Source organism: Macrotis lagotis, chromosome X (assembly GCF_037893015.1).
Source record: "Macrotis lagotis isolate mMagLag1 chromosome X, bilby.v1.9.chrom.fasta, whole genome shotgun sequence".
Taxonomy (NCBI): Eukaryota; Metazoa; Chordata; class Mammalia; order Peramelemorphia; family Peramelidae; genus Macrotis; species Macrotis lagotis.
In genome coordinates this window covers 252112664-252256842 of record NC_133666.1, presented here as the reverse complement: position 1 = coordinate 252256842, position 144179 = coordinate 252112664, and the positions used below count along the sequence as shown (strand labels likewise).

The following is a 144179-nucleotide window of genomic DNA, read 5'->3' as shown; positions in this document are numbered from 1 at the left end:
TTGTAATTCTTTCACCAAGTTGCTGATTTGATTTTCATGATTTACCTGCATTGCTCTCATTTATCTTTCCAATTTTTCCTCTACCTCCCTTAGTTGTTTTTCAAAGACTTTTCTGAGCTCATCCATAGACTGAGCTCATTTCCTATTTCCCTTGAAGACTTGTGATATAGAAGATTCGACTTTGTCATCTCCTGAGTGTGTATTTTGATTCTCCATGGGACTAAATGATTTTCAATGCTCAGGTTCTTCTTTTTCTGTTGTTTGCTCATTTCCTCAGCCTATGACTAATTTACCACACTTCCAAGGCTTTGGGGGCAGGGTTTGGGACACCCCAAAAGTTCCTCAATTCCAAAGTCTTATGAAAGACTCTGATTGCCCTCCTGGCCTGTGCCTTGGTCTGTGGATAATCACAAGCCCTCCCCTCTGCCCTGGAATGTGAGAAGGGTTTCTGCTCCTCTGTGGTAGAATGGGGGGCCCAGACTGGCCCTGAATCTGAATATGGGCAAAGCAACAGAGTCCTGCCCAAGCATAGCAGGGAGACCTCTGCAGTCCCCTCCCCCTTACCATCTGCAGGTTAAGAACTCTAGAAGTGCTGGGTGATTCCACAGGTTCCCATCGCAGAGCTGCTCTGTGGCCAGTGCTGGCTAGGGCTCTGGGTTTACTCTGATGGGATAGAGTTCTCTCACCACCCCTTCAAGTCAGCCCTGGCAATACCTGGGCCATGAGGTCTGAAAATCAGCCTGTTGCCATGGACTCAAGCATCCCAGGGACCAGACGCCTGGCAGGCTGTTCCTGGAATGCTGGCCTGTTGCTACCAGGCCACGCTGCAGCTCTTTCCAACCCCTAGTCCTGGTGAAACAGATCTTTTCTGCAGATCTTTTAAGTTGTCTTGAACTGGGAAATTGTATGATTTAGTCTTTCTGTGAGTTCTGCCCCTCTAAATTTTGCCTAGTCATAATATGATATCTTTTGGATTTTGGGGGGGACAAGTTTCCAGGAATTCCTGCCCTCATGCTGCCATCTTGGCTCCACCCCCAAAAGAGAATTTTTTTTAAATATGGAAATATTTATAGCAGCTCTTTCCTGGTGGCAAAGAATTGGGAATGGAGTAAATGCCTATCAATTAGGGAATGGCTGAACAAGTTGTATCATATTAATGTAAGGGAATATTACTGTGCTATAAGCAACAAAAAGCAGGGGGATTTCAGTAAAACCTGGAAAAATTTACATGAATTGATGCCAAAGAGAAGTGAAGTAGAACCAAGAGAACACTGTTCACAGGATGATGTATTATGTTGTATGATGATCAGCTATGAATGACTTAGCTATTTCAACAATACAATGATCCAAGACAATTCCAAAGGACTCATGATAAAAAAATTCACCTCTAAAGAAAGAACTGATGGAGTCTGAATACAGATCAAAGCATACTGTTTTTCACTTTCTGTGTTTTTGTGTGTGTTTTTTCCTTTGGGTCTGTATTCTTTCATAACTCCTACTATGATAATCTGTTTTACATGATCAGTAAAAATATAACTTAAAATCAAATTGTTTTCTGTTTCAAGGAGGGGAAAATTGAGAGAGGGAGAGAGAAAAGTTGGAATCCAAAAAAAAATTTTTAAATGAATGCTAATAATTGTCTTTTTGTGCAGTTGGGTAAAAAATAAAATATTAATAGTTGATCCAAAACAATTCCCCCAAATGAGGACATACTGTCCCTTATATATAAGATTTCTAAAATGAATGATTTCAAACTTTAAAAAAAAAGTTTTCAAGAACATGTCTTGAGGGTATGTGAAGCTTGATCCTAAGAGTCCTTTTTATCCTTTGTTGAGTATTCATGAAGTTCCTTTTAAGTGTACTTATTTTGGGGACTCCAAAGGTAATGGTCTTTCTAGAGCTCATAATTGGTCCTATCTCTTTAAGGATCATAGGTGAAGCTGCAGGGGTGGCTAGGTGGCACAGCATAGCAGATATTGCACCGGCCCTGGAGTCAGGAGTACCTGAATTCAAATCTGGCCTCAGACACTTAATAATTAGCTAGCTGTGTGGCCTTGGACAAGCCACTTAACCCCACTGCCTTGCAAAAAATAAACAAATGAATAAGTGAAGCTACTTCCATTCTCAGATTATTTGACTTTCTACATCCATCTCTAGGTCATTGGTCATTGCTACTGACTGATTGCTAGGGTGACCTTTAATAACTCTTCTTACCACTAAAAGTTCATGAAGTTGTAGCCTCAGTTCCATCTCTGGGTATTCATTCAACTAACATCAGGGAAAACAAAGTAAACAAGTAAACAAGTAAACAAACCAGGAGGGTCACATGCTCCTGGAGATGTGGTAGCTGATGGGATAATGTAGCTAAATTCTGCTTTCCTATCTAGCATTTCAAAGTAGTTTCTCATCAGTAGATACTAGGAAAAAAAAAGCAAAAAAGATCCAAGCAGGGATGGATTACTCCAGACGAGCAATTCATCTGGTTTGCACCAGTTTGTCAGAACCAATACTCAATTTTGAGTTTGGCAAACCAGTTGTTAAAATGGTCCTTGAAATCGGGATTATCTCTAAGGTGGTGCCTAGGCAGCTGCCTAATGTAGGAATCACAAATTTACATTCCCTTACTCTTTTTTTTAATATTCATCTGCACAACATAATTTTCTAGGCACCCATAGTAATGTTCATTCTGTCCATAGGTGAAAAGAAAATTGACAGAACTATGCTTGTAATATTTATTTATTCCTTTCTTAAAACTCATTATAGCTTTAATGAAATACTATATTTGAATACTCTTGTTTTTGTTACTTCAGTAAACAAACATATAATGTAAGGAGAAAACATGCCAAAAAACCAAGGGGTGACAAGCTGACATTTGTTTCTGCTTTGCATTATGCCCAAAATTCCCCAGAGATAGTATGAGTGTGCTGGTGTTCACTGAATGATGAAACCAATAGGAAACTGAGACACAATGAACCAATAGAAATATAGATTTCATAGGAGGAGCAGAAGGAGGAAAAGAGTTGCAAAGGTTACTATGTATCAAAATGGCATTAATGGAATACATCATTTATAGAGTACTTCCATATATTCTTGACACATTCATTAATTCTCTCAAAATTATAGTGTGATTTCTTTCTTTACATATGTGAAAAGTGAGGGGAAAAAAAACAAAAAAAGCTGCTCCTTTTTTTCAGTGGGAATTTAGGGGTTTCTTCTACATATCATTCATTGCATCATGAGGTGGGATGCTGGACAATGAAGCCAATATTAGAACTGGGTTATAGGCTTTGATAGGGTCCAAAAGGATATAACTTTGGTATTGTGTCCACTGATTGCCATTTGATTCCCTCTCATATGGAAAACTAAAGTATAAAATGTTTCATGGTCTGTGAGATGGGGTAGATTCTGAAGTTGACTAGTTTGCTCAAAGATTTTTTTTTTAATCACAGCACATTTTTACTAAGTCAGAATAGCAGAGATTGTTGTCCATAGGAAAAGGGAGAATTATGAAGAAAAATGTTTTTGGAAGTTGATGAACCTCTAATGAGGAGAATGGACAAAGTCTTATAAGAAATGTTCTGAGAATGAAAGAAAATATCCTTATGATTACAGGTGTGGAAATTTATGAGTAAGAAGTATACCTTAGAATATTTCAGAACAAATTCTTTGAGGATAGGTTAATCAGAGGAAGGATTGAGTAATTATCCTAAAGATGATATGATTCAATAGGTTCAGTAGAGGGCTATTTTGAATGGACAACTAAGTTAAGTATTCTTTTCTTTAAAATACACACATACTCATCTTTCTACATACCATCCTCGCATGCCTTTTATGAAAATGAAAAAGACCACATCAAGGATATTTTGAACATTCAGAATCTGCAGTGAAGGGAAAACCAGCAAATATAAATCAGGATTTTTTTATCCCTTATGATCATCCATCCAGATTAGTCAATTCACATATGTTAATAGGAATTATCATTAAGGAGTCAGTAGAAGTTCATTGTTTATAATTCAGAATTATGTAAACACTATTTCTTTGTGATTCACTTTTTTTCTGTTGAGCATTTATGCTAAGAAGTGATGGATGTTCATTAGGTGAAATAAGTGAAATAATCATTTCAGACTTCATGTAAGAAAATGTGTTCATTTGCTCGACATATTGTGAATTTGGTTTAAAAAATTCATTGCATTTAAAAAACAGATAATAAAAGTATTACCATTAAAAAAAGGAGAAATATAGATTTCAAGGGTTATCTTATTGCCCATTTCAGAAGTCATGGAAGTAGAAGAAAAAAAATATTAGAATAGGTTGAATGAGTTTTGGTTCTGTATATGTTTCAACATTGGTTGCTTGTGACCACAAGTTTGCTTTTGCTCCCTAAGAATACATTTGGTTATTGTGAGTAATATGACATAATCTAGTTTTGTATACTTCTTTTATTGTTCTTATTTGAGTATTAAATGCATGATATGATAAATCTCTTTGTATACTTAAAATGTTCATTAGGGCCAGTTGTTAGTTTGTTTGAATCCTACCACTGGATCATTCCATTTGTATGTGACATTTCTAGCTCAGTAACTTAGGAGTCATCATCATTCCTTCTGGCTCTCTACTGAAACAGAAGACAAAAAGGTTTATCAAGTCTCTACTCATTATTGGATTAGAAGCAGAGAATATCTATACCTACTTCAAGGGCTGCACCCCACCCTAATCTCACTTCAGTCATTAGCCAGTCATCCATTAAATAAGGAAATAAATAGGGTCAATTAAAGGTCCTGAAAATTTAGAACCTAATATCTAGTAAGACCTAAGCTGTTAGCAAGAAAAATGCTGGTAAAAGTTAGACAACTTTCTTTCTAGGGGAAGGGGAAATAAAAATGCAAGCTACATTTTTAAATTTAATTTACATTATTACCATTTTTTCCATTACTTTTTTTTAAACAAAATTATAGCATAAAAGAAGCTATGAAATAGTAGAATAAAAAAGATTGCACATGAAACTCAAAATCTCTAGATTCAATTTGCAATTCCATTTATATATATATTACATATATATATAATTTACATAGTAAATTTCTTTTAAATTTTTTTTTCCTTTTTTTACCCTCTCCTCCCCAAATCAAGCTCTGGTTTGCAGTATCTGTAATATCTATCCACACTGAAAATTGAACAATTGAGCAATTTCCCTAGCTGATATGAACTGGCTCTAGTATACCTGCCTGGTGAATAGACTTATACATCAAAAGTTATCTTTCATGATTAAGAGATGACAAATTCTCATACTACAAATGAAGATCTCAAAATCACCTTGAAAACTTAACAAATAAGTTCTATTGTTATGGGAACACTATTCCAGACAAATATATTGCCCATAATCACCAAATTATAATGTTGGTCTACAAAAATGTTAAGAATATTGTTTTCAGGGGCAGCTAGGTGGTGTAGTGGATAAAGCACTGGCCTTGGAGTCAGGAGTACTTGGGTTCAAATACGGTCTCAGACACTTAATAATTACCTAGCTGTGTGGCCTTGGGAAAGCCACTTAACCCCATTGCCTAGCAAAAAAAAAACCCTAAAAAGAATATTATTTTCAATTGATCATACCCTTTACTAGACCTATATCCAGAAGAAATCATAAAAAATGGGGAAAATTCCATGTACTCCAAATTATTTTTAGCAGATCTTTTTATAGCATCAAAGAGTTGAAAATTGAGGGGATCTATTGGGGAATGGTTGAATGAGTTATGGTATAGGAAAGTTATGGTGTACTATTGTTCTATAAGAAACCATGAATGGTTAGACTCTAGAGAAGCATGGAAATAATTACGTGAATGATGCTGAGTGAAGGGAGCAGAACCAAGACAATTTTGTATACATTAACAGCAGCATTGTGAGTTGATCAACTATGATGGATGCAACTCCTCTCAGCAGTTTGGAGAGCTAGGATAATCCTGGGAGACCTGTTATAAATAATGCTATCCAGGGTGGCTACCAGCCCTGGTGTCAGGAGTACCTGAGTTCAAATCCAACCTCAGACATTAATAATTACCTAGCTGTGTGGCCTTGGGCAAGTCACTTAACTCCATTTACCTTGAAAAAAACCTAAAAAAAATGTCATCCACATCCAGTTAAAAAAAAACAAAAACAAAAAAGCCACAAAATCTGAATGAACACTATTTTCGTTTTTTTTTAAATTTCTCTTATGTTTTTCCTTCAAGTCTCATGGTTTTCTTTCCTTTCCCTTAGACCTAATTCCTCATACACAAAATGACTTTATATGTAAATATATTAAACTTAATTGTACACATACAACATTCACTAGACTGTTCACTACTGTGGGGAGGGGAGGGGAGGGAGGGTGGAAGAATAGTATGCAACTTATAAATATACAAGTGGATGAATGTTGAAAAATCTTTCATATCATGTAATTGGAAAAATAAAATATTAATAAAAAAGAATAGTTTTCAATAGATGCTGCCAAATTGACTAGTTAATCTCCAAGCTATGTAGAATGAAGCACTTCTAAACTATAGTAACCTAGCAGAAGAAATCAAAACCCTGTTGAAATAGAATGATCTACATGTTATCTCTTTAGCCCTGAATATCCCTATAGTTTGAATTCAAAAAATGTAAGAAGAGCAAATTTGGTGATAATGATGATGAAAGGAGACAGAATTTATACATAGTCTGTTATGATTTATAATGCATTTTACATGCAGAAAGAGGAAATTTGTCTTTAAGGTCTAGTTTTAGCTTTAAAAAATCTTTAATTAGGTTTCTAATATGGGGAATTCATAGAATCAGTAATATTTAGAGCTGAAAGAGGTCTCAGAAATAGTACAATTCATCCTTATCTTGTAGATGAGGCAACTGAGATCCAGAAGAAATGAATAAAAGTGACTAGATTTGAATCCATTTCTCCTACTCCTGATCCAGCATAGCAAGTAAAGTAACATTCTAAAAGCAGGGGGTGGAGTCAAAAAATAAATTGGGGTAGGCAGAAGAACTAACCATGTTTTGAGCATGTCTTTGAGGTTAAATATTTCCTCTTTTTCAAAGTCAATAGTTTTCAGAAAATTGTATACAATAGACTCAAACTTCCTTAATGTGGCACCAGTTTTCTTGACTCTGTCTTGCCATGCTAGATCATGATGATTTAGGAAGAGAGAGTGAGACAGATAACTTCATGCAGCTCTAACTCAGTTAATTCCAGTTTCCACATGCAACGAAAGACATCACCCATAACCGTTCCTCAAAGATCCGTGGCACCAGGGAAGTGATGAAGCAGCAGGTGCAGATACTCTCAAAGCTGTAGTCACAACCCTACACACAGGCAGCCCAGGCCATAAGGTCATTTCCCCACTGAAAGCAGCAGTGGGATTCAGCAGCCTTTTGCGTGACTAAGCAATCCTTTTAAGGATCACACTCCTCACCTCCTGATGTGAGGAAGGGGCTAGAAAAGGTACCCTAAAAATTGCCTGTATACCCAACCCTGGCTTCCTTACTGCAGCAGGCAGTGATCCCACAATTTGGTAGATACACAAAAAATCTACAAACCTTCTTCAAAGAAGATTCCACTCACCACCAGTGCATGGAATGGGTGTACATTCATAGACAACATAAGATCTAATAGACCTGAAAGATGAACAACTCTTGTTGCAAGAGAACTCACATCCAAATAGCAGTCCTGAGTGAAAAAAGGTTGGCAAATGAAGGCCAGCTGACTGAAGTTGGAGCTGGATACATGTTTTTCTGGAATAGTCATAGTGAGGGGATTCACCATGAAGCCAAGGTAGGTTTTGCAATCAAAACTAATCTAGTCAACATTCTTGAATGCCTATCAAAAGGAGTGAATGACAGGCTCATGACAATGAAATTGCCTCTTCCAGGAATATTCCATGCTACCATCATCAGTGCTCATGTTCCCACTGAGACAAACACTGATGAAGTTAAAGAAAAATTTTATGAAGACCTAGAGACCCTTATTATTAATGTACCAAAGGGGATAAGTTTATAATTCTGGGTGACTTTAATGCCAGAGTAGGCTCAGATTATCAGACATGGCAGGGAGTCCTTGAGAGGAATAGAGTTGGAAACAGCAACAGTAATGGTCACCTTTTACTGGAGACTTGTTTATCTCATGGCCTTCTCATCACAAATACTGTCTTCTGTTTACCTAAACACAACAACACTTCCTGAATGCATCCTCATAGCAAACAATGACATCTAATAGACTATGTATGCGATTGTAAGGTGAAGAGATAGACAGGATGTGAGAGTGACAAAGCCAATATGTGGTGCAGAGTGCTGGACTAATCACAGACTTATCCTCTCTAAGCTAAATATTAATATTCAGCCAAAGCTGTGCCCCAAAGCAAAATGAATACTAGGAGAATTAAGGTCAAGAGATTAAAGTGTCTCTCTGAGCTGAAATACTTTATTGCTAACTTGGAGGAAAAAGAGCCAAAACATAGTTGGCAATAGTGGAGCAGAGAAAGAGTGGTCTACAACACTGCATTTACTAATCTGGGCCAGAACACTCACAAACACCAAGACTGGTTTGATAAAAATGATGGGAAAATACAGAAGCTGCTAAATGAAAAACAAAACCTCGATAGGGTTTACCAGTAGGATGGTTTGTCCCTTTCTTTTTTGTTTTTGCAAGGCAATGGGGTTAAGTGACTTGCCCAAGGCCACACAACTAGGTAATTATTAAATGTCTGAGGCTAGATTTGAACTCAGGTTCTCCTGACTCCAGGACCAGTGTTCTATCCACTGTACCAACTAGCTACCCTCCACTTTACTACCTAGATACCTCCATTCATGTCTAAGAAGGCAGCATTTAACTCCATCAAAAGTAAAGTACAAGTGAAACTTAGAGAGATGCAGAATTCTTGGCTCAAAAAGAAGGCAGATAAAGTTCAGGTTTCTGCAGACAGTAACAAACCAAAATGTTTTTATGATACCCTGATGGCTATTTATGGGCAAGGAACTATGGTGCATCTGAACTACTCAGTGCTGATGAATCCACATTGGGACCATGGGGACATGATCTTAAAGAGATAGGCTGAACACTTTCATAGTTTTCTTAACAGATCATCACCAATCAATGTAGAAGTCATTGACTGTTTACCTCAGGTTGAAGCCAACCATTCCCTAGCTGAAGTTCCAACTGAAGAAGAGGTTTGAATGCCATTAGGCTCCTTTCAAGTAGCAAAGCACTGATGCCAGCTGAGATCTATAATGGGAGGGGGTCCATTGTTCATCCAAAACCTGATTGAAGATTTCCCGGAAATATTGCATGAAGAGGTTATCCCCCAAGAATTCAAGGATGCCTCTATTGTCCATCTCTATAAAGGTAAAGGGAAGATTTGTCCTGTGAAAGTCATAGGGGTGTTTCTCTTTTGATCATTGCTGGCAAGATTCTTGTCAGTCTTTCTCAATAGACTTATCCTTCACTTGGAAGATGAGAAGCCAGTGTGGCTTCAGAAAGGGAAAAATGCCAGTCCTGGAAAAATGCCAGGAACAGAGCAGAGGTCTATATACAACATTTGTAGATCTGACCAAAGTCTTTGACACCATCAATTATGAAAGTTTATGGAAAATTATGTCAAAATTTGGTTGCCCAGAGAAGTTCATCAGTATTGTACATCAATTTCATCACAGCATGCTTGCCCAGGTTCTGGATAGTGGACAATGTTCTTGAGATTTTTCTGTCACCAATAGAGTGAAACAAGGATATGTCCTTGCTCCCATGCATTTTAGCATAATGTTTTCAGCCATATTATCAAATGCCTTCACTGAGGATGTCTCAAGACCAGCTACCACACTGACAGCAAATTCTTCAACTTGAAAAGGCTACAAACCAAGACCAAAGTAGAGGGAGTATCAGTGCATGATCTTCTGTTTGCAGATGATTGTGTACTCAAGACTACCTCTGAAGCTAAGTTGCAACAAAGCATGGATCAGTTCTCTAATGCTTGTGCTAATTTTGGTCTAACCATTAACACCAAGAAAACACAGGTGCTCCCTCAGCTAACACCACCCATATGTAGAACCATTGATTAAAGCAAATGGAGATGTTTTGAGTACTGTGGACAAGTTCACTTATGTTGGCAGTGTTCTTTCCAGGGAGGTGCATGTTGACAATGAGGTTGACATACACATTGCCAGAGCTAACTCAGTATTTGGGAGGCTCAGAAAGAAAGTATGAGAGAGAAGTATTAGACTAACTACCAAATTAAAGGTCTAGAGAGCTGTTGTGCTGACTTCATTGTTAGATGCCCATGAAAACTCTACCAGTTCTACATCAGGAAACTAAACCACTCCCATTTAAACTGTCTTAGGAAGATTCTAAAGATCACCTGACAGGAGAAGATACCAGATCCACTGAAGTCTTTTCTTGAGCTAAACTGCCTAGCATTCCAACATTACTACAGAGAATACAGTTACAATAGTCTGGACACATTGTTAGAATGCCAGATATGTGCTTGTCAAAAAAGACTATTCTATGGAGAATTCACACTGGGAAAGCATTCACAAGGGGTCAGAAGAAACGATACTGGGACACACTGAATTTCTCTCTTAAGAACTTTAAAAGTGATTGTACAAAGGGTGGCTAGGTGGTGCAGTGGATAAAGCACCAGCCCTGGAGTCAGGAGTATCTGGGTTCAAATCTGGTCTCAGACACTTAATAATTACCTAGCTGTGTGGCCTTGGGCAAGCCACTTAACCCCATTTGCCTTACAAAAAAGCCCTAAAAAAATGATCGTACAGCATAGGAGACACTGGCACAGGGCCACCCAACATGGCCTTCTCTCATCAGTGGGGTGTGCACTCTTTGAGAAAGGTTGAATTGAAGCTGCTCAAAGGAAATGTGACATAAATGAGTTTAGTGTGCCCACTCCAGGTGTTCACATGGACTATTTGTGCCTGACCTGTGGTAGAGTATTCCAAGCTCATATTGGTCTGATCAGTCAGACACACTGTAATTTGTCTCAAACATAGTGATGTCATTTTGGTCTTCTTCGATAAAGAACCAAACCAATGTGGCAGTGGGAATTGTTTTTTAAGCAAAGAAAAGCATTTCATTTCTATTCTTATATAGCCTATCATTATAAAAATTTTCCTAGCTTCCTTTGTGGTGGCAGCCAGACTTGTATATGTGTACATAATTTCTTACCTTATTCTGCACACTCATGCATACCTAGGTTCCTTAGAGCTAAATTTTATCTTATTAAACATCCCTTTGCTGCAACAGCCAACTGACATATTCAGTGCCAAATATGTGTATCAACAATTGCAAATTAAGTGTTGCCTATCAAATTAACAAAAGTCCAAATTTTTGTATAAGAGAAAGAACCTTGCTTTTTTGTGTCGGAAAACCTGAGTTCAAATCCTTGCTCTGATTCTTACAGATTTCATTACAACCTGTAATAACTGGTGACAAGTCATTTCTCCTTTCTGGGTCTAGGAGTTGAATGATGGATCCAAATCTGTCAATGATTCATTCCCCTAAATTCCTTAGAGTTTTGAATCTTATAAATACCTAGAAATAGAAATTACAACTCCTCAAAGTAGGATCTTTCAACCTGTCCTACCCATTCTAATAAGTCATTTAGAAAAAGTATTTAGAATTGAGAGCAAAAGGAGTAGAACCAAGGGAACATTGTACACATTACCAACATCATTTTGAGTTGGTCAACCTTGATGGATGAAGCTCCTTTCAGCAGTTCAGAGAGCTAGTACAACCCTAGGAGAACAGTTTAGGACAATGCTATCCCCATCCAGAGAAAGAAAAACAAAACAAAATAAAAAATCCTACAGAATCTGAATGAACACTACATTCACTTTTTGAAAAAATTTCTCTTATGTACTTCTTTCCCATCTCATGGTGTTCTTTCTTTTCCCTTAATCCAAATTCCTCATGACTAATCTGTAAACATGTTAAACACAAATGTGTATATACAATATTCATCTGATTGTTTACCATTGGGAGGTGGGGGATAGAAGGAAATCATGTAACTTAAAAATATGCATATGCATGTGGATGAATGCTGAAAAACTTTCATATCATGTAATTGGAAAAATAAAATATCAATTGAGAAAAAAATATTTCGATTTGAAATAATACTAACTCTATCTTGGCAGTTCTGTCTGTACTAGTAATTTAGCAAAGTCAGGATTTTTGTTGTCACTTCTTTATGAAACTCAAGACAAAAATAGGGTAAACTATAGCTAGTGTTGACTCTGCCAGGGTCCTTTGTTTGGGAATAAAAACATGACCCCAAAGAAACAAGTAACTGTCAGACATTACAGCCAGGACTGGGAGGATAGGCAAGGGGGGAGGGGTGACTGGTCTTTGCTCCTTGTTCCATAGCACCTGTCAGGGAATTGGAAGACTCAGGATCCCAGGAACAGCCCCAGTTTCTTCCCTCCCCCATCTCCAATGTTCCTCCAGTCCGCCAGCTCCCAGCAACAGTGTTCAGCCCACTCAACAACTAGAAAGCATGCATTGAAGAGATGCAGCTGCCTGTGCTGCTTGTCCAAATGCTAAATAAAGCCACAGCTTGAGCGCCAAGGAAGACACTACTGTATTCTTCCCTTTGGGCAGTGCAGTCATGGCTGGGATACATTCAAAGCACATTGGTGATTGTTCAGCTTTTCTTTTCATTGGTTCACATTCCCTATCTTGACCAACAACCGGGCCATCCCAGCTGCAAAGTCACTCTAGGCTGGGATTCTCTAGGTTGTTCATTCACCCACCCATCAGTCATAATGTGTCCAAGAGCTGAGTGAATACCATATTGCTCTACTTAAGATAAATGTTTATCATAGAATCATTTGTAAGAGCCATTAAAAAATCAGTAATGTAATTAGTGTATCATTTTACTCTATACTGATCATTTATGATGTTTTTGTAATCTTTGTAGATGAGAAAAACCAAGCTCTTTAAATAACAATATAGTCAAACAAAATTAAGGGTATAGCTGAGATCCTAAAACAAAGGTCTATCTCAGGCTACAATATACTCTGTTTCTTAAGTTTTCCAATTACAGAGTAATTTCTTTTTCTTTTTCCCACTACTCTGTACTAAGAAAAGGGGGGGGGTAGGGAATAAAGGAAGAAGGAAAGAAGAAAAAAAAGGAAGAAGGAAGAGCTCCATCAATAGTGCATAATGTACTTTATGCAAAGGAAAGAGTGGTGAAATTGAAATCTAGGGAACATATATTCAAATACCAGTTTTGTCACTTACTGCTAATGTGACATTGGGCAATTTATTTAGTCCTCCCTGACCATAGTTTTCTTGTCTGTAAAATGAAAGAATTGGTTGAATGCCCTCTTAGGCACTTTCCACTCTAAATTTATAATCCTAACAGGTTTCTTTAAGATGAACAAGCTCCCCCCCTCTTTTTTTAGGACAATAACATTGTGAGTATAGTTATATGTCAATTATTTGGAATAAGCAATAATTTCAATATGTACTCATTTTGTGACAGCAATAGTTACGCATGTATATGCTTCTCCAGACACCTAGACTGACTCAGAACATCTAATCTTTACCATACAACCCTGGATTAAACTGATTTCTCCTCTTTTAGTCAATTTTTTCAACTGAGAACTAGACTGATCAAGTGAGAAGCAGAATTGTTCCAAAACTATAGAAATTTTCAAATGGAGATGTTATACTGATACATAACAATGTACCAAACCAAAATACCATGAAAAATTAAGAAATTCATCAAAATGAAGAGGATAAATAACCTGGGAAGTTACCTGAATTATATCCCACCAAATCTCCATTAACTATTATTATCATTATTATTATTTTATCAATTTCCATAACCCATATGGTATAATAAACACAATGCGATAATCTTAATTATAAGAAATTATGGGGGAAAACAAGTTGAAAGAAATCTGGAGAAATTTTTATAATGTTGCAGATGAAGTGAGCAAAAAAAGCAGGCCAACAATTTGTGCAATAACATAGTAAAGATAAACAACTCTGATCAATACAATCACCAACCATGATTACAGAGAACTTATGATGAAATATGCTGCCCATCTTCTGAGAGGTTATAGTTTCAAGGAGTAGAATGAAACTTATTTTTAGACCGTAGCCAATTTGCTCTGTGTGACTAAACATTTTTGTCACAAGGATTTTGTTTTTCTTTCTTTTTTCAAGAAGGAAGAGATGACACCAGGAAAATCTATTTTTGTTCATTAAAAATTAATTTAATAAAAAATCAACATTGTAAAGAAAAATAGGCTTAAAGAACTTAAGAATTTGAACAACAACATGACCAACCACAATTCTAGAGGGCCTATGACAAAGTAAGCTATCCACCTCCTGATACAATGACACAAAATAAAGTCTTTTTTTTTTTAACACTGACAACATGGGAAGAAAAGAAGGGGGAGGAAAAGGAAAAGGAAGAGAACAGGGAGAAGGGGGGGAAAGAGAGAGAGAGAGAGAGAGAGAGAGAGAGAGAGAGAGAGAGAAAATCACTAAAGATTTTTTAAATGCACAGAAGATAAAGGAATCACATATTTGATGTATAATATTATTTATTATATTAAAAATAAGTCATCATGCATGATATTTTATTTTTCTATTTGACTATGTATATTATAATATTAATTTATTTGATATCTGTTAAATTTAGAATAGTAATAAGAAAAAAAAACAGTAATCAATGCCAGACATAGAAAAATGAACTGTTTGCCAGATAAACTTCCTCTCTCACATGATATCAAGTTTCTTAAGGAAAAATTAAAAAGTATGTGCCAAAATCTTGCAATACAGTGAAAAATCATGTAAAACAAATAATTGAAGCAAAAGGATATTGCATTTTAAATGTTTTCTCTTTAAAGATCTAAAATGTTGAGTTTGCAGGTCACTGTAGCTTTGAAAATCTTTGTTTAATATCAGTACATTTTAAAATTCAGGATGGGTTTTTATGAAGATGTAACAGAAAATTTCATTTTGCTGTGGCCCTCAGTCACTTTCTTCCTGTTCTTTGCTTAGAAGAATTGGCAAAGTACAAATAATAGAGTAGTAATCCCTTTGTCTCCTGGAAGCCTACCCAAAGCCTACCAAAAAGAAGACTGACAGGAAAATACAGTATGAGGCTGGAGTAAGGATGTGGTGAATCAAGGCAGAAATAGAAGACATAAAAGTGAGGACAGAGGTAAGTTAGAAGTTTTAAATACACACTCCTGCAAGAGGGGAGGGGAGGGGAGGGGAGGGGAGGGGAGGGGAGGGGAGGGGAGGGGAGGGGAGGGGAGGGGAGGGGAGGGGAGGGGAGGGGAGGGGAGGGGAGGGGAGGATCCTATAAGAAGGTGGCCTATTAGGTGCAAAGCTGTCTGATCTTTTTTGTTTAAATAAATACCATTTTATGTTTTGAAACCTTGTGAATCTATGGCTTATCAGGGAAGTTGTAGATCTCCACTATCATATGGTAGATACTGAAGTGCATGGTTTCTTCCTGGAGGGAGTAGGGAAGAAGAGAAGAACCACTTGTAGTAAGAAATCCCTACAAGAATTTAAAATCAGAATGTAAAATCTCTAAAGTAAAGATGGTAGAGATATCTACTTCAACCCCTTCATTTTGCAGATGAGGAAAATGAAGCATAGAGGAGCTGAGGTTCTATAAAATTCAAATTTGCAAATGGCAAATCACAGTTTAAATCTAAGATAGGCATTTTTCATTCAAAGGAATCATTAATATTTTATCAATTTCCTATAAGGTATAATGAACATAATGAAATGTAGGGGTTCAAATATTTATTTAATATACATTTTTATCTGCCTAGTAAATTTGAATTTTCATATACATATTGACTTTTCTAAAAGTAGGATCTGCTTAGCTTAGTTCAGTCACGAGAATAAACCTCTGCCCATTAATCTGAGTCTAAAAAAAAAATGTAAGGGGACCTACAGTTAGTCAAGCATTGAATCCCAGAGGAATTTACAATAGTCCCAACCTCTGTTTCTTTTTGCCTTTTTATTTGCTGTTCATGGAAATCTGTGCTTGTGAGAAATGCAGTGTATGTGCGACAGAGAGACTATTTTCTCCCACCCTAGTTCTCTGAGGAATAGTAGAAGACAGATGGCAATGGACTAGGGCAGCAACATGAGTGTGGGCAGAGTGAATGCAAATTATGCAGGCCAAATAGATTATTTTTGCAGACCTGAAAAACTTTGAAAAAAAACCTTATTTAGCACTTTAAAATTTGAGAATCATTTTTTAACTAGTTTCTTGTCTTCCCCAATACAGAAACACTTTTAAGTTAGGTCAGTCTTATAATTTTAATTTTAGAATTAGAAAAAAATCGAAATGGGGAGGTGAGTGAAGCTGTTCTCTCAGGTTAAGTAGTCACATTGTTGCCTGCTAAAAGAGAGCCGTTACCTTAAAGGATGTTGGCCTCCTGAAGCTGCACTGCTGAGAGCCCAGCCCAGGGTTTGGCTCACTGAGCCATGAAGCTGCTGCCACCACCATTCACTCCCCCCCGCCCCATCATCCTCTGCCTCCCAGTTTGAATTAAAGCCCTATAATTTCCACAACATCGGAAATATCTGTGAATATATGATGGGGAAAGTCACATTCATACATCAAAATGTAACTGAATGAGTAAAAGGTAGGTTTTTATTCTTATCTCTGAATTTCCATGCTTTTCCTCTAACCACTCAACCAGAACCTATTTCATTGTGGTTAGAGTTAAAAAAAAAAAAAAGAGGACTTAGGTCTCAAAATGACTTTTTTTTCAAATATAAACTATAAAAATTCATCTGTATTTTCCCATAAGAGAAGTGGTCCAGCTTGTATTTTATTATTTGGAACATAGAATTGAAAAGGACCACCATCTAACCTCATCCTACAGATGAAGAATGTGAAGCCAGAGAAAGGAACTAAACCAAGGTCACACAGAAAATAAGTGTCAGAATCTGGTTTTGAAATTAGATGTTTTGAAGATAAATATGATCAGTACTCATTCCATTATAATATTCTGTTCTTTAGTGGGATTTTCCTCAAATTACAAATATTCAATAAGGTTTTTTCCCAAAGGTATTCAAGACTAAATTTCTTTTTAAGACAAAACTTCATTTTAAAAATATTTTTTGAGGGAGGTGGTAGGGAGGGAAAAAAATTCTGATGTCAAGCAAAAAATATCCCATTCTTTTATACATTTCCCTATTGTTCATTCTGGATTATTTTATGGTTTAAACATATTTTTGCCATCAGTCTGGTTTTCTGCTTTCCTTTATAATTTATCAAATCAATTCACAGTACCTCATTCTAGTTATGGTTTGGATAACACTGATCCCTCCTTTGAAAAGCTCATATTTAAAGACAAAGGGGGAAGTGGCTTTGTTTGTCTCTGCCATATCCTGTACTGTACATCTTGTTTCCTTGCTACAAATTGGAAGGACCATCAGGATGAGAATGAGGTCATTGTGTTCATACTGAGAATTAGAAAATCAGAGAGTTGTTGGAGTTAGAAGGGATTATAGAGAACATCTAAGTCCAACCTCCAATTCTCCTCCCCACCCCATTAAGTGACTTGTCCAAAGGCAAGCAGTAATAGAATGGTGAAGTCGAGATTTGAATTCAAATCTCCTAACTTAATAGACTATGCTCTCTCTGTGATGCTGCTCTGCCTCATTATCAGACATTGATCAGGGGCACAATTTCCCATACTGTAGGAACAGCATCATTCTTAAATCCCTCTCTCGGATCGATAAAGGATTCAGAAAATTCTGATCACTATACTCCACTACTACTAAGAACCATTTTACAAATCAGCCTTCTTCCACCTTTCCATGACTAGCAATTGAATGTCATCCTTCCTAAATCTTCTCTGGGACAAAACCATTTCTGGCAGGGCTTTCCTATAATGTGCAATAGATAATCCTTCAGTGAAATGGAGCTGTCCCCAAACCTCATTAAGCCTGTGGTAACATCCAATTGCATTTGCAGGTAGTGACAGTCCACTCCATCACACAATGATGTATCATTGTGTCCCTCTAGTTGTCTTAAGGCAAGTAGGCAGGACATCATGTCACCCTATCACACCACAAAGGTGAATTCTCCTTTGGAGGATGAGCAGTTTAAACATGGTCATTTGAAGTAGAAAATAAGAAGGAAGTAAAATGTTAAGGTAGAAGGAGGTTGTCCAGTCCAGCATCCCCCACCCCTACCTCCTTTGCAAATGAGAAAAGCAAAACCTAGAGAATTTGAGATTTGTTCCAGGTCAAACAGAAAGTAAATGATATAAGAGAATTAGAGTGCAGGTCCTGTATGTGTTTAAGTCGTCCCATGTTTTCTCTAAACGAAATGTGTTAGAACTCAGATATCTAGGCCAATTCATCATTTTATAGTATTGATTGTTTTCTAAAGTTATCTCCCCATTTTCCTAAATAGGGATAAATTCGTATGGCATCAGATTTTGCCAACACCATACTCAATGCTTAATGACTACCTTTTTTTTCTGTATCTTTGAATTCCTTTATCTAGGAAAACTCAGGAAGCATGAGTTCATTCCTTCCACTAAGGCAGAGTCCCAACCATTCTGCAACTTAGTTTTAGAGTGTTGCCTGCAGCACTGAGAGTCTGCATACTTTGCCCAGTCATGCTGCCAAAGATAAAACTTGAAACCCTCTTCCTGACTTCAAGGCTAGTTTTCTTTCTCCTAAAGCAGATTATCTCTAATGATAAATCAGCACAGCTATAAACATTGTTTAACTAGAACCCAATCTAGTTGGAGTTCTTTAAGAGATAGCAATTTTTTGTTATACAGAGGCAAGCAAGGGAGAGAGAACTGTGTAGTCATGACAGGGTCCAGAAGTAATGTTAACTCAGTGAAGGTAGGGTAGTGTGTCTTTTTTAACCTTGTATTTCACTCAGTGATTTTGTATCTTTTTACTTCCAATTTTACCTATCCCCATAAGCTGTCCTGTACTTAATGACTGAATAAAGTTTTGTTGAATTGAATGTTAATATAGCCCCTAATTTCAAGTATAACTGAAAGATCCAGTTGCATTTAATCTATATAGCTTACCATGAAAGAAAATTAAATTGAAATCTTTTATACATATTTTAAATGAGTTGAAAGAAAAAGGACTTCCTGCCTTATCCCCATTAACAATAAAGCTTCCTTACCAAGAATATACTCTTGTTAGATTATTTCAGTTCTCCTGGTTTTGCTGTTCTGCTAAAGGAACATTGCACCATCATTGCAGGGTAAGAGAATAAATTTAATACTTCTTTCCCAGTGTTCTTAGATGGCATATATACTGATAACATAGAAACACAAAAGGAATATTCTGTTGGTAGACTTTTCTCACCAGCTCAGTTAATAACCCCAAGAATGAATGTACAAAGCACTATGCTAATTATTGGAGATAGAAATAGAAAAGTTGAACAGTTCTAGATCTCAAGGAACTCACGTTCTAATGAGAGAGACAACACATTAAAACTTTCAGTTTGCAAGATAGATAAAAAAAAGTTCCTTGAATTTGATGCTTGAGGTGTAGTGGCAAAGCAGATAACAATGCTTCTACTTTAATTCATTTCCACTAGTAAAATTATATCAGTTTCTATTGCTGAATCATTTGATGCTAACAAAGACTTTGGTTGACAATAGATGTGTCCGTAACACCTCTAGGAGTAGTCAACAGGTTGCAACTCCATATGGGTTACTTCCCAGGATTATAGTCACCTGTACTGGAAGTTTTGCTATTCCTAAGGCTCTTAGATTCAAGGTCCAGGGCTATCTCCAGCAGAGACTGAGGAGAAATAGTAGTCAAGTTGGCAATAGCCTACTTACCTGGAACATATTACTTCCTCTCTTACTTCAGCTAAACTGTCTTGTCTGCACTGAAAGTGGCAAGAGGTTGGCAAATGGTAGGGATGACTGACCCCTTCTTTTTTTTTTTATTCTTGCAAAGCAATGGGGGTAAGTGAGGTCACTTAGCTAAGTAAATATTAAGAGTCTGAGGTCTGATTTGAACTCAGGTCCTCCTTACTCCTGACTCTAGACCCAGTGCTCTATTCACTGCCCCACCTAGCTGCCCCTGACTGACTCCTTAACAGCAGTTCTCTCTCAATTATGGCTATGAGGTCTAGGGAATGCTCAAGCCCTGGGGTTTCCATTACTGTTGGTGGTAGTTGGCCAACAGTCGGTGCTGGTGGTCTTGAGGAAGGTGGGCCCCTATCTCCACAGTGCTTCATCTTTCAATGATTACTGTGGGAACTGACCTAGACATGGTTTTCGTGGTTTACTATTATTCCCCAAAGTTCTTGGACTTAAGGTCAAGAGAGCTGATGATTAAAGTGGTAATAGTGATTTGACTTGCCCAGCATATGTTGCTTCTTGTCTCTCCCTCAGTATGCTTTTCTGCTTCAGGTGGAAAAGGCTGCCCATTTTTCACTTCAGGAGAATTATAGACTTTATAACTGAAGATTCTATACCAGAGATTATTTTTATTATCCATCAACTTATTTTTATAATATTTTGATAAATGCATTTCAATATAATTGATTTTCTCTGCAATCATATATTTTCTTTTATGCTGTTAAAAACTACTCTGGGAAAGAGTTTATAGATTTTGCTAGATTCCCAAAGGAGTTTATGATGCAAAAAAGGATTAAAAATTTTGGCTCTAGAGTCTAAAGACTCCAGTAGAACTTCAAGGAACATCCAAATATTGCAGTATTTATCACAGCTTTTTAGTGCATTGAAGAAATTCAAATAAACAGTGAATTTATAATTTGCCTAAATGATAAGCATTATAATACTATTTTATCTTTAAAATATTTTTACTAATATCTGCTATTGTTACATCACTCACATTTCCCATGTATCCTCTGCCAATCCCTTTCCAGAATTACTTCATATAAGGAAGAATTTTTTTAAGAGGAAGAAAATTCTGCAAAGTGAACAAATATGAAAAAAAGTTTGCTGTATGCAGTTTCTCATGCCTAAGTTCCCTACTTTTACAAAGAAAGAGGAGAGGCACCTGGCTTCTTATAACTAAAGAAACCAAACCAGTTCAATTCATAATATATTTTGTATAAATAATCAGTCATTGTTCCAGGGACAATCCAGATAAGGTTCAAAATGTTGCTTTTGTTAGTAAGAAACAAGTTCTTTATGTACACAGAAAGTATGTGGTCTCTGAGTCCAATCTAAGTTATTATAATTCAAAACATTGTTTCAATTATTTGCTTTTGATGTTGTTCCTTCCATTAATCATCATGTATATTGCTTTCCCAGTTCTCCTTATGTCAAATTGCATCCATTAATAGAAATCTTCTTATGTTTCTCATCGCATTCATTACTTCTTGTAGCATAGTAATATTCCATTCTATTCATGTGCCACAATTTGTTTAGTCATTCCTCAATAAATGTGCACATTCATTCTTAGGGTTATTAACTGGACTGGTGAGAAAAGTCTACCAACAGAATATTCCTTTTGTGTTTCTGTGTTATCAGTATATATGCCATCTAAGAACACTGGGAAAGAAGTATTAAATTTACTCTCTTACCCTGCGATGATGGTGCAATGTTCCTTTAAGCAGAACAGCAAAACCAGGATGAACTGAAATAATCCAACAAGAGTATGTTTGCCACTACACCTCCAGTTCTCTTTGCTACCCCAGAAAGCAGTGCTGTAAATATTTTATCACATATGGGTCTTTCTTTTTTGTGTGAGGCAGAGCTTCTTAATATTTTTGATATCATGGACCCTTGGGCAGTCTGAAGTCTTTGCATCCTTTTTCAGAACAATATTTTTAAATGCATGAAATAAAATATTCAAGATTACAAAAGAAACTGATTATATAGAAATACATGCCAAAATATTTTTAAAACAAGTTCATGAACTCCAAGTTAAAAGTTCCTGGTATGAGATTTCCCATTTTAAACTTTGGCAATTTTGCTGGTTGAAAGAGCCGGACAAAGATAAATGTAACCCTTACTTTCAAAGTCTGTCTTACAGCAATTATGGAGATTGTTACTGTCTCTTTAAGAACCGAATAGCTCAGACATTGCTACTGTAACCTTAAGATGAAGATAAAGTGGCAGTTAGTACCAGCAATTAGGAGTGAGAGTTGAGAAATGGGTTGATGTAAAGCATCCCTCCCTATGCTGTAAAGGAGAAGGTGTGTTCATCTATGATTACAAGGATGTATGAAGAATTTGTTACCTGATTTTCTTATTTCAATGAAGAGTACCATTATATTCTAGTTATTCAGGCTTATTGGAGTTGGAATCATCCTTGACTATTCCCTTTCACTCAGGGCCTCTGCTTCATCTTCTTTTTTACGCAATCATTTACTACGACCTTCAATTCAATCTCATTAACATCTCTTATGTTGCCCCATTCACTCCACTCAGGTGGGTGACCCTCATCCTGGACTCATCACTTCTAACCTGGACTATTGGAATACCAATCTCCTAATTATTGTTCTTCCCTCCAATTTCTTTTATCTCCAATCTTTTCTTCACAGATTTCCTCCTAAATTGATATTCCTAAAATGTAGTTTGACTCTATCTTTCTTCTACCCAAGAAGCTTCAGTTGCTTCTAATTGATCCTAGCATAAAATATAAATTTCTCTATTTGGCATTTAAATTTCATTTAATTAACGCCAAACTATCTTGCCAACCCCATACATTATTCCTCTTCATGCAATCTTTAGATTAGCCTAAGTGGTCCATTTTTTTATTCTCTGAAAATGACAGACCATGTGTGAGCTGTCTCCAAAGATTTGGGGGGCTAGCCTAAGACTAAGGAATGCCCAGCCTCCTTCCAGATTCAGATTGTCCTCACCTAGATATGCCTTATCCTACTCTGCCCTGCTGTTAGTGTTTTCACTCCAACTAATCCCAAATTACCTTGTATTTATTTTGTACTTACTTTTCTGTGGACATGTCTCCCACCCCACATAAAATGCAAAGAGACTTTTTTCTGGTTGTCTTTTTATTGTCTCTAGCTAGCATAGTGTCTTTATAGTACATTGAATAAATGCTTATTGATTGAGGAAATGGAGGCTCATGGAGGTCTAAACTCACATTTAATAAGGAACAGAATCATGTTTGGTTTGGAACTCCAAATCCTGTGCTATTTGGAACATATCTCACTGTCTCTCACTGTGCTTATGGGTAACCTAGCTGTCCTATTCCCTGTTTTCAAGATGTGTATCCCCACCCAGACTATTAACTCCCTGAAGGAAAAGTCTGTATCATCTCCTTTACTTGTCCTCCTTCATATTCAGTAGTATATTCAGATAGGAGGTGATGAAAGATTATACTGAGGTATTGATAGTAGGAAGAAAATGGAGGAAGTTATTGATAAGGTGGAATAAACTAGAAGAGGGAGAGAAGACACCATCTATGTGTGAATACTATTGACAGAAGTAATGGAATAAAGAAAAGCAAGCAGGTTTTGAGGGAGACCATTTGCATATAATCTCATACTCAAAAAACCAGATAAAATATTTTAAGAATAAACTAATCTTGAAAAAAAAGTCCTAGAACCTCTTCACTGTGGATATGTTGATCTTCAGTGACATATAAACCTCATAACTTAGGATACCTGAAATTTAACATTTAATGGTCATTCCTAGAACAAATTTCTGTTGCTCTCCTTATGTTGATTACCTGTGGGCTTCATTTTAATTTCTCTAAGGAAGATTTTGTTCAGAATCCCTTTTAATGATGCTATAGGAGTACCATGGAACTTTCTAACGTTTCCCCTTCTTATTTTGAGACTTGCACCAGAAAATATTTTGCCAATACTTCTTTATTAGGGAAAGAAAAAAATTCTCATTCCACAAGGTGTACAGAATTCTACTTCATTAGGTAAACACAGATGTTACATTTGTAGGCACGGGGAAGGTGAGTGGGACAACTATTAGTGATAATGTCTAGGGTCAGGAGATGGAGCAGGTTTTTGGAGGAACAGCAAGTAAGTCAATGTAGCTGAAATGTGTAGGTGGGGGTTGGGATGGGGTAAGGTATAAGAACACTGGAAACAAAGGACAGGACCAGATTGTGATGGAATCTGAATGCCAATAGAGAGTTTTATATTTGTTCCTAGAGACAACAGGGAGCCACTGGAGTTCATTGAATAGAGAGATGCGGTCAGACCTACACTTTAGTTGTGTGAAGAACAGATTGGAGTGGGGAGAAGGGAGATCAACCATAGGAATCAATCATAATAAATAGGGAATGATGATAAGGGTCTGCACCAGACTGGTGTCAGTAGCAAACAAGAAAAGGGGATGCATAGGAGAGATGATATGAAAGTAAAATGGATAGCATTTAGCAACAGATGATTTGAGGAATGAAAGTAAGGAATCAAGGATGACACTCCTAGGCTGCCTAACTGGGTGACTGGAAGGAGACACAGGTGAAGGAGAAGAAAGTAGCAAAGTCATGTGGGTAATATGAGATGAAGAGGAGGGAGGAAGATGATAATGATGTTTGTCCTGCATTCTCAAATAAGATCATTACATTAAGGAGGTGATGCCATGGCAAGCAAATGAATTGGATTTGAGTGAAGGGGTGTTGTGCTAAGTCATCAGACTCACTTTCTCCTCCAGAACCATTTGGATCCAATGATCAGATATGAATCAGGATGACTGGAGATGGTCCTGGATATGAGAGGCAATCAGGATTAAGTGACTTGCCCAAGGTCCACTTGAGTCACTTGGAGTCAGGAAGATTGGAATTCAAATATGACTTCAGATACTTGTGTCTGAAGTGTCTGAAGTCATATTTTAACTCCAGTCCACCTGACTCCACGACATTCTCTGTTCACTGTACCACCTAGCTACCCGGAAGGAAGAATTTTGTGAATGGTTTCAATTTTTTAGTGAAATATGAGGCAAATGTCTCAGCTGAAAGAGTATCAAGAAATCATAAGATCACAGATTTGTTGATAGAATGCACCTCAGAGGAGATTCAGCCAATCCTAAGGGACTGAGCTATGATTTAAGACTAATATAGGATTAAAACTCAGATCTGTTGTTGTTTTATAGCTTTCAGAAACTGAAAAACCTTAGAAGAAACGAAAGTTTCTGGAATATTGATCAAGATGACAACAGTGGATTCATATAGGGATTTTTGGTCTTGTAAGAACTCCCTGGTATCCCTGGGGTTCATAGAACCACTGGTATAAAACAAAGTATAGCAATACGTAATTGCTCTAAGAAAATAATTTAATATGCATATACATATTTCTTTGATAATCTAAGTCTTCTAAGTAATAGTAAAAAGATCTGAAAGGATGTTGATAAATATATTCATCAGAACATTAGCAAGTTCATATATCGAAGGGATGAAAGATAAAGAAGTTTGCCCAATATTCAAACCCAGGTCCTCCAATTCCCAATGAAGATACCCTCTATTATGTTACACTGGCTCCTTCCTAATACTAAATGAATCTGAGTTTGTTGGAGAGAGTGTACATGATAGAGGGGACTTGGTGAAATCATATACATATATTCATTTGCATTCACATAATATTTTGTAAACATTCCTAATCTCCTTTCTTGACTGTAATATTGTGTATTCATGACTAGATTTTAAAGTTCTTGAGGACTGGAATTAAAGATCACAAAGTGGTAGAAATTCAGAATTGTTTTTTAAGATATACCTGCTTCCCAACCCAAGGCCTACTCTGCTTTGCAGTAGTCTGGACACAGCAAGCATTCAGTGATTGATACAAAAGGGTCATCCTCCCTTTGGAACTTCTGCTGATAAATGATGACCAATCTGATGTGGTGGAGTTAATAAACATTTATTAATCACCTACTATGTGTGAGGTACTGTGATAAAGGCTGGAGATACAAAAGAGGGTAGAAAACAGTCCCTGCCCTCCAGGTGTTCGGGACTGAATGGGGGAGACAACAAATACATATATACATATATATATGTATATATAAAATGTAAACAAGTTATATACCAGATAAAATGAAAATAATGGGAGATACTAGAATTAAGAGGGCTTTGGAAAAGTTTCCTGTTGAAGGTAGGATTTGAGTTAAATTTCTACACTGAGTTCTGTCTAGCCCTAATGCTTTAATATTTAAACTCTGAACTAAAAATTGGAATGAATGGCCTTCAAGTGAAAAATATTAATTTTTTCTGAACCAAAGTTTTTTGTTTATTTTTAGTAAATACTATCCAGTAAGCCAACCCAGATCTAATCAATCCTTGTTTGTTAACCTTAAAGAACTAGAATCAAATCATTTTATTTTCCAAAACAAAGTAGTAAATCATTCAATGTGATTCACTCTTCCTTATATTCCTTATGCTAACTGTGCACATTTTTATCCAAAGCAAGGAATTCTAAATGATATGCAGTTAGAGAATATATGTAGATGCATATGTGTTTACAGATGCATATATATTTTCCAGAAAATTCTTAAAGATAAATATGAAGCAATTTTACTCTTTAATCCTACATACATATACACATACAATCTATGCATATTTTCATGTGTACGTTCATATGTTGCAAATATATATATATATGTGTGTACTGCTGTTTGGTTTTTAAATTTAAAGCTCACGTTTTGGTAATAAATTAAATCTCTATGAATTTGTTTATATATATATTTAAAATATATAAATGGATATATAATTAAAGTTTTTATTGATATTGATATTATTTTTAGTCACTGTAATTATCTATGGATATAACCTCCCACCCCCCAATCTAGTCTAGCATCTTGTACTATCCCTTCATATAGAGACTTGAATTGAAAGGAAGGAGGCTAGGTCTAAACTATCAAACAAGTAAGCTCTTTAGTTCAATGAGAGATTTAGCAATCTGTAGATGTGGGTCTTCAGACAAAAAGGAAACAATTGCCTTTTGGTGTGCCAATCAGCATTGGCTTTAAGGATGATTATAAAGCAATCTCCACATGAATACAGACAACTATAATGCAAATGAATTACTTGAGCTGGGGTAGTTAGCACACCTGAAAAATGCTTGCCAAAGTAATTTTGAGCCACACATTCAGAAATAGCCTCAATCTAGAAGCACTGCAATGTAAGTCAGGTTTTCTTGGGTGCCCTCCTATTTACTTTCTCAACAACTCTTTCCTCCTGGTGGAGTTTCTCCTATGCATCTTATTCCTCTACCATAGTTATCAATTGAAGGTCAATTAATGACAAATAAGGTGTTAGTGGATTACTAAAGATAACAGGTTTAACTAGAGACTCCTGTCTGCATTATTTGTGTTGCTAAAAGGCTAAAGTGAGGGTCTGCTTAAACTCTCCCTTCCTTCTGATCTTAGTTTACTTTCTTTCCTTTTTTTTTTAAGTTTTTTTTGTAAGGCAAATGGAGTTAAGTGGCTTGCCCAAGGCCACACAGCTAGGTAATTATTAAGTGTCTGTCTGAGACCAGATTTGAACCCAGGTACTCCTGACTCCAGGGCCGGTGCTTTATCCACTGCGCCACCTAGCCACCCCAGTTTACTTTCTTTCCTTAAGGATTCCTTCAAGGCCAAGCAGGTTCAAGTCACTAGTGACTTCTAGGATACACCATGCATGTTAACCCTTCAGTCTTTTGAATAAGAGAGTGTTTATACCCAATCCATGATAAATTCCCTAGCAGCCTAGTATTGGCACCTGATAGGTATAAATGCTCATTGGTTATCAATATCATTCGCCAGTCCCCTCTATCATATACACTCTCCCCAACAAACTTCAGATTCATTTAGTTTTAGGAAGGAGCCAGTGTAACATAACAGAGGGCACTTCATTGGGAATTAGAGGAACTGGATTTGGATATTGGGCAAACTTCTTTATCTTTCATACCTTCAATTATATTCTCTTTTCTTCCTTCCTTTTTCTGTATTGCAAAATGAGAAAGTTGAATGAAATGATTTCAAAGACCTAACTTCCAGTTGTTGATCTTTTGACCCCTCTCAGAGGTTGGCAATTCCTGAGCTGGAGAGCTGCCTTCTAAAGAAAAGATCTGAGTGGAGTTTTTTGAGGAAAGATTTCCTGAAAGAACTGAGTTTTGAACAATGAGAAACAGAGTGGAAAATACACTTTGGAAATGGAAAGAGGAAAATGGGTGGAGAAAGGGAAAGAGGATTTTAGCTTTGGAGAATGGTTTCAATAATCCATAAGCATTTATTAACCACCTACCTACAATGTGACAGGCATTGAGTGTAGGTTTTGTTTAGGCACATAGATAGCTCTTAAAAAAATACTTTTTGACTTGATTAAACTTAAACTTAAATCAATTGGGCTTGTAGTTTTAGCTTAGTTACCAGATAGTTACGGAACTTGGGGCAAATCAATTCCCGGTGTTATACTAATAATTATTACATGATAATTTATTAGTTTTACACATTTAGGTGTAATTAGGATCTGGAGCAATATCTAGACTCCCTGAATATGGAGGGAGCTGCTTTTTGGAGACCTAGGATGACATAATAAGGAAGTGACTAGGAGAGAGATAGATTATAGATCACACATAGCCATTTTGCAACTAGTTTTGGTATACCAACCACTTGTTAAAAGCAGACTGATTGGGGCAGCTAGGTGGCATAGTGGATGGAGTACGGGTCCTGGAACCATGAGGGCCTGAGTTCAAATATGACTCACTTAATAACTACCTGATTGTGTGACCTTGGGCAAGTCACTTCACTGCCCTGCAAAAACCTTAAAAACAAGATTGTCTATAGAGGTATTCAAAAAGTACATTCAGTTTTACTTATAGTCTCCTGGTCTCAGTATTTTTGGTGGAGCTAAGGGAGTTATAAGAACTATAAATGAACTACAAGTGAATTTGAAAGGTTCAGTGGGCTCCCTGGCATCCAGATTTCACAGCCAGGGTAGCAGAGATCACTGAGGTACAAGTAGAGAATTTTGGGATTTGGGAGTTTCTTTCTGAATCCAGCCCAAGGGTAGCTAAAGAGGAGGCGGTAGTCATGGCATATATGGTTATAAACTGGACAGGATCAATGCTATGTAGGAACTGAACTTCCCTCTTCCCACCATTTTAGGTGTGGGGGCAGATTGTGATCCCAAGTTTTAGAATAAGTCTCTTTGTTTATTCTTGACTGTATCTTTAATATACAAATTCTAATCTCATTTTAAATGGAACAGGGAGGTGCTAGTCACTGAATTCCTAACAAATGGGATGGGGCTAGCAGTGGGGGGTTTGAGCCAATGGTTGTAGAAAAGAGATATCCCAAAGGCTATAGGTGGCCATGTAAGGGACCTGATCCAGAGAGAGTAAAACTAGAATCAACCATATTAGAAAAGAAAATTATTTGAATTGGTCTGACTTCATCATTCAGATACTCAATCTTTTGGCAGACATCTATTTTCATCCTTTTTTGGGGGGAAGAGATATTCTTTTAGTGCTAACATCTGGTGTAATTACTTATCAGGTAAGGAGTATTGTGTTGCAGACAGTAAGGTAGACTAATAGCATCGTGTTCAGCATGAATTCAGTTTAATGACTTTTCCCTTAAAATAGAGTAAAGAAAGGATGCAAGTCTGGAATAAATTAGTGATTAAAAAAACACTCTGATACCAAAAAAAAGAGACATCATCTAAGAAATATGAGTAAATTAAGCTTTTTAGAGTGTTTTGAACTAATTGAAAAATATGCAAAAATACTTGTTCAAGTTTGAGTACACAAATTCTATAGGCATATTAAATATTCCATATTAAAGTACAAGGTTCCAACATCAGTAAAATAAACTCAGAATGCATTTTTACTTATTCTAACAATTCCCTTGGCTAGGTTTTGAGAAAAGTCTGCATGATATTAGAATGATTGGGGAAGGAAATGGGCTTTCATTATTCTAGGAGTCTGCCTGAATACTCTGCATGAGATGCACTGACAGCTCTGTAGTCATACTGAGAGAACAAAAGCTGGGATTTCATTTTTGAAAAATCCATTTAAGCAGTTTGCTTGTCTAATATAGATTTCATGATCAGGGTTATCTACTGCACTGGTGTGTCTCTGTTCTTAGTTGGCAGTGGTGGGCATGTTATCCAAACCTACTTAGTCACCCAGCTGTCATGGCACTATAGCTATAATTTCTGGCAGAGATATGCCATCTTGAACTTAACTCACTAAAATTAAACTCTTCTAGGAGTATGATTTCAGTCTTATTTTTCTCTTTTTTGTTCTGGTCTTTTTTGCTACTTAAGTTTATTTTCCAGAAATGTGTCTACTCCTAGAAATGCAGGATGTTTCAGATTTCTTTCTCTGCTAAATGGACAATTCCCTAAATGACTTTAGGATTGTCACATATACCAGATGCTATGGCTACTTTCCACTACAATAAGAGTCTGTGTTTTGCTCTTTGGTCCCCTTGAAGGAACATGCATTTGTAATCAGTAATTTCTGAGTAAATCTGCATAGTGTAGTGGAGAAATTGTTGGGTAGAAAAACTGGAAGAAGCCCCGGGATTAAAAAAAAATTATCTTCTCTTCCGGTTGCTGGAAGTGTGAACCTGGGAGTCACTTAATCTCTTGGTGCCTCAGGCAACGCTCTATAATTTATCCACTCAATTGGGGAGGTCTGCCAGTCCGAGAGACTTCCCTATGGTAATGAAGGAAATTGCAGAAAATTTATAATTACTTAGTAATCACACACACATACATACATGTATCTATTACATAGCTAGAAATATAAAATACATACACACAACACACAAATATTCACAGACATATTATACTTCAAGAAATAATTTTAACTGTAAAATGAGCTGGAGAAGGAAATGGCAAAGCACTTTGGTGCTTGATATCTCTGTCAAGAAAACCCCAAAAGGAGTGCCAAAGAATTGGATACAACTGAACAACAACGGTTTAGAAGTGTCCACCATAGGACCTTGGACTAATCAGGAATGTAGCCCTAACCAAATTAAAATATAATGGGAAAATAATCAACAAAATAAAACTTAAAATTCAATAGAACATGACATTTCATTTTTTAAAATTTAACATTTTAAAAAATTTTGAATTTCATATTTTCTTCTTCCCTCCAGTCTCCCCAGTCATTGAGAAGAAAAGCATTATAATATCCATTATATCTTTAAAAATGACATTTTAAAGCTAATATACAGCCTGCACGGATCCTTAATAATATTCCCTTTTGCCTAGTCAATTTGAGTTTGATATCAGTGTTCTAGTTTAATTTACCCCTCTTTTCTGATGATTAAAGGAGTCACATAAGTAGCCAGTTGCAGAGCCAGGCTTTCAGTTTGGCTTCTGTGACTTCAAAACCAGCACTTTTCAATGGACCCTATTTATATTTATACTGTAGTGTCCAGAATACTTTCATTCAGTGGTTACTGTTGCTTGCAGTTTAATTTCATGGAGTTTTTTTGGTTTTTGCAAGATAATGGGGTGAAGTGACATGCCCAAGGTCACACAGCTAGGTAATTATTAAGTTCTGAGGTCACATTTGAACTCAGATCCTCCTGATTCCAGGGCTGGTGCTCTAACCACTGTGCAATCTAGTTGCCAGTCATATCTGTTTTAAGATTAGATTCACAAGTTCAAAGGATCATGTCACTAGAATAGGAAGGGGCTCAAGATATCATCTAGTCCAACTCCATCATTTTACAGATGGTGAAAGTGAAGCCTAGAGAGGGGGAAGGGCCTTGCCTAAAGTTACCTGGAGAGTAAATGGCAGGATTAAAACTCTGGTCCCACAACTCCAAATTGTGTTCTTTTCACTGTACTAGGCTGCTTCTCTATGACAATTGTGCCAAAGTCCCCCAGACCTTAGTGTCTCTTCACATGCAAAAAGGACAGAAACATTGATGTATGACCAAAATGGATTGTTTTAATATTAAAATGACATATGTAATTTGAAATGTTTCTATTTTCTAAAAATAGCCAACATTTAGTATTTGAGAGTACTAAACTCTGAAAATAAGTAGCTTGGCATTATGGTAACTGTGATGGACTTAGGAAGCTGTTTAGTCATTTCAGTCTTTTGCAACATCCTGGGATACAATTTGGGAGTTTTCTTGACAAAGATATTGGATACTGCCATTACCTTCTCCAGTTCATTTTACAAATGAGGAAACTGAGGCAAACAGTGGCTTGCCCTGGGTCACATTAAGTGTCTGAAGCTCCATTTGAACTGCCTCACTTAATAGTCTGAGGTTGGGAAGACCTGGATTAAAATCCTTTTTTGAACATGTTCAAGATAAAGGAAAAAACTCATTAAATCTCTGAGTTTCATGCCACTTTTTTAGACTTATAGAGTTTAGATAGAATGACAGCACCAAGAAAATCATAAGCCCTTGCTGCAGAAATATTCATCATTCTAGTGCACTTCCTGAATTACTGGATGTTCAGCTGTACCATGGTGTTCATTCTAAGCCAGGGCAAATGAATGACTGAATTCAAGAAATACTGTACCTTAATGTATTTGGCAAGAATGCAAATAAAGCCTTGGGTCTGAAGCACTCAGCAGTATTCTCCCAAGGAAATGGAAAGTTTAAACAAGGAAGCCTTCTAACTGCCTTCACCATCCTAGCTCAATTTTCTGAGTTCAAGTAAATAGCTAGCAAACAAACTTTCACACTCTTTAAAAAAAATGACACTGTAAGAAGGCATCTTTGATTTGTGGTTAAATAATTTTTTACTCAAATTTATATAGAATTTTGCTCAGGTTTATATAGAATTCAAGACCAAACTTTTTATGCATTTATGTCACCCCAATTCTTTTTTTAAGGTTTTTGCAAGGCAAATGGAGTTAAGTGGCTTGCCCAAGGTGACACAACTATGTAATTATGAAGTATCTGAGGGGGAACTGGAACTCAGGTACTTTTGACTCCAAGGCTGGTGCTCTAGCCACTGTGCCACCTAGCCACCCCTCACCCTAATTTCTTCTAAGTAGTTAAATTGCACTTGCTGGTTGGTTTCAGAAAAGCCATGATCCTAAAGGAAAAGAAAGAAAAAGAGAAAAGAACTCTGAGAATCGTGAGCCAACCCCCCCCTGCCCCCGCAAAACAAACCCCAAACACCAACACCTGATTGACAAAATAGAACTGTCTGGGTCCTTAGACTCCAAAACCTCCTCATTTTACCAGTGAGAAAACAGGCCTAGAAAAGTAAAGTAATTATTTTAAGATTATTAGCTAGTAATAGAGCTGGGAGTGACTTTAAGTGAAATCCTCTTTCCTTCTCACTGTTCCCATTACTCCAAGTTTTCAATGTTATCTGCATCATTTTTTTTTATGAAGCTATTGCACTGAAAAGTGACCTAGCATTGTCTCATTCGAAAGGACTCACAGGACAGATAAGTTCTGCCCACTAGCATTTTAAACAGTGTCATGTGGCAGTCCATTCTATCTTGGCAGGAAAAAGAGCCTTTCATTCAGATATTAGATTGAAGTCAGAGAATTTTGTTCTGCAAAACTGCGGGAAGGGGAGTCAAACTTCGGAGCTACTTTAAAAAGGGGGTGGTTGGCGGTGGGAAATGTCTTGTTTTAATGGACTAATAATTTAATGGGAAACAGGAGAGCGGGTGTACATTGAGAGGTGGGCAGGCCCTCTTCCGTTCGGGCTGCTGGAACCCACACAACCCAAATGCCAACCCCAAGCATCGAGCTGGCTCTGGTCCTCCCTCCTTCCCTCCCCCGCCCCCCGGGCCGCGATAACGGGGTCGGCCTGCTCGCGGTGACCTGCATCTGCCTCCGCGCTAGGAAAGTGAGCGGGCCCCCCCGTGCCAGCGCCGGGGCCCCCCGCCCGGACGCCGGCCCCGCCAGGCGCCGCACGCCCGGGCTCGCTCCGGGCTGCGGGGCGCGCAGCGGGGGCGGGCCGGCGCGGAGTCACGCGAGGCGGGGACGCGGCGCTCCGGGGGGGCCGGGCCCAGCTCTCGGGGCCGCGGCCGCGCTCCTCCTGCTCCGGCGGACTCCGGCCGGCCGCGGGGGGAGGGGAAGAGGGAGGGGGAGGGAGCGGCGGGCCGAGGCCGGCGGCGCGGGGGGCAGGGCGCGGCGCAGGAAGGGGCGGGCGGCGCGGGTCTCCCGCCCCCCCGCCGCGGGGCCTCATTGGCCGGCGGGCAGTGGGCGGCGCGCTGAGTGGCGGCGGCCGCGGCGCCGGGAGGGAGGCGGGGCGGGGGCGGAGGCCTCGGCGCTGGTTGGAGGGAGCGCCGGGGGGCGGGCCCGGGGGCGGGGCCGGCGGGGAGCTCCGCCGGGGAGAGGCGCCGGCGGCCGCTGGAGCGGAGTCGGAGGAAGCTGCGAGCGGGGCGGCGGCGGCGGCGGCGGCGGCGGCGGCGGGAGGGTTCGGCGACGGCGGCGCCGCGGACGGGGCGGTGAAGGCGGCGGGGCGGCGGCCGGCTCCCTCGGGCCGGGGCGTCTGCGGGAGCGCGGGGCCGAGCTGCGGGCGAGGTAGGGCGCCGCGGGCCGGCTCGGGGCGTGTGCGCGCCGCCGGCGCTCTCTTCCTGTCCCCGGCGGCTTCTCCCGAGGCCGCGGGGCAGCGGGGCCGGGGCGCCTCCGGGGCGGGCGCCGCTGGGGCCGGGGCGCCGGCTGTCCCCCCCGGGCGTGCGGCTGCCGGGTCCCCGGCGTGCAGGGCCCCCCGCCCTCCTCTTCCGGGGTGGGGGAGCGGCGCGGGGCGGGCCGGCAGGTTGTGGGGCGCACGTGAGGGGGTCGCGGCGGGGGGGGGGGCGAGGCTGGAAGCCCGGCGGGCAGCGTGGGGACGGGGCGGGCCGGAGGCACGGGGAACCCGGGGCGGGCGCCGCCCCCCGCCCCCTCCCCTCCCCCACCCGCGGGGCCGCGGCGGGACGGGTGGGACGCAAGGGGGCCCGGGCCCGGCCCGGGGGTCCTGCACTGTGCAGCCCGGCGGGCCCGGGGGTCCTGCACTGTGCAGCCCGGCGGGCCCGGCCCGGGGGTCCTGCACTGTGCAGCCCGGCGGGCCCGGCGGCGGCTGGGGTCCGGACCCGGGGGTCCTGCACTGTGCAGCCCGGCGGGCCCGGCGGCGGCTGGGGTCCGGACCCGGGGGTGGGGTCCGGACCCGGGGGTCCTGCACTGTGCAGCCCGGCGGGCCCGGCGGCGGCTGGGGTCCGGACCCGGGGGTCCTGCACTGTGCAGCCCGGCGGGCCCGGCGGCGGGGAGCGCCCGGGAGCCCGGGGCCGGAGCGCGAGGCTGGGGCTGCTGCACGCGGAGGAGGGCGGCTGCCCGGCGCTGCGCAGCGCACGGTGCCCCTTCCCCGCGGCCCGTGCCAGCTCTCTAGGCGCTTCTCTGCAAACACAAAGGCTTGCCGGCCGGCACTTACCCCGTGGACAACCGTTTCTAGTCTCAGGGGCTTTAAGTTTAAAATAATAGGAAAGAGCTGGGTTCTGTGGGTCACGGTCAGTGTTTGCCCTTCCTCTCACTTCTGACAACTACAAGCTCATCCCCATCAGCCCGCAGACAGAAAGCTCCTACTTCATCCACAGCTGTTAGTGCCACAGCCCAGTGTTATTGGGAAAATGTGTCTGGAGTGCGTGAGGACAACATGCACATAGTCCTTTTTTCATGTGATAATATTCCTAGAAGTCTGAGTTGGTTAAACTTCTACAAGCAATTATTCTGTTCACCAGAGAGCAGATGTTTTAAACATAATTTGAGGACCGTGATGGTATGGTACAGTGTCCCTTTAATCTTGGATAACGGAGACTAGAGTTTAGGATCTACCTCAGAAGACTGACTGGGAGGAAGCTATCTTGCAGAAGTGTTGAATAAAGCCACCGCAGACTCTTAGTAAGTGGGAAGCTTTTATTTGCCGGTCACCGGGAGATTCCCGAGGGACACATTGCTTTTTCCATAGGGATTTGTTAATTCTTTCTTTTTGCCTGAATGGTCAAGGAGATTGTGCTTGTGCTCCAAAGGGATGTGTCCTAATATTGGTCTTCAAATGGCTACAGGTTTTAATTTTATTATCTTGACTTTGGCCTGCTCTTGAGTTGCAAAATTGTGTTCTTTGCAGGCAAACATCAGCTGTTTCCTATGCAGAGATACCATTGTATCTTTTCATATCTGGAGTAAGTGACAAAAGATTTGGTTGCTCATTGTTGGGATGACTCGATATTTTTTAAAATCTTTTTTTAAGGTTTTTGGCTTAACTAGCTTGGTACAAGATACCCAAGAAGCATAAATTGTTGGTTTTAGGAAGCAGAAGTAGTGTGTAGTAAGTCATAGATAATGCATCTCGTGATTGCTGCTGGCAGGTTTGAGAATGTCTTTGTGGAGAGAATATTTCATTTAGTAAAAATACTAGAGTCTTTTGGGGAGAAGAAGGCACAAAAATGAGTTCTCAGGTTTGTGGTGTATTTAGGGAATAGGGCTTAAATTGTAATGTCCATTTAATTATCACAAGTCACTATTTAAAATATTTTTCCATTTTTTAAAAAAGAATGATTGCTTATAGCTATTTTCACATTATTGTGTGACTAGTTTTAATTTTTTCATTGGTCTGGGAAATTTTTGCAAAGAGTGACAGATAAAATTATGCACAACAGGATTAGGAAACAAATGAATTTTGGCTTTAGACTTCTTTTTCATTAACATTTTTTTTCAGGCTTGTAAAATATTTTTAAATTAGGGTGGTACAGATAAGTAGATTCAAGAAGTTTGTTTTGGTGGAGATTAAGATAGGGGAGAGGTGCCTTTGTTGTTATTACTATTATTATTAAAATCATTGTTAATATCACCAGTGTTTGATGTATAGAGAAATGCCTATTGAGATGACTGGATGTTTGCTTTTGTCCTCCCATTTGCACAGGTCATTTTTTTGAGAGTATACAAATTTGCAACTAATAGACAAAGAGAATAAAATAACTAATGAAATACTTAGTTTAGTGGGTTCCCCCCCCTTTAGTCAAGCTATGACAAGAAATTCTACAACCCCTTCAGCAAAAAATAAATTGTAATTCAGGTTTACTATTTGGGTCATTTGTCACAGTTTTTTTTTTATTCCTTTCCTACCTGCCATGCTCTTTAAGATAGAGTTTTACAGTGTTTCCTACTTAAAAGAAAGGAAACTAAATGCTATTATCTGTTTTAAGCTAAATAATTTGAAGATAGCATATTCTTAGAAATTTGTTTCAGTTTGTTTGACACGTTAAATTATTAAAGAATTATTGAATCAGTGAAGTGACTTTTTTCTTTAAAAAAATACACAAGTGCCAATACCTACCTTAGTGTTTTTTTTATCAGTTATATTCTGCAAGTATACCCATAGTTTTTGACATAATGAAGATGACTTCCAATTAATACCCACCAGGTATGTCTGTCATTTTTTTTTGTCACAGAGGTCATGGTTGAAAGTAAGGAGAAATTCCTTCAGTAGGAGTTGTAAATTAATAAAACTTAAGTGGCTAGCTCCACCCTCTTTGTCTTTGCTTTCTTCCTTGGACTCTAGTGTTAGAGAAATGAGGTGATTGGCAGGAATTAAGATTATCTCATGAGTAGGCAGCTCCCTTTGCCCTCAGGTTGAATGATAGTGACATCTTTGAGTGCCTTTGCCTTAGCATCATGACCTTATGAGAGAAAGACAGATTCCCCCCGTGGAGGTGCATCTAGTGCTTTGACCCTGGACTCTTCCTGTTGCTTTCAGATCTTCCCTTTTCAACTTCTAATGGAATGTTCATAGACATTTTATTGAGCTATTGCTTTGAGATTCAACATGAAGAAGGGTGGTTGTCATCCTTAGAGAAAAATTGAGGTGGGGGGGTGAGTTTCGAACAGAAAACATAGAAACAACTTTTGCTTTAATTAGCTGATCTAAAGCACTTTTCTATTTCTTTAACTGTTTTTATCTAGGGATGCTATGTGGAAGGACTATGACTTTTTCTTAAGATTTCTAGATCCCTTCCACCATTCCCAATGTCACATAACTTATAATGGATACCTTATGATACCTACAATAATCATATTTTTCTGAAACTCTTCCAACACTGAGCACTCTTACCATGCTAGCTACTCAGTTAATAGATATTTATTAAGCCTGGGTACACAGATTAGCATATAATTACATAGTACTTTCGTATTATTCACTAATCATTTCACTTGTATTAGTCTTGTTTGGCCAGCTAGCTTAGTTGTTAATTGATTAGTATTGTTTCTTGGCAAAGATAGTGAAGTGGTTTGCCATTTCTTTTACCATTTCACTTTATAGATTAGAAAAATGAGGCAAAAGGTGTTAAGTGACTTGCCTGAAAGCCCTGAAGCACAAGTGAGTCTTGACCCTTTCTTTGAACTGGGGTCCACTATGTTACCTCATTCTAAATATATTGCTCAGTTCACTTCTCATTTGGACTCATTTTTTTTAATTTTTGTTTTTTGCAAGACATTGGGTTAAGTGACTTGCCCAAAGTGACACAGCTAAGCAAATATCAAGTGCCAGAGGCCAGATTCCAACTCCTGACTTCAGGGCCAGTGCTCTTTTTACTGTACCATCTAGCTGCCCCTTGGACTCAGTTTTTCTAAATTTGAGATAATTCAGTAGGTTTCCTAGTATTTTGAATTTGACCCTTTTTCAGTTCAATGTGATGGTCTATTGAGATAGAAACAATGGACTAAAGAGTTAAGAGGGATGACATTGGAGTTAGGAGACTTGAGTTCAACTCATGCCTCTGCCATTTACTTGTTGTGGAACTTAAAATGGGAGTAATAATTATTCTATTTCCCAAGGTGGTTGTGAGAAAAACCCTTTTTAATTATTAAATTTGTATTTAAATAGGGAAGAGATCTATGTCGAGGTACACAGCATAAAGTTGTCCTGAGCAGTGACATAGGAAGTAACATATAAAATGCCATCATTAAACTATTGCTACTCTGCCTTAGAACCCTATTGTAAAAATCATCTGAATATTTACCTATTTATAATTGGCAATTAGGTGGCACAGTGAATAGACATTTCCTTCTCCAGTTTATTGTACAGATAAGGAAACTGAGGCAGATAAGATTAAATGTCTTGCCTAGGGTTACATAATAAATGTCTGAGACATGATTTGAGCACAGATCTTCTTGATTTCAGACCTGACCCTCTGTCCACTGCCATACCTACCTGCCTTGGGCTGCTAGAATGTAGATATGTCATAGAGAGATAAAGTGTAATAAACCTGCAGCCAAATTGGGATGGGCTTTCAATGCTTAACACAGGAATTTATATTTTATATAGAAATCAGCTAATTGATCAGGAGCACAACTTGGGCAGACCCATTTTGCTTTGAGAAATAATCATTATTGATAGCTATTTGGTGGATAGGTAGGGGTGATGAGAAAAGCTGGGAGCAGAAAGGCCAATGGAAAATCTTTGGATGATAATCCAAGACAGAAGTGATTATGACATGAAATAATGTTAAATGTGAGTGCAGAGAATGGAATTGATGCAAGAGAATTTGAAAATGAAGGATCTGAAAGACTGGGAGTGTTTGGATGATTGAGGATGACCCCTCAGATTGTCAGTGAGGTGAACTGAAGTAACCTGGGTGGCTCCAATGAAGGTAGTGCCTTCAACAGAAATAAGAAATGGTGTCTGGGGCAAATATGAATTTGAGATACATATAGGGCATCCCTTCCAGAAGAGTTTTTGACTGGATGATTTTGATTTTAATTATTCTAAATTAGTGTGTTTAGGAATGTCCTGATTCAGTCTGAAATTCCCTTTTCTGATCACAATCTTTTGTCATTCCACCTCTTCTGCCTTATGGCCCTTATGCCCTGTTTTTTAATCTAGCCTGTAACTTGCAATCACTTGGCCTCTTGGTTCTTACTTTTTAACCCCTGCACTTGCTACACTCTCTTCCTTTTCTATCTTGACCCTTTGGTGAACCAGTTCAGCTTTACACTCCACTTCTTTTGAGTCTCTTGCCTTCTCATCTTATCTCTGATCTTGCTTTGCCAAGCCTCAGTCTTGGATTACTTCCATTTTCCTCCTACTCACATGTTGCTGAATGAAATCGGAGAAAAATCATGAAACCAAGTTGCGTCCATTACCAGGAATTTGTGATATATAACCCCAACTGGAGTCTCACTGCTGCAAGGTAATCCTATGTTCCTTTATTTAACTCAATATCTCACTCTCCACAGCAGTTCCTCCAAATGGCCATTCCTCCTCAAACTTCCCATGACCACCTTCCTCCCACCTCTCAACTATTATTTTACTGGGAAAATTGAGATCATTCACTGGGAGCTCTCTTTTCTCCCCTCCTACTCCTCTCACATGACCTACATGACTTCTGCCTTTATCTCCTACTTCGTTGTGGCTGACATTGAAGAGGTGACCCTTATTACCAAAGCTTATTCCTTATGCCAGTATGATCCCATTTCATCCAGACTTCTCTCTCTCAATGCTCCCCACTTCTTAATGGCTTTCAATTTCTTTTCTGCTGACTTCTCCCCTACTACCTATACAAACATGTTCTTTTCCCTTTCATACTCAGAAAACTCTCTCTTGATTCATTCATTTTCACTAGCTATCATCCTATTTCTCTTTTGCCTTTTATGGCTAAAGTCCTTGAAGACTAGAATTGGTGCAACCACTTTTCCTTTCAGTCTTAACTTTCTTTTGTCTGACTTATAACTTCAGTATTAGAATAATTTCTTTATTTCTATTATTTCTTTATTCTATATTTCTTTATATGAAGTTACCAAAGATTTCCTGCTTCCTCCTCTTCCTCCTCCTTCTTCATTTCATGTTTATTGTCAGTTCTCATGGAATCAGTTATCATCTCTATACTTGTGATTCCTAGATCTTATCTAGCTCTTAACCTAGATCATCCCTAGATGAAACTCATTATCCCCACTCTGACTCCTTCTTCTGAAATTCTTTATTTACCATTGAAGGCACCAATATCCTTCCATTCATCAGGCATCTCAGTTCTGTTGATTTTACCTTTGCACTGTCTTTTGTATATATGCACCTCCTTTCTTTTCCTCCTCATCTAATCTTTTCTCTCCCCATCCAATCCATCTTGTTCCTAGCTGTCAGATTGCTTTTCCTAAAGTGTAGATCTGACCACACACAGCACCTTCATATTCAGTAAGTTCCATTGACTTCTATTGCCTCTGAAATCAAATATGAAATTTTGTTTGATATCTTCAGAACTCTTCACAAGGCAAGCCATTCTTATTTTTCCAGTCTTCTTACACTGCCCTCCCCAACTCTGAACCAGTGACGTTGGCCTTGCTTTTCATCAAACAAGATCTGAAGGTATATTTTCATTATTTGTTGCCCTGCCTGGAATGCTCTCTCTCCTCATCCCTATCTCTTGGCTTCCTTTAAGTCTCAGCTGACATCTCATCTCTTATGAGAAATATCCACCTATCCCCCTTTAATGCTAGTGGCCTTCTAATATTATCTCCAGTTTATTCTGTGTACATTTTCTTTGTCCATGGTTCCATATCTGTTACCTCTATTGTTTAGATTGTGAACTAAGAACATAAGCTGTCTTTTGCCTTTTTTGTTTATCTAGCTCTTGGCATAACCTGATACATAATAGGCACTCAAAATGCTTACTGACAGTTTATGTGTTTTGTGTGTGTGTGTGTGTGTGTGTGTGTATGCAATTTTGGAATTTTTCTAAGCATTTTAGAGATGTAAATTGTATGTGCTATAATTTATGTGTTATAAAAAGGTAAATTGCTATTCCTTGAAAGAGATTTTGAAAATGGAAGAAATTGATTCTTTTTCTTATTGTCTCTCTTCATGTCAGAGTTTTCTTTGAGTTCAACATTCAACATTTTATACACACACACACACACACACACACATATACAATTTATAGTGCATTTTAAGTAGATCTCTAGTTAATCAATATGCAAACTTATATTTTGATACTTTGCCTATTTAATTCCATATTCTAAGTGATGTGATTTTTTTTAATGCTATTGAATTTGACCTTGAAAAGGCAGAAACTTGTTTTAGTACTAATGATTTCTGTGTGTGTTTGTGGTGTGTGTGTGTGTGTGTGTGTAAGTAATTGCAGTATTCTTTTTTTTTTTTTTAGATTTTTGCAAGGCAATGGGTTTAAGTGGTTTGCCCAAGGCCACACACCTAGGTAATTATTAAGTGTCTGAGGCCAGATTTGAACTCAGGTATTCCTGACTCCAGGGCCGGTGCTCTATCCACTGTGCCACCTAGCAGCACCAATAATTGCAATATTAACAAAGTTTAGAGCTACTTTCTCTTGATGTTTTCTGCTCCTAAACCTGTTTGAAAGAGAGCCTGCTACATTGGATAGCATACTGGATCTAATTTTAACCTTTTTTTAAATGCTAATTAATTTTTTCTTTTTTTAAAATTATTTTTCTCTTCATTTTTTCCAGTTACATGTAAAGATAGTTTTCAACATTCATTTTTTTGTAAGATTTTAAGTTCCACATTTTCTACCAAACCCTCCTTCTCTCCCCATGACAATGCAACTATCCTTTCCACCTGTCTTTTCTGAGTCTGTTTCATTGTCTATAAACAATGAGAAATAACATGTGTAGTGCCTACTTCTACCCATGCAAAATGTTTAGCAAAGCTTCATGCTATCCAAATGTCAGCTATTGCTATTATTATTCAAATAATTTTAAAATTCAAATATGTGTCACTTAGGCTTTTGCCAATTAACTGTGAATAGGAGTATGCTAAAATAACTTCTAACACATTCATGTAATTCTGTTTCTTTTTGAACATAAAAAAGTTATATTCCAGAATTTCCTTTAATTTTAGTAGTGAGATATAATACACATTCTCTAATAGTGTGGCATGTGCTCCACTGCTACCAAAGTTTAGTCTAAAAGACTGAGTCAAAAAAATGTATTAATGAGGACCAGGACTTTTATACATTAAAATTAAATCAGAACAAGCTCATTCTTGGTTTAATGTACTAAACTAGTACTTGCTATTATTATCATCATCATAATTATAATCAATGTCATCAAAGTGATCTATGGTTGGAAAAGGAAATAGGATACAACAAGAGAAGTGATAACCCATGGACCACCCACTTGTATCTTTTGTGCTGCTTACAAAGCTGAGAGAAATAAAGGAAAGTCCCTTGCATGATGGCTAGACTCTCTAGGAATGTTTTATGGGTGTACATCAATAACAGAAAAAAATGAGGAACAGAGTAGAATGTTGGGTTTAGAGCCAGGAAGAAACCCATGTTTAAACTGCCTTTCTCTACCTAGTTGGTTGAGTCTGAACAAGTCACTTCATCATCTGTGTGTCTCAGAAACTACCCTAGGACTTATCGAAGTAATAGAATTTTGATGGAAGGAGCTCCCTATGTTGACAGCATTATAGTGTGTTCATGTATACACAGACAGATGCACAGCATGAGAAGGCATGAATGGATTGGGAACTGCCCAGTGCGAAAGAGAGGTTCTTTGAAATATAGAGACATCTTGGCTCCCTCCATATGCAAATGTTAAATCACCAACAATAACTAACATAGGCAGGAGAGTTTATAGGAAATGAATTGGTATTTTATTTACTGAAATGATCTCTCTTTGTTTAAATGGATCTCTTGTAATATATAAAGAGCCCACTTTTCATAAATGAGAATCATTTAAAAGATCTGTTGGAACTAAAGTCAGAAATGCTAGGATTTCCAACATTAAGATTTCTCCTAACAAGAATCAGGCAGAGAAGTTACTAATTTGTACTTGTTTCTTTGTAATTAAAAAAAATACTAAATGTAAAATGATTTGTTTTTCTTGATTTAAAGCACAAACAAACATTTACTAAGTATTGTGCTCAGTAATGGAGATAAAATAGAAACAGCAAAGTGGTCCCTGCCTGCAAAAAACTTATAATGGGGAAGAACAGTATGTATTGTTGACTGATAAGTAAGGGAGGAATATTTTGTTTAGAAAGTCAGGGATAGTGAATGGAGCCATGGAGTAATTGATAAAGTTTACTTTGTAGAAATGGTAATGTTGAGAGTTGGAAAATGGGTAGAGTGAGCTGGAGGGAAGACAGAACAACTTGGTCAGAGTCTAGATATGGAGAATTCTGGCCAGTCAAGAGTTCAGGGTGACAGGGTAGGATCTAGAGTATACACAATCCATGGTGGAAAATGGATTTTATATGTTGCATTTCTGATTTTGATGCCTGTGACAGTCTACAACTGGTCAGGGACTCCCTCCAGTGGCTTTTGGCCTCCTCATGAAAAAAAAATTCTCTGCTTCTGCCTCCAGAGCCTTGGAGATATGAACATTTTTATGAGTCCTGTGCTTTCAGTGTTGTAGCACCCTGAAGGTTTGCTTCTATAAAGTATATATATTTTTTTTGTGTAGACTTGCAACTGATGATATTCGATTCCCAATATGTCGAAAACAAAGTTGTTCTCTGAAAATATTGAACAAAGGTATTTTCTCACCCTTATATAACCTAGTAATTGCCTTTATAGTTTAATTGATGGAATTGAAACCCAAACCATTATAATTCCAGATGAATGTTCCAGCTATACAGATTTTCATGTTAGTATTTTTTTTTAAATATGGAGCTATCATAATAGTGCTATTGCCTTCCGAAAAGACTTAAGGATTTTAACTATGGAAAGATGAATGCATTTTGAAATGTCACAATATAATCATTTAATTTATAATTAGATTTTTAAAAAAGATCAGAATTTTAAATGGCTGTGCTACTGAAGTTTCAGTCCTGTATGCTTATTTTTTTTCCATCTCTTCAAGTTTAGAATACATTTTCCCCCCCTCATATCTGATTCCTAGAATTCCTAGTTTTCTTCAGAGTTCAGCTTACCTGACACTTTTTTTTGAAACCTTCTCAGCTCTTAGGGTTCCCACCCCACCAACTTATATTTATTTTTTAAAATCCTTTTTCCTTTACAAACCACCTCTCTAGAGGAATCTAAACATTTCAAGAGCCAGGAATGTTTAATTTTTTTTATAGCTCCAGCATATAGTTGTTTTAAGAAATTTGTTGTTTGTATCAATTTCAATAAATCGATGAAATTCAATATATCATGTATATATTTAATATATGAAATATTTAATAGATATTTATAGTACATAAATGTGTGTGTGTGTGTGTGTGTGTGTGTGTGTCTGTATATATACTTTTTTTTGGTGCTTTTATTTTTTTAAGAATTGAAATTTTCCAGGCTTTAACCTTACAGAAAAATGGAGCTAAAATGTGTAGATTATATTAAAATTTCAAATGCACAAAATCAATGTTTGAAGTTAATGAGTATTTTGCTTTTTCTTTCCCAGGTAAAGTATGTGTGCAAAGTGCAGCTGTAAGATCTTAGGACAGATGGACAGTCAGTGGCAGGAGCATCACAATGGATGGCATTTGACTGTGAAATTCAATTGAATGTTTGGAGCCCAGAGAATTGAGTAAAGGAGTCCATCTGAAGAGAGGAAGTGGCTGGCATACATTCTCCTGCCACACTATTGATGGAGGACACGTGGACAATAGAATGGCTGATCACTTTTCTTTTTAAATCTCTGACGAATTCAATTTTAACTTTTTCTGGAATTACTTCAGGTGAATTAACATACTCCCCCCACGATCTTCTCATATAAAGATAATATAGTGAAACTTAATCGTTAAGTAGTAACATTGGCAAACATGAGTGCTGAAGGATATCAATATAGAGCCTTGTATGAATATAAAAAAGAACGTGAAGAAGATATTGACTTGCATGTGGGGGATGTATTAACTGTGAATAAAGGGTCCTTAGTCGCACTTGGATTCAGTGAAGGGGAAGAAGCCAAACCTGATGAAATTGGTTGGCTAAGTGGCTATAATGAAACTACAGGGGAAAGAGGGGACTTCCCAGGAACTTACGTAGAATATATTGGAAGGAAAAGAATTTCACCTCCTACACCGAAGCCTCGTCCACCCCGACCCCTTCCTGTAGCTCCGGGCTCTTCAAAACTGGAAACGGATAATGAGCAACAAGGTCAGTATTGACATGTATTTGATGACTAACTCTCTGTTAAAGACAACTAATAAATTTGTATCTGATCATTAAACTTGGGGCATTATGCATCATTTCATTCCCATAGCAACTTTTCCAAAAGGCTTTGTGTGAGTACTGTGGTCATCACTATTACAAAGCTAGGAGGAATAGGGATATTTTATGTTATGTTGGTTAGGACTGGATGTGTTTAAAACATTTTATATTTAAAAATCTTATTTATATTTTCACAGTAGGATGCAATTCTCCAGGGGAAACCTTCAGTTCATTCTTAGTCATCAAGCTGTATTAACTGCTTATTATGTACTAAGCACTGTGCTAATCACTGGGGATATAAAGAAAAGTGAAATTACAATATTTCTACCCTGAAAGAAATTAATTTTCTATTGGAAAACATGCAAAAAATGGACATAATACATAATGTGATTTGAAATCTCAGTCATGGCAGTTCTTACTGTAAAACTTAAGGCACTGGCTAAATGGGAATCTTAGAGGTGGGAACCTTTTGAAAGTAGCTGTATTTATCATTAGTATATTTGTATGGGGAAAATGAAGAGAGTAAAAAATGACCACAGAATCCAGCACAGAAGAAGCCATTGTTTTTCTAACCCTGTATCTACCTTTTGGTTTCCTGTCCAGGAACACTGTGGCTGAAACACGATCCTGTAGTTAATATAAATGTGGAGGTTTTATTTTTCTTAAGTGCAGTTTTTTTTAATGGTATTAATACATATATATTCTAGTTGGGTGACATGGAAAAAACTGCTTTGAAAATGTTATGACTGAAGCCACTTTGATTCAAACTCTTTTTTAGAGATTAATTATTATTGGCTTTTTACTAAACCAAAGTTGGGTTACAGCTTCTGTCTTGCCAGCCATGTGATTGAGTGCTTACATTTTTTTTTGCTGCTTCACATAGAAAGAGCCTCCCCCTTGAGCAAACAATGTAGAATTAATTTGTGCCATGCTAGGATATCTCAAGATAATTTTTGTGTGTTGTACTTTTTTTTTCATTCTTTGATTAAAAAGGAAGTGTGTTTGCCCAACTTGCATAATGAGTTGCAAGGTACAGGATGTTGCAATACCATTTCTGGAAGAGGTTTTGATGTTGTTAATGTTGGGCTCTATTGCCACTAATAATGGCTTATTCTGTCACTGACTGAATCAAGTGGACAAAAATGGAGGGGAGGGGGATGAAAACTGCCTTTTAACTCAGTTATCTTGGTAATCAGGAATGATTGAATAGGAAATTAAAAAAAAAAACCCAAGTATAAGAGTCATTGGAATTTGCTGAACACTTAATAAAATTTGCTAGGACATGCCAGAAGTTATGTTTTTCTTCCCCAAAGACTAAGCTGCTTCCTTAAACAATGTAAATTTATACAGTTAAGTTCAAGTAATGCCTACTACTGCAAGATGAGTCACAGAGCTCATTTCTGTTTGCATGTAGGTCAGAAAAGTAATGACTTAGCAATAAAATATTGAGTTCAACCTCTTATTCAAAAATAATTTGTATCACTTCACTGTGTCTATCTAAAGATATTTATCTATGTGAGTCTACTGTGCAAGCTGTTTATTTGAATTCATATTTTTAAAAAATTAAGCAGAATGATTTTTAATAGGAGTATTAAAAGAGGTAAAGGATCTGGTGTTCCCAAGTAGGCACTGTCTTATGTTGAAAAGGAGAGATGAAATGGGTTGGAAGGACTATTCATGAAAAACCATATTTACATGGAAAGATTGTTACAGTAGTCATAAAAAATACTGTCAATAGTAATTTTAATTGACAGCTGGTCTGAAGTGTTAAAATAATTTTTGTTGTTCAGTCATTTCACTTGTATCCCAACTCCTCATGACCACATTTGGAATTTTCTTGACAAAGATACTGGAATGGTTTGTCATTTTCTTCTCCAGCTCACTTTACAGGTGAGGAAACTGAGGCAAACAGGGTGCAATGACTTGCCCAGGGTGACCCAGCTGCTATTAAGTGACTGAGGTCATATTTCTATTCAAGAAAAGGAGTCTTCCTGATTCCAGTCCTGGTGCTACGCTGCCTAACTGCCCATCATTACAGTTAGATTGACCCCAATGCAATAAAAACAAGTTTTTCCTGATTAGTAAATGAATTTTATTTCTTATTTTAAATTTATCCTTTATTATTTTACTTCATGTTTACAGTATTGATTAAAATCTTTTAGTAGTTTTTTAATCTGAATCTTCAAGATACAGAAAGATGATTTTTTTTCTTTTAAAAGAAGCCACAAAAGAGAGGTACAGAGTGATGAGTGTAATAGCAGAGAGAGAAAATCAAAATTAAAAAAGAAATTAAGTGGCAGCAAAAATAAAAGTTTGGGAAGAAAGGAGGAAAGGAGAAAGGAGCTCTACATTCAGTTTTCTGGAAATATTGAGTCTTGTGTTTTCAATTTTAAAGTAGCTTTAGTACAATGATAATTCAGTAGTTAGCATTAGTGACAAGCCAGATTATTATAGAAAATAGGTCAACAGGAATGAATTTTGTGAGTGTAAGCAATTACTAATAAACTAATTGGCTTCCTTTGGGCTAAACATATGTATTCTGTTTGAAAAGCTATCAAAGTGACAAACTGGAAGTTAGGGGAGTAAATATTCTTTTCTGCTTCATTGTTGTAACTTGACAATTATTATTCAGCATTCATGCCTTTTCTCTATCCCTCTTCCAACCTCCCCCAAGTGTTCATTTGTGACCATGTGTGTTTAGTTTGATTGGTTACCACATTGGGTCAACCAGTCTTATACACTTGTTAACTAAATGTGTTAGGCACAGGAATACAGTCGAAAGCAAAGATCACCCCTGCCCTGAAGGGTCTTACTTTCTAATTGAGAAGCTGAAAAGAAGGGAGAGGAAGATACCCAGGGTCTGGGCCTCATGGAAACCTTGGGATTTCACTCTCCTTTATTGGAGGTCCTGGGAAAAAGCAGAGATGGAAGAATGAGGACCAGATATTGAACTCCTACTTGTTGACAGAATAGCTTGCAAAATCTTGTCAGGCAAATAGTAGCGGGTCATAATAGAAAGATAATTTGAGTGGCATGTTAATTGTGTTTGTGTTCATAGACATAGTTAATGGTTTTTTAAAAGTGTTAAATTCTGTCTAGAACCCTTTTTTATATATGAGACCAGACATTGTTTGAATATAAAAGTCTGTTTCTAAAAATGCATGTAGCTAAGGGAATATTATGTCTCAAATCAGGGATAATCATTTTGAGTTCTAAATTAATCTTCATAATTGACCACACATTTAATATGTGATGTGTAAATCTATATAAAGACTCCAAATAGCTCACTTTGTTTCCTCAAATCCTTTTTTATTTTTCATATCCTAATATCATCCCCTTTCAGTTGACATTTTTCTTTCTTTGAAGCTCTGAAGACCCGAAATCCAGGTTTTAACCATTACATTGGTTCTTCCCCCATAATAAGTATTTATGTTGGTGGGAAATGGACTTCATCTGATATCACCACTTAAGCAGAAGTCTTGGTAAACATTCTCAGACCTGATTGCAGATGGCACCTGGTAGGAATGAGAAATAAAAGGGTGAGAAAAGGCACATCACCTTTTCTCCCCTTTGCCTTTTTTTCCCCTTGTTGCAGATAGTTGAGAACTTTTCTCTTAACTTAAATCATTCATCCCTTCTCCTGTTCCCTTTTGAGACTAGAGAAACTTGTTGACTTAGCTTTTCTTTATTCCTTCATATCAGAAACATGAATAAAAAAATTATATACAACCCCTGAAAAGTTTTCCTATCACAAGTTGACTGGTAAAGTTGACAGGAGTTGTCCTCCTATCAGGGACTGATTATGGGGAACAGTTAAAATCTTAAAATTTTTTTGAATTCAAAAAACAGTAAAGTGAGTATTTCCATATTCAAAGTAGAACAGAAAAAATTACATGCAGCTATTTTTCCTTCTATGTCTAATAATAATTTCAACCCCCCCCCACCAATTTGTTCCATTTGAGGATGGAATCATAGCTCTTGTAACACATGCATAGTTTCCATGTTCAAAAATGTCTTATTTTGCACCTTGAGTCTTTCATTTCTCTGCCATTTCCTGATGGGCAGCATGCTTTCTCATGGATCCTCTGGGATTTGTGCTTGCTTATTGTTTTGATTAGAGCTCTCACTTCACTTCATTCTTACTCTTAACTGCTCATAAAAAATATAGAACTGAAGGGGTCTTTTTCTTTGATTAGGTGACTGTCTTGAAAGATGGTTCTCTGTCCTCTTACAAGTTCTTCAGAGATGGAGACATCATCACCTCTTTCCATTTCTTCTCCCTTGAGTCAGAAGGAGATATATTGAGTACTGATTACAAGATCATAAATCTAGTGAGAAGGGATCTCAGAGGACCCATTCTAATCCTGTTATTTTACAAATAGAAGAAGAAAACAGTCCTTTCTGATAACAGTGGTGGCAGAAAAACTTCCCTCGTGTAAATTAATCTGCCTAATGCTTTCAATGTTATTTTTATATATACATCCATATTTTGTTCTGTTGAAAAAGATATTGGGAGTTGGGGCAGATATTTGACTAGAAGCTGAACACAAGACCCCAATGGAATGTGGCAGCCCAAATAGCCAGGCTGCCCTTAGAAGGCTATTATTGTCTATAGATATGGAAGGTAAAAGTCCTTTTCTACTCTTCTGTGGTCAGGGATAGGGAATACTGTTTTCAGTTCTGGACTCTGTAAGGAAGTCAAATTGTAGAGTATCCAGAAAAGAGAGTCACCAGAAGAGTGTTAAGACTAGAAGGCAAGACATCCAGAAGGACTGATTGAAGGAACTAGAGATTGTACCTTGGAGTCCAGAAACCTGGCCGAGTACTAGAATGATATCAGTGAATAGAAGTTACCAAGGAGTAGATTTAAGCCCCACTTCCCACAGTTAAGAGTTACCCCCAAAGTGCAGTGACTTCCTTCTGGAGGTGGTAGGTTTCTCATTGATCATTAAGCAGAGGGTAGCTAACTACTTGGGGAAGTTGTTGAAGGAATTATTGGTCAGATGTGGGTTGGCAACATGACCTCTGAGGTAGCCTGCCCTCTGAACTCCTTGCCATTTCTCAGATTCTAGATAGCTTTATCCTCTATTTAATTCTTCTACTTTATTAGTGCTGTGGACAGAATCCAACCAGACCTTTGGTCAACCAGAATCATGACTGTTTCAATTTAAGGCCATTTTCTTGTTTCAGGCCTCCTCCAAAAGCTAGAAAATAAGTCACCACCCTTCTACTGTTGTCAGATCATCTCTGAACTAATAAACCATCATTGTTGTGACACCTTATCTCTCATAGTTCTACTCAGTTCCTTTTAAAAGGGCTTACTAGAGCTTTCAGTACCCTTTGGCATGATTTTAGAGGCAGCAGAGAGTAGTAAATAAAATATTGTACTTAGAATTGGGAATACTTAAAATGGAATTGTAGCTTAGTCAGTGATCCTGGTCAGGGGGAAAATCCCCTACCCATGTATATACAAATATCCACTTGTATATATGTATGTATGTGTGGGTGGATATCTGCCTCAGTTTCTTTTGTATAATGTTGGGATTGGATTTTTGTCTGTAAGATGTTTCTAGCTTTACATCTTTGATACTATGATTCTACCTTTAAAAAAAATCATCAAAAAGAATCATAACTTGCTGCTAGGTTTGGATAAATGGTTTTTAGATTGAGAGCACATCACCCCTGCTCCTTATTGTCTCTAACAATGATAGTGCTAAGGAGAAAAAAATTTGAACTTGAATTAGAAGTAAGATCAGTAAATTCTACAAAATAATAGTTTTACTTGTCTATACTAAAGAGTCAGGAAAAACTGACAATATTAATGACTTAATGTTTTCATTGTTATAGTAGATGCATTTTCACTGAATTAGCTATTTAAGCAGACATCTGTTAATTAAAATAACTTTTATAAGTATTTATCTCTGACTTATTTTCTTTTACTTTTATAGAATTCCTATTCTTTAGGGGTTTTAGACATTGAAATGTCTGGGTTCTGGAAATTTTGTTTTGTTAGACAATGGCATTCCATTCCCTTAACATATACACAGACCCACATTCTATAGATAATTGGGTCTACATTTCCTCTTCAATCGGAGGAAGTGAATTGAAAGGAGAAGGTTGGGGAGAGATGTAAGTTTATAATCCTGCTTTACATAATTGAGCTTTCAATATTCCCTCAAGGGGATATTGTGTGAGGGATCTTTGGGTAAACTCACTATGATAGACTAGAATTTTGTGTGTGGTGTGTGTGTGTGTGTGTGTGTGTGTGTGTGTGTGTGTGTGAGAGAGCTAATGCGACAGTTAGAAGTGAAAGCATTGACTCTTATAACTTGGGAAGTGTTGCTTAAAAACATGAAGCCTCTTTTCTACAGATCACAAACTTTCCCCCCCCTTTTTTGTGGGTTCTATTTTCAGTTGTACAATATTCCTTTTTGTCTGGAGGTTTCTTTGGGGCCTGTGTTTGTCATTCCTATTGTAATGCTGTCTTGGACTTGATTGTTTGAAGTATCCTATGACTGGTTATCAGTCCCCTTTCTGGAAGCTTAAAGAATATCAAATAGTTGTTTTCTATAGAGGTCACAGAAAAGTTATGACCTGACACCCAAATTATGCATCTTTTTGGTGAACTCCTATGCTAACTTCATATTATTGTTCCTTGAGGTGATAGGAAGATATCAAAAATTGTCTGACCTTTGAATTCTCTTTTCTTTCCCATACAAATACAGCTTCTCCAACTCTTACCCCAATTCCTATAACATGTTGGAGTATAGCATGAAGATGTTCTTTGGCTATTTAGATCTCTTTTGTCTTTGGGTCAGAACTGAATCTAATGTTTGAACAAGTTATCTCCTCTTAAAATGCTGTGAGCCTCTGTCAAAGAATTTTGACCGCCTAGTTCTATCACTGTGATCCATTTACTCATTTTGTGGGAAAATCAGCCTTGTTACTATAGTTGGCATTTGAAGACAAAGACCTTTGAAGAATATCTGGGATTCAGGCTTACCAAGAGTACTAGCATTCTACACTCTGCTCCCTGGGGGTAAAATGGAAATTTTGCCCTTTGTAGTCTAGTGGGAAATAAAATAAATGTCTCACAGATGTACTCAGTATAAAGTGGAGCCATTGACATTTTGGGAAACAAAACCAAGAGACATATAGTCATGATGATGAATCAATTTTGGAAAGTCAGAAGACCTTAATTATAATCAAATACCTTAATGAAGTTTTGTAGCTACACATGCAAAATACAGTTGTCAGAAATTGAACTTAAAAGTTCTTTGCCATGGTAATGTTCTTCAAGTTTTTCTGGCTGATTAAATTCATAATTTTAACAGGTTTATATTGAGAAGTTTTAATTTAACTGTTTTATCTTTTCTGTGAATAAAGGAGAGAAAGAAAAGAGACTATTATTCCCATGATATATTGATTTGGAAAGATTGTTGCTTTGGGTTGTCCTTTGTTGTTTCCAAGAGGACCCGTGATTTCCCAGGATGATGTCGTGACTTGTTTGTGAATTGGATTTAAGTGAGGCAGAGTTGCACATAATTTTCATTCCCGTAACTGTGGGTCACTGAAGTCAAGATATCACAAGATAAGAGTCAAGATGCCTGGAGACGTCCAGGATGTGGTGGATGACCAAAGCACCTTCAATGTGTGACCAAGCTACACCTGTTAAAGCTTCCTTCATGACCATTGGAACAGATTTTTCTCATCTTCCCATTGCGGCCTGGGGCTGGGGGAGGGGGTAGACAGCTACCTAACTAATCCTAACAGCTTTCCTGTCAGTTATCCTCAACCTGGTTTTGCTAGTCTGCTGAGACTATAATGAAGAATAAGTATCTCAGACTTTTATTGGGTGAAAAAAATAACATGTACTCATAAAACCTTGTCTGTATATTTAAAAAGAAAGCATATCTGTTTTTTTATCTTCATATTCTCTGGACTTAGAGTAGTACTTGTATATGATAATACTTAGTACCTGTTTGTTATTGATAATTATTTATTGAATTTAATTTGAACAAGTGATAATGTATATCATTTTTTTGTACTTAAAGATTTTATTTTCAGCTTTACAATTTTTTCCCTAATCTTACTTCCCTTTCCCCACTCCCCACAGAAGGCAATTTGCCAGTCTTTATATTGTTTCCATGGTATGCAGATAATGTATATCATTAACCTGAACATTTACATTGGTAAGGAGGTGTGCTTCAGGAGTGATTGGTCTAACAGTGAAATGGCACCCTTAATTTGATTTTTAATATCAAGCTATGGAGCTATCATAGAAATCTTTCAATATTTTTCATTTTGCTCTTTTCAATTTCTAGAGTATAACTTAGTCCAAAGCATGAGAGAAAGAAGATCACCAGACTCCTGCTGCCTATGATGGTTTATAGCTCATAGATAGTAGCCAGAGAGAATTTTGTACCATTGGCAAGGTGTTATCTTTGCATGACCCCTTTTACATATCTACAGCAAATGTTAGCAGTACAGTTGTATAGTAGATCATAAACTAAATTTCTCACTACCAGACTTTGAAGAGGAAGAGCTACAGAATTGTTCTGTATAGCAAAATAGATAATTGTATTGACTTTAATAGTTAAGAATGAGAAGGGCATTTTCATGATAAATCATATTCTCTATTAGTTTGAAGTTCTTTGTAGCTTTAACTTTTTGAAGTCTCCAAGAGTTTAACAATTTTTTTGCCCCTTTCACTAAAACCAACTTGAATTTTAAAAAAAATTGTCTTAATCTGCTATAGCTTCCCCCACACATTTTAAATAATTGAAACAAATTTTAAATAACTAAAATAAGCATTTTTTTAAAAAATTGTCCCTTTTTACCAAAACAATGGAAACAGTAATGCTAATAATGTTTTTGTACTTCATTCTCGAAGAAGACCATGACATCAGGGGAGGTAATGGCATACAAGAAGGTGAATTGGATTTTAGCAAGGAGGTATGCTAAGTCACCAACTTCACTTTCTTCTCCAGAGCCATCTGGGTCCAGTGGCCAGATATGAATTAGAAATATTGGAGATGGTCTTGGATGTGAGGCAAATCAGGGTTAAATGACTTGCCCACGGTCTCATAGATAGTAAAAGTAAAGTGTCTGAGGTCAGATTCAAACTCCTGTCCTCCTGATTCCAAGGCCAGTGGCTCTATCCACAATGCCACATAATCCAGCAATTAAATTAGCTGTCAGCCAACATAATTTGCTTTTATCATGATCATTCCATTTATTGTTATCCTGTTAAATTGACCTGGCTGATTTTATGAACTATGATGGTCAAGGACCAGATTAGCAAAGATGAAAGGCTCAGCACCAGGCCAGCCACAGGATAATGAAATTTTGGCCACAGTTAGCTTTATCAAGAGCATCTGCTGCCACTGGTGAGAATCTGAGACCTCTGTCACAAGACATGCTGCCAAAATAATAGTTCTTTTCAGTTTTGAAGTTAAATTGATCTTTCTGGAATATTATCTTTTTTTTCTTAAAAACAAAAGAAACCAAGTAGTGTATTTTTAATTTGTATTTAAGAACTTCTGTCTTTTCCTGGTTTTATAGTACCAAAAATGTCATTTTAATTTTTCAATAATATAAGCTATTTGTTCAGTTGAATACTTCATATTTGGAACTGATGGTAAAGAGCTTATTGAATAGCCATCTCTTCCAAGTTGTAGCATGCATGATGAAGCACATGTAATTGTTCTGAGCTATCCGAACTTTATGCTAATTACAGGTTTCAACTATGAATTTTTTATAAAATATTGTAGGAGAATTATTATAATTTGTTCAGGCCTGATATTAAGAGAAAATATAAAAAACCTGTTTATTATAAAAAAGAAACATCTTTAGTGTGTATGGTTTGTTAGAACTGCTGCTCTTACTTAGTTCTTGTGGTTTTTTTTTTTAACCTGTCTGTACTTAAGATTTCTCCCATTTTCCACAGCTGGAAAGATAAATGTAGGGATACTTACTTGTTAGTTACTTAACTTAGTTAACTCAAGATATTCAAATCTCTCTCTCTCTCTCTCTCTCTCTCTTTTAAGGTTTTTGCAAGGCAATGGGGTTAAGTGACTTGCCCAAGGCCACATAGCCAGGCAATTATTAAGTGTCTGAGGCTGGATTTTGAACTCAGGTCCTCCTGACTCCAGGGTCGGTGCTCTATCCACTGAACCACCTAGCTGCCCCCTCTAATATCTCTTGCTTAGGAACAGTTGACCCAGAACAATTCAGAGGGGTCAATGTAAATGTGAAATAATTAGTTTTGTTTCTTTTCTTTTCTCTAGCAAAACAAGTCCCAAGACTTTAGCTAGACCAAGTAGTCTATTTTGGACTGTGTTTGAGATCACAAATTTCATTAGGGCTACATTTCAGTGTGTTTAACTTTAAACTGATTCCATGGATTAAAAAGAAATCATAGTTCTCACTAATAACTCTCAAATTCAACCTGCTAGTCTTATTCAAGTTACCTGCCAGAAGGTGTTGTTCTGAAGATTTATGTTTTGCTGAAAGTAGACATTCAAATGCTGGTGCCTGAATCAATCTTTTGCTCATCCAAATTAAAATCTTGCATTCATTTGATTAAGGAGCAGATATTTATTAAGTGCCTGTTACATACAAGAGGACATGTTATTGATGGTATTGAGGATTTGGCTTGGACACTTGATGATTGTAGTTTATTAATGTAGACCTCTACATTAGGAGATTGAGAGGGAATACAATACTGTGCAAAATTTATTAATGTAGACTTCCACATTAGAAGATTGAAAAGGGAATACAGTATTGTACATTTTGAAATTGGGTTTTTAACTAAGACTTGGGTTACATCAAACTAGTCATGTGAAGTAGGAAGGTTGTCTTTAAAACCTTCAAAAATGATTTACTTTTTGAAACTTGGGTCAGTGAGACTTTCTTGCTGCCTGTATAACTGGACAAGTTATTTAAGTTACGGATTTTAGCTCATCTTGAGAGAATCAGATTAGGCAAGATGATCCTCTTAGCACTTCTGCATCTTTGATCCTGTGGACTTTATAGTTTTCCCAAAGTAAACATAATATTTGTTTGCAATCCATAAGTGCATTCATCATATGTAAAAGTGTTATTATATGCTGATTCTTGTGATTTAAACATCTCATTCAAATTATAGTCAAATTTAGGGAAATTTCAAGATAATAATGAAGTAGGGATACAGACTGAACTTTGATGTCATTGGAGTACTTGGTAACAGAAACTTTCATAATATGTCTGGGTTGATCCTTTCTCTGCAGCTTTTGGTTTTTAGAAGAGATTATAAGAAACATTCCCAGGATCGCACAGCCTATATGTATCATATGAATGCCCTGGAGTGTGGAATTTTCTAACATTACAAAATATGCATTTATAGAAATATTTTAAAATCTCTTTCAGTTCCACCCCGCCCCCCCATTTTCCAGTATGCTGGGCCGCTAGATCTCTGTCTATTCTTTACACAGAGAAGCTAATGCTTCTCAATTTCCAAGGGTTTCTTAATGCTAATTAAGCATACTTGTGATGCCTATTGACAGATTAAGCAACTTTTGTTGAAATACTGGTACAAATATGGGTTTGCTTTTGTAATTCATTTAGCCTGGTTTGAGGAATGCAAGTTCTGTCACTGCTATCTGTCAATGCTTAAATCCTTTAAAGACATGTCAGGTTTTTGTTTTTTAATATTTTTGAGGATTTTAAGATTAATTGTCTAAAGTTTACTAATTGCTTTACTTTAACTCAGTTCAACTTATAGCTAATCAACTATTTAAGATTCTGATGACTTTTGATCTGCACCTAAAATGTGTTTATTGGTATTGTGTAGTCATCAATTCTAATTTATGATATGTAGAGCATATAATATATACATTATCTATTATATAGGAACATCCTACAGAGTAGGAAGAAACACATATTTTTACAGGAAGATAATATTAAAACCCAGTCTTGTAAATAAATACCTGAAAATAAAGAAATTCTATTCATTTTCAAGAATCTTTAAAGGGAAACCTGGAGACTAGTTCTGAATTCTCTGTTCTATTGTCTCTGCAATTATTTTTCATCAGTTGACAGATGTTTGTGCCATTCTTAACTGCTTCATATAAATTCCATACCTCTTTTTTTTAGTCCTTTTAATGTTTTACTTGTTTAACTTGTATTTCTAAATTACATTTAGAAGCCAAATGTTGGTTCTAATTTGTTTATTTTGGATTTACCAGAACATAATTCAGTTAAACAAATATTAAATGCCTGCTACGTATGAATCATGATGCTAGGCTCTAGGGAAGACGAAAAGTTTAGATAAGATATAGTCCTGCCCTCATGGAACTTGATTTGTGTGCCAAACCTACTTGTTTATAAAGAATGAGATAGAACTCAAAGTTTTAAAAGTGAAAGTTAAAAAATTGTTGTTGCATGTAATTAAGGAGGGAAAACAATGGGATTGCCTTTTGAATAGCTATCTTGGCTACTAAAAGATTTGACCCCCATAGGAACATCTTTAACTAGGCTGTCAAATGTCACTACTAGTAGGTTCAAATCTCAACTTTTCCTGAGTTTGTAACACAGCAAATGTATTCATTTTCATCTTAAATGGTGAAGAAGGAAACTACAGGGAAGCCTGGTCCTTAATTGGCATTTATGAGAATTTTATTTCTAATATGAAAAGAGCTTGAATTTATAGCAGTGGCCCACTGAGTTTTTATTCCAGACTTTATTATATGTATTAAGTGTTTGTGAGGTGATAGAGTGGTAGGACCTAGTTTATTCTGCCAACTTTCAGTGAATTTGGAATTCAGAACATTAATTTGTAACTGAAAAGTTTAATCTTTGAAAGGAGAATATTTACTGTTTAATTATTGCATGAACAACCCTTTTTTCCCAAATTATTTGGAATAATTTAAGTTAGACTATTGCCCTTGTTATGAGACATCTCTCATGAGGAGAGTTGGGTATATAGGTATGCTTTGCAATTCATGTGATAGTTACATGAAAAGCAATCAGTCCTTTAAAATTTTAATCCTGATTGTATTTGGATCAAAATCTAGTTGCTTGACTTTGTGTAAGTAATATACTTATTCATTCAATCATTCATTTATTTAATGTGTGTGTGTGTGTTTATGTGTATGTGTATGTGTATATATATCTTTGAATGTATGTATGGCTGTGGAGTTAAGAGTGATTTGCCCAAGTTCGCACAGCTAGGCAGTCATTAAGTGCTTGAGGCCAGATTTAAATTCCAGGGCCGATGCTCTATTCAACACACCACCTAGCTGCCCCAAGAACACAAATCTTTATTTTTTTTCTTACACTTTTATTTTCCAGATTGATTTTAAGTTTTCAGTTGAATGTTTTCTCCCTGAGAACAAGGAAGGTTAGGTGCTCTTAAACTCCATAGTTCTTTCTTAGCCTCAAAATCAAATGTGAAAAAATGTTGACCTATATCAATAACTTTTAATTTGTTACATCCTGTAAGTGAAGATGGAAGCCATAGTGTGGCAAAGTAGGATGAAGGAAGTCAGGAAGACCTGAGTGTGAATCTTTTCTCAGCCAGTTAGCTAATTACTTGACCCTGGCAAGTCTCTGAGGCTCATATTCCATCTGAAAATGGGGAATTAAAATAACACCTGGCTCATAAATATTTAGGATCAATGGAAAGTATGCTAATAAAGTATGTTGCAAACCTCATAACAGTATTAAATTCTAGCTAGTGTTTTTGTTATAATATTAAATGTATTAAATATTAAGTGACTGGTATGGAAATTAGTGGGCTTCTTATTTCATGGAGAAAAAATTCCAAAAATAAAGCACAATTTCATATTTTTATTGGCCACTTAATATTTTATTTCAATATAGTGAACTTGACTCAACAGATAAAGCCCAAGTCTCACTTAATATGCTTAACTCTTTGTTGTTGTGAGTGGGAGTGGAGGGAGAATTTAGACTTTGTTTCTATTGGTGCAGAGCTGATGAAATTCCCCTCTACTCAGGTAGGTAAGCAGTTTTCCATCACCTTAGAGAATTGCCTGCCTCAGTGTGGCAGGCATTGGCTTGCCTAGGTCTATTACTGCCAGTATGGGATGGGTAGGGCAAGACTTGAAATCAGGATAAGCAGACTTGCAGGCTTGCCCTCTATCCTTTGTACTGTGTTGTCGCTTTTGATTTACCACCGTGTGAAAATTTCTAGTCTTTCTTTGTTATCATGGAACAAACAGCCAATGTACACAAAAGTAATCAAGCAACATTTGTTGAAATGGGAACTTTGTATCGTTGAAATGAAAACTTTTTTTTGTCAATGTAAAATAGTTTTGTTGTAACATGGACTTTTATTTTTTAAGGATTTTTACATTTAGTTTCTTGAATAGTTAAAAGTTATGTTTCTTTCCTTGGAAAGATTACAAATGAATTAGAATCACAAATAGAGGGAATCACAGGAATTATTTGTTAGGAAGCTGCGATTTGAAATGTCCACACAATAAAGTGAATTCTGCCCATGAATCGGGGTTCTGCATCCAGAATCTGGTTCAGGGGTTCACTGTTTCAGTGACCTAATTATATAATCCAAAGGCCAGGACAGGTTCCAAGCTGTCATATGGCTGGGACACTGCTTCCAGTGAACCACAAGTGGGGAGACAGAGCCGCCTGCAGGGGGAGGGGATTGGTGAAGACATGTGCCATTGTGTTGGAGGCTTTGTTCCAGCTCTGACTCAGCTCAGATCTCACTCTGGTGCCAGGGACATCGCTAGCCTCAGGCTAGATCAACCCAGCCCTTGAATCAGAATGGCTGGTCAAGTGAGGCAGTAGAATGAGAGCCCCAGCAGTAAGGGCTCTGTCCCAGAGATGCACCCCAGATTGCCAAAGACTTGGCTGCCTTCTCAGGTTGGACCTGCTGCCTTTTTGTCCTGCTAGGCTGCAGTACTTTCCATTTTGGGGGGGAGTAAGCGTAGAAGGACTCATCCAATGTAAACACATTTTCAGATTCTCAAGAGCTTGGTTTTTCTATGGGGCTAAAATGTTCTGACCCTTGTTTCTGAGTTTAAAATGGCCAGATATGGTGAAGCAGTTCATTTTAAATTAGTGCTATACAGATGGAGCGAACCTTCATGGTCTTTCAAAATTAGTACAATGGAATAATCAGAGCATTTTGTACATTATGTGGTCCTGAACTTTAAACATGCATACATATACACACACACATAAACTTAAGCAAACAGACATACCCACATACACACATACATATGCACATATGTATATGCATATGTGTGGGTAGCTAGATGGCACAGTGGATAGAAGATCACCCATGGAGGTAGGTAGGAGGACCTTAGTTCAAACCAGGCATCAGACACCCAATAATTGCCTAGCTGTGTGACCTTGGGCTAGTCACTAAAAAAAGTAAAATGTGCTTTTCTACATTAACTCTAAAATAAAGGTTCCCCAAATATATGATTAGGGCTTCTGTGAGAATGCCCAAGTGATTAGTCCTGATACAGAGTAGCGGGTTTGGGGTGAATCAAAAAAATAGTAGGGTCAGATAAAAATGGGTAAGGAAATGGAGAGAAAAATACCACAGACCGAACCAGGGACTATTTGTATCATGTGTTTGCATCATGGAGAATGGTATCTTGTGGAACCTGGAATCAGGGATATATGAGATCCTACCCTGCTTACTTAGGTATCTCAGGTCTTTGAAGTAGCAACACCGCCCCCCCCCCCAGTCCTCTTTATCTACTCCTCTATATTAATGTTTTCCTCCTTATCCAGAATGTATTCTCTCTTCTCTAGTTGTTTCACCACAGGAAGTCTTCAACTCAATGAGCCTCAATTTCCCTATCTGTAAAATAGGGATAATAATCTCTACTTGTATAATTATAAGGTTGTGGTCAGGCTTAAATGAGAAAATGTGATAATGTATAAATAGTGATTGGCAAAACTAAAAACACATACATATATCCACACACATGCATTCATGCCTATATGTGGGTGTGCACATATATTTATATATACATACAAACATGTGTCTATATCTATATCTAACTGTCCATATAGACAGACACACTTAACATAATATAAAAATGTCTGCTCCAGTGAATGTAGGCCTCTTGTGGTCATTTTGATCTGTTTCTTCCAGTCTTAGGCACCTAAATGTTTGTTAAATTGAATCATTGCTTATTGAAATTTTTTCCTCTTCATTAAAAATTCAGCTTAGATAACACTTCTTTAATGAAATCTCTAATCCTACTTTACCCACTCCCCCTAAAATAATCCTTCTCTGTTCACTTTTTCATAGAGTACTTTGTGTGGATCATTCCTTTGTCTCTATATTAGTCTATGTTAGATTATCATATATCTACCTACCCCTTATTCCCTCACCCCCCCCCATCACTTTTCTTTTTAAAATTTTTCAGAGGGGAGCTTTGTCAGGTTTCACCTGTTTATCCCCACTGCCTGATGCATATTGAATAAATGATTTGTTGTTTTGAGGAACTGAAGTAAATTAAGTAAATACAGACTAAATAATCAGCCCCTGAGTAATCCAGGACCTGTCTGTGAGACTAGAAGACTATCTTAATATGAACAAATAAATGGCCTTTAAGGACCCTGGGCAAATGAGTAACTTTAGTTCCCTCAATTCTGCTCTTGCTCACTTCCTCCTATTCTACTGTCAGTGGTAGTTTTTCTGGCCTTTTATAATGAGAAAATTAAACCACATTTGTAGTTTAAATTAAAGCATTAATTTCTAATGTAATGAATCAGGAATACACTCATTTGCCCAAAAGAATGCCCACAATTTGGAAAACTTTAGGAAGATGTAGAAATTTCTGCAACATATAGTAATTCTCAGCTTTTGATTTATTTTTGAAAAGAGACATTGAAATGCAGTTTTCCTCTCACTGAACTTTTTCAATGTGTATTGAAATCAGTCTGAAGGGTGTAGGGCCAGGTACCATTCAGTGGAAAAGTCTACATTATAATTTGGTAAAGTCTGGTACTGAAATAGTCTACGAAAACTTAGGTTAAAATGAAAGTAAGATTTGAACTCCTTTAGTTCGAGGTCTTGGATCCCTTGGTAGTGGTCTTATAATGTAGCTTTTCATATTGGAAAAACCTTTCATTGTATCGAATTCCATCAGCAGATGCTCCATGTATTTAATTGTTAGACACAATTTCAGTAGACTTGTTTGACTGTAGTAACTGTAACTAGGGAAGCAGAGGAACTTTTAGAACTATGCAGTCCTTTTTTTTTAGGATTTTATTTTTCATTTTTAGATAACTACAATCACATAGGTAGAATAAATTGCTTGTTAGCTTATGGATGCTTTTGTTAGGTAAGTAATAGCCAGTGGCACTTGAAGTTCATGTAGAGAACATTTGATAAGCCAATTTGAAATCTTAATACTCTAGACAGTACTTTTGGTCTATCTATAGCTAATTTATATAGTGTTTTTAGGCTTTACAGATATTATCTTATTTGATCCTCACAATTATAATATTGTTACTATCATCCCCATTTTATAAAAGAACTGAGTCTGAGAGACCAAGTGCCCAGGCTTCCCTAGCTCTTGTGAGTGTCAGAGGCAGCATTTGAACTTGAGTCTTCCCAGGTCCCCAGTTCTTTGCTGCCTATGGGTTACATTAAGCAATGAGAGTTTTAATTTCTACCACCAATTTGTCTTGTGATCTAAGGACAGTGACATGACATACTTAACCTCAGTTTTCTCTTCTGATGTTTTTAAAAAAAGATTTCACATCATTAAACAAAGTTGCAGATTATGGTACGTAAACTTAGTAACCATCAATAAAACAACTGTTCAAAAATATATTAACAAGAATCTTTTTCGAAAAAAGATTGCCTATGAAACTGTAAACTTCTATTGAGTTTGTTTTTAAAAATTAAGTGGATTTAAACTTTAATTAAGTGGCTAAATAACAAATTTGTTATGGCTTTCTGTGCCCCCTTTTCTGAACTTTACCCTCCCCTCAGGAATTGAGATTGTTTAGCCTCAGGAGATAAGAATGGGGAGCAATTTAAATCTAAAATTATATGAAGTTGTCATAAGAATGGTAATTAAATGTTCTGCATTCCCTGAGGAGAGCAAGAAATGTCATTGCTAGGAAGTAAGAATGAATATAGGACTACAAAGCTTGCCTGCTAGTAGGTCCCTTGTGAGGTAGACTTTGGTATTAAATTTTTCCCTTAAATTTTAATGTGACAGTGGTTATGAAAAAATTAGATGTTTCCAATGAAATATTATGGTTATAGTGAAACTTTGAAGGAAATTTTGCATTTCCTTTTGGCTATGATTTTTCCCTGGGATAAGATTTTTAAACTAATTACCCTATTCATTTCTTATATTTTTTTTTAAGCTACCAATATTTAGGGTAACTTCAAATTTTTTTTAATGTTTTGAAATTACAGACCTGTACTATTCCTAACTTGTGTATTGTCTAGTAGTAATGTAGTCCATTTCAAGTAAAACAATTTTCCCTTCTATGAAGTCCAGTTTGTGTTGTTTTAATATCATGCTTAAATTTTACCTTAAAAATCTCAAGTTGTTATCATTTGCCCCTCTTAAAAATAATTTCCCTTCATACTTAATAATGTGGTTTAAAAAGTCTCGGTCTCTCTTTTCCCTCCCTTCCTGCTCATTTCTTTCTTTTTCTGCCCTCTATCTCTGTGTCTCTTCTTCCCTGCCTCCCCCACTTTTTTTTTTTTTGACTAATTCTCTGCCTCAGTATCTTTTCTCTCCTTTTTTGAGTTTCAGATCCTTAGGACAGTAATTTCAGTAAGAGTTGATGCCACCTATTGGTACACATTGGGAACTAGAAGATCCTTAAATTGTTTAAAATCTGAACTTTTGAAAACCAGGTGGATTTTTCCCGATGATGGTGTTAGTCACATTGTTTAAAAATATTTAATTTTGTTTGTAGTCTTTACATTATGCTTTGTACTTGTCTTAGTTCATCTTATTAAATCAGAATGATAGAAACATAGGGAAACATAATTTCATTTTTAAAAGCCTTATTTGAAGGGTCAGAATTTTTTTAAAGTATAAATTTCTCAAAACTTCTGACATTTTATTACCCATACTATATCTAGTAAAATTATTATGTCCTAATATATCAAAGTTTCTTTGGATATAAAGGAAGAATTTCATGAGATTTGACAGGTTTAAGGGACCTTGGAAGTCATTTAATCTAGTTTAAATGGATTCTTCTAGGACATAAAGACAGTAAATAGTAAAGCTGGCTTTCAAATTTAGCTCCCACATCTCCAGATCTGTTTTGTTTTTTTTTCTACCACAGAATTCTGTGACCATTTAGTGATACTTCTTGGTATCTGAATACAGTTTCCAAAAATGTCAGAAAAGCCTCCTCTCAAGTGTTACTTTCCCATAGTTGCTAAATTTCTTTATTTTTGATTTTAAAACTATAGCCCCAAATTGACTCTTCTCCATGAACAGTTCATAGAAGGGAGGGACCTTAGCAATCATTTAATTCAAGACCTTGTCGTCTTTATTTTACAGATGAGGAATTAAAGCCCAGAGAAGGGAAAATTATAAAGGTTATCAAGGTTACAAAGGTATTAGGTTGAAAGACTAAGGTTTAACCCTGTGTCTTCTGAAATCACACAAAACATGTTTCCCATTATATCCTGCTTCCTCCAAAATATTCTGAAGTGGAAGAAACTTCAAAAGAACTGTGAACCAATTTTCACTACATTTTAATTAGTATTTTATACTCACCTTCCTAAGAATCCCTTCTTAGGATTCTTACCCTTCATTTGTCATGGGCATCTTTGGTGGTTTGGAAGCCTAAGAATCCTTTCTAATAATTATTTAAATGTATAAAATACATAGTAAAGCAATTATTGAAATATATATTCATCAAATGATAAAATAAAAATTCTTGTCCTGAGGTTTAGGATGATGCAAACAAAAGCAAACTGATACTATGTTACTTTCTCATTTATAGCACTGTAACCTCATATCATGACAGGAATGAAGGAAAATTGATTTTAGAATGGGATTTCAACAAAGATTTACTATACTTTGTTGATAAAATTGAAATTAAATTAAATGCTGGCCATGGAGAAGAGCTGACAAACTTAAACTCTTCCTTCTTTGAAGAGTTAGAAATCTCTGGGTATGGAATGTTACATATTACATTGTTAGACTGGCTTGGCTTTTTTCTGATTTAATTTTTTTTTTAATTTTTGTTTTTGTCATAAAACATGGTTTGGTGTACAGCAGGGGGAAGAGATTTAGAGATAAAGGTGATGCAAAAACAAATGATTTCAATAAAAAAATTTAAATGATGGCCTTTTTTAAGGACTAGTATGTCTCATATTAAACCCCACACTATTTTATGTTTGTTTTTGAAAATATCGCATTTTGGAGAATTAAAAATTATGAAAGTCTACATTATGTTGCATTTTACTTGCTAATCTTTTTTTTTTTTTAGCATAACTAGGCTTCCATAATTTTGAAAACTTCTAGAAGGTAGAAGAACTAGATTCTTGATTCAGAAGTGACAGAGGAAAATTTTGACTGAGCAAGAGAGAAAACAAATAACATAACTACTAGTTTCCAACAATCAGAGCAACTGTCTCATAGAGAATAAAGCTGCCTCAGTGGGTAGCAAAGGTGGGTTGGCCACTTGTCTAAAATGTTAGAGAAAAAAATCGACATTTACATGGCTCCTAGGGTTCCTTAGACCTGAGGTTCTGTGAAATTCCATAAAGGTAACTCTTCTTTGGGCTAGAAATTTAAAATTCAGACATTTTCTTTAGGAAAAATGAAATGGCATTGTTACAATGAGATCACATAATTTCTTTCTGAAAGACCTGTCTGCTTACCAGTAATGACACCTTCCTTCTCTTCTATTTCTGTCCCTTCCTTTAGGAAAAAGACCAGATGCTCAGTCATTATTTAAACTCCAGAGTCATTTTCCTGTTTCAGATGTTTTTTTGTTCTTGCCAAGATAATTAGGAATATATAGATGCTGGAAGGTTTTCTAACCCTTTTACTTTCATTTATATTCAGTCCTTAGTCCCGAATAGTACTTTGCTCTGGTGTGTTTTTGTTGTCTAGTGTTGTTTTAAAACTTAAAAGGAGAATATATATATATATATATATGTATATATATATATATATATATATATATACATATATATATATATATATGTATATATCTGAAATGTTATCTCAACCAATTTTCTACTTGAAAACAGAAGCCTTGTTTTTTTCCTGCTATCTTCCAAGTAACTAGTTTAGAACATAATGGTTAAAACCACTCTCACTACCCTTCTCCTCTCTTCCATTCAGTTTTACATTTTTATATTGTTTTTATATTATTAGGACATCTTACCAGCAGTTGAATTTAATAGCTAGCTTTGTGGTTTTCCCCTATATTACAAATCTTGATCAAATATTTCTGGAGCAACATTTGAAAAATTTGGTTTAGAAATGATTACCATTACCATTTCTAAATGTGTGTTAGTCTAGGAATTCTTGTCATAATGTAGTAGATATTTCTGCATTGGATAACTTTGTATAGTATCATTATTACTTTACACTTGGAAAACCAGTCTTTATTACTCCTAGGAATCCAGTCAGTCTAGGAAGGGGAATTTATAGGGTAAGATTGCAGATTACAATAACACAGAGTATTATTGCCCTGAGAAATGATAGAATTAATTGGTTTATTAATGCTTTAGAAGGGGGAAGAAGTCCAATTACCTTAAATCATGCTTATCTGAACAGGAAGGGTGTTCAGGTAGTTTTTTTTTTAAGTACACTTTAAAATTTAGCAGACATTGGGTATTCATGTTTTACTCCCCTTCTCCCCCCAAAAGAAAAAATTAAACCTTTTATTTCATTTACCATCCTTTTTAGTAAATATTCCAAATTTTTGGAATTGCTTTTTTTTTTGCCCTTCAAATACAGAGATATATTTGTTTAAATGTCAGCCTTTCCCTTCCCTTCTCCACCCCAAGCATTCTTTTCTTATAGGGCTTTTTTCCCCCTATGATTTCATTCTAAAATTTCAAAAAGACTGTGTATGTTTTAATAATGTGTTTGTGAAATTTAAATTCTCTGTTGTGTTTCTTCAGGCCTTAAATTTAATACAATATACCTAGCAGCAAAAAACCAAATTGACACTTATATTAATTAGGTCCTCATGTTAAGACATGAATTTTCATTCCTAACTGAACTTTATTTATATGACTGCCAGACAGGACATTATTGGTTTTTCCTGTATTTTTTAAGACAGAGTTAATGCTCTGTGGTCTGGGAGAGAGTATTTACTAGAATGTACAATGAGAGAGACTTTACTGTTCTCACTTCTTTTGTTTGCTCGTATATTGACCTATTTGGAAAGTAATTTGATTGCCCATAAAGTGAATATTATGATAGACAATGCTTACTAAGCATTTTGAAATCTTAGGGGAAAAACCCTCCTCCCTACAAACTCTTTACTTGTGAACCTTGCACATGTGTTAGGGGTGGGGTGTCTCTAGAGAGGAGGAAGCCTTGCTTTGAGACACTGTGTTCTTGTTGGCTGGTTTCATGTGTTCCTGGTGCTGGGGGTGTGTTGCCCCTTTCTTAGCAGCTGCCACGACAAGGATGTTAACAGAGAAAATTACCATCATGTTTTCTTCTGTGTAGGCATTAGCCTGTGGTCAGGAGTCAGGTGAGTTAAGTAGGAATCTCCTGGAGGAAGTTGGAGGGTTCCTTAATTGCTCCCTAGTCTTCTTTTCTTTTGCTTTATTTACTTTACCTCTCCTTCTTGACCATCCCAGCAGCTAAGATAGAGAAGGCTGTCTGTATTTCCATCTTCCTTTCTCCAGGTATATTTTATAGAATACACTTATTCATATAAAACATGTTCAAAACGGTTTGCAGACTAATACTCAGAAACATAATTAATAAACCATAATGTAGCTAAAATATTGTGATTATAATTAGTGCTTATATATCATCTACATTGGCAATTAAGCAAACTTTGATGGACTAGCTTGATTGAGTAAAAGCATTCTAAGCTTTAAAAATAATTCACCTTGCAAAATGACTAAGTAGGAGACTCTCTGTAGTCAACCTATTCAAGGACTTGGTTCATTTCATTCCCATTATATTGGCCTTTGCTTAAACCAAAACCAATTCAGTCAGTTTGAGTTAGGATTCTTTAGGTAATGACTTTTGCTCCTTCTCTGTTTTTGGATAGCCATGTTATAGAAGACTAAAAGCATATACAATATATAAAAGCATATAGACAATATATATATAGCATATAGACCATATAGACAAGAAATCCATATCCTAAAGTTAGCGCAATTTCAATCTTTTCCTCATCAGCTTAGGCATGGATCTATTACAAGTTAGCTTGGTAACATGTCCTTTCTTCTTAAGTTGTAACGAAAGACAACAGGAAGGATATACACATTTAACATAATCACCCTTAAGTAATGAAGAGTATAGCATTTTGCCATAGTAAAGCTCAATATGTCTAGTTGAAGAAGTCCATTGTCATAACCATCAAGATAGCAGTGTTATTTATAGTAGAGAGACTTTATAGATGTGGAGGTGCTGTATGAGATAGGTGGTAACAACTCCTGAATCTAATGTTACCTTTTAATTCTCAGGTTCCCAAATTGAATATGATCCTAATAGTTTTAAAATTTGTCATGAAAAGAAGAAGACTTTTTCATCAGACCTTAGTAATATTCAATAGATTTACTTTGGATTATATCGGTCAAAGAATTCCTGAAATTTCAGAGATCCTCATTTCACATAGGAGGGCTCTCTGTCCTGGAAAGGGGGGAAATGACCTACTTGTCCAAGATCATATAACTCTATAAAAGAAGAACCAGAAACTGTATCTCTGAGAGGAGCTAGTCAGCACATTGGATAGAGCCCTTGGGTGGCAAGGTAGTGGTTGTAGGAAAGAAAGATACAAAGAAGAAAACTGTTCAAGAATGACTTTCTGAGTCTAGACTTACAAAATGAAAAAAATTAAAAAACACTGTTTTATTAGAATCTGTGATTTTGATAATAGGGAATTCCTAGTTAAGGACACTGCCACCCCCATATGCATACATAGTGCAGCTGATTCCTATTTTTTTTTTTAAATCTTGCACTCCTAAAGGTTATGCTAGAGTTGAGCTTTTAAGGGATAGTACCTGAATCTAGTACTGTAGGGAAAGGGTCTGTAACTTCAGTGTTTGACCAAGCATCCTTGCTACTTTCTTTGCCAGCAGAGTTGGTGACTAATAAAAAATGTCTGGCAATCATAGATTGTAGAGCTGGAAGTAATAGAGAAATCGTTTCCACTTTACTGTTAGGATAACTGAGACCTAAAGAAATTAATGACATATAGCTAGAAAGGAACAAGATGGACTAGGAATTTGAATCCAAGTTTCCTATCTCCTAGAACTTTGCATGCTACATTAGATTAGTATCCTCTTAAATTTAGAGAGGATTAAAACTCAGTCCCTGACTACAGACACCTCTCAGCTATATACTACAGTGAACCAAAAATCACAGGAATAATATCAGTTAAATTTGAGGAGTTTATGACTGGCTAATGTGACGAGTGAATTCATATATGTGTATTTTATTATTCAGTTGCCTTAACAAACTCTGCTTTTTAAGTTGGCAGATGTACTTATTTGAAAGTAAAGCTTGTTCACTGGTAAGATTGCTGATTTCAGGAAGGGAAAATTGAGAAAGGATTAAATGCCAAGAGGGAGGGAGGGGATTATGGAATACTAAAAGTGTGGGGAAGCTATGAAGTTAACAAGAAAAAGTAGAATTAAATGTGGTTTCAATTTGTTGTACTGGAATTGGGATGATCCCATTGGGTAGAATTGTGGAATGAATGATTATTTTTTTCATCCTGTCTTCAAAAAACATTCAAAATCCAATTGTATAGAACATCTCCTCACTGCCTAGCTATTTTACACTGACATGATGCCCTTCATTTTCATTACTTAACAAAAAAGTAAGGATTAAATAAAGTTTTAAAATAAATTTAAATTTTAAAATAAAATACAATAACCCCCCCCCCCCCCATCATTTTCAGCTTGAAGTATTGCCACTTTGTGGGGGTATAAAGAATGGGATTTCACTTGGCTTCATTTTCTACTTGAAATGGTGGAATGGGGGGGGCAGCTAGGTGGTGCAGTGGATAAAGCACCGGCCCTGGAGTCAGGAGTACCTGGGTTCAAATCCGGTTTCAGACACTTAATAATTACCTAGCTGTGTGGCCTTGGGCAAGACACTTAACCCCATTTGCCTTGCAAAAAAAAAATCTAATTAAAAAAAAGAAATGGTGGAATGGGACTAAACTAGATGAGGGGTATTAAACTTGAGGATGTAAAATTCCTTAGTGAGCAATGTCATTGAAAATTTTACAAAATAAATAAAACAATAATGCAATATAGTAAAGGTTCCTTAACATGAAACTCCAGGAGGATGAGTTTCTATTTGAGCTTGATGCCACTGGACCCAGTGACCATTGAAGTTGCCTGTGACAGCTAAGTAATTCTAAATTACGAACTCTAACCCTGAATTGTCTTGAAATGGAAATAAGGCTAGTTCTTTGGATACTTTAAAAGAGTTGATTTAAAAACTATCCTATGATTATATTTTATTTTCTTAAAGTTTGAGATTAGGGAATAGTGGGGAAGAAGTGAAGAGGGGCGGTGGGAACTCATTTGTTGACTGTGAAATCATATGCTCTAAGTGATCCTCTACTTTTTCCAAGAACTTTTAATACAAGAAAATTCCAGGACAACAAAAGAATTTGGACAGCACCATGGAGTTCACTGTAGTGGCATTTGACCTCTATTGCTGCTTCCATGTATTAAATGATCCCCTAGTGCCCTGTGCAAGAGTTAATGAGGCTCCCTCCCTAAATGATGGGGAGTTAGTTGACCATTAGAGCCTAGCTGAAAAATAGAATAAAACTTCACTAGCCGAAACTAATTTGGACAAAGAACTAGTCTGGTTTATGGGATCTTTTTAAAGTGATGCAGTTACATTCATGTTTTGTACATATGGTAACTGGAACTATGCTAACATTATTAAGTACAGTAGTCATCCTTAGGGGGGACCCCTATTAACAATTTACTGAGAACATTGAGTTATTTGTATACCATTTATTTATATGGATTTTTCTAAAGGGCTTAATAACAGAAATTAAACCTGTTCTTTCTAGCTTTTATACAGGGAGGTCCAGGTCTGCTTTTTTTTTTTTTTGGCAAGGCAATAGGATTAAGTGACTTGCCCAAGGTCACACAGCTAAGTAATTATAAAATATCTGAAGCCAAATTTGAACTCAGATCCTCCTGACTCCAGAGCCAGTGCTCTATTTACTGTGCCACCTAGCTGCTCCTAGGCCTACTTTTTTTGTAGATTTGTTTATTTCATCTTGCGGTACCTGAAAATTTTAAATTTATATTTCACTTTTGTTAATTTTCCACTTATTTTTGCTATCATTCATTTTCCAGGTTTCTCAGGCTGATTGATTGGTCACTTGTAGTAGTGTTTTCTAAGTGATCTCTCTTGGAGAGCCATCCTTTTTTCTTCCTTATGCAAGATTGCCACCTAAAGGTGGTCTCAATTAACTGAAGGCTATACAGTAGCTACATACACACACACACACACACACACACACACACACACACACGCACACGCACACAGACACACACACACACACACACACACACACACTTTTTTTTAATAGGGAAAACAATCCCAATCCCTTTTCCCTCTATGACTTTCTGACCTTTTCAGGAATTCATTAAAATGAGGAATAGAGAGCCTTCAAGATAAGAAAGAGTACTCTTAATTTGTGATTAGGAAAACTTTTTTTCCTCCATGGGAAAGCTCAATATTTTAATGTGAATCCTGTCTTGCTTATGAAAAGTTTAAAAATAACTCAAGCAAACTCAGTGATTAAATAGTTTATAATTGAAATAATAATCATCCTAATCTCAGCTCCTCCAGGTCCCATTAGTGTAGCAGAAATAATTGAGGTTGACTGGAAACTATTCTTGCTTTCTTTCAGCTGTTACTTATTGTTTAAAAATAGTGTATTTCAGATTACTTTTATTTAAATTTTCTCTTTCAATACCCTTTCCCAAATTAGGTTTCTTGAGTTAGTCTTTCTAAAATTATTCCATTTACCTTTACCTAAGAAGAAATATTTGACATTATTTCTATATTACCATTATTTTGGAAATGCTTTCACTTAAATACTTGAGTCAGTTCTTGGTTTGAGATATCAGTTTCCTAGTATGTTCCATGATTTTGACTTCAGAAATGGATTAATCTCTCCCATGGGATTCTCCACTGGTTTAAGAGGCAAAGCCAACTAACAAATGGAATTACCCAACCTTGTGTCAGTAACTAGACTCTGAGAAATAGAAAACAAATATTCTTGGGAAGAAATTCATAGTCTGTTAGAACTTGGATAATTTTTTTTAAGAAAAAAGAACATTTCCTCCATCCTTAGGAACACATGCAGTTTGAAATACTACACTTTTTAAAAGCCAGTCTTAAATTTATTACAGGGTTATTGTTTATTGAAACAATCTAGTTCTTTTAAAAAGTTTCATAGTTGAATTTGGAACTCAGAATTTAAAAAAAATGAATGTTAAAATTGTCTTTGTGTAATTGGGAAAAATATTAACAAGTATCTGAGAAAATAAATTATTTTGAGTCTCGAAAAAAGTTTCAGAATTCCAGCTTTAATTAAATAATAATTTGGAAAGCCATGCAAGATGCCTTTCACCTCAGCTATCAGTGACAAACAGCTGTAACTTATAGACATGTCTGCAAATTTCTGTAGTGATCTTGGGGATTGACACCATATAAAAAGTCAGGTCCAGCTGTATGCATTTGCCTTATTAGCTTTCTTTATGGTAAATGAAATGCATACTTCATATACATACTTCGGTATATTCGTAATATTCTCCCAGCGATTGACTAAGCAGGTGGAAAGTTCATCCCCACGAAGAATCACTGGAGATAATTGACAATAAGAACTGTCTGTTTTTTCCTAAGAAAGCTTAGTTAAATAATTATTTCACAGATCCGTGTTTTAAACAATTTCTTGTTTTATAGGATCTTTGCCCTAGAGCAAGAAGGGACCTTAGAAATTATCCAGTTCAACTTAATTCATTTTATAATATGAGGAAATCATGGCCCAAGAGAGACTTATGATTTGGTTGGATTTACCAGAACTTTCATTGAGTTTTACTACTATCTTATCATAAGTATGAAATATAAATATGAATTTTATATACTTCAAAAAATTTATATAAGTGAACTCTCAGTTTTCTGTTGAAACCTGTAATATCTTTCTGTCTCACTAGCCCAGTTGTAAGAGCAGTTAGAATCAGTAAGACTAATCTTTCTGAGATCAAATCTGGCTTCAGACACTATCCATATGACCCTGGGCAAGTAACTTTACCATGTTCGCTTCAGTTTCCCTTTCTATAAACCTGGAGAAGGAAAAAGCAAACCACTCAAGTATCTGCCAAGAAAACTTCAGGTGGGAGCAGGAAGAGGTGGACACAACTGAAGTGATCTAACAAAATATGAATTGTTCAGTTTAGGGTGTCTCCAAGTATGTTTTTGAATGAATGGAAAATGAGATGGCTACTGAGGTTTCTTCCAATTTTCATATTCAGTGATTTGACAATGGGGTTAAGTGACTTTCCCATAGTCAGCAGCTAAGTGAATATTAAGGTCAGATTTGAGTTGTTTAAATTTTATTGCTAATTTTTGAAATTTCTAAATTTGGATTTAAACAGATATAACTAAATCAAATTCTACACCATTTAACTAGCCATATGTATTTTGGTCCTTTAATCTGTATATTCTTTTTTTTTTTTTAAGGTTTTTTGCAAGGCAAATGGGGTTAAGTGGCTTGCCCAGGGCCACACAGCTAGGTAATTATTAAGCGTCTGAGACTGGATTTGAACCCAGGTACTCCTGACTCCAGGGCCGGTGCTTTATCCACTGCGCCACCTAGCCGCCCCTAATCTGTATATTCTTTAAGCAAACTCTTTTTAAAGTGCCTACAGTGTGCACCATGCTGAAGAAGATGCATAGGTAAGGTCCAGTTCTGCCTTGAAGAAATATTTCACTGTAGATTACCTAAATATAGTCTGTCTTTTTTTTTCCTTCAAAGAGGTAAACTAAACAATGTCTTAAATTAAATCAAGCTTTCCTGAGGATCCAGAATTTTATTCTTAAACTTTCTGTTGGGTTACATCCAAGATTTTGTCTTGCTTTTGTCCCTAGTTGACATTAGTTGGACCCTAGTTTAAACCATTTCTGGAATGGAGGTCAATTTAAAACTGAATACATACGAAAGTCATATCATGTCCTGATAGACATAAAAGAGATGAGGTACTTATATATTTAACATAATGCCTGAAGCACTATAAATGTTGGCTATTATTGTTATTTACACTTCATTCTCTGATTGTAGGATGATCCAGAAGCCCTTTAGACTAGAAGTTTATAAAATTTCATAATGGTTTATGAAATAAAGCAATATTCAGTTTCTGTAGTTAATATAGGAGAATTTATTTGTTGATTTGAAACAGGCTTAATGATTAACTTGAAAGAATTTAACATAAACTTTTCTAGAATATATATGAGAGATGACAATTACCACTGAAAAAGTGAATCAGTACTTTTTTGGATTCAAGAATTTTTAATTCTTTTATTTTCTTTTGTTTTTGCAAGGCATTGGGGTTAAGTAGCGTTCCCATAGTCACTCAACTGAGTATTAAGGTCAAATTTGAGCTCAGGTCCTCCTGATTCCAGGGCCTGTACTCTATCCACTGTGCCACCCAGCTGCTCTGAGGCTTTTTAATTCTTGACCAAATTAAGTAAAAACTTAGAAAAATAAGAAGGAAAAATAAAAAATTAGGAGCATTTTTGTTTGCTTCCAAGTTGCCTTGCTCATTTGCTTGTTATCTTTTTTCTAAATCTGAATTCTGTGCCATAGTCCATATATTCTTCTAATTTACCATAATCTATATTAATCTTGGCTCTAGCTTCAAATATTAATATTAGAAGATGTGGCTGAGGGGGTGTCTAGGTGGCACAGTGGATAGAGCACACCAACCCTGGAGTTAGGAGTACCTGAGTTCAAATCCGGCCTTAGACACTAGCTGTGTGACCTTGGGCAAGCCACTTAACCCCATTTGCCTTGCAAAAACCTAAAAAAAAAGTGGCTGAAAATAATTTACTCAGACAGTAATTAACTTTCTTCTAGTTATCTGTTTTCCTGAGTATTTTCATTATTCGTTATAATATGAACTGTGTGACCTTATGTCTTAGGAATATATCAGAATGAAGTGTAAATAACAATAGCTAACATATAGTGCCTCAGTCATTGTGCTAAATATATAAGCACTTCACAAGTATCCGTTTTTATCAAACCCATTGTACAGATGCTGAAACTGAGGCACACAGGGTTGAGTGACTTGCCCAGGGTCACACAGCTAGTAGGTGCCTGAGGTCGGAATTGAACTCAGTGAAGATGAGTCTTCCCTGCTCCAGGTCTGACTCCATCCATATGCACTTGTGCCCTTTATTATGCAGACTGCCTTTCAAACATACTCCACTTTTTGTAATCCTTCCTATTGCATTCTTGGGTTTCACTTGCCATTGATCACTTTGGTTGCTAATGTTGGAGTCATTTGCCTTCTTTTGAGAATTTAAAAAAGTTGATAGGTATTGAAATTCCCACTCAGTAGCAGTTGTTTGGGGCGTTTGTAAGAATTTTCACACTAAAATATAGATAACATCTTCAAAACCACCAATGTGTGGGTTTTGTAGGCTTTCTAACTCAGTGTCTTTTTTGTGTTGTGGTTTTGTTTTCTCTGATGCATGAGGCTCTATGTATGTATGGGGTAGTACAGTAGGACCTTTAAAAATAAAAAGTCGTGGTTTATGGATCTGCTGTTCTCTGTCAACTTTATTGTCAGGTACAGTGCATAGAGCACTTGACCTGAAGTCAGGAAAATGAGTCTTCCTAAGTTCAAATTTGACTTCACTAGCCAGTGGGATCCTGGGCAAGTCATTTAATCCTTTTGGACTCAGTTTCCTCATCTGTAAAAATGAGCTGGAGGAGGACAAACCACTCCAGTATTTTTACCAAGAATATCCCAGATGGGGCCATGAAGTCAGATACAACTGAAATGATTCAACAGCAAAAACAACAAAATGAAAGGAGCCACCCAGATTTATTAATCTTGGCTTTTCTGTTGTTTCCTTTCTTGTTACCTGGATTTTCTCTTCTATCTTCCCCCATTGTACAGGTAGGAGTGGGTATGTGTGTGTTCAGGATGGAGATTTGTAGAAGGAACAGTTAGTATTGGTTCTTAGTTTCAGCTGGCTTGTAAATGAGGGAGTTTTATGGTACAGGTGGTTTAGCCAGCTTCCAGAAGTAATAACATTCTGCTCTTAGGAATGAAAAATCCAAATGGCAGCAGATTAGCAATTTTGTGATTTGTTTGTATATATCTAGAATAGAATAATTTTTCTATGTTCTTAAGCAAGGACAAAGGATAGACCAAGGAACAGGGTAAACTACCTCCCACCACCTGTTCTTGTCCTGGAAACTCCCAATTTCTTTGACTGTTTTTTGTTTGTTTTATTAAAGTAATAAAAAAAGATTTCAAAAATAAACAAAAGGAGATTAAAATCATAGAAAATATAACTGGAATATTGGATGGAGTATTGATTTTGGGTCAGGAAGACCCAAGTTTGAATTCTGCCTTAGATACTTAATAGACACATGACTCTGAGCAACCATTTATTTTCTTAGCCTCAGTTTCCTCACCTGAAAATGGGGGAAATAAAACTTCTCACATGGTTGTTGTGAAGATCAAATGAGAAAATATATGTCAAGTGTTTTGCAAACCATAAAGGAGTATATAAATGCTAGTCATAGTTATCTTTTTTGTGTTTTTTTTTTAGGTTTTTGCAAGGCAAATGGGGTTAAGTGGCTTGCCCAAGGCCACACAGCTAGGTAATTATTAAGTGTCTGAGACTGGATTTGAACCCAGGTACTCCTGACTCCAAGGCCAGTGCTTTATCCACTACACCACCTAGCCGCCCCATAGTTATCTTTACTATTATTTCTTTTCTTCTGATCTGTGTTCAGTGGGACCCTCTGCCATCTTCCACTTCCTGGTAAACAAGACCAGTTTCAGTGGGAAGTAGCTCTACCATGTAAGGGAGTCCATTGTACCACTTCAACTGGCCCTGAAAGAAAGCTAGCTGCAGAATAAGTGGGCATATTCCATGTTGGCAAGCAAAATAAATGCCAGCTGGGAAGGGGATCTTGGATCATGCAATAGTTATTCCCAGAGGGATTGCATTCAATCATTTCTGATGCCTGCCTCATCTGAGAAGGTTGTCCCATGACCTGTAGAACATAATCTCTTTAAAGGCAGATTTTATTAGGCTGTTTCTTTGTATTTCCTGGCACTTAATAATTATTAAATTATTACTACTAGTTATAACTTACAGAATTTGAGAGATGGAAGGGTCCTTAGTAACCATGTAATTCAAATCCATACTAGAACACATCCTACAAGTGGTTATCTGTCTTGTGCTTGCAGTGTTCTAAGGAAGGAGGAAGAACTCACCACTTTTATTTTTTGACTTTTGCAAGGCAATGGGGGTTAAGTGACTTGCCCAAGGTCACACAGGAAATTATTAAATGTCTGAGTTTGGATTTGAACTCAGGGCTGCCTGCCTCCAGGGCCAGTGCTCTTTACACTAGGGGGTGCCACCTATCCACCCCCCTAAACCCACCACTTTTTAAGATAAGACATTCTTTCTACTTTTGTACAGCCCTGATTTTGGGGAAGCTTTTCTTGACATTGTCTAAATTGTCTTACTTGCAACATCCACCCCATTGCTTCTGTTTCTGTCCTTTGGGACAGAAAGGAAAAAAAAGAAATTCCTTCTCCATATGTATGTCCTTGAAAATACTTGTAGAGAGCCATCATGTCTCCTAATCTTTTTTCTTCAGGATAAATATTAACATTTCTTTTTTTTTCTTTTTTCTTTTTTTTAGGTTTTTTTGCAAGGCAAAATGGGGTTAAGTGGCTTGCCCAAGGCCACACAGCTAGGTAATTATTAAGTGTCTGAGACCGGATTCCCATTTCTTTTAAGTGAAGGATTCAGGGTTCATTAAAGTTTGCAAAAAATTATTTCTTCCTAGCACTCCAGCTCTTTATCTTTTCATATTCCATTTACCCTCTGAGGATAGAAGTAGGAATAATATTTATAAGCATCACAAACTGATATGTGACTTGTAACACAACTAGAAAATTCCACCATGATTTGAGTCTAGATCTTCCAACTTTGTGTCCAGTATGCTTTGCCCTGCCACCCCAGTCCTTACATTATTCTTACTTTGTTGTGCTAGATCTTTTACTAGAAGTAGATTTTGTTTGGGGACACAGGGAAATAGACCTTTTTCTTTGCTTTGTTATATTTTCTCTAAAGGGGCTTTTGAGAGGCCAGGGGGAAAAATGGAAAAGTAAAATCAGAAAAGAGATTAGGGAAAGAAACTTATCTCAAAGTTTTTTCTGCAAAAAGCTTTTACAGATAGGTGGGGACTATAATTTACTAGAGGGAATGGAGAGATAATAAAGTATAATTATCCCTTCTACATTGTGACTTTCCCCCGGGAGGTTTTAATATTGTAGGTTGGCATTAAGAAGGTAATTTTGGAGGAGTTTTCTGCAGATGATACATGAAAACCAGTAGATGAAACAGAAAAAGTTTAGAAACTCAAAATGTAGGAAACACACGAATTACATATTAGAATCACACAATATCACCATATTTTATCTTCTAGTAGTACCATAATAATTCAGACGACTTCTTCTCTTGTACAAATAGAGGACCAATAAGTTTTACGACTTAATGCCACATGGAAAGAATATACTCCATATTTTGCCTACCTTTTCTAGCCTAGCATGGATTCTGACACAAATCACAGTCATAGCATTCTTTGTCTACTCATCAAAATTTTCTTGTGCCTACTCCTAACAAGATAAGAGTTTAGCCTCTCTAGGCCCCAGAAGATACGACTTTAGCATCTCGGACCCCTGGCATACTTTTTTTTTTGTCAAGAATAACCCCAACCCATGTCTAGTAGAGTGTCTTGTCCATAGTAGGTATACAAAAAATAGCATCCATAGCTTTGCTTAGATTTTCTTGCTTGCATAAGGACAACACTCCTATAACTCCTTCAGTCTGGTAAACCTGAGCTTGGGTTAGTTGAGCTAGAGAGTCCTGAGCTGCTAAAAGGAAGGAATAATCAATTTATAATGTAACTACAATGTACTAAGCACTTTTAGAAATACCTCATTTGGTTTTTACTACAACCCTGTAGGATAGGAGCTATTAATTATTCCTGTTTTACAGTCGAGGAAACAGATAATCATGGATTTGTAGGCATACATTGTCTTTTCACCCGAATAGATTCTTCAGGGAGGCAGCAGCAGTGTACAGTCAGAAGAACCCTGATTCCCAAGTCAGTCAAAGGAACTGGTTTCAAATCCCAGGGGCTAATGTTACATTTGTAACCTTAGGCTAATGACATCTCTTCTTGGGCCTCGGTTTCTTCATCTGTAAAATGAGGAATTTGGACTAGATGTTCTCTGAGGCTCATTCTAACCCTAGACTTATGAGCTTGTGTTTATATTTTCATTTCATGTTGCCTTGAAATTCAAAATAAGAGCAGTAACTTTGGGGCCCAATCTGTACTTTTTAAAGGTTCTCTATTTTTGGAGGCAATTGGGTCTAAACAATGCGCTCAGCATCACACAGCTAGTAAATGTTTGAGACCAGTTTTGAACTGAGGTCCTCCTGATTCTGGGACTAGTGCTCTATCTACTGTGCCCCTTAGCTGTCCCTCAACATCTACTTTTTAGCTGAAACTTTAGAGCCTTAGAAAATGTCTCAGTGGGGAACCAACTCTCACTTTCAGTTTTAGATGCTACCACCAAAGATAGTTTTCCTTTGGAGGAAACAGTAGACTCTGAACTTTTAAGAGAAACCTCAGTTCAGAGTTGACTTGTGTTAAAAAGGAAAGTAAAGGTTATTTTTTGTTTTGAGTTTTTTTTTAATAAAATTTTTTTTTTTTTTAATTAAGGCAGCCCTTCTACATGGTACAGTCACCAAGAAGGGAAGCATTTGTCAGGAAGGAAGATATGACTAAAACTGCTCCCCAAGCATCATCTTGTTACTTTTCTGGCATAGAACACTTGTGATTGCTATACAGGAAGCTGTGGAATAGTCTTCAATTTTATTAAAGAAAAAAGTTAATTAAAAGACCTGACCTGAAAGCAAGCTACCTTGATTTTAGATTTGAGAAAATTCTACATAGTCTGATTCATTGTAGGAAGCAGACAATTAGTTAGCTAGTTAAATGTCTCAAGGCCGATGATAGTGCAAGCAAAGGCTCCTTTCCCTCATCTATTCTACAACCAATTATCTATTTGTGTTAATGGTAAATAATTTCATAAAGGAAATTATTGAATCACACTACTGTCAATAAACCTAAGCAGACAGCAATTTTCTGACTTGATAAATTAGCATTGGGAGCTTTTTCCCTTGTAGATTTAAGGCTCTGTTCTTTGTGATCCACAGAGGTAGTGAGAGCAGGAAGAACAGAGATATATTTAAAATATATTTAAGAGGAGTCCATGGCAGATGGTCATTGCTATTTCTTATAAGAATATTATTAATATTCTTGTAACATATTTGGCAATAGTAAATGTATAGAAATAGCTCGTATTCTAAAAATTTTTCTTGGTTCAGCTCTACATTGATAATTTGCTCATTGGTAGAAAGTTTGATATTAAATGGGTAAATTTACTTTGCCCTGAGGTACCACTTTGACTTGGACTAAAATACTTTGGCAATCTGGGTTTATTTCCTTAATCACTTACAACTGAGAAATTGAGGCTTAAGAGGTACTTTAGTCTCTAAATTCTTATATAGAACACCTTTCTGTAGGGGATGAAACCCAGAGGCTTAGCTGGCAGGGTCACCTTGGCTATTCTGTGAAGGCTGCTTTTCCCTCCTCCCCACTATCTTCTACTACTTTTGCCTCATGATAGCACTGACTATATGCATCCCCTTTTGGCAGTTGTCATTTTGCTGCCTTGTATGGGGTTAAGTTAACTTTATATGTCTCTGTTTTGTCTCGCTAAATAGTTGGCCAGATTATTCAGGACAAGGACCCCATCCTAGCAGACACTCTAAATACTTATTGATTTTTCTCCTTTTTTTCCATATAATTTTCCATTTGTAGACAGAAAAACATAAAATAATTTTGCTGTGAAAATGAACAATGTTCTTCTCCCCTGAGTTGTAGCTAAATACGGCAAAGAAAAATTTTGGTATCAAACTAACCAAAAAAGAAGGCTTGTTACTGAGTTTCATTCATCCATGTGAAGGGTAGGGGTGGCATATATTAAAGCCCCATGCTTAGCAGATGTTATATTTGACCAGAAAGGTCTGTTCTAGTTCTGGCTACAGTGCAGATATGCCCTTGGCAGGGCATTAATGTCCATGTTAGAAGCATGCAAAGTCAACTGCTCAATAAGAACCTTATGATTTTGAGGAAATCTCTTGTGGGTTTCCTGTACCTCGGTCTTTTCTTTTCCCCTAATTTCTTGTCTTTTCTTAAATTCATATTGAGTCTTAAGTCAAGAATTTTTTCACACATTACTTTCCTTAAGATAGCTGTGTGAGAATTCCGTTTGTAATTTAGCCTCATTATCTTTTTATATATAAAGCATCTGGGGCTCAGAGAAGTTAAATAAGGGTTACAACGTAAAATTCTGGTACCTTGAGCAAATGGAGTGGAGTGATTGTCAGAGATAGTCCATCCTGGTCAAAGAGAGTTCATTAAATAGACATGACATTCATTTCTGATTCCCATGAAGAAGCAGAGAGGAGAGAGGCAGCAGCCACTTAAGTATTGGGGGCATTGTGACTGGAGAAGGTAGGTCCCATGTCCTAGACCTAGATGAGGAAGCAGTATGAGGAACAAAGTATTGTTGGGATAAAGATATTTCCCCTCCACTCACCCCCACTCCTGTTCCCCATTGGCTACCTTTCTAGACCAAATCCTACTTAAAGCTCTAATTTATGATTTACTCAATCATAGAGCTAATGTCAGATACAGAATTTGAACCTCACTCCCCATCCTATGCTCTTTTCACTATATTACATTGACTTATTACATATTACACAGCCTTTACCAAAATCATGTTCTGGGGCATGTGAATTAGACTTTCTGGGAGATAATTTCACTGAATATTAATAATCTCACTCTCTGAAATATTAAGTGAGAAATATGTTTCATATACCCACATGTTACTATTTTAGAGGTATTAGAATTTAATTTTCTCTTCTGCCAAGATTTCTCCAACCACCTTTATTCTTTTTTTGTTTTTGTTTTTTTAGGTTTTTGCAAGGCAAATGGGGTTAAGTGGCTTGCCCAAGGCCACACAGCTAGGTAATTATTAAGTGTCTGAGGCCATATTTGAACCCAGGTACTCCTGACTCCAGGGCCAGTGCTCTATCCACCTAGCCACCCCGCAACCACCTTTATTCTAAGTATATTTCCATGTCCTTAATATCCCCAAACCAGTATTTTTTTTTTTTTGGTCAGTATATTTCAAGTCTCAAAATAATGTGATCAAATTCATTTGGGGAAGTACTGCCTTAAAGGAATAGTATATGGATAAAGGAGAGTCTGTTAAAAAATACTTAGCACTAAGAACAAACTCAAGCCACACTAACTGATCAATCTCATAGATTTATTGTCTCTGCTGCCTTTTCCCTGGGTTTTGGGGACACCTCTGATTTAAGTTTTCTCTACTTGATAGTTTGTGAACAAAAGAATGAGTTAAAAGGGATCTTAAAAAGACACCTGTGCTTCAAAGGTTAATTTTAAAGTTCCCAGATATACAGTACCTTAAAAGAGTAAAAACTGAGTAGCTAGTTAAATAACCAGATTACTCTCCTCTTGACATTGGGAGTTTCAGAGATTTGAGCCTTTGGAGCACGGAAATGTTCCCTGGATGCTTAGCTTGGGATGGGTACCAATTACCCTTTACCTAATTTAGATGCTGTGTCATTTGCTTTGGTCTCTGGAAAGTTCAGAAGAGCATGAAGCTTCAATAAAATGTCTAATCAGTAAAATGATCTAGGAAGGAAAATTGGTAGAGGTATGCTCTTCTGCTTTACTCATTCTTTATTTTAAGCTCCTTTGTTCATGAATTATAAAGTGGAGAAAACTTAGATCAGAGGTGTCCTCCAAAATCCAGAGGAAAGGCAGCAGAGAAAAATAACACTATGAGATTGATCAGTTAGTGTGGCAATACTCTTGGTTTTCTTTGCCTCTGGAGATAAGCTCCTTAATTACCAGTTTTTTATTAAAAATTCAGCCTGTACCTAACTTGATATTTCGGGCAATTAAAAAAATTACACCCTCTGATCCAGATAAAGACATCTTGGGGTCATTTTTGGTTATTTAGAATTCTCTTTTTCACTGTGATGAAGCAGAATTGAAGAAATTCTCATAAATTTTGTTTTTACTTGGCCATTAACAACATTTCCCTAGAATTCAGACTTGGGTTTTAGTGTTCCTCCCTTAATATGAATCCTTTCTATTTAATTTTCTCTCCCCCCCCCCCCCCCCCCCCGTCCTTAGAGCAGTACTTAACTTGCTCACAACTGTCTTTGTATGTGTGTGTGTGTACACACACATGTATACCCCACACCTCTGAATGTTTCTATATTTATGTTTATATTTATTTCAGTTTGCAGCTATATCCAAATTGATAAGTAAAACTGATTTGATAATTTAACATCAACCTTTTAAAGAGGCTTGGCAAGGACTCGATCTTTGAATTGTAGACTATTAGCCTCAGATAGAATTTTAATCATAAATTATTGCAATTCTTTTACAGTTGAGGAAATGGAGGAATCCACTTATAGACATAATTAATTAAAGAACTGGGATTAGAATCTAGTCCAACATTTCTTCTCCCCCCACCCACCCATTTTCTTTACCTGTTTCTTCTCTTTTAATTTAGCTGTAATAGGGGTAACAGATGGTCAAATTTTTCTGTAGGTAGTATTGAATCTCTAGGTAGGGTGGGTTTTTTAACCACATACAGATAGATCTGAGCAAGCTTGCAGCAAAGTTACCAATAGGGGGTAGCCTAGCATAGGCTCTACAATGACTCTCCTAACTTCAAGACACTTTTAAAAAATCACCCAAGCTCCGATTGGAGCCAACCAAAAAACATCTGTTGTTTTATTTATAGCTGTTATTTCTAAGAAGCGTATTCTTTAGCAGATGAAAAGAAGTGGTTGACAGGCCATAATTCATAAAGTTACTGAGGCCTAATCTGATAGAACAAAATGTGCAAAACTCCCTTCCTTCATTCAGGCCCTATAGCTTCCCTTTTGACTGAACATAAGAATAGGATAATGAAAAAGGAGAACATAAGTTGTCATACTTTTTTAAAAAGTAAAGACTCTTTAAATAATAATGCAGAAATTAATATCCTTCCATAATAAATTATTGCTTTTACCTGTTTTACTTATCAATCTGAGTCACTATTTCTTCCTTTATACTGTCACAGGTGATTCTCATTATAAAACCTAAATTTTCTTATTCTCATAACTGATTACTTTTTACGATTTGTCTCCTTCACACATGCTTCCCAGAGTTCCCAACTTGATACCACTCACTAATCTAAGTGGCATGCTCTTTTGTAAAGAGGTATAATATGTCAATCACAAATAATGAATAGGTATGGATCAGGGCCAAGCTTAAATACTTCCTCTTCCCACTCCCACACACCCCTAGCACCAATTCTGCTTTCTAGTTACAGTTGATATTGATACAGTAATTTCCACTATGATTTGCTAGCCAACAGTTCATTCTCATAATAGTAATATAACCTCTGCCATATATTTACAGATCATTGATGAGACTGTAACATCTGGGATATGTTCAAAGGTTTTCCTGAAGTCAATTTATATTTTTTCTTTTCTTTCCCTCCATCTGTAAGGCTAACCACTGTATCACAGACAATATTTTATTTCTGTCTGACATTAATAACTCTTCATAAAACCTATATTATTTGATACCCAAATATCCAGTGTCATTATAGCTATTTAATGATTTGTTCTAATTACATTAAAGATAAATGAATGATTTGTAATTATCACATTTTTCTTTTTTAAAAACATCAGCAACAGTGGTGATTTTCTGAATTAATAATGAGTTTAGAAAGACTAACATTCATTTTTAAAAATTTTGTTTTACAAGGCAGTGGGGTTAAGTGATTTACCCAAGGTCACAGAGCTAAGTAATTATTAGGTGTCTGAAGCTGGTTTTGAACTTAAGTCCTCCTGACTCCAGGGCTGGTACTCTTATCTACTCTGCCACCTAGCATCCCCTCCTAAAGACTAATATCCTTCTATAGAATTCACTGCTGATCATCTTACACTGTAAAATAAAAACCATCAAAATTTGGTTCCATTTTAACTTTTTGACTAATTCCCATATTATTGAACTGCATATGTTTATGGTCATTTGTACCCAATACATTTGTCTTACTATCATTCCAGCAACATTTATTTTTGCTCTTTACATAGCATGCTAAAGAGATTAGTGATACTCGAATTTTCTTTGATCTGAAGAAAATAGTAAACATAAAAATTTCTCTTCACCCTTCCTGCACTTTTTATTTGACAACTAGTAGTGCTTTATAGGATTTCCAACTGTCCTTTCTCATTCCTCCATTTCAAATTATACTACCATAATTATTGCTTAGGAATGTTGTAGAAAAACATCGTGCCTTGCATATGGATTAGATTAAATGACCCTCAAAAGTCCCAGTATGAGTTTAACTGAGAAGGGCATCCCCAATTCCTTCATGTCATTTTTATCTCAGACAATTTCATTAATACAGTAACCCTGAGAATCTTTAGCTCTTCTTTGGCGAAATATGTCTTATGCCAGATTTTTGAAAGCTATTTATTAGTTCCTTCCAACTTGATTAATTAAACAGAGTAGTTCTCTTGTACCACTGAAAGTGATAAGTTGGCAAGCTATATTTAGCTGAATAAAAACTATGGCCTCCTTTTGGAAGAATGTGCTTAGTTTAGCCTTATGAGAAAATGTTTAATAAATGTTATCCTGAAAATATTTAGCCTGGCCCATTGTCTTGGCTTAACTTCAATCTTGATTTAAAAAAAAAAGTTGCCACAGAATGGAACAGGAATTACCTTACATTCCATAGACTGGAGACTTTTTGCCACTGGCAACCTAGGATATAGTGGGGAAAACACTAAATTTGCTCTGTCACTTAAGGTGATCTTAGGCAAAGGGATTAACCTCTGAGTCTATTTTTGCAATTGCAGATAATCTTGGAGATCCCTTCCAATTCTTAAGTCTATGATACTATAGCCTTTAGAAATCATCATAGATCAAGAACATTTTTCCTTCAAAATTTTATCCTCTTTAAATTGAGGGTCCTACCACCTTCTTTCCATTCTTGGTAACCTCAAAAGTATTCTGTTGCTTGGTGGGGGGGTATACATATACAGTAGTAAAAATGAACATTTATGTATAAAAATATATCACTATTTTATATATTTACTTCAGTATATTATGTATTATACATTATACGCATGTATAACACACACACACACACACACACACACACACTCATCTTAAGGTTTGTGACATGTCCAATGAGGATGCCCTGATGTTTGCTATTGATAACTTTTGCTACTACTGTGGAATGGATGAGGTTTTCCTCCTCCTTAAACAATGATTTTGAGTCTATTGCCCTTTGCCACTATTTCCTTCCTATTATTTGTTATAGGCACGCTATAAGTATTCAGCCACTAAAGTAGGACTTCTTAATCTTTTTTTGTTTCCTGATCAGCTTTGGCAGTCTTATGAATCCTATCCCCTTCTCAGCATATTGTTTTTCAATGAATGAAATAAAATATACATGATCACAATCAATTATATTGAAATAAAGTTAGCAAAATATTTTACAAGTTTGTAGACTCTAGACTGAGATCTCCTACACATATAACAACTTTAAGTATACAAATAGTATACTCACAGGTAATTAATTATTGGTAGTAAGTTAGCAAACATTATTGATTTCAATTTAACACAACCAAAAGACTTTTATAATGGACCATTCTTTCACTTTGAAGTGGATGGTCTCCCTTTTAGTCACATACTTTGATACATATTGTCCTTTCTTTCAGGCTGGTGGTTCTATATTGGATTTCAGTAGGGCTCTCTTACTATGTACTCTGATTGCTTTTCAGATTGAGTTTTCCTCTGTGCCTTCTAAACCTTTTTTGATTGTAATTATTCCCTTTCCTCTACAGACTTCTTTCTTCCTACTCGGTCTTTTTGCTAAGTCTTTTTACTTATTACTCATTCTATCCTTTAGCCTGAATCAATTTTCTTATCTCATCCCCATTTCTCTTATTAGCTTCCTTTTCTCTCCATCTCTACCCCTCCCCTAGTCAGCAGTAATTCTCATGGGTGTCTTTCAAATCTGTCATGCCATTAGCATTTCTGAAATGATATGTGGTAACTTTTTCTCAGTTAAAATGCAGTGCAACTGGGGAGGAGTGTATTTCTTTACAAGACTACCCTTGAAGAAAACCCAGAAACTTCAGGTATTGTAAGAAATATAAATCCATTTCTGATTCATAAATGTAAGCATTTATGTTACTCCTTTTGTTAGATTTAAAAAAAATTGTTACTAGTACTGTAAAATGGATTGACAAGTGAAGAAAATGTGAATACTTTATAGGAAATACCAAATTTTTCTTGGACCAACAGAGGGTTTTTTTGGGGGTGCTCATCAAATTTAACAACAATGAGTTCTAACTAGAAAATTTACTATTACCTGTGAAAATTTGCCAGTTCTTATCTCCCCATAGTAGTATTTCTATTCCTAAATTTCGATCAGTTTAGACCAGCTTCCTTGTGTTCATAGGTTTAAATTAGGAAGCCTTGGAGGAAAATCCATATCCTTTTGTCCTTCACAGGTTTAAACTTTGTTGTGCTAAGTTGTTCTAGCTTAGTTCTACTTGTAACACTCCATACTCTGAAACTCTGGTAGAATATGCATTTTCTTTCCCTAAAAAAAAAAAGCATATTCTCACATAAGGGTGTGTGTGTGTGTGTGTGTGTGTGTGTGATATTAAATATCTATCATGGGTCTTTGATATTCATAGTGCATTGCTAAAGTCAGAATCTACTTTAGGTGATAGGATCATAATTAGTCTGCCTGAGATTAATATGGTATTATTTCAGCTATATTTTAAATGTTTCACTGTCTTGGTTGGTGACATCAGAAGCAAAGTTGGAATGTCTCATTTTATAATAGGAATCCTACCTGCTATTTCAGTCCTTATTTCCTATAACAGTCTGGCTCCTGAGTATAAAGCTAAATTTGGAACAGATACGAGATTTTTTTCCCCAAAGCTATATGGCTGAGACTGTCAGGCAGTTCAAATAAAGGTGTCAGTATCTAAAAAGATATGAAAGGTTCTAGTTTTCTAAATGTTTAAACTCCTCAGGTCAAAATACCCATGTTGCTAATTAAATGCATAAATAATCTCTTTAAGTCTGACACAGAATTTCCATTGGACCTTTTTCTTACTTTGAGGAGGGGGGAGAAAGTAGTCCTTTATGCTATATCTTTCTTTTTTTACTTCACATCAGTTCAAAATAACTTTTTTTAACCCTACAAATTAATGTCTGAGACTCAAACCTACCCAAAGTTTCAAATGCTTTAAAATAAAAATAAAAATTCTTAAATGAGGAGAAATTGAACTGATGCTTATATTATTGACTTCAATGAAATTGTCTTTTTATTTTGGATGAATCTTCAAAAAGTTCTCAGTGCTCTGAATTTGAGCTGGTCTAATTTTAAGCTCCTCAAATATAGACTTTGGTCTGAATGAAAAGACTTACTCTTTGAAATTTTCTATATGTTTGCCCCCTGAAAACTTAAAATTGAGTTCTTGTATTGTTGTTGACTTTATTCACTATACTCAAGTTAGTTGATCAACTTCTCCTATCCTATGATGATGAGAATTGGGGTGGGGTCCCGATAACACTCTTAAGGTGTTATTTATTGTTAAAGGTGCATCAGAAGTCTAAAGCATGTACTTTTTTGTCACAAAGTTTCTATTCTAATACTAATACTAAGTTGAATTTCTTAGGCTCACTGAACCCTTAGAGTCTTGTATTCCTCAAAAGCATTTTAAGTGAGGTAGCAAAGTATCCAGTCAGTTTTGATGGCATTGGAATTTGGACTTAGCTACAGTTATTATGTAAAGTAACATTTGACAGATATTTGTTCCTACTTTGTATATATATTCCTCTTTTCATGTTATATCCTTTTACAGTTTAAGAAGCTCCTGGTGGTTTCTGCCCACTTTCATACTGCTTCCATCCATAATGAAAGATTTGGCTTGTACAGTTCTGGAGCTAGTCACTCTTCCAGCTTTAATTTTCCACTTGCCTCTGCCAGGCACTCTAAAATATCTCTTTTTACTGAGAACTCCTCCAAAAGGTACAGCTGTGTGCTGGTTTCATCTTGCACTTTGTAGCTATGTTGGCAACATTTGGAATAAGGTATGCTCCCATCTCCCACACGTTGCTGCTGCTGCCCAAGTGCTGTTCAGACCTGTCAGTTTTTACCAACTTGAGAAGAGCCCCAATATTGCAGGGAAGCCTAACCTCTTTTTCACTTGATTGGTTGTCTTGTCGTTGGGGTAAAGGAGGGAAAAAATAGAATCTTGGAAAATGTACCATTGGACCTGTCAGCCAGAATCTTCCTATAACCTCAGAAACTGAGGTCATCCTTGTCCTTTGCAAATGATGAAGAGAGAACATGGTAGACTCTTGACCTCCTGATTTTTTTTTTATTTTAAAACTTTCTTAATTTTCATTTTTTAACATTCCTTTTTTAAATTTATTTTTTATTTTCATTTTGTACAAATTTTTTTTACATTAATAAAATATTCTTGTTTACAAGTAAACAAAATTTACCCCCCCCCATGAATATAGATAGACTTCTTTGGGTGAAAAAAGTAAAGGGGAGAGGAAAAAAATTAAAATAAAAAAATAATAATAGTAATAATTGTAGGTATGGCCAGGTGGCACAATGGACGAAGCAACAGCCCTGGAGCCATGAGCACCTGAGTCCACATCCAGCCTCCTAAACCCAACAATCACCCAGCCGTGTGACATGCAAGCCACCCGATCCCCACTGCCCTGCAAAAACCAAAAAAAAAAAAAAGAAAGAAAAAAAAGACCCAAAATAAAATAAAATAGTAATAATAGTAGGGGTGGCTCGGTGGCAGACAGAGCATTGGCCCTTGAGCCAGGAGCACCTGGGCCCAAATCCGGCCCCAGACACCCAAAGATCACCCCGCTATGTGGCCCCAGGCAGGCCATCCAGCCCTACTTGCCCTGCACCCTCCCCCAAATAATCATAACAAAAAATGTGCTTGAGTCTTTGTTCCAACAGCAACAACTCTGTCATGGGTGGATCTCATTCTTTATGATAAGTCCATCACAAAAGTTATTTCCATATTTTTCCACCATTGCCATTGCTGATTGCAACTCCCTCCTTTCTTATTTCTCCACTACCATGTACTCTATTTTCTCTCTCCTTTCACTATGACTCTGCTGTAGGGTAGCTGAGTGGCACAGCTGACAGATCCCTGGTCCCAGGGCCAAGAAGCCCTGAGCCCCCCTACCACCCCTTAGGCCCAGAATCCACCTGGCCCTGTGGTCCTGGGGCAGGCCTTCCATTCCCAGACCCTTGCAAGAAGTAAGAAAGAAAATGTGTTATATCTGGCCACTCTTCCCCCATGGTCCATCCTCTCCTCCTTTATTCACATCCCCACCCCTTCCCCCTGCTCCCCCCTCCTTCTTACTTCAGATGTCTATACCCCATTGAGTATATTTGCTGTTTCCTCTCCTAGCCATCTCTGATGAGAGCAAAGTTTCCCTCATTCCCCCTTGCCTCCCCCCTTTCATATCATTGCAAAAGCTAATTGTAATAAAAAAAAATCTTATGTGAAATATCTTGGACTATTCCCCCTCTCCTTTTTCTTTCTCCCATTCTATTTCCCTTTTTTTTCTATTAACTCCATTTTTACACCATATTTTATCTTCGAATTCAGCTTTCTCCTGTGCTTCAACTATAAAAGCTCTCTCTACCTGCTCTATTAACTGAGAAGGTTCATATGAGTATTATCAGTGTCATTTTTCTATGCAGGAATACATGCAGTTCATCCTCATTAAGTCCCTCATATTTCCCCCCTCTTCTCCAATCTCCATGCTTCACCTGAGTGCTGTATCTGAAGATCAAACCTTCTGTTCAGCTCTGGCCATTCCAAAAGGAACCTTTGGAATTCCCCTGGTTCATTGAAAGTCCATCTTTTTCCCTGGAAGAGGACATTCAGCCTTGCTGGGTTAGGTCTTGCCTTCCGGTATATTGTATTCCAAGCCCTACGAGCTTCCAGTGTAGCTGCTGCTAAGTCCTGTGTGATCCTGACTGCACCTCCACGATATTTGAATTGTGTCCTTCTGGCTGCTTGTAATATTTTCTCTTTGACTTGGAACTTTTGGAACTTGGCTATAATATTCCTAGGGGTTGGTTTTTTGGGATCTCTTTCTCTGGGGGATCGGTGGATTCTCTCCATTTCTATTTTGCCCTCTGCTCCTAGAATATCAGGGCAATTTTCCTGTAGTAATTCTTTGAAAATGATGTCAAGGCTCTTTTCCTGATCATGACTTTCAGGTATTCCAATAATTTTTAAATTATCTTTCCTAAGTCTGTTTTCCATATCAGTTGTTTTTTCAATGAGGTATTTCACATTTTCCTCTAATTTTTGATTTTTTTTGGTTTTGAAGTATTGATTTCCTGATTTCTGTTAAATTCATCAATCTCCCTGAATTCTATTCTTTGTCTGAAGGATTCGTTCTCCTCAGAGAGTTTTCTTATCTCTTTTTCCATCTGGCCAATTTTGCTTTTTAAAGCATTCTTCTCCTCAATAACCTTTTGAACTTTTCTATCCATTTGACCTAAGCTGGTTTTTAGCATGCTATTTTCTTCAGCATTTTTTTGGATTTCCTTGACTAAGCTGCTGACTTCATTTTCATATTTTTCCTGCATCTCTCTCCTTTCTTTTCCCAGTTTTTCCTTCCAACTCCCTCATTTGATTTTCAAAGTCTTTTTTGAGCTCTATCATAGCCTGAGCCCAATTTCTGTTTTTCTTGGAGTCTTTAGATGCAGGAGCTTGTGCTTCCTCATCTTCAGACTGAGTATTTTGGTCCTTCTTGGGCTCATTTGCAAAATATTTCTCAGTAGTCTTCTTTTTGTTTCTCTGCTTGCTCATTTTCCCAGCCTGGGCCTGGTTTGGGGTGTTTCTTGAGCTTTTAGGACACTCCCACAAGGGTCTCAGTGTGTGAGGTTCTGTCCTCCCTCCTGGTCTGTGAATGACCATAAGTGCCCCCCTCTGCCAGGGGGCTGATGTGGGGGGGTGGCTGCTGTTCTATGGGGGGGGCCTAGACTGTGGTCAGGATCTGAATGTGGTCAGAGCCCCAGAGTCCTGTTTCAGGGGCAGAGGACAGAGCTAGGCAGTCTCTCTTCACTCCCCTCCCTCAGCTCAATGGGCTCATGCCCTGGGGGCTCCTGCTTACTGGCTCTGCCTGCTTCTGTTTCCTGGATCTGGGCTGGGGAAAGACCATGCTGCTTGCTGTGTGTCCTGAGGGCTGGGCTCCACGTGCTCACTCTGGCAGAGGTCCCCCGCTGTTCCTCCACTTTGTGCCCGGTGCTCCTCGGGGTACAGCTCAGGAGACTCCCCCGCTGCTGTGAGCTGAGACCCCCAGCGCCCTGGGGCTGCCTCTGGGAGGCTGAGGTTCTTTGGCTCTGGTGGGCCACCCCTCTGGTGGGCCGCCTCTCCGACCCCAGGGAACAGAGCCTTTCTGCTCTTTTCCAGGTTACCTTGAGTAGGAGAACTGCCTCACTGGGTCCCCTTGTGGGTTCTCTTGAAAGTTTAGAGTCTTTAGCTGATGGATTTTATCAGAGGAATCCTAAGACTAGATTCCTTCTTGTCGCCATCTTGGCTCCGCGCCCCCTCCTGATTTTTAATATTATGTGGAGAGACAGTGAGATTTGCATCTTCTAATTCTTCTGCTGTTCCTTTCTTCAAGCATGCTGATGGCTTTTTTTTTTATTAAAATGATTTGGTGAAATGAAAAACTGTTGCTGAGTTGTAGTTAAAGGAATTCACAAATCTGCACAGATTTGAAGGCTTGATTCTCCATAATTCAGTCCATTGTCTCCAGCAAAGCTTCATATTTGCAAAATAGTCCTCACTCGCCCAAAGTTTGCTGAGTATTATTTCAAATCTACAGAGGATGTTTATATAAAAAAATAGTAATTGAGTGAAATCAGTACCTATTCTTACCATTAGTTTTTCTAAACTAAAATTTCTAAAATTAAATTACAAAGATTTCCAAAGAAATCCTTTTGAACCCTTTATTCTCCAGTCACTTCAATTTTATTTTATTGTTCCCATTTCACAGATTTAAAAAAAAAGAAAATAATGAGACATTGATTTTCAAGAGAGGAGGGGAAGAGTTAAAAGATTTTTTTTAGTCATTGATCAGAATGTTACATATTAACTTCTACATTTGGTGTGAGGAGCCACATTTGTGATTCCTTGAAATGATGGATAGCATTCTGGAGATAAATTCTGGAAGACCTTCTGGAACACCTAGGTTTAATTCTCCTTTAGGTATTTGTTAAATTTGTGATCTTGGACAAGTCATTCAACTATCTGTTTTTCTTCATCTCTTTCTAAGTGTGAATAACAGCTCATCTCAAACAGTTGCTTTGAGGATCAAATGAATTCATTATTGTAGTTTTTAAACTTTTAAAATTTTATATAAAATGAGTGGCTAGGTGGTGCAGTGGAGAGAGCACCAGCCCTGGAGTCAGGAGTACCTGAGTTTAAATCCGTCCTTAGACACTTAATAATTTCCTAGCTGTGTGGCCTTGGGCAAGCCACTTAACCCCATTGCCTTGCAAAACTAAAAAAAAAGAAAACTTTATATAAAATGTCATATTACTGTGTGGGGGTGGGGCAAGGGTATAAGCAATCCCAATTGATGGATTTCCTCTAGTCTCAGGGTTCTTCCCCACCCTTTTAATCTTTGCACTTTTCTAAAGTCCTTTTTTTAGTTGAAAATCGAAAATTTTGAGATTTGAAAGTATGATTCTTTAAACATTTTGATATAAAATGATCTATATTGATTTTTACATATATTGGGGTTTTTTAAAAAAAATTTTAGGGTTTTGTTTTTGCAAGGCAAATGGGATTAAGTAGCTTGCCCAAGGCCACACAGCTAGGTCTGAGTGTCTGAGACCATTTGAATCCAGGTACTCCTGACTCCAAGGCCGGTACTTTATCCACTACCCCACCTAGCCTCCCCCTATAATATTTTTTTCTTTTGAAGTTTTTGCAAGGCAATGGGGTTAAGTGGCTTGCCCAGGGCCACACAGCTAGGTAATTATTAAGTGTCTGAGGCCAGATTTGAACTCAGGTATTCCTGACTCCAGGCCTGGAGCTCTATCCACTGCACCACCTAACCGCCCCCTATATATATAATCTTTATATGCAATTTTTTTTTGTTTTTACTTATCCATGTTAAAGAAATGGTAATAGCACATAATGCAGAAGCAGAAAAAAGTGGATTATGTTGTGTGGTCTGAAAAATCCAAGAGTTGTTGGACTTTTTTCTTTCATTGTTGTATTTTTTAAATAGAGACTGCTTTTCAAGTACATTTGCTTTTGTGTGTTTTATGTGGATAGGTGGGAGGTAGTGTATCCTTTTAGTGTCTTAACTTCAATTTGCTTAGCTCAGCATTTCATTCCAAACTGTTATCTTTGGACTTTCTTTGCTCAGACTTTTCCCATTTAGTAAGGATGTCTTACCTCTAAATATCTCTTTCTAAATAAAAAAGAGACAACAACATTTATTTAGTGCCCTTCAAACATTTAATTAGTGCCTACTCTGTACCAGGCTCCGTCCTAAAGTTTTTACAAATACTTTCTCATTTGATCCTAGCAACCATTACCTTGGGACTTGGTAGGTGATGTTTTTCTGATTTTATAGTTGCGGAAACCAAGGCAAGCAAAGAGACTTGCCTAGGATCACAAAGCCATTAAGTGTCTTAGATTTTAATTGAAGATTTCCAGACTCTAGGCCTTGTAACTCAATCTACTGTGCTACCAGCTCCATTTTGTAGCTCTATGCAGTTAGTTTTTAGCTTATGGATTAGATGATTGCCCACAAAATTGCCTATGATATTTCTATAGTACGAATCCTCTATTCCTTACAGCAGGAACATCTTCCATCAGGCTGAAGGCAAAGGAAGATGGTTTATAAACTTTGAGTACAAAAGAAAGTAAAGTGGTAGGGGGCCCTGTGGATTGTAGTTATACCTCTACATAGAGAATGTTCTTTGACATTTCCTAGACTCTAACTCTGAACCTATATAATTCCTGGATGGGTTTTTTTGGGGTTTTTTTGTTTATTTTGTCTAATAGAGAACTAGAATCATCAGCAAACACGTGATCTTGCCTGAAAATTTTTTAAGTTTCTGGTTCTATAGATTTTCTAAAATGACCTAATGCCTTCTTAAAAATAATTCCAAAAAGCAAATATTTAATGATAAAATTTTACATGGTGGAATATCATGGTGATTGAGGAAATAGATAATTCTTAGACTGTATTTGAAACTCAAGTTTTAATTGAAGAAATTTGTGTGGACCATTTTATTAAACACTTGACTAAGATCCAATGAGCATTTAACACAAAAAGAAAAAACAATTTAGATCATATAAAATTATCTATTTCCCAAATAAAAATATAGTGAGTCACAAAAACAAATAAAAAACCCTAGGTAATAGTCTGGATGGAAGTATGGGTGAATTTTAGCAAAATATTGTCTATACATGTGGAGATTTTCATATTGAGTTCCTCCTGTGGTCTTATGGTTTGACAACTTTATGGAGAGAGTATTTAGCTCCCTCCTCTGGCATAACTGGAGAAAAATTACTTTTCCTGCCAAAAGATTTTCACTTTATTTTTCTTTGATGACATATAAGACTAAGTGTCATATGCAGTGTCAAAGAAAGAAACATTTGTGTGAAATCAAGTCTAAAGTGTTTTTGTAACATTGTAGTTTTTAAAGTATATAAGTGGACCTAGAACTATTGTTAAGGACTAACATTTCAGAAATCACTCAATATTTCTCTTCTGACCAAAATAGAGACACACATGCAAACAGAGTATTCAACAATAGTGGCATGGAGCCTTCATCTAAGTACAAAACTGACAGTATGCATTTGCCAAGATTGATAGATAAAATTAATTTAGTTGTTTTAAAAATTTACTTTTTTGTATTGTGACTTATAAATTCAATATTTTTTAATTCTTGTCCCCAATTTTTTTCTTCTAGGTTTTACACTTCTAGACCTCACAGAGCAGTTTTCCTCTCCTGCAGTTGCTCCACCAATCCTTATTAAATTAGTGGAAACTATTGAAAAGAAAGGTATGTTCTAAGATTGCATTCTGATTCTGTCTTATAGGCACTTTTGTCATTGGGCTTACTTGTGTATTTCTTAGTCTTGAGGGAAGTACTAGAAATTCACATATTAGAAAGTAGTTTTGATCTGATTTAGGATATATTAAGACACTTGCTAGTGCTTGTAACTGAATTTAGCCTTGGATATTCAAAGACAAAAATGGGGATGACACTGGATTTTTTTTCTTAGATTTTTGCAAGGCAATGGACTTAAGTGACTTCCCCAAGGCCACACAGCTAGGCAATTATTAAGTACCTGAGGCTGGATTTGAGCTCAGGTCCTCCTGACTCCAGGGCTGGTGCTCTATCCACTGTACCACCTAGCTGCCCGACCCTGGATTTTCAAAGTTTGTGCCATTGAGGAGGTTCAAGTTCTAATCAGGCCTAACAAATTGGAAAAACATCACATAGGAGTCTTCTGGTAGCTATCTTTTCCCTCTCTCCCTCTTTCCCTCTGATATACTTTCAAAATTTTATTTCATTTTCCACTTACATGTAAAGATAGTATTCAACATTCATTCTTTTGAGTTTCACATTTTTCTATACTTCCTTTCCTCCCCCATCCCTATAGCAGCATATAATCGTTTAACATATTTTCATATTAGTATGTTCTGAAAGAGGACTTAGAACTAAGGGGAAAAACAACCATGAGAAAAGAAAGTAGAAACATAAAAGAAATTTTAAAAAGTGTACGTAGTATGTTTGCTCTGCATTCAGACTCCATAATTTTTTTCTCAGAATGTGGATGACATCATCCATAACCAATCTTTCAGGACTGACCTTGATCTCACTGAATTGCTGAAGAAACTGTGTCCATTATAGTTGATCATTTCACAATGTTACTATTAATGTATGTACAGTGTTTTTCTGGTTCTGCTCATTTTAATTAGCATCGGTTCATACATATCTTTCCAGACATATTTAAAGTCTGGGCTGGCATCTTTTGTCAGAGACCCAGCCTAATTAAGCAAGAATAAGCTAGGGGGTCAGTTAAACTAGTGATCAATTGTTTTGACCACTACAATTTGTTAAATTGAAAGTGACTCTCTTCTAAGTCATCCTAGATAGATTGAGGTCTGAGTCAGTGGAGGGAGCTCTAACACCAGAGAAGTCATAGATCTTTTAAAATTTTAGAGACAATTACTAAAAATAACAATAAATAACTTGTACCCACACAGTTATTTGCCATTTGAAAGACTTGTTGATTTTTGATTTCATCTTTACAAAATTTTAACCCATATAGAATAAAATTCCTTTTCTAGAATTTAAAAAGATATTGATGGCAAATGGGAATGCCTTTTTCAGTCAGTCATCAAATTTTTATTAAGCATTTGTTACATGCCAGTCACTGTGAATATAGATAGAAATAGAAATATGTCTTGTCCTCAAGGAACTTTTATTCTAATGTGGAAGACAACATATAAAAAGGAAGCTTAAAAGTGAGGGCTAAGGTATAGGAGCCCATAGAGGGAGTTCAGAGTACAGCCTGGGGAGGAAGGAGATATAGATGGCTTGGGCACCTTTCTTAAGTGGAGGTTCTGGGAGGAGCCAGAAAGAAATCAAAGAGAAAACCAGAGCGGCAGAGGATATTTTCAGTGTGTGGTTTCCAAGGCAGGAGGGAAACTTTATGATGAAGAGTTGAGAGCATGTTAGAAGGGCAGCTTGTGCTTCATGTGTTCTCCAACTTCTCTGGGTTGGTTTTTTTCCTTTTCTTTTTTTGCCAACACAGACTTTTTTGTGTGTTTTAGGCCTGGAATGTCCAACTCTGTACAGAACACAGAGTGCAAGCAGCTTAGCTGAACTCCGGCAGCTTCTTGATTGTGGTAAGTATGCACTTATATATCTATATCTATATCTATATCTATATCTATATCTATATCTATATCTATATCTATATCTATATCTATATCTATATCTATATCTATACATATGTATCTATTAGGAATATATATAGCATAAAAAACATTTCTTTTTTTTAATAATTTTTCTCGGGGCCACTAGGTGGTGCAGTGGATAGAGCACTGGTCTTGGAGTTAGGAATATCAGAGTTCAAATCCAGCCTTAGACACTTAAAAATTACCTAGCTGTGTGACCTTGGGCAAGTCACTTAACATCATTGCCTTGCCAAAAAAACCCCTAAAAATAAATAAATAAAATAATAATCAGCATTGTTTAAAAAATAATTTTTTCTAATTACATGTCAAAACAATTTTTAACATTTTGAAAAATTTTCTCTCCCTCCTTCCCCTCTCCCCTCCCTGAGAGAGCAAGCAGTTTGATATAGATTATACATATGCAATCATATAACACATTTCCATATTAATAATGTAAGAAAACTAGTACAAGAAAGAAAGAGAAAAATAGTATGCTGTGTTCTGCAATCAGATTCTATCAGTTCTTTCTTTGGAGGCAGATAACATTTTTCACCATGAATTCTTTAGGATTATCTTGGATTATTCCTTTACTGAGAATAGCTAAGTCATTCACAGTTGTTTACTGTCCAGTATTGCTGTTAGTATGTATAGTGTTCTATTGGTTCTGCTCACGTCACTCTGAATCAGTTCATATGGGTCATTCCAGATATTTTTTTTCAAATCATGCTGCTTATCATTTCTTTTAGCACAGCAGTGTTCCATTACAATTATACTACAACCTGTTCAGTGATTCCCCATTTTATGATTACCCCCTCAGTTTCCAATTCTTTGTCACCACAAAAGAACTGCCATAAATATTTTTATATAAGTAGGTGCTTTCTCTCTTCATCCAATCCGTTTTTTTAATATCTTTGGGAGACAAATTCACTGGCATTGCTGTATCAAAGGGCACACCCAGTTTGATTGCCCTTTGGGTATACTTTTAAATTTCTCTCCAAAGTTGTTGGATAAATTTACAATTCCATCAATAGTTCATTAATGTCCCAATTTTCCCACATTCTCTCCAATACTTATCATTTTCTTTTTCTATTATATCACAATCTGAAAAGTGTGAGGGAGTATCTCAGAATTGTTTTTAAATTTGCTTTTTTCTAATCATTAGTAACTTAGAGCATTTTTTCATATGCCATAGATAATTTTGATTTCTTCATCTGAAAACTGACTAGTCATATACTTTGACCATTTATTAATTGGGGAATGGCTTGTATTCTTATACATTTGACACAGTTTTTTATGTATTTAGGAAATAAAACCTTTATCAGAAACTTGCTATGTAAATATTTTCCACAGTTTTCTGCTTTGCTTCTAAACCTGTTGCATTGGTTTTGTTTGTGCAAAATCTTTTTAATTTAATATAATCAAAATTATTTATTTTATATTTCATCATGTTCCCTATCTCTTGTTTGGTTGTAAATCTTTCTTTTATCCATAGATTTGACAGGTAAACTCTTCCCTGCTTCCCCTAATTTGCTTATATTTTTATCTTTATATCTAAGTCACTTTTTATGTCTTATATCTAAATGCCTTTATATCCATCACCTTTATATCTGAATCGGGTATCCATCTTTATATAGTATGAGATATTGGCCTATACCTGGTTTCTGCCATATTGTTATAAAGGATATTTCTTATTTGATCTATTTCAGGCAATGTATAGCACAAAATGGAAACTTACTTGATGTAAATCTTACTTTTGGAGCATCCTTAGAAGAGAGTTTAAATATCAGCTAATTCAGTTCCTGACAGCATACCATTTTGATGCTAATACAAAATCTCTGTTTTTCCAGAATAGGTGTCATGGGAATGTGTGTATGTGTTAACAATAATTCTTTTCCATGAGTCAAGAAAGGGAATTGCTACTGAAGAACTCTATGCCTTCCCTCCTTCCATTCTACAAATTATTTGCCTCCTTCTAAATCAGATAGGTTGATTTGGTATGGTGGATAGAGAGGACTGGGCTTAGAGTCAAGAGGATCTATGTTCAAATGTGAACTCTGACAGTTTGAAACCATGGGTTGAGTTACTTATGTCTGTGATCTTCACACAGTTCTCATGCTTAAATAACAACTTTCGCTCTTTGTAGTAAATCATGGATCTTCAACATGCCAATGCATGCCACTACAGAACATAGTTACCTTGTGTGTGTTCTACTTTTCTCGTGAGCCATTTGTCCTGTTCTGTATTCTATTTTAACGTTAATCTATACAGTACTATTTATCTTTAACTCCTGGAGTTTGATGAATTTTAGGGTTTGTTTTTCACTTTTTTTCTACAGGCAAAAGTATTAGTTGCAAATACAATAACTTTTTGATCTTCCTCCATCTATATCAATTCAAAATATCATTCATTCATTCATTGATGAGACATTTACCAATTACTTACCAGTTATAGACATTTGTACTAGACTTTGGGAAAATGTGTGGTTTATTTAAGCCATGATTGTCACCCTTATAAGGCTTATACTTTGAGGCTAAGCTGGAGATAAGCTGGAGATTTAGAAAGTGAATCCACATTGTGATAGGCTATTGCTATCTTACTGGAAGTCTTCATGGAGAAGATGGGGGTTTAATTGAATTTTAAGAGATGAGTAAGCACAAAGCAAGAAGAAGAAGAAGAAGAATATCCTGCACCTAGGCAAACAGTCTGAGCAAAGCATATGGGCCTTGGGCATTGGTGGGAATGGGAAATGCAAGATGTTGTCTAGTTTTCATCGAGTTCACAAAGGGTAAATGGTATGAGATAAGGTTTATCATATGGAGAGGACCTGAATGCCAGTCAAAAGAGTTTGAACTTTATTTTAGAAACAATAGAGAATTATTGAAGAGTTCTGAGTAGAAGATTGACTTGAGGAGATCTGTGTGTAAAGAAGGTGGTGAGGCCATATGAAAAAATGACTTAATAAAGCCACAGAAAAGACCTGCTAAAAGTTTGTTAGCAGAACTACAGGCAAAGGATAACAAATCCCTGTGAGAATTGGAAAAATAAGGAGGAGGGGACAACAGAGGAAATGGAACCAACATAATTTAGTAGATGATTGGATGTGAGAGGTGAGAGAGCTGTCAAGGTTATTACCATAACACCATAAAAAATAGCTTTTGTAAGTTACTGTCATACATCTTCCAAACTTGCCAACTTTACTTTTCATAATCACCAAGGTAAATATAGCATTATAAGCAACAGAATTACTATTACAGTAAATAGCATCCTTTAAAATGTCTCCCAGATGTTCACACAGGTATATGTGTGTGCACACACACACAATATTTCTCTGTGTGTGTGTGTGTGTGAATTATGCTCCATTTTTTTTACTTTATAACACGCCTACTTATGTGCCAAACTCTTATCATAATACAATTATGAATAAAAGTATTTGATTTTTTAAAAAATGATTTCTATTTCAAAAATTCATTATCAAGCTAAAATTCAAATGAAAGTGACTAATATTAGAATGATGTGATGTTTGATTTGAAAGGACTTAAATATTAAAGAAGTTTTCTATTGGATTTAAAGTATTGCTTAGGTTTATCTTATGCATATTCAGATGATTAGAAAAAAAGGGACTCTTCATTCAGCAACTCTTTATCAGTATTCTACTATATAAAAAAGCACAATTATACCTTGTATTTTGTTTTCCAGTTTTTAAAAAGTGGAAGAAGGTGAATTGTGAAAATATTTGTCTATATTTTTTCCCCTTCATTTGTTCAAATGGTTTAAGATAGAATGTGAAATTTTAATGCGGATTTTTCCTTTTTTAAAATGCCTTTACAGAAATCTAGCTTATACCAAAATAGCATCTTATGCTATTTATCAAATATTATTTCATCTTTATTTGTCCTTACTAGTCTTGTAGTTTATCCAACAAAGTAGCTATCATCAAGGATAGTAGAAATGTTGGGTTGTAGATTCAAGGGGGGGCAGCTAGATGGTGCAGTGAATAGAGCATTGGTCCTGGAGTCAGGAAGACCTGAGTTCAAATTTGGTTCATTGCCCTGTCCCTCCCCACCTCTACTTTGCAGGTAAGGAAACTGAGGTAAAAGGAAATTATGACTTATTTCAAGTTACATGAGTAGTAACTTTTGAGGGGTCCTTTTCAAGCCCCCGAGTTCTTCCCTAAACTCCTAGAGAATTGCAGAGGAAAAGGACTCTGAAATTAGAGAAAGAAGTCCAAGAAAAAAATGCAAAATAAGGGAACGTGATGTTCTAGTCTGATTTGGTGTTTTGTTTCCTTGGTTAACTTGGACAAATTACTTTCAATATGAGTTAAATCACTTCTCTACCTTAGTTTCCTCTTGTGTAAAATGAGTAACTATTAAGAGTCATTTTCACCTCCATCCTATAAATTATTTGTGATCTTATGACCCAATGAGGAACCATCTTGAGTAGGCAGAGGGCTGTGAGACTGTAAGGTTTATGTAGGTAATTGGAAGTTAGAAAGACTGACTTAAAGACTGCCATTCTTGTTTCGTCTCCATTAGAGAAATACAGAAAGGGTCAGAGAAACATGTTTCTTAGCTAGGCAATTGATGTAGAGTTTCATGTTTTAGATAGGAAATCTGTTAAATAGTGTGAAGGTCAGAAGAAATAAAGACATCAGAGACTAATGTTGTCTATGAACCACTGTGAAATGGTGGTTATATTTCTTAAGGTAGACACCATGCCTAGAAGTGAGCCAGGTTAGCACACAATATCTTTTTTTTTTTTAATTTATTTATTTTTGCAAGGCAAATGGGGTTAAGTGGCTTGCCCAAGGCCACACAGCTAGGTGATTATTAAGTGTCTTGAGGCCGGATTTGAACTCAGGTACTCCTGACTCCAGGGCCGGTGCTCTATCCACTGTGCCACCTAGCTGCCCCACACAATATCTTCTGGCTGTCACTAGTGAGAGCCAGAGTATATGCAATCAAAAAAGATTAAATTGATGACCTCCCTTAGGGACCTAAGAAGCATCAGTAGAAGGAAACCAGTTTGGGCCTCTGCTTTCCTCCTTATGACATGAGGGGAATGATACAGTGTTTCCAAAATTCTTTCTTTCTCTGATATTCTGAGGATTCTTTGTTGGAATGCTGAACTACAGCAGTATATTCATTGTTGCCAGAGAGAAAGAAGGCTGCTTTGGTCCAGACTTGTGATCAAATCACCTGAGCCAAGTTTCCAGCACATTTTCTCTTTCATGAAGATGTATGATCCAGAAGGAGATTAAGGGAAGAGCTATTTAGTCAGAAGTTGGGCAGAGCATCTAGCCATGTGAATTGCTGAATGCTCATCTTAGATTTTTGTGCTATGCTGTATGATGTGTGATGTGAATTCAGATAATTTGCATCTAGAGGTCAAGGGATTTAATATTTGAGAGACAGAATACATGAACTCTATATAATAAGATGGGTGAAGAATTGGTAAAGAATTTAGGGAACAGAAAAAAGGAATATTTTCAGCCCTGTAAATTATTTAATTTTGGGGGGGTTATGTTTGAAGTAATTGTGGGGCCGAATACTTAAATGCTAGTACCACAAATGGAACAAATAATTCTCTACTGAAGAAGTACTTTAAAAGTACACATATACATTAAAGGAGTAATAATAATATTTTTTTAAAGAATAGCTAAATACATACTAAATATACTGTATACTGTAGAATGAACATTGGGTCTTAAATCTTGCTGTTCGAGCTCTTTCTTTGCTTCCTTCCTTCCTTGCTTCTTTTTTTTTTTTAATGGAATACTCTTTAACCTGCAAGTTTCCCCCGTCATTATTCCCAGAGAAGCTTCTATGTATGTAGATTGTATTCAAATAAATGAAGTACATCTGGAATGTTAAATACAGTGACTTTTAGAAAAGGTATGTGGCAAGTGCAAAGTTTTCCTACAAATGGAAGCATCTAATTATGCAGATAGTAAAATTAATAGGAGTCATCTGTTAAGCAAATAAATAGATTTATTTAAGTATTCAAGAGCCCTGAAGCCTGTTAACAAATACCAGTATGTAGGATCATTGGACAGGCATGTGCATATTTATTTTTAATAAGACTGATGGCATTAAAATATCTAGCAAATGTTATAATAATAAATTCTCAATATAAAAAGAAAGGAAATAGTGAAAGAATTATTAAATAATTTAACTTGAATCAAAATTCAATTTCATGTGACTGAAAATTCTTTAAAGGCAGAATAGTTTTGTTTTTATCTTTGTATTTCCCAGCACATAGTAGGTGCTTGAGAAATTCTTGTTAATGATTACTTACAGTCAAGAAGAAAAAAAAATTGAAAAAAAATTATGCAGTACTTTTAATGACTCAATTTGTCCCTGAAACTGATACCTATTTTTACCACAAATATTCTTAAAGTTGAGCTATATAATTGTATATCATGGAATGCCATAGTCTGAGATGAATTAAAGCTAGGGGTCATTCAGAGGACAACAGAGAGATACATGATAGGCATAAGTAGGCTTAAGTGTATCACCAATTAAGAATTGTATACCAAAAGATCATCAAAGAGATGTATGACTGAAAGAGGAGGTAGGCTAGTCATGTAGCAGATGTTAGGGATAATAATAGCTTATGTTTGTATGATGATTTAGTTTTTCAAAATGCTGTATAGATATCTCATGCAAACACAGATATACACACATGCAATCCATGTAACATTTCTGAGCCTTAGTTTCCCATTTGTTAAATATTTAACATACTGACATATATCTTCTAGCTAGTACAGTTAGCTGTTCCCCATTAGTGTGAATAATGTATCCTGTGAAGTGGTCATGTTATTTGGATTCATGATGCATATTTCCATTGAGCTGGAATCAATTTTTATATTCCTAATCATAAATTCAGATACTACAAATCAGAATTCACATGACCACTTCATTCTTTTTCACTAATCGAAACCTAGATGTAAATGTCAGAGGTAGAATTAGAACCTGAGATTTCTTTACTTTTTCTTTAAAGCAGTCCATCCATTGATGCCATACTTTCTCTTGTAATGAGAGGTGATAGAGAACTGCTTCTTCATTCTCTTGATTCCCATTTAACAAGAAAAGATCAGGGCAGCTAGGTGGCACAGTAGATAGAGCACCGGCCCTGGAGTCAGGAGTACCTGAGTTTAAATCCAGCCTCAGACACTTAATAATTACCTAGCTGTGTGGCCTTGGGCAGCCACTTAACCCCATTGCCTTGCAAAAACCTTAAAAAAAAAAGATCTAAGAGAAGGCTTTTAGCACATTGGTTGACTTTCCTAGGGGATTTATAGAAGGAAGTGAAATAGTTCAAAGGTGTGGGAGGCTGGTTGGAGGGAGGCAGTATTGGAGGGAATAATTCATCTTGATGAGATCACAGATCCTTTTGAGGGTCCAAGTATGCCTTATTTTGAAGATTGTGACTGAAGAGTAGCTTGTCTGGCACCTTAGTCTCAAGTCTCCAAGGTTTGTCCAAGTCTACAATAAGTCTTGTGCCTACTTGCTTGGGGATAGGGGAGACTGTAACTTTTTAAGAATCCCAGTTTCCTAGGTTAAGTAACTGAGAGACACATAAAGCCCTCCAAAACTTTAGATTGGCGATGGATATGCTGGTGAGTCAGTCAGAAAATTTTCTCTAATTTCCTTATTTTTTAGCCCCTATTTCATACATTTTTTTTTTTTCTATTTGAAGAGATGCTGTTGATGTTCCTTTCCGTGTTTCTTTAGGGCCAGTGAAGTTAAAGGTGTGACCCACAGGCCTTTCCACACAGAGAACAAATGTAATTTGTGGTTATTTGTTCTTAGTGGGACCTGAAGTGGTTTAATGCATGACCTCACAAACTGCAATATTTTGTTTTGTTTTGTTTTTGCTTCCCATTGCTTCCTACCACTTGGATCTGTCTCAGTGCTTTTTGGTTGGGTCTGAACTCTAACCACTTGTAAGGGGGGATTTGCTAGGGGAATCAACTGTGCTTTTGGATGTTCAAGGCACCATTTCTATTTTCTGTGTATTCTTAGAGTGTTTCTGAACTTTGAGTATTTATTCCCATTTCTAACCAGTCAGGTACAAAATATCAGCTTCTTTGATTCTTCTTTCAAACACCCCATCTCCCATATCCATGTGGTCACCAGTTCCTTGTAATGTCTTGTGTTTTACCCCTTCCCATTGTCATCATCCTAGTCCTGACCCTCATAACCTTGCCACCATCTTACACATTAATTCTATATACTAGTGCCAGATTAACCTTGTCAAAAAGACTACTCTATGCCTATTACTCCTTTTCATGGAAATCTGCTGAGACCACCCATTGTCTAGAGGGGGAAAAGTCTGAATTTCATTCTGAATTCAACTTATCCTCACTCTCCAGTCATCCATTACCTCCCATCACCAGTCAAACAAGACTTTTCCCTTCCTTATACCCCCTTCAAATGTATCCATTCCTGCTTCTAACTTTTCTCATGTTGCTCTTCCTGTCTGAACTATCCTCTCTTACGACCTCCTCTTGCATAAGTCCTTCAAGGCGCAACTCAAGCTGTCCTTACTCCAAGAAACTTTTCTCATCTGACTCAGGTTTTAGTGGTTTGTCCCTGAATTCCTTGTCTTTGCTGTTTTTGAAGAATTTGAAGTTGAACTATTGCCATACCCTTCTAATTGCTTCAAATGTCACCTTTCTTCAATTCAATGCCAGAGTTATTTTTTTATTAAGTGCAGGTCTGATTATGTCATTCCCCTCTTCAGTAAACTCTAGTTGCTCCCTATTATTTCTAGGATCAAATAAAACTGTTTGGCATTTAAAACCTTTTACTAACAGGCTGCAACTTAACTTTCCAAGTTTTATATATCTTTATATATAATTTTCCTTTCATTTTCTTCAGAGTTCATCTGAGATGCCACATGCTACTTTTCTGATTCTACTTCCCCCTAACTTGTCCCTCTTCCCCAAAGTAATTTACATTTATTTTACATATTCTTATTAAATATGTACAGTCTTCCCCCAAAAGATGAAGGATTATATAATTTTTCAGTTTAAAATTCCAGTCTCAGATAGATAGGAGATGCTTAATAAATACTTATTGTTGATTATAATTGTGTTTATTATTTTATGGATGTATGCTTTATGTGTGTATGTATGTGTGTGTGTATGCATGTTTGTAAAACTGGATATAAACTGCATGAGGGTAAGGTCTTAATTTGTCTCTGGTATCTTACATGAATTGGATTCTGTTAATTAATAAGTGCCTGTTAGGAATAATTTGCCATTGTGGGGCTTAGTCCTTTTCCAATCAAATGGTTTCTGGAACAGTAGTTCTGGAAGTTGATTTGGATGACTCTCCAAGAAACCATATTGTTATTACCTTTTACATAATAAATGTTTCACAAACTTTGTTGAATATCAGAAAAAATAGCATTAATCTTCTCATGAATTAATATATTGACATCCTGATGATTAACAATTGCTGAAATTCTATAGCATATTAATAGTTTTTCCAAAAGATAAATGTGTGTTGATTTGTAGAGATCAATGTATTTGTGACTGTCACAGTAATTTGAGACCTTGGGATAATGGAGATGGGATAATTAAAAAAAAACTTCAAGATATCATTTTATTGCTTTGTTTCTGCTATATTTTGTTTTGCAGCTTAGAAAGCGTCTTAGACAGTAGAGCTATGTCAAAATTCTTGAGGCCTAAAAATGTATTTCTTCTTCTTTTATAGATGCCTCTTCAGTGGACTTTGATGTGATCGATATGCAGGTCCTATCAGATGCTTTCAAGAGATATCTCCTGGATCTGCCAAATCCTGTCATTCCAGGGACAATTTATAGTGAAATGATTTCTGTGGCACAAGGTTGGTTTTCCCTTTGTAGATAACTCAAACCTATATGTGGAGATCTCAAAAAACTTAACCAAATGTTTATGAACCAACTTAACTTTCCAGGCTGATTATACTTTATTTGTACTTCCTCACCGTACCCCACCCAACCCTGTGAAGCTTCATCCCCCATTTCCATCTTTGTATTAAGCACTCTCCCTTGGAGCCTCTAGCTCCCTTCATAGCTCAAGTGCTTGCTCTTTTCTCTTTCCTTCAGGAAACCTTTCCTCATTCCTCAATTGTTTTCTCCCCACTAATATCGCTTGGTATTTATGTTGTATAGACCCTGTGTTAATTCAGTCACATCTGAATCTTCATGATCCCGTGGATCTTAGCATGCTGATGCTGCCCATGGTGTTTTCTTGGCAAGGATACTGGAGTGGTTTGCCATTTCCTTCTCTAGTGGATTAATGCAAACAGAGGTTAAGTGACTTGCTCAGGAACACATGGCTCCTATCTGAGGCCAGACTTGACTCGGGTCTTTCTGACTTAAGGCAGACTTCTAATCACTGAGTCATCCAGCTTCTTCCTGAAGGTCCCTAATAAAGTTCTAAAGGTACCTTACATATAGATGATGCTTGCTTGATAAGCTCTTCTTTCTGAAGAGGAAAGTATTAATATTAAATATCAACCTCTCTTTCCATGAAACTGTATTGCCTATTGTACCCTAGTCTCAAAGACATCAGAGAAGTTTACCCAGAAAGATGTGTCCACATGTTGAAATGGCTAATTGTTAACCTTTTATCAGTATTGGCAAAGTTCACTATCAACAGAGAACACAGTGTTCAGAGGTTCAGTTGTGGTTTCAAGGAATTAGGACAGGAGACTGATGAATAAGTATGCCCATTTCAGGTTTTTTTTTCTTTTTTCTTTTTGAATGATCATTACAGTGTGTGTTCACAAAAGATGGATGTCAGCTAGGAACTAATGCTCTCATCATGTGCTCTTTGGGACAGGATATCGTGGTTAGTAACCTTAAAAGTTAGAACCTGTGTTGGTTATCTGATGCATCTCCAAATTAGCCAATCACCCATCAGTGAACACTCAGTTGTGGTTTGTGCCAAGTCTCTTAGATTTCCATTTGGCTTAAGAAGATCTTGCCTCCTCACAAAAGTACTTTTTCTAATGAAAAGAACAGATGCTCTGCTCCTCATGAAAACTGGCGTTAACTTTGTTTCAATTAGTCCTTCTTGTGGAGTTATGGGAAATAGTGGAAACACTTGCAAGCAGTTTATTTGCTGAACTCTGAAGCGATTTCTGTTTCTCCTTGTAGAACTACAGAGCCCAGAAGAGAATGTCCAGATGCTAAAAAAGCTCATGAGGACTCCTCACATACCTCATCAGCATGGGCTCACGCTTCAGTATTTGCTAAAACATTTCTTCAAACTGTGCCAGGCCGCTAGCAAAAATCTTTTGAATGCAAGGTCTCTGGCTGAAATTTTCAGCCCTCTGCTCTTCAGATTTCCTCTTACGGGGTAAGTGTATATGTGAAGAAATATTCATCATGCATTTGATAAAGTGGTCCTGTGCCTTCTCCAGGGGGACTAAATGTGTTTAAAGGGCCTGGCTCATTAATGGGTATGCATGCTTGTATCTCCTGTATATAGAGATGTATATTTTTTATTTTTCTTTTTAAAACTAAAAGATTGGGCGGCTAGGTGGCACAGGGATAAAGCACCGGCCCTGGAGTCAGGAGTACCTGGGTTCAAATCCGGTCTCAGACACTTAATAATTACCTAGCCGTGTGGCCTTGGGCAAGCCACTTAACCCCATTGCCTTGCAAAAACCTTAAAAAAAAACCTAAAAGATTTCTAATAAGACACTGAATTTTGCAGCTCTGATAATGCTGAGCACCTCATAAAAACGATAGAACTTTTGATCTCAAGTGAATGGAATGAGCGACAGCCTGCACCAGGTAAGTTCCCCCCCCCCCCTTTTCTCGCCCCATCCCCTTCCTTTTTCTTGATACTTAGAGACCTCTTTTAGAGTTTGATTCCATTTTAAAAGCATGTTAATTTACTGTTAGAGATTGAGCTCTGAGAGTCAGTGTGAGTGGTGTATGTTCACTGGTCTCAGTATTTCAGGATTTAAGTGAGGAGTACAGAGGTCCTTGTTTCCTTCTCCTACAGGATACTTGAATAGGATTGTTTTTAATAGCTGAAACTCTCATCCTTCTTAATACTTGTAAAGTGGGGAATTTATAGTTATTCAAAATTGAAGTATTGGCAATGTGTGTTTTGGAAGCAGATATACTGAGACAGATGTCTATCAAAAAAATAAAAAAAATTTTTCAGTAATGCAAAACCATAGAAAACCAGAGTCTTCACTGCAACAAGTTGTAGCAAACCAAATACTTCTTTGAAAGCAGGCTGGTTGGTGTTCCATCAGCTATTGAATAAGGCAAGGGAACAGACTTGATGAATGGTTGCTTTCATTTGAAAACAGATCTTTCCTTCTGTGAGATAGCTTCTCTCTCGCACAACCCTTTTGACCAGTCTGGAATTGTGACAGGAGTATTGAAATGAGGAAAATGTTCATCTTTTATACTTATGATGTCCTTTCTGTGAGTGTAAGAAGAAGTCAGCCCCAAACCCTGAGGGTATATTCAGATACAGATATTTTAAGCACATATTATACAGTAGAGGTGTCCAAATGATTTTTGAGATTGGGTGACTCCATACACTGCATGCATATCTCCGTTTTGAGGTTGGTAGCAGGATACAGAGGAAGTGGTTGTTCCCTGTTATTTAAGATTTTGCAGTCTAGTGGGAAAGACTAGGCCAGGTAATGTATGAAAACTAATAAATGATGGCACATATTCCATAATTATGGGATGAACTGTATGGAACCAAGTGCTAAATTCTGTAAGAATTCAGAGTTGAGAGATCAAGTGAGGAGTGCCTTGAGTTGGGTCTTGAAGCTTGGCATGGAATTTTCCTAAGGGAAGGAACAGAATCATTGAAAAGTTCAGGAATATTAAAGATTCAATGTGAATGGTCAGCCCTTAAGTACTTTTTTTCTTACTAAAGATTTTATTTTGAGTTTTACAAATTTTCCATCAATCTTACTTCCCTCCCCCCACCCCCCACAGAAAACAATTTGTCAGTCTTTACATTGTTTCCATGTTGTACATTGATCCAAATTGAGTGTGATGAGAGAGAAATCATATCCTCCTTAAGTACTTTTCATCTGGCAACAATATAGTCCGATTTATGATGCTGGTGACTATTGAAATATTTTGTTAGGCAGTAAATTAAAACTATTAGCATTATTCTTTACATTAGAGGGTTAAAAAATAGAAACCTGTTATTTCCTTATGTCTTTTGGTCATAGAATGCTATGACTGACTTAAACATTAGAAATCATCTATTCATTTCCTTTATTTTTACAATGACATACCCATAAATGATGAGTTGGGACTAGATCTCATGTGTCCTGATTTCTTGTCCAATGGAACTTTTCCCCATGCTGCTTTGGATTCATTCCTTCTGTTCCTTTCTCCCTACTGTTACTCTTGTTCTAGCCTTAGATTCCATTATCTCTTGCTTATATTACTTATCTACTTGTAGCAGATCTGTCAAGTTCTACTCAAATCTACTCTGTAAAATTCTGCCAACTAAAACGTCTTTTAACATTATTTTCATTATTAATGTCATTTTGCTTTCCTTATTCTAGGATCTGTGTGACTCCCTATTGCCTCATGAATTAAATCCAAATTCCTTAGCCTAATTTTAAAAACCATCATCCCACCCAATCAATAATTATAACATATGACAACAGTATAAAATTTATCATTATAATTGCTGCTGACATTTGTGTACTTTATCAGGTAGTGTGAAATAGTGGAAAAGGTAGGAAGTTAGAATTTATAGGACCAGGGTTCTAATTTTGGTTTTTCTACTTATAAACTATGAGACTAAGCTTGTCATTTAATTTTCTGAACATAGTTTGTTCAATTGTAAAATAATTGGCACTGTCAAATCAATTACTTTGCACCCCCATCCTCTTCTAGTTCCATGCCTTTCTTTGGGTGCTGGAAAGACCTGCGTTCAACATTGGACCAAGTCATTTACTAGTTGTGTGACCCTAGGCAAGCCATTTCACCTCTGTTTTTTCAGTTTCCTCAGCTGTAAAATGGGAATAATGATAGGTTCTACCTCCCAGTACTGTTGTTAGGATCCAATGAGAAAATATTTGTAAAATGCTTTAGCACAGCATCTGATCTCCTGTCCTCCAATCCTCTACCACCACTGTTGTGCCTTGCCATCCCAACCTTCCATCACATCTTATATTGCTTTTATACTTCTCTCTGCATGCAGCATGATGCTTATTGGATTTGATAATGTGTGGCTTCCTCCTTTCTCATTGAAAAGTCCCTGGAAGTCTATTCTGACACTCTTAGATTAGTGGTAAATTCATTTGAAGTAATTATTTTTTTTTGTAGTTTATCCTTTATAACTATAGATTACTGAAACTTAGTTTCTCCAGAGATTTCTCTGACTTAAAATAGGATTTGTGGATATTGACAAATGCTCCTGGTTATAGCCAGATAGTACAGTGGAATAACTGAAGTATAGAATTCTACTTTTCTAAGCCAGAGAAAGAAAATTTAAAAATTGTCCTTGTCTCCCACTTTCTCCTTCCTTCTTTCCCTACCTTTTGCAACTGCCAAAGTTAATTTTTAACCTCCAATATAATACAATCAGGTTGAACCTGATGCATAAATCTTATTGAATTTTCAAGCAAGCTTAAAGAGCAAGCCCTGGAGCAGAGGGAATAGCCTTGAAAGAATTTTTTTTTCTGTTTTCTAATGCTCTGTTGGACTTCACCTTTGATATTAACATGGGAGGGCTGACTGGTTTCAAAGGAGAGAAATGGAACTTTAAACAAAAATTCTTGTATTGGTTGGAAAGGAGAGAAAAACAAGAGAGGAAGGTCTTGTCATGTTCTGTTGGGGAAAAAAAGAATATAGTTGTGCTTTGTCCAAGATGAAGGAGAGTAATGATGCTCTGGGTATTTTAGCAAGACTCTCTTCTCTTTTTTCTCCTCTTTTCTCTTTCTCCCCTCCCTTCTCCTTCCTCTTTCTTAGCTTTTTACCAATAAGTTTTACTTTTGATTTGCCTGTGCAGGCTTTTTCCTCTTCCTCTGAAAGTGATAGGAGGTTAAAGAAAAGTGGCCTGGGAGGGTGGAGTCATCATCATACTATCAGGTGACAGACACCCCCCCCCCCCATGATCCAATGTGAAAAGGGAGGAACTTTTAAGTTGATATTCAGTTCTTCGTTCTAGCTCTTAGGCAAATCGATATTGGACTGCATTCATGACTTCAGTGCAAAATTAGAGGGAGGGGCTGCATGGGGCAGCAGGAAGAGTCCTGAGCTCGGAGTTTTTGTTGGCTTTGGTTCAAATTCTGGCCCTGCTCTTTACTACCTAAGTAACCTTGAGGGAGTCACTCATTCCTATGGTTAGGAATTCCCCTTTGACTGACCTGGTGGAAGAGGGAGCAGTCAGGGCGAATAGATTTTAGCAGAGGCAGCACAGTGGGTCAGAGTGTTGGCGTTGGGAAGACCCAAGTCATGATCCAGCCTTGGACACTTACTAATTATGTGACTCTGGTGAAGTTGTTTAACTTCTGTTTCCTCCTTTGTAAAAATGGAGATGATAGGAGTATCTATCCACCAAGGTTGTTTCAAAAATAAAAAGATGGCATTGATAATGCTTGTTGGATTCCTGAAAGTGCTATTTAAGCACAAGAATTGTTATTAGAAATTATTTAACCAGTAATCACAAAAAAAGCAATGAATGTTATATATTCTAAAAGAGCTTTCAGTACACAGCAATTATCTGAAGGATATAGTAATATTATACTGTCATATGTAAAGGATCAAAAGCATTTTGGCATTCTATGGAAGCAATTTTTAAAAAAATCATAGCTTAAATATTTGCCTTTTCATGTTTGACTCTAAAATCTATGCATGTTAAAATAATTTTTAAGATTTATGTAAATTGATAGTTATTTCATAGCTTATTTGTTACGACCACATTTTTAATGGTGTTCTAAGGTTCATAGAAACTGGGTGATTCTTTGCCTTAAATATGCCTGCCAAGAAGTGAATTCCTCATGAAGTTTTGGGCTTGCTTCTTAAACTAGATATTGTAAAATATTTGGGAGAGATAGTTTGACATTCATTTTACTTTTTAAGATTTGACTTGAACAAGTTTATGGATATGTTAAATTTTATCAAGATGTTTATGTCTTTTGTACCCCATATACTATTTTATTTTGGTTTGGTTTGGTTTAGCTTTTGCAAAGCAATGGCGTTAGGTCCCATATACTCCTAATGGGAAAAATTATAATGCACACTTTAGCTTTAGGAAATATTATTTCTGCTGGCATTTTATTGGTTGTTAGATAATCAGTTTATGAAGTTTATGTGCACTGAGTGATAATAAATTATTATTGTAAAAAATAATCATTGAATTAACTAAACTTTTATTTAATTGGAAATTCAACCTAATTAGGGATGGCCTTAGAGATCAAGTCTATAATTTTCTTTCAGGAAATAATTAGACAACTTCTCTGTTTTGCCAGCAGAGGGCTCCCTTTTTTAAGATATGAGTGTCACTTTTTTTAGAGTATTCATCAAAGAGGATGCTTTGAGAAGTGATTTATCCTATATTTTCAGTAACACAATAGCATCTGCATAGATAACAGGGAATTCATGAAGAAATTGTTTGAGCAAATATTTCCAAATATGTATTATAAGATTTTTTTTTCCCTCTGAGTAACTAGGAAGATATCCTCCCTGGTGGATAATCTGATTTTGAAATATTTTGGTTTATTTGGAAAGTAATTTAATCTTGTAAATTTTTCATTTGATTGAAGTGAAAAGTTTTTAGGCATGCTAACTCTTTTAAGTAGTTATGCTAAGAAAAGAGGTTTCTAAGTTGATGAGCTATAGAAAGACAAATGACACTGTCAATGCAGTGATGTCTACATGCTAGCCCTGTGACTAGCTGGCAGATATTTATTTTATTATTAATCTATGCCTGTTCATTGTGGGCTTATCCCATAGAAGGATGCTTCCTAAGTGTTTCTTGAATGTCAAAACATTTTAACCATTTGATCTGAACACCCCACACATTATGAGAGTAATCCTAAAGCAGCTTTTTGGTTTGTATCTGTTAATGTCAAGACACAGCTATCACTCAATAGAATGTCAGATTTCTTTCCAAATGTTAAAGTCTAATGGATATTGGGAAGACCCTTTAGCTTCCAAGGGAATGAAGAGGTAATAACTATAATGATGATGAGCACAGAATAGAAATCATAAAAGCATGAGATGGGTGTAGATTTTATCTTCTTTGCATATGGCTAAAAATAATTGACATCAATTTGTCTTTTAGCTTGGTTTTGGCTCCCCCCTCCACCCTTTCTGTGGAGAAAGGAGAAGGAATAGACCCTCTTACTGTTCTCACAACATCCACAGAGGTACCCACACTGATCCCTAGGATACCTTTGGTCAGTCAGGTGAATGTGCCTCCTATTAAACAGTGTAACCTCAACTCTTCAAGGTTCACTTCTTCCTATAACTTCCTCAGATACAGGAAATGAAAACATCCTCTGGGATGATTTGACCCCAATGTCTTCCCTGTCCTGTCCTTTGCCCCTGTGTGGCCATCAGATAAACATAATGCGGACACACCTCTTAATTACTAGAAAATGGTGTAGCAGTTTAACTGTTGGTCTGAGGAATGACTGCAGAGGAGTTTACACATGGCCGTGAAGTGTTCTATTCATGTCTAGTAATAATAGCTTTAGTGAGGGACCCTCCCTTACAAATATTTTGGAATCTGTATTTTTAATCCCTCCCCTGCCAGGCCTATTAAATAGACTCAGCCCAGGATGGAGCCACTTCATAAGGGTCTTCAGATTGCACCTGTAGTAACGGGTTCTATACAAGTGTGGAGGAGGTGGTGGTGGTGCTGGTGCCGGTGCCACCAGAGAGGATTGTGAGCCAGTGACTCTGTATGTGCCTGGGTTGTTCTGAGAGGTTCAGAACTTTTACAAGGAAAGCTTTGATTCTATTTTTTGCTGAACTAGCTCAACCACTTCCTGTGTTTGGCTGCTCCTAGTGCCTTGCTTGACTGCCGGTTACTTTAGTTCTGCAGCCAGTTAACAGAGCTTATTTTAGGTCTGCTTACAATGGCCTTCTCTCTCTCTCTCTCTCTCTCTCTCTCTCTCTCTCTCTCTCCCCCTCCCTCCCTCCCTCTCTCTCTCTCTCTCTCTCATGTGCTCGGCTAAAACGAGAAAGTTAGCCCTGCGCTGGCCACTTGTTAGCTGATGACAACTTTTACTTTGACTCTGGTTTTTCCCTCCCCCCACCTGAAATCCCTAGCTCAGCAAATATTTGAACCTGCCCAAGTTAATCATGAAGCTGAGATCTTTATCTGAGAGAGACGTGCCAGCGACGGGATTTTTTTTCCCACAGTACAGTACTGAAATTGAGTTGGCTTTTTAATGATGAGCCAGATAGGAGCGGATCTCCTCGGACGACACTGAGATTGCATCTGCTCCGAGCAGAGCAGGAGGAGGGCGGCTCGGCTTTTCTGACTACATGTTTCAGCCGTTTCCTAGTGGATTTTATGGAACGTTAATTGAAAGCTGTACAATTCCTCTTCGGGAAAACTTTTCTACCCCTCCCCTTAATTGGTTCAGACGGGATTGGAACCAATTCACGATTGGGTCGGGGGAGGCCCAGGGGCTTTTTCTGTTTTCTTGGTGGAAAAGTAGCTTTGTAGATTTTTCATATTGTTGGATCCAGGAATTTCAGAGGAAAACATTTGCAATGCATAACTTACAAAGTAAGTTGTTTTCTGATTTGTCTTTTTTCCCCTGCTTGGGTTTCACTCTCCTCAAAAGCATGAAATATCCCCCTCCTCTAGGAGATTGCTGATACTTATGTGAGTTGGAGGGTAGTGAAAGCAGTAGACTGATGGGGGTGGGTTAGAGTAGGTTTTTTGAGTGTGTGTGGAGGGACAGGAGGGAAAGACTGTATTTGGATTGGAAGAAAAGGAAGGAGCTAATTACATTGTGCTTGGTTAGAAGTTGTTCCCAAGCCAGGTCCTAGGGAGGCAGTGGAAAATCACCTGTCTCTCTGTCCTCCCTGTGCTGGCTTGCCATATGGTATCGCAGCAAGCTAGACTGGTTTGGGTTAAGTGCTAACCTGATTGTACAAGTGTAGCTGTCCAGAGTTAGAGTTAGCTCACTGAAAAGTTAGATAGAAATGGCTTTGAAAATATTGTTTAACATTTTGGGGGAAGACCAGCATGCTATCTTAGTTTTAATTTAAAAAAAAGGGAAGAGCAGTTTATACAAGCCTTCTGTTAAGCAAAATGATTGTCATTTAACATAGGCATTCCCAGCCCCCTCACTCTTTTGGGACCTGTCTTTGTCTGTCTTAAGTACCTTGTTACCTTATACAAATAGAATTTGGAAGTGTAATCCCTGGAATGATAGGGAACATAAATGCATGCACACAGTGCAATGTCTTTGTCCATAGTGTCCATTTAGTCCAGATTGGATAAAATCCTAAGAATAAATTTCAGTGCCATCTGGTACTCTTCATATTGTCTTTAAAAAATGCATAATATAAGATTTAAAAAAATAATGTAGGCATTTTTTCAGGGACTCTGTTAACTTGCATAGCTGTTCAAATAAGGACCATTTGTCTTGGGAGAGTTGAGTTTTCTTTCTTAGAATACCCTGATAGATCTAATTCATAGGAAGGATTTACATAGGCCTCACAGTTCGGTCAGCTGTGTTATGAGATAATTCACTGGGGCTAAAATTGATCAGAAATGTACAAGAAATCCATGTTTTAAATCTGATGAAATGGAGACACTGGAGGAGTAGTACAAAGAGCAAAAAATGTGATGAAATTGTCTACTCTGAAAGAATTAGAGGCAAAGTAACTAATGATGGAAGTTGGATGAGGAATAATTTGTAGCTATACCGATACTCTACATTGTGATGGATAAACCATCTGCATTTGGTGAGGCACATTAAATTACCCAGTTTTGTTCCATTTTATTTAGTTCTTCACTAAGCATTGATAATTTTATTTACCCTCTCTTAATATTCATGTTCATGCCTTTTTTTGAGGAGGGGGAAGATCCATCCAATTATGTTCAATTTTAAAATATTTCAAAGAAGGGAAAGATTTTCTCTGCAATCATATAAAATATATCTCTGATATAGAGGTACATTTTAAGGTCTCTGGACTTAAAAAATTTAAGTGAATTAAATCAGAATAAAATTTGTATATCCTTCAGTATTTAAGAGTTCTTCATATTATTATTATTATTATTATTCTGCTTAAGGAACATAAAATCTACCTTAAGTGCAGAAGTTTTTTTAACATCTTCATAAGATCTTGAAACCAAGAAATGTCCTGGCTATCTGTAAACCCAGATGCACTTGGGGAAAGAAGGAAGGCAAAAAAAAGGGGAAAAAAAAGCTACGTGCTGCAGCCTATCAGCTTTTGTCAACCTGCCAGCAGCGGAACGTACCATGCTGCAAGGAGTCATAAAAATGAATTAGAAAACTCTGTGCTAGGAGGGAACTGTCGTATTAAACACCTTTTTGAGGAGATGAGCTTGCATACATTGCAGTCCTGTTAAATGTACAGTCTCTCTGAGATTGAAATAGTGTTAAGATGAGTACGGAACAAAAATGATGAAGCAGGAGGGGTCTGGTGACATTATTCTGACTTGATTGGCTGGGGTGTATGATGTAATAGGTTACAGTGCAGCCCCTTATAGGTTTTAAAATGAATTCCAAGACACCATTACAAAGAGAGCCTGACTCTTTTCTTTTAACTGAGCTTAACCAGGGAAACTCTTATACAAATGTACAATACTGTTTGGAATATGGAAGACCTGGATATAGACTGTTCTAAGACAGATATACATTGTGGCACAGACTTGATGTTTTACATAGAAATGGATCCTCCAGGTAATGCTGCAGTGTATGATTGTGTGTGGAGGGCTAGTTCATGTTAGTCTTTTGACAGCTGCTGTCAAATGTAGATTTCTAGTCTTGATTTTTCTTTTTTTTTTTCACGGATAAAAAAGGAGTTGGAACATAATAGAAATTTAAGAAATTGTTGGTTTTCATGTCAGAAACCAGAATTTTATAGTAAATAATGATTATTACTTGGATTAAGGTGAATTGAATTCAGACTTTCTAGTTCTGCCTTTTGTTATTTTTTTAATCCTTTGCTGTTTGGGTCATGTTGTTATTGTGTGTTGCTTTTTGTGGTTAAAATGTTGCATCTTTTTTGCTTCTGATCTTTGGGGGTAGGGGGCAGGAGGCAGAATGTGAGAGAAAGCACTGGTACTTTGCAGTAATAACACATTACCATGTACTTCTGGTAAGAGCATTTAAAATATAACAATGCATACAACTTAATTCCTGGCCTGAAACTATTCTAAATATATATATATATATATATATATTCAGTTTTACTTGCTCTTGTTCATTTTAAGATGTTGTAAAAACAGATGGAAATTGGGCTTACGTTTATTATTTTTTTAATTTTTATGAAACATTAATTTATCTACACAAAGAACTACAGAATTATCCTTAAACAAGATCATTAAAATAAGCTTTACAACTTGAAACTTAATTCCTTTTCCCTAATTTCATGATCATTTTGATTTTTTTTTTAACCGCCCCCCCCCCCCCATTCTAGCTTTGTCCTTCCCCCTCCCTCCTTCCCCAGCTTAGTAATTCAGAAGTGCTGCAGTATCTTCCTTGGCACCCACTAGTATATGTATGCTGCTTTGACATTGAGAAAGGGGGATGTGGTTTTTAATTAGTCTTGGCATTTGGAACACAATTTATTCAGCAGAATATTACACTTAACACTAAGGATATTTAGGTCACAGATGGGCTTCTTAAAGTGGTTTTTGGCAGATCAGTGCACAAAATAACTAAGAATCATAGAAACCTAATTCCTTTTCCTAAAACATACTGCTAGAGATGGGTTTTTATTAACACAACAGCATTTGTGAAAGAGAGCAACCAAATTTCTCCTCAATAATTAAATAGGAAGAGGAAGTTAAGCAAGACCATTTGATTCCTTTTGGTCCTGTGTTGATGATCTTATAATTGATGGAATTAAACAGACACCAATTTTATTATAAGCAAAGGAAAATGTATTTTATTTTGAATTTTTGACACTTATCCAGCTTAATTTCTTTATTAACTTTGAATTCTTTTGATTTATACTTTGAAATATATATTCTCTCTTTTTAAAAATTCCTGAGATGTTTTTTCAGGAATTGCTGTATTCAAGGACATGTTTTCAGTTGTTCAAATTTTTGCATACATAGTGATGTCATTTGTCTTAAGAATGATAGGTATAGTTTTTATCCTGGACTTGTATTTTGGAATGAAATTAAACTTTGTTCCCTCTCTCCATCCTTTTCAGCACTGCCTCCTAAGCCACCCAAACCCACTACTGTAACAGCTAACAACGGTATGAATAACAATATGTCCTTACAAGATGCTGAGTGGTACTGGGGAGACATCTCAAGGTAAGACAGCCACACAAAGTGATTGTATATGTTCCATTTATGTTTCGCATTATTAAGAACAGGAAAACTACCAGCTTGCTAGGATCCATTTTCAAGATAGCTTCCAACATAAACATGAAGCATAGTTGGCTTTGTTCCAAAGATGACCAAAAAAAGTCACTGGGACTTGAGAAGCAATGAGGGCCTGATGCCTTATGAAATTAAATACTTTCAGAGCTTTATTATTGTCTGACATGCCTAGGAAGAGCTTAAATTAAAAGGGCAATGCCTAGAGACAGAGTGAAAAGTCAGACCTTCTGCTGAGAGAAAACTTGCAAGATTTAATCCTCTTATTTACACCAAAAACGAACACCAGTTTTGAAAGCCTATACTGTGATTGACCTAGCCATGTTGATTGTTCAGAGATATTGGAATAGATGGAAAGAACTTTTTGCAAGGATTATAGTAGTGAGACTGTTGAGTGCATTTTTGGCTTTCATGTCAATGTGCTTGCTTTTACAGAGACATTTAAGTGAGGGGGGAAAATTGTAGTGTCAGTAAAGCACAGGATAGAGAGATTTAATCTGGAAAGAAAAAAAATATATAGTTGTGAAGCCAGAACAGCTCCATCACAGAAGTGAGCATTTATTCTTTTTACCTTCAGGGAAGAAGTAAATGAAAAGCTGCGTGATACAGCAGATGGTACCTTTTTGGTCCGAGATGCATCCACTAAAATGCATGGAGACTATACTCTGACACTTAGGTAAGACTGTATGTTCCTGAGATCAGCACTTAGGTTGACTTTAAAACATTTTACTAAATAGGAAAAGTCACACTTTAGAGATTCATACTGTTTTCTCATATTCTGTTCACAGGAAAGGAGGAAATAACAAATTAATCAAAATATTTCACCGAGATGGGAAATATGGCTTCTCTGACCCATTGACTTTCAACTCTGTGGTTGAACTGATAAACCACTACCGGAATGAATCTCTAGCTCAATATAATCCCAAACTGGATGTAAAATTACTTTATCCAGTATCCAAGTACCAACAGGTAAATAACTCTAGTTATGAGTAGATTTTGATAAGGTATTGCTTGTGAATCACTTAAATTTTCAAAATAAAGCAAAAAAAAATGTTGAAGTAGCACATCAACTTGTAATCATGTTTGAAAATTTTATAATTTTATAATTGAGAATCCTTCTCACAAAGAGTTCAGTGGAATTTTGTGTCTTCCTGTAATAGTTTTTTATTTCAGTAAAGGCCATTTTTTTTAAAGTAATGACTAATCTTAGTTTAGTGGGCAAGATATTAATTCAATTTAAATATTTTTTTAAATTCAATCTCTTCTAGGATCAAGTAGTAAAAGAAGATAGTATTGAAGCTGTAGGAAAGAAATTACATGAATATAACACTCAATTCCAAGAAAAAAGCAGAGAATATGATAGATTATATGAAGATTATACTCGAACATCTCAGGTAATCATATTTCAACTTCAGTATTCTTGGCTTTTTGGATTTTAAGCTGGTCACCAATTGGCAAGCAAGCATTGACTTTCAGAGTCAGTCATTCACTAGTTGTGTGATAACTGAAAATTAATCTACCTCTCTGACCCTCAGTTTTCTCATCTGTAAAATAAAAGTTGTGAACTAGATGACTTCCAAGGCTCAGTGATATTCCTGTGATATTCTATATACTTATCTTTAAAAAAGAAAAGTGAGAAACAAAACCATGAGGGGCAAATTGTGTGTGTGTGTGTGTGTGTGTGTGTGTGTGTGTGTGTAATGTAGTTATTTGCAATATATAATTGATACTGCTATGATCTGGCAATATATTATCTTTTTTAAAAAGGTCAGAATATAATAATGTATATGTATAACATAATAAATTAGTTTTATAATATATAAAAATCTTTTGTTTAGATTTAATTTTTTTATTTAGAATAAATATATCACTAGGATCTTAGGTGTACTAATTAAGCATTGTCATCCAAGTCATCTTTGAAATTTGTGTGTGTGTGTGTGTGTGTGTGTGCGCGCGCACGCGCGCGCGCGCATGTGCGTGTGTATGTATACTAACAGAAATCATCTTCCTTCATTTAAGAAAGTGTAGATGAAGCACAGGACTGTGTGGTGTGTTGATTTCATTGACTGATCATTATTCATAAAACCAGCTTGCTTGTGCTAAATATTTGGCTTTAGAAAAAGCCTTCATTTTTCTATGTTTAGTGAGTTGTGTTAGATGTTGGGTAGTATATAGATACAAAGTTTGACTAAGACAGTTCCTGCTCACATAAAACTTGCAATATTTTGTCAGTCATTTCAGTCATATTCAACTCTTTGTGGCCCCATTTGGGGTTTCTCTGCAAAGATACTGGAGTGATTTGCCATTTCCTTCTCTAGCTTGTTTTACAGCTGAGGAAACTGAGGTAAACAGCATTAAGTGGCTTGCCTAGAATGAGATCAGATTTGAACCCAGGTCTTCCTGGTTCCAGACTCAGCATTCCAGTTTGTAATGTACCACTCAGATTAATGAAGTCAATTAATCATTTTGTATTTGTCTTTGTTACTGAATGGATATGGTCTGTTTCATCTGAAAGCATCAAGTCTTATTTAAAAAAATAAAATTGCATTGCAGGAAATTCAAATGAAAAGAACAGCAATCGAAGCATTTAATGAAACAATAAAGATATTTGAAGAACAGTGCCAAACCCAGGAACGGTACAGCAAAGAATACATCGAAAAGTTTAAACGTGAAGGAAATGAAAAAGAAATACAAAGGTCAGTGGGTGATTAAAGGGTTAATATTTCTTTTTGTTCAGAAGTCCCTTAGTCCTCCTGTTAATCTCCATAAGTCTCAGCCAGCTTTCTCTGTGATGTATCATTTAGAAATGGCACAGGGATACTGAGGACTGCAGCATGCTAAGAGGAATAACTATTATGCAGCTGGGGCAAAAATTATGAACAACTTTATGAAAACTTCATATGATGAGCCCACTGTCTAAAAAACTTTTTTCTTCCCTCTAGGATAATGCATAACTATGAAAAGTTAAAGTCTCGAATCAGTGAAATCGTGGATAGTAGACGAAGGTTGGAGGAAGATTTGAAGAAACAAGCCGCTGAGTATCGAGAGATTGACAAAAGGATGAACAGCATTAAGCCAGACCTCATTCAACTGAGAAAGACAAGGGACCAATACTTGATGTAAGAGAATTGAATTGAAAGCTAAGTGAGCTATTTATGGGTGATATGTTTATTCTCTGACCTTGATTTTTATTTTCATTTTTTTTTTTTTTAATTATAGGTGGTTGACGCAAAAGGGTGTCCGACAAAAGAAGCTGAATGAATGGCTGGGCAATGAAAATACAGAAGAGTAAGTAACAGAGATATTGTCAAGAAATTTATTAGCACTGGGTGAAGGCCATAAGTGTTAAGGCCTAAAGCAATAATTTAAGAAGACATATAAAGTTAAAAAAAAGTAGGCTATATTTTCATTTCTCTACTGAACAGAAATCTCAGTTCTTTAATTGGTTCTTGAACATGGGTAAATGACCTTTGAAGCACATATTTGGGAAATAAATCATTATAGCATCATAGATTTAGCACCATAAAAGATCTTAGAAACCATCTAGTTCAACTCACTCATTTTACAAATTAAGAGACTAAGGTTCAGGGGTGGCTAGGTGGTGCAGTGGATAGAATACCAGCCCTAGTGTCAGGAGTACCTAAGTTCGAGTGCAGCCTCAAACACTTAATAATTATCTAGCTGTGTGGCCTTGGGCAAGCCACTTAACCCCATTGCCTTGCAAAAAAAATAAAGTTAAACTCAACCATCACCTTTAAAAAAAAAAAGAAACTGAGGCCCATTTTTTTCTGTCAGTGAAGCAGACAGAATAATTAAGTAACTTGCCCTAGGCCACATGCATATTAAAATGTCTGGACCCCACGGTTCATACCCAGTTCCTTTGCTCCCAAATTCTATGTTTTCTAGGTGGTACAGTAGATAGAGAACTGGGCCTGGGAGTCAAGAAAACTTGAATACAAATATAGCCTTCACTTCCTTAGGTATGTGACTCAGAGTCACTTTAACCTTTGTCTGCCTTGGTTTCCTCAGCTGTAAAATGAGGATAAAAGTAGCAGGGTTGTTGTGAGCATTAAATGAAATAGTATTTGTACTTTTTATTTACCTGGAGCCTTTTATTTCCCAAAGCACTTTTGGTTTACTTTATTTATTGTCTATTTTCTGGAATAGCAGGAAACAGCCTCTAGGATAAACTAGTAAACCCTCTTCTATTAATTCAGAATCCAACAAGATAACCAGTATATCCCCCCCCCCCCCCAGTTAAATGAACATGTATATTCATAGTGGTTATTGTGAAGAATGTGCAAAGATCTAAAAGGGCTTTCTGATGAAATCATCAGAGAAAAAATAATGTTCTCTGTTTAAGGTTGTTTTCATTCTTTGAAAACTGATGACTTGGAGTTAATTAGAATAGTCCATCCCCCAAACATTGTGAACAAACAATAGTTTATTGTACTAGTTTTTTTACTATTGGGATTGTGTTTGGAGTTCTTTGGTAGCAAGCACCAATGATTATCTGGGAATGGGATGTTCAGGGGCCAACTAAGATAGTAGTTGAAATCATTTAAGAATCTCTAGAAGTTGATCATTCTAAAATAATAATGACAAGAATTTTCAACCAAATCCCTCTCTTACCCCACAATGTGAAACCCACTTGATCCTTATGTCTAGGCAGTAAGGAAGGTATGGCCAAGGCTAACCCCAGACCAGAGTCAAAGGAAAGCTTTAATCTGAGAAGGTAACTTGCTATTAGAATTCTGGATTTGGAGTCAAAGCACCTGGACTGATGTTGACTTTGCTACCCTTGTGACCTTTTGCAAGCCATTTAAATTCTTTGGGCCCTAGTTTCCCCATCTGTCAAAATGAGAAGTTGGATTAGTTGACCTTTTAAAATTTCTTTTCTACTTTACATCTCTGATCCTATTTTCAGGATGTGAGAAGGCCATATACAAATAGTATTAATGTTCTTCATGAATTAGTGGGAGTGGTTAAGAATTTATTAATGTGTATCTTAAATATAAACCTGCTTTCTTTCTGTGCAGCCAATATTCAATGGTGGAAGATGATGAGGATTTGCCACACCATGATGAGAGGACGTGGAATGTGGGAAGCAGCAACCGAAGCAAAGCAGAGAACCTCTTGCGTGGCAAACGGGATGGCACTTTCCTGGTCCGAGAGAGTAGCAAGCAGGGTTGCTTTGCTTGCTCTGTAGTGTATGTATTTCCAGTGAATTTTATTTTATTCTAGACCCTTCTCAAGAGCTATAACCACTCAATGAAAACTTCTGCAGACTCTTATATGTGACTAATTGTATTAGATGGTGCTAGAGATCAAAGTAATAAAGAAGGCATCACTCTTGTCTTCAAGGGGTTGAACTGCAGAAACCAAGGATTACAGCATAGGGTAGTAATATAGCCTTAGTGGACATTTTGGGTCAACATTTCCTAAACAAATAAGATTTGATGACATTCTGATAAGTGAAGTATGCAATTCCTTCATTTTAATATATTTTGAGAATGTCTTTTCAATAGTTTGAGGGTAGCTTTGTAAAATACACTTTGATGTGCCAACAGAGTTATAATTACCTTAGTAGGGAAGACTGGTGAAGATGGTGACAGAGACTATCTCTACATAATGAAAAACATCTTGTAGGAAATAGGGTTTGATGAGAACTTTGAGCAAGGACTAAGAATGTGAAGACAAGGTTTCAGAGCATTAACTTGAAATGTGAGGACAGGATTTTCAAAGTATTATTCCATATATCATTTCATTTTAACTTTATCACAACCCAATGAGGTATTGGGTAGTAACGGGTATTAATCCCTGTTTTATAGCTGAGAAAATTCTAGTTCCTACATGGTCACATCATTTATTCATTTCAGGTAGAATTTGAACCCAGGTCTTCTTGACTCTGGGCTCCAGCACTATCTACTGTGTCACACTGAAGAGTATTTCATCACAGTAATAATAGCTACCTATGTCAGACATGGTGCTCAGTACTATAAGTTTTCTTATTGGATCCTCACAATAACCCTAGGAGACAGGTGCTGTTAATTTCCCCATTTTACTAATGAATAGCAGTTCTGTTGAGGGTCACACCACTAGTTATGTTCCTGAGGTCAAATTTGAACTCAGGTCTTCCTGGGGATACTTTTACACTAAGAATGTAGTAAGGGAGAGGATTTTGGGGAAGTCCATAACTTTTAGCCAGTTTTTCTTAGTCTCCCCCCTCCCCCAATAATTGCAAAGTTAAGTCTTTCATAAACTCAGAACTCAGGCTAACTTTTCCATTTCCTCCTCTCCTTTCTAGGGTGGATGGTGAAGTAAAGCACTGTGTGATAAACAAAACGCCAACGGGCTATGGATTTGCAGAGCCATATAACTTGTACAACTCTCTGAAAGAACTGGTGCTACATTACCAACACACGTCCCTGGTCCAGCACAACGACTCTCTCAATGTCACCCTAGCCTACCCAGTCAATGCACAGCAGAGGCGATGAAGAGCTTATCCTGTCTCTTTACCTAAAAGTTCCACGACCCCGAGGCCTCTGGAGAGCAAAGGGCTCCCCTCCCTCCCCCCCTCAGCCTAACCTGTGATTTTGAGCTGCAGATCAAAGCTGTCTGTCTTCAGATAGGACTAGAGCTTTCTTCGGGGAAAAAAAAGGATGCGGGGGGAGAATGCAGCCTTGTGCTGTGACATAAGTTTCTAATCCAGAGTGGGTTTTTTGCTTTTTTTTATTTTTATTTTTTGGTTTTTTAATTTAAAAAACACGAAGAGGAAAAAAATGCTAAATCTCTGCCTGCAGGGACATAGAGGCCTTTAACTAACATGGTGCTTGTTTACGCTTTCTGAAGCTTTACCAGCCTGAAGTTTGGACTGTGTGGACTGAGGGGCGGGCAGGGCTCGGCAGCCCTGCCAGGAGAATCGATCCGGCCAGCCACGACTGGGCTTGGCAAGCCATTGTGCTCGGGGGGCCCACATGCACCGCACTGTGGATTATTTCATTTTTCTGATGAATGAATGAATGAATAAAAATGTAGCAGAAAGACACTTCCATCAAAGGGACACTTTAAGAGGGACACTTTAAAAAAAAAACTTTGGTTTCTTGTCTGTTCAGAGGAATTACTATGGTAGTCAAGTGCCAGGAAGTGTTTTGTTTAGACTTTAAAACAAAACAAAACAAAAAAAGGGAAAAAAAGAACACCACCCCCAACAATCCACCCAGTTTGGAGAAATCAAGCTTGGAGGATGAAGACTTTAAATGAAATACAGTATATATATATATATATATATATATAATATGTACATAATATTGAATGACTAACTGTCGAATAGATGGCTCCTATCAAAAGCAAACAAGCTTCTCTTTTCTTCATTTTGCTGAAGGCTAAATCCTTAGTGCTATGCAATTCTTCCTTTTCATTAAGTTGTATTTCAATTTTAAATGTACCTTCAGAATAAGCTTCCCCCTCTTCCAGGTTTTGTTGCTTGAAAATGTTGTTTCCCTTGTTTTTTTATTAATATTCATTTTGTTATTTTTTTTAAAGAAAGAAATGTACAGGTTGCCAGTAAAAATTGGCTTCAGAATTAAAACTATGAAATATTTTACAATTTTTCTTGTACAGAATACTTGGCTGTTAGCCCAAGGATAAAAAGTTCATAACAGATTTTTTTGGACTAAATGTTTTGTTGGGCAGTGCCTGATAAGCTTCAAAGCTGCTTTATTCAATAAAAAAATATGAATATTACAAAGTATCATTGAAATCCAACAATATTGTTTTAAGATTCTTAAACATACGGTACCTGGCAATGTTTATTTGAAAGAGTATTGTAAGCTTCTTGTATTTGGTAGAATGGGATCTAAAGGGGAGAGAAGGAAAGGGTAGTTTGCACCTTCTCCTTTCCTTAATGTTAACTGAGAACAAATGATGTAATTTGTTTTAGTTTTTTCCAAATCCGTTTGATTTATTATTCATAACCAATTAAGTGATAGTCTAACCGACCACTGTAATCCTTAAGCTTCACCCAGCTGGTCTGATATTTCAGTTTTTAGAAATTTTCTTAAGTATGTTTTTATGTATTCACTGAAAAATACCTGTTTGAACAGAAGAATATGATTATTGTTTCAAAGGTAGGATTCCCATTTCCATAACAATTACAAGGGAAGGCAGGTTCTAAAAAGCATTTTGACTATAACAGCTCCAGGTATATTCTAGCTGACCATTTTTTTCGAGTACAAGAACCAAAGATGGGTCATCATCATTGCCCACACTGCATCAGTGGTATGACCAGTCAGTCCAGAAATATTGTCACTGCCCTTTCTTTTCATCCAGATAATTGTGTCTTACTTTGTAGGAGGGAAAGGGAATAATCGAGTTATCGTTCCAGTTTTGGGGTAGGCAGAGGTATAGTTTCCTTAGTTTACATATATGAAATCTGTTTTGATTAATAGAATTTGTATATGTATTGAGAGAAACAAGTCCTAGTAGATTCTCTGGTGGACTGTCCAAGCTAATTAATACAAGAGTCTGGAGACATCATTTTAACTTTGGAAATGATATTAAGAGATTGATTAGTTCATCTACACTTCATTTGCCTTTCTACTTTAGTTGCATAATTTTCTGCAGTATGTTTTATCTCTCTCAACCTGAAACCTTTTACAAATTTAAGGTGAAAGTTCACTTTTAAGTCTAAGGCTGTCAGTCTAAAATCTTAAATGAATTTTTTTCCAAGTTGCGAGATAATCTCCTTCTCCACTCCAGACAGATCAGAATTTTTCTGGCCTAAATTCTTTAACCAATTTTATTTTATGACCAGTTTTTGGGGAGATAGGATTGGGTAAGGTTTCGTGTGGCACAAAAGTATCACTATTAGTGTATAGATGTTAAACTAGTTTTCAGGGCAAGTGAAATTTCATGTTATTTCAAGAAATACAGAGAGCAGAGATGAATTACATTCCGTAGGCAAACATACATAAACAAAATTGCTATTTTTACTTAGAAGAATTTTCCTCATTGTGATACCAATGGAAATGTTGGTGTTCCAGCTTGCTTTCCTAGTGGCTAACAAGCACATTTGCAGAAAGTTTTTGTTTTGTTAGTATTAAATAATGAGGCAGAATTCATAGCAACCTATTATAAGTTATGCCATATATATGGTAGTGCAGCTCTGTCAAATGCCTCTGTGACTGCTGAGAAGCATGCCCATCATAGTTGGACTTCCAGACATTTCACCAGCATTCTGCAGTGTCCTTTCAGTTCTATCCAACAATCAGTGCTAACAAAATCCAGATTCAAGCTTAGACATTAGCTTACGATACATATATTAAATTAGAGCTACTTCTGAGAATTGTTTTATCCACTTAATTTTTCCCATCCATGTGATATCCCTAAAAACAAAAGCTAAAACTAAGGTACAAAGATGCTCTTACAGGGCTGTAGGAGTGGGACTATTGGTCCTCATTCTTCATTACACAGGAAGAAAGGAAGGAGAGAAATCATAAGTACATGTAAAAACAAAAAAAAGCATGTTTTTGAATCATCTTACAACTTAGAATCGAGACCCATATAGATATATAGTTATTTTATATATATATATATATATATACATATGTATGTATATATATATTCACATATGTGCATGGACTGTGTTTTCAGTGCACCTTTCAGCAAAAAAGATACACAATCATTTCGTTCATTCAAGCACATAACCATCCAAACTTCTAAGAACAATTTTTTGTGTATGTGTGTGTTTTTTAAAGGTTGTGTTAGTTTTGTTTTACAATGAAAGCTGTTTGCAAGTGAAATGAGAAGTACAGTAATTCTCTAGCTTTTTTTCCCCTTTTGAAAAAAAAGTAACTCCTTGCAGGCTGGTCTGGTTGACTCTCAAGTTGAGAAATCCTTGTCCAAGTGTGTAGAGTCCAAGTGTGTCATTGTGAACTGTTGCTGTTGGGAATAGGTGGCTTTGTTTTGTAGCTGGTTATGAGTTATTGTGCTTGGGATGTCCTACTGATGTCCCTCCTTGGGAGAGGCTCATTGCTGGTTGTAACAACTGTGCTTTTGTTATGCATGGTATCCAAGTCAGTTAGGAAGTAGACCCCCGGTAGCTGTGTAGGTTCGGGGTCATTTAAGAAAGGGGCAGTTTAAAGCACAATGCCTCCCTCCCATGGGACAAAGTTCCAAAATGCCAAATTTTTCTTAAGATAAAACCTCCAGCTTTTGGGGGATGGGGGGTCAGGGTGGGGTTGTTCTTCTAGGTGAGGTTGGGGTTAGGATCAATTGGAAGGAATATCCATGTTACTGTTACACTTGTCACCATGAGAGAGAGCATTAGCTGCCCAGGATGCTGCTATTTAATTTTTTTAAAAAATTAAAATTCATTTTTCTTGTTACTTTGTTTAAAAAGCTTTGTTCAATGTTTTTACAAAAAATATATATATTGTTAAAATAAAGTTGGTCTTTGACGAGAGGGAGGATATGGTGGTCAGTTGTAATTTTGCCTTTACAAGGCAATGGGGTTGGGGTGCTGGGGAAGTGTACCTCCTTGAAATTTTGTTCACGCTCTAGATTTGATGGGTCTGTGTCTTGTTGTTTTAAGTTGCTTTTGATGCATTGTATTAGGTCTTCAAAAAGAATAAAGGTTGTTTTGAAACTTAATTTTGCATTAAGACTTCAGTGATCAATTTATAAGGAATTCCCAAAGTAGCTTGTTATACTTTTGGATACGCAACAGGTAGTTGAATTTGTAATAACTAATGACATGGGTTGTGGAGATGAACACAGTCAAATCCATATTGTACTACAGGATGATTTATATTTACAGGCCTGTGTAAACTGATTTTACAGTCGGAAAACCTGAGTTTATTAAATCCTACCTTTCAAGCTTACTCCATTGGGCCAAGTCACTTAATTTTCTTAGGTCTTAGTTTCCATCTGTATAATGAGATTAATCTAAATGACCTATAAGATTCCTTCCATCTCTAGATCCATGACTAGATAATATCTGAGATTAACTTTTATATATCTATATGGATATGATATATTTTTCCAACATGCAATGATAGTTTAACTAGTCTCTTTTTTTTGCAAGGTTTTGCATTTTGCATTTTTCTCCCTCCCTTTCTCCACCCCCTCCCCTTGACAGAAAGGAATCAAATATGGGCTCTTCATGTGTAATTATTCTAAACATAGATCCAATATTAATCATGTTGTTGAAGAATCAAATCCAAATGTGAAAAAGAAAAATAGTGACATAATATAATACATAAGATAGTTTTAAAAATTGAAGATAGTAAGCTTTGGTTTGCCTTTAAACTGCACAGTTCCCTCTCTGGATATGGAGGAATTTTCCATCACAAGTCTTTAGTATTGTTTTTGATGATTGTACTGCTGAAATAAACATAGTAAATCATCTCCATTGTAGTTAGTGTGAATAATGTTCTTCTGGTACTGCTCATTTCACTCAGCGAAAGTTCATGCAAGTCTTTCCAGGCTTTTCTGAAGTCCTATCCCTCATGATTTCTTATGGAGCAATCATGTTCCATCATATTCATATACCACAATTTTTTTAGCCATTCCCCAAATTGATGGGCATCCCCTCAATTTCTAATTCTTAGCCTCTATGAAAAGAGCTGCTTTTAATGTTTTTGTACATGTGGGGTTTTTTGCCCCTTTTTTTGGTGAGATTAATCTTTAGCTCTTGTTCTTTGATCTTCTGAGTTCATTCAGTTATATTCAGTATTTCAAGGATATATGGCTTCATTGGTTAAGATTATTCCTTTGCTGGTGCATCATTTATCAATGATAATAAAAATCATCTTACTCCCCTCTAAGTTATGGCCAAAAGCATTAAAAGAAACTTGGTACCTCTCCGTTCAGTAATAACCTTCTCTGATCTTCAACAAATGGATCCTTGGATGAAGTAGAACATGTTACTAACCTCATGAATAAATTCTATGAAGGACACCAGAAGAAAATTTTAGTATACAGCCCATATGATTTACCTCAAGAGACTAGAGGTCATTGAAAATCCTCTTAACAGCATCTTTAAAAGTGCTGCCATATGTAGGTGAGTCCCAAATTCATTGATAAAATCTTTGTCCATCCTAGTGATTGTTCAGTATTAGTTTGTGAGTTAGAAGGGACCTATTTGACAAGTTATCTTTCCTTTATTCAAAGATGTTAAGAGATAGGGAATTGGCTATCTCCACTCCACTTTTTTGATGGCTCAAATTCTAGGAAATTTTTCCTGAATGTACCTTTTCAATCTTATTACTCCTAGTTCTCTTTTCTGGGGACAATGGGAGAGAGCCCAATGTGTTCCCACGTGTAATTTATCTTTCAAATAACCTTTGGTCACTTAATCCCCTTTCCCCTTCCTCATTGAAGGCTTCTCTGGGTTTACCTACAATAGGATAAAGAGAAAATGCTCAGAGGTACTGAGCATTGAATCTACTACTCAACTTACCCTCCCCCTCTTTCATATTGTGAATTATGACAAATAATGAAGACCTTAGTTTGTTCCACATTCTCACTTTCTCTGATGCTTCAGCTCTGATTTTTGCTCAATTTCAGAATTTTTATATACATACCAGTCAATGTGTAAGGTTCCTGGGAACATACAATTAATAAAACCCTGAGTCTTCTTAAGGGGTTTACTTTTGTTGCATGTTTTGAAATACATAATCTAGCCAATAAATTTGAAGATTTTTAGTTTTGAAGAACTGGATATTTCCACATTTATTTTTAGCTCATCCCAGTCATTTCTTGGCCAGATATAAAAAATTGCCAAATAAAAATATAATTAAATGAAGTTGGAACCAGCTGAATGATTACTCAGAGTAATCAATGTTTTGCTGGCTTCTGGGAAGGTGGTAACTAGGGATCCAACTTTGGCCCAGTGCAATGTAATACTTTTGTCAATCACTTGAATAGACATATAGATAGCATGGCTATCAAATTTGAAGATATAATTTTGAAAAGTCTAACTAAAACAATGACAGTTCAAAAAGATCACAATGAAATATAACACTGTTGAATATAAAGATAAATGCCAAACCTTATATTTGGGTTAAAAAAATTCACCATAGCAATATAAGATGGGAAGAATTTTTTTAGAAACTTATCTGAAAAAGTCTGGGGGCGGGAAATTAATGGACTTCAAAGCTCAATGAGTTTCAAAGCCCCGCCCCCCCCAACAAATATTATCTCGGACTGCCTTAAGAGAATTGTACTCGACTCTTTTTTCTCCCGCCTGGAATGTCCTACCTTCTATCCAGATCCTTCTTGGCTTCCAAGGTCATCTCAAGATATATCTCCTATGATATCGTTTCCAGGAAATATCATTAATCTCCCTGGGTTGGTCTGTTTCTTTTTCCCTTCCTCTCACTTCCTTCCACACAATATACATACACACATGTATATAAGTGTGTATGTATTTATATGTGTGCATACATACATATGTAGGTGTGCACATACCCAGTTCCAAGCCTATTAACAATTGTCAGATTTCTGTATGTGCAAAAGACTCAGAAATTAGAAAAGTAACAATCCCTCTTGTGTGGGTCAGACCACAATTCTAGCACTGTTGAGTACTGGTTGACATATATTACCTTGGTAGTATTAACATTGAAAATGAACATTGAAAGCCAGAGAGTATCCAAAAATGGGCAATCAAGATAGTGAGGGGGCACCATGAAGTTTAGTGGAAGGACCTGGAGATAGCCCAGAAAAGAGAAGACTCAGGGAACACAAGAAGTTTGTTCATATATGTGAAGGGTTGTACATGTGGGGAGGGGGGAATTGACTTTTGTTGGCTCCAGAAAATAGAATTAGGAGCAATGAGTTGCAGAAGTTAATTTAGACTAGCTTTCAGGGGGAAAATTCCTGACAACTATCCAAAATTAAAATGTAGTGGATTCCCTTTCATTAGTATTTTTTTTTAATAGCGGGCTGAATCACCATGAGAAACAAACATTTATCAAATGCTTACTATGTGTTAGGGCTGTGCTAAGCATTTTGTCATTTCATTTGATCCTTGCCCTAACCCTATGAAGTATGAACTATTGTAATCTCCCTTTTACAGGTGAGGATAATGAAGCAGACAGAGGCTATGTGACTTGGCCAGGGTCACACAGCTAGTAGGTACTTTGAACTCAGATCTTCCTGACTCCAGGTCCAATTCTATCCATTGTATCACTTATCTGTGTATGATTTAGCAGGGATCATTTTTAGGATTGTTTTGATAGATAGCTGTTGACTCTAGATATTACCTTGATATTTAGATTTAAAGTAGTTCAGAATTCTCCTGTAACCATCATTTTGTAGTATGATTTTATTCTTGACCATTTTACTACTTTTTCTTGTCTTCTGGGGTCTTTAGTTTTCATTTAATCAATTTTAATGTTATTTTTTTCTCAGATGAGGTCCTTGTTTCAAACTACTGATTCTCTTTACATATGTTTCTTTCAAAGCTCTTATTTATTTTCTCATTTTTTCCTCTAGTACTCTCATTTGGTTTTTTTTAACATAATGTTTAGCTCTTTTTTAAAACTGCTTCTTCTCTTTCAGGAATTTTAGTTGATCTTGTACACAAACTCTGCTTTTCTTTGTAGCTTGATTTGCTTTTAGATGTTTTGTAGTGATTCTTTTCCAAGTTTGGGTCTTCCATTCTTCTTGCCATATAAGCTCTTTATTAGTGGGACTCTTTTTGTTTTTGGTTCCTCATTCTTCTAGTTTCATATTTTTAGAGTGGGGTTATATACATGTCTAGGGATTGATTACTTGTGGGGATTGGATGTTGCCAAGATCCCAGGTACAGCTCAGCTTTGGTGCTTCCAGAGTGGACTGATCAATGATGACATCTGCTCACTGACCCCCTGGTCTGAGTTCTGCAAGTTCCTGACCTAGATTTAGATCTGAGCAATACTTCTATTGGCTAACCCCTTGTTAGAAGTCCCAGTAGTCTACTGCATTAGTAGTAACTTGGAAAAAATGACTACTTCACACTGACAGAATCTCTTTGTTCTGGGATTTCTGCCCTTGTTATTCTGCTGCAGGCTTCAGACTGGGCTAAAGGCAGACACAGAGTTCCTCCTCAGCTCCTGAGGTCAGAGCCACACAACTCCTGTTTGTTTCTGAAATTGTTCCTAGTTCAGTAAACAACTTAAGGCCTAGGACTTCTCCCCACTCTGGAATGTCACCCTTAGGCACAGGTTTCCTCTTCAGAATCTTCTGGAACTGGGCAAGGAACCACAGAACTGCAGTTGGCATCTGTAACTGCTTCCTGCACAGGACTGGAGTCCCCCCACAGACTCATGGAGGGGGCAGCTAGGTGGCTCAGTAGAGAGTCTGAGACTTCTTCTTACCCTGTGATCCTCTTTGAAATCCTGTGTACAGCAACACAACTCAGCTAGACCTCATCACAGATCTCTAGACCTCCCTATGGTGACCAGGGCTGGGAATATGATTCTGTGTGCTTTTTTTTTTTAAGATTTCCCAATCAGGATCTGATCTAGTGTGATCAGATTTTTATATTTGTGGAGAAGTTATGCTGAAGGAACCCAGTTGTATTTATTGCTCTCTGACATCTTGGCTCTGCTCAGTATGATTTGTTAAATAAAATCTTACTAAGACATTTTTGCTCTTATTTTCAAAGCAACTATGATTTAAAAAAAATTTAAGTTGATTTATTAATCAATTTAAGTTGAATTCTGAACTCCACAAGTCAAAGATCTGGCCCAGAAAGTTGCCAAATCTGCCAAAATGCAGTCACCAGGACTTTGCCTCCTTCTAGATGCCAGCTACATGACTGTAAGTCAATGTGCCATCTGCCTGCTCCCTGGTATTGGTTGAAATGGTGGGAAAGAGAATGTTTTGGGCTGGGAAATGTTAAGGAATTTTCTTTGGAGCAGGAAAACTGCTACAAACCAATATTTCTACTAAAATCCCAAGTGACTATTTCAGTAGAGAGTAGAAATGCTTCAGTTTGGTTTCTCTTGAACACCCACCATGTTCTAGACATGGGACCAGATGGTGAGAGAAGTACAAAGACACAAATTCCTAATCTGTAAGAAATTTACATTCTGCTAGGGGGAGATGAAATAACCTAAATATATGTTATATGTATGTATAATATACATCTATGATTATATATGTTTATATCTATATTTTTATGCATACTTATATATGTATATCTATTAGTATTTCATATGCACAGGTATTTTATATATTTAAAATAGTCATGTGTATTCAATATATAAGCTCATGTTTTATGTGTATGTATGTACATGAATAGCCACACATGCATATATGCACATATGCCTTACCATACATATAATATATATATATATATTATATATATCTTTAATAAAAATTAGAATGTGAGTGCATAAGAGAGGCACACAGATTTCTGATGTGTCAAAAGACAGAGAGCTCATGGGATTGATTTTTAACTTTAAACCCTATCTTCAAAATCTTAACTTTAGAGATTAAAAATTCCAACACACTAGATAGCACAAGACACTGAATTCTAGGTATAACAATAATGTATATCCTTTATTTTCAAAGAAGACCATGAAATCAGGGAGGTGATGCCATGACAAGCACATGAATTGAATTTTGAGTAAGGGGGATGCTGTGCTAAGTCACCAGCCTTACTTTCTCCTCCAGAGCCATCTGGGTTCAGTGGCCAGGTATAGATCAGGACAACTGGAGATGGGCCTAGATGTAAGACAGTCAGGGTTAAGTGACTTGCCCAAGGACACACAGCTAGTAAGCCGTAGGGGTCTGAGGTTGGATTCAAACTCTCATCCTCCTGAATCCAAGGCCTGTGATCTCTCTACTGAGCCACCTAGCTGCCCCCTCCATGAGTCTTTTAGAATTGTCTTGAATCATTGTACTGTTAAGAAAGAGCTAAGTCTATCATAGATGATCATCACAGAGTGTTGCTGCTGCTATGTACAATAGTTCTGTTCACTTCATTTAGCAGTCAGTTCAGTTCATATAAGACTTTCCAAGTTTTTTTTTTCTGAAATCTGCTTGCTCATTATTTCTTATAGGACAATTGTATTCTATTATATTCACATGCCATAACTTTTTCAGACATTATAGGTATAATGGTTCTCAAAGTAATAGGAGGGGTAGCTCAGTGGAAAAGAGAACTGTTCTGAGCCAGGAAGACTAGTTCTACCTAAATCTCTTTACTACAAATTAGTTATTTTGGGTAAGTCACTCTCTCCAGTCCTCTTTAGTTTACATGACCATTAAGGTCCCTTTCAGCACTAATTTTGTATTTCCTAAAATTGTTAATAGAAAGATGAGATGTAAGGTCCTGGACCACTCTGAAATTCCATGAGTCAGAGGATCCAAGGCACCTGGAACAGACTTAGTGCTTTGCTAAGATTTGGACCAAAACTGTAAGACAGGGAGAATGCTCGAAGAAGATAATTCCTCCAGTAACTCAGTTCTGACTGTTGATGTTGATAACATTGAGGGTCAAGGGAAATTGTGGTAGTCTAATTTTTCCCACTTATCCAGGCCACTTGGTTTCAGCAACATCCAAAATGGCACCATGTATGGTCTTTCAAATATTGAGAGAATTCATTTGGGACTAGTGTCAACACCTGTTGGGGGTGGGATAAATGGGGTGGAGATTGAAAGTTTCTAAAGGTTGGATAAAAAGAAGTGTCTGTTGGGCCCAGCCTTGAGGGGGAAGGGGAATGTGTGCTGGTGAGACTAGATAAGGACTTGGCTCATTTACAGAAAAAAAAAAAGCTTAGAACTTGTCCCTTTAAATATGTGACAGACTAAAAATAGGAATCCTGTTGAGATATCTTATGTGTAAATAGATGTAATTGATTGCTCACTAGCCAAACTTCAGATAATCTTTTCAAAGAATAGTACTTTGTAATCTCTAGCTTGGTATTGATGTCATAAATCAGCTGAACAAAAAGGTGCTGAAATGCTTTTGGAAGAAAACAAAAAAGATAAATATTTAGCCAATGTACTTGTCCACATCTTTTTTTTCCCTCCAGAAAGATAGATATTTAGAGACACCCTCTCTAATGTCCCACTCCAATGCTTGTGTTAGGGAGAGTGATCTTGGGATTAACCTACTATTAAGGAAACTGTCTAGAGGGTTGCCCCAGACACATGTAAGTGTTTGCCCTGTGATAGGACAGTGGAGCGGCCACCCTGCAGGGTCTCTGGTGTCTCCATTAATCATTTTAAACATGGAAAATGCAGGATAGGACTGCTGATCCTAGAGTCTGCTTATTGAAATTGCAATGTGTTGGCTGGAGAATACAATGTATTTTACAAATCCAGAGGCTTTTTATACCCATGCCACTTATGTTTCAGATAAAACTAATTTTTAATATCAAAACTCCTCACCAATAAGAAAATACAAATAACATGATCATAATGGGGAAAAAAGACTGATTGTTTTGATTTTTATTCATTTATTTATTCATTCATTCTTGCTAAGTTCTGTTGTTGGTAGGAAGCCTGGGTTCTCTTGATGTCCTTTATACTTGGAAGTGACAACTTTACTGGTGGCTCTATTAGAAGACCAGGGTGCACATGTTTGTTCTTTTCGGTGTGAGTAGAGTTTCTTGTATGACCTCCCCCCTCCAACTAATTAATTGCTTCCCTGGTCCAATGGTGGCAATTAGGTGGTGCAATGGATAGAGCTAAAGTTAGGAAGACCTGAGTTCAAATCCAGCCTTAGACACTAGCTGGATGATTCTTGGCAAGTCACTTAAGTTTGCCTCAGTTTCCTCATGTGTAAATTGAGCTGGAGAAGGAAATGGCAGACCATTCCAGTATCTCTGCCAAGAAAACCTCAAATGGTGTCCTGAAGAATCAGAAAATGACTGAAATGATTGAATAACTCCAATGGTATCATGGGAAAAGCAAAAATTTGAATATCTGGAGCCTTGAGCTGCAGAACCAAGACTAGGACTCAGGATGATGTGCAGTATGACCTTTTCCTAAGGTCCTTTATAGGTTTAGGATTCTATTCTTAAATCAAGCCAACTAGAATTAATTAAAATAAATTACCTCTCCTGGGTAGTGAGAGACTGGATTTAGATAAGACCTTGTCCCTTAGCCTTTCTACTCTGGTCAGCCCAGTCTTCTCCCTGTTCCTTACACCACCGTCATGCTGATGTCTTGTCTCTCTATCTTTTGCCTGTTTCCCTTACTTAAATGTTCCCCCATGCTTTCCTTTCCACTCTACACTCATCGGTCCTTCAAGGCTTGAGGGCAGGGATGGGTTCATATTTGGCTTTACATTTTTAGTGTCTGGTGGAGATAGCTATAATAACTGCTTATTGATTGATTGACCCTTCTTCCATGAATTTTCTCTGAGGTGATGGATAGCTCTAACATTAAAGACAAACATTTGATTGAGGTTTTATTGACAGGTTGAAGTATTCACTTCCTTCCTTCCTTCCTTAGGTATTCTCACCCTTCTCCCCTCAAAACAGTTCCCAAAACAAAACCAAGATTTTTTTTTTAGTTTTTGCAAGGCAATGGGGTTAAGTGGCTTGCCCAAGGTCACACAGGTAATTATTAAGTGTCTGAGGCTGGATTTGAGCTCAGGCACTCCTGACTCCAGGGCTGGTGCTCTATCCACTGTGCCACCTAGTCACCCCTTAAACCCAGATATTTTAATAAAACAATCAACAAAAAAATTCCTTCCCATAAAATTCTCTCCTTCTGACTGTTTTTTCATTGAGCAAAATTCAAAGTGATAGGTGAAAGTTTCCAAGAAACAGATTTACAAGGAAAAAAATTATCCAATGAAAGATGGCAAAAAATGAAATGGTTTGAGTGTGTTCCTCACCCTTGAAAGCCTTAAAAGCAGAAGCTTAGAGAAGTTCACTATCTATCATGTTACAGAGGAGATTTTTGGATTTGATGTTCAAGAGGGGTGGAATGGGATAATTAATGAAAAAAGAATTGGATATGATTAGAGGATATTGGTGTAAATCTCCTTACAAATAAGAACAATCTGAATCATTTATTTTTCTCATCTGTAAAGGGCCCCTTCCAGGCTCCTTCCCTTGGGGTAACTAGATGGCACAGTGGATAAAATATTAGGCCTGGAGTCAAAAAACTTGAGTTCAAAGCCCACTACAGATGCTGGCCGGGTGACTCCTTGAAAAGGCACTTAGCCTCCAAATAGCGCCTACTTCTCTGGGATTGTTTTAACAATCAGATGAGTGAATATTTATAAAACACCGAGTAGTGTGCTTGTAGCACAGACATTTAATAAATGATTATTTCTTTCCTTGCAACTTTAAATCTTGTGATCCCAGGATCTCCATGTTTCCTTTCAATACTGAGATTCTATAAATCTAAGCATTCCCAGAATACTTCAGGCCACATTGATTTCTCCTTTCTTGGAAATCTTAACGCATTTACAATTTCTAAAACAATTTAACATTCGATATGAACTTTCTCATTTGTTTTCAGTTTCATGACTAGCTTGCTAAGGCCAAGGACTCATCCCTATCTTTTGACATCCCTAACTGTGTATTAGCTAATATAAATGTTGTTTCTTGTTGATTTAATGAATTAACAACAATGGATTCTTATTTCAAAGGCCACTTGGAGTTTTGGTAGTTTATCCATATCTTCCATTATTTTAACTACCAGAGAGGCTGGATCAGCCTCTCTTATGTCATCTAGTCTTAGCAAAAATGCAGTCCTGGGTTTCCAAGCTAGATACTAGACTGGCTGCACTCCAACATCTCATTAGTGATTTTGTCTTTCTGTTTAATGTTAATTTTGGCTCATAGATAATGCTGATGAAACTGTTCAATTAGCCCTTTGTGACATCTGTGGCAGATCAAAGTCTCAAAGTCATCCAGTTGGTTTATGCCCCCTCCCCCAATCCGAAGTTGTGTGCACTTCAGCTACTTTCCCAGCATCCCCTTTTGTCTACAAGGTCCTCAGGGAGTGAGTTTGAGTTTTTAGTAATTCTTAGTATTTTTTCCATTCTTTTTTTTTAGGTTTTTTTTTTGGTAAGACAAACAGGGTTAAGTGGCTTGCCCAAGGCTACACAGCTAGGTAATTATTAAGTGTCTGAGACCAGATTTGAACCCAGGTACTCCTGACTCCAGGGCCGGTGCTTTATCCACTATGCCACCTAGCCACCCCCAATCTTTTTTTCATTCTTTGTCAAACTCTCAGTGACTTTTCAGAGGTCAGAGAGACTAGAAGGCATTTCCTTATCATCCCCACAGTTTCCAATCCTTGAATCCCTTTAAAACAGAGCTTGGGTATCTGTTTCCTACCTCAGTTGCTAGGGCTTTCTCCCTCTTGAAAAATTATTTTGCATTGTTTTATCTAATCTATATTTTGTTCTTACTTTGTGCCATAAGAATAGAAGGACTGGGGTTTTTTTGTATTTCTATCTCCAAAAATTAATATAGAAAAAAATGTCGTTTAATCAACTTTTCATGAGTCAAATGGAATTGAAAGTGTCATTTGCCAGACATCAATGGTGACTTTCAGCTCCCTATCTGGAAGTCCTCTAGGTTGGTCTAAATTAGGGCTGCTATGTTCCCATAATTTTCTGGATATTGTATTCTTGTAACATTAGTGTTCCAGGTCAATCAATTGCTCAATAATCATTTCCAAGCAACTCTATTTCCAGACCTGTGCTAGACACTGGAATACAAAGACAAAAAATGAGTCCTTTTGCCCCCCAATGAGCTTACATTGTATTGTACCATACTGTATTTTCATAGATAAGTAAATAAAATATGGACAAAATAAATATGCAATGAGTGGGGGAGAGGACAATAAATAACTGGGGGTGGTTTGGAGAAAAGCTTTTGAAAGCATGGTACTGGACATGAACCTTGCAGGGTGCCTGGGTTTCTAGGAGATGAAAGTGGAGATGAAGAGCATTCAGTACATGGAGGGCATTGTTTGCAAATGCACAGGAGTCAGAAGATGGA

At 36.8% G+C, this 144179-nt stretch overlaps 1 protein-coding gene across 3 annotated transcripts; it reads left to right on the top strand.

Moving 5' to 3' along the window:
• Positions 1-34339: 34339 nt before the first annotated feature.
• Positions 34340-129961, top strand: PIK3R1 (phosphoinositide-3-kinase regulatory subunit 1). Of its 3 annotated transcripts, XM_074201294.1 has the most exons (16): positions 34340-34401; positions 45223-45917; positions 97663-97755; positions 99537-99611; positions 109388-109519; positions 110817-111018; positions 111379-111458; positions 122040-122145; positions 122789-122887; positions 123000-123180; positions 123480-123605; positions 124765-124907; positions 125154-125330; positions 125431-125499; positions 127251-127421; positions 128519-129961. In XM_074201294.1, the coding sequence occupies exons 2-16, from the start codon at positions 45584-45586 to the stop codon at positions 128706-128708; spliced, it is 2178 nt and encodes a 725-aa protein (XP_074057395.1). In that variant the 5' UTR covers positions 34340-34401; positions 45223-45583; the 3' UTR covers positions 128709-129961. The 3 variants fall into 3 exon arrangements, with proteins under 3 accessions (XP_074057395.1, XP_074057396.1, XP_074057397.1); XM_074201295.1 differs by lacking the exons at positions 34340-34401; positions 45223-45917; positions 97663-97755; ... (2 more) ...; positions 110817-111018; positions 111379-111458 and adding an exon at positions 111514-118407; XM_074201296.1 differs by lacking the exons at positions 34340-34401; positions 45223-45917; positions 97663-97755; ... (2 more) ...; positions 110817-111018; positions 111379-111458 and adding an exon at positions 118418-120559.
• Positions 129962-144179: the final 14218 nt, after the last annotated feature.

What these genes read in the sequence shown, in the direction of transcription:
- PIK3R1 (XM_074201294.1), top strand. Translation starts at nt 45,584, where the DNA reads ATGAGTGCTGAAGGATATCAATATAGAGCCTTGTATGAATATAAAAAA. An exon ending in TTCAGATTTCCTCTTACGGG is followed by an intron (nt 111,019 to 111,378) that starts GTAAGTGTATAT and finishes TGAATTTTGCAG; the next exon opens with CTCTGATAATGCTGAGCACC. An exon ending in TGAGCGACAGCCTGCACCAG is followed by an intron (nt 111,459 to 122,039) that starts GTAAGTTCCCCC and finishes CATCCTTTTCAG; the next exon opens with CACTGCCTCCTAAGCCACCC.